The sequence below is a fragment of the Pinus tabuliformis genome, chromosome 7 (genome assembly GCF_031772625.1).
Source record: "Pinus tabuliformis cultivar Carrire ecotype Pingquan chromosome 7, CPIR1, whole genome shotgun sequence".
Taxonomy (NCBI): Eukaryota; Viridiplantae; Streptophyta; class Pinopsida; order Pinales; family Pinaceae; genus Pinus; species Pinus tabuliformis.
In genome coordinates, this window is record NC_142293.1 from 255669951 (window position 1) to 255814129 (window position 144179).

Sequence of the window (144179 nt, forward strand, 5' to 3'; positions counted from 1 at the left end):
ATAGTGTAGAAATATGTGCTATCTATGTAGAAATTCATAACACAAAGGAATTCCGTCCAATCCCTCAACTTAAAGAATTCTTGCAAAATGAGGCTAAAACAAGCCAAGCAGGGTCACTTTTTTTATTGGTAAAATACCATGGCCACCACAATAACCAAACATAGTATAGGGTATTAATCATCAATACTAATCATATACACAACTTTAGAACAATTGGAATACTCCAGTGCCTTGGAAAAATTAGCTACCTCAAAATCCATTATGGACTCAAGGTTGGCAGTATCCTCATACGAATCCTTCATATAATCAATTTAAACAACTATTTATCCCATATAAACTTCCATATTATCCTCCTCAATCATACTCCTTTCCACTATCTCAAATTCAAACTCATCCTTCTAATCAACACTTCTATTAACATACACATCATACCCCCAAAAAACCATTCAACTGCCTACTCAACCACTTCCAAATCCAAATAATAAAAATTCAAAACCTGTTTAAAATATAGAAGGTCATAATTTCCAATCTTGCATGATAACTCCATTAGATCTAAATAATTTCCAACTTACATCTGGTAGAGTGATCCGAATTGGATCCTTAAACTCTCTTAAAGTTTCCCGAACTCTATAAAAACTCATGCCAAAGTTTCAAAGTCTTATGGATGTCGAGCTTATTAGAAATAACCTCTAAACAATGGAAATTTGTGGTCAGCACAGAACAACGAGGACCCTCGGTTAAAGCGCACAAACCGTTGGCCCATGGTGACCACGCACTAGCACAAATTGACAAACAGGAGGTCAAATCCAGAAACAGGGGTGGTTTCTGATACATGATTAGCACTAAAGCACTAATTGCGTATCGTAGGGTGTCCCACCCAATGAAGGAAAGCCCCCAAGCGCTCGGTAACGAGGAAAGCATAAAATCATACAGAAATCGCCAATTCCGTCAGAAGGCATGTCCCACGCTAAAACTGGTAGGATATCGGAAGGGCTTCAAGCGATAAGAGGGTTCGACCAAGTCCCGCTCGATGCCATACAATGGGTGACACACATCCGGCAGATGAGAGATAAAACCGCTCACATCCAACAAGTAAAGGTCATGCTTCTTACCTGCCCGATATGAACAAAGACCATAGGATCTAGAGGCTCCAGGTCTACAGCGGAGAAATGATCCAATGGATGACCGGATTCGATGGGGAAATAGGCCGAGTCATATGAGATTTGAGGTCCAGTATGATCGATGAGTTGGCTAAGGAATTAGTTTCACGGGCAATCTTGGAGCAACAGAAATAACGACCGTTCAAAGAGAACTGACACTCAGTTCGTGAGGAAACAGGTGGCCACCTCTATGTGAAGCGTTACACAGTGATGATGACGCAGAGCAGGGAAATTCAAGTGGATAGAGGCAGGAGATCCAGGGAGCCAAGAAGCAGAAATGAATAGTCAGGGAGCAGATTGGCTTTAAGCCATGAACAGACAGAGAGTAAGACGGAGGAAGCAGAAAGAGAGAGAAGAAAATTGCAGAGAACAGAGAAGCCGAGCTGACCTATAGATCAAAGGCAACATCAAACAGACAGAGACAGAGAGAGTCCAAGGGTCTGTGAACCCCATAAAAGGCTTGAGAGGTTCAAGCAACTCTTCTATGTATACCTGTTTGATATTGAGTGCCAAATTGGACTCATACCACTAAGACCAGTCAAGGTCGAGATTCAATAAGGGGAGTCTATGTACTCTAGAGACTTGGGGGATCCAAGTACAATCCCACTGATCATCATCTGTTAAGTGAGACTCAAATTGAGCTCATTCTTGTAAAAAATTTACTTTTAAGACACAATAGAAATGCTACCATTCAAGGCTGGACTAGGAGACATAGCCTAGGAGGATTGGATGAACTCCTTATTAAGCTTGTTGTGTTTTATGTGTTTGCTTACTGTGTTCTCTTACTGTCTCAGTGTCTGTGTATTTTGCAATCATATCGATCCGTTACATAAGATAACATAGGCACACCCCAACACATGAGTCTGTAATACTTTCTTTAATTCTTTGAGGTCATTGATGAGTGATTTTAGGTCAGGTGGTATTAGAGTTGTAGGTTGTTAAGGTTAGACAAGCTTGTGCTAGATTTTGTTGTTGAATACTAATTAGATCAAAGCTTAAATTAGGAGGAGAGTTGGTTGAAACTAACTCAGAAATTGGAAGAGTCTATCCTAAGAAGAAAATGTCAGAAGAAAGTCCCTTGGGACCAGACCCCCAATTTATAGATAGTTTCCTATCCATGAGGGCCATGGTGGAGGTAATGTATAGGGACTTTAGGAAACATAAATATGAAGATTCATCAGGCTCCAAACAAGACAAAGGAGAAGAAGAATCTCTCCTCCATGACCACTCAAAAGGAAAAGGTAAAGAAGAAAACTTTCTCACACCTCCTAATAGCCCTGAACATAAAAAGAAGACATATTTGATTAAATTAGATGTTAAATTTGATTTACCAAAGATGGAAGGGCTATTCAAGATTTTAATGTAAGGTCTGTAAAGAATTTTACAGACATTGTAGAGAACAATAAAGGCTTCTAAAATTAAACATCTTGAGCCTGTGATAAAATTACCTGAATTTTATAAATTTAACTAACGAAATTGATGAGAGTACTTACCTGTAATCCTGCAGTTGATGATGCCTCAAACTGCTCCTGCTTCAGTTACCAAAAGACCGAAACCACCTAGCCAAACTGAGCAGAACCTCGCTTACTCAGTCCAGTAAGCTTCTTAGCTGAAGCAGATTGTTCCCCCATGCCCAGAAACCTCAGAACAAGCAAAGCTCAGTTGTTCCTCATGAACTCTGTGTACCAATTTTCCTCCTCTTTGAGCCCCCCGCCCCCCCGCAAAATTGTTCACTACTCCTTATATGTTGTTTCTTGGCGGTGGTCGCTTCCTCCACTTGCAACAGACCACTTCACCTTCTCGTGACACCCTTCCCATGTCACGTGATATATATATAGATATATATTTCTTTTTTAAAGGTATATTTATTTTTTATTTAATATCCTTTTGATTGTTTTTAATATAATACGTTATCTTTAATTTATTTTTATTATTTTATTAACTGATTAATATAATTTATTAATATTAATATAATTTATTTTTATTTATTTTATAGGTAGGTCATTACTTATAATATGGAGATTTGAACGCAGAGAAGCTGGATAATTGGATAAGATAGATTGATGTTTATTGCAGAGTGCAAAGCATTGACTCCGACAAAAGTAAGATTCAGCTAGCCAACCTATGCCTTGGAGGCACTGCCTTGGTATGGTGGGAAGGCAGGACACAAGCTAACATGAAGAAACATGGTAAGATTCTTTATGTCTGGAGTGAATTTGTTTCTGCAATCAAAAAGCATTTCTATCCACTAGTTTACATGCAGCAATCCATGATGAGCTGGAAAACTCTTCGCCAATTGAAAGGTCAAAGTGTACAAGGTTACACCGAAGAATTTGGGAAAAGAGCTTTGATTCTAGGAATTTCATTAGACTCACCTAAGACTCTACTGAAGTACATAGGTGGTCTACATAGCTACATGAGGCACACCATCCTCATGTTTAACCCCACTAGTATAGATGAGGTATTCGTTCGGGCTACCCTTCTAGAAGCTAGAGGTAAGAATGGGAACCTAGAAGTTGGGGAATAATCCCAACCCACTGCAAGAAAAAATAAGGAGAAAAGAAAACATAAATAGAAAGAGAGGAAGACAAACACTATATAGAAAAGCAAGTCTTCATGCACTCACTGTAAGAAGGATGGGCATGATGATGAGCACTACTAGATTTTTCATCTGGAGCTGAGACCTAAGAAGTTTGAGGGCAAGAAGAAGAAGATAGATGCAACTATTCAAAAGGATTTGGGTTTGGACTCAGGAGATGAAGCAACAATCGCAACCATAGGTATAAAAGTTAAAATTTTTGAAGCATCTACTAGTAATTCTGCACAATCTACTAATAATGAAGAAAACAAGAGAAAAAGACATGAGATTTTCCATATTCGAGTTATTTCCAATCATCAAAAGATTGATACTTTGTTTGATAGTGGCTCACAAGTAAATTTAATTTCTGAAGCAATTGTAAAGAAGTTGGGATTATTGACTACACCTCACAAGAAGCCATATCCATTAGGTTGGTTATTTGATAGAGCACAACTACAAGTTACTAGACAATGTAAACTTAAGTTTTCTTTTGGGTCAGCATTTGTAGATGAGGTTGAGTGAGATATAGTTCCTTTGGATATATGTGGAATTGTTTTAGGAAGTCCCTACTTGTATGATAGAAAAGCTATTTCTATAGAGCCGAGAACAAGTATCTACTCGTCAAAGATGGAATCAAATATATTGTAAGAGCTCATAAGCTCAAGAATAATTATACTCTCATAAACTCAGGGCAGATGAAACGAATTGTAAATTCATGCAAACAATTTTTATTGATGGTTGTAAAGGAAAAGAAACCTGATAAAACCAATGTATTTGAAGGATTTGATGCTAAATAGCAAGATTATTAGAAAAGGTTATCTCAGAATATGATATCTTGTTTCAAGAACCTAAAGGTTTGCCACCCAAAAAGGAAATAGTGCATGATATTAATTTGCAACAAGATGCTCCATTGCCTAACATCGGAATGTACATGTTGTCCACTTTAGAGAATGCAGAAATCAAGAAGCAGGTGTAGGTGTTGCTCGAGAAGGGCTTCATCAGACCTAGCACATCACCATGTGGGTCTCCAATTGTCTTGGTGAGAATGAAAGATGGCTCGTGGAGAATGTGCATTGATTACCGAGCACTGAATAAGATAATGATAAAAAATCATTATCCTCTTCCTCGCATAGATGATCTATTAGATCAATTGAAAGAAGCTGTTTATTTTTCCAAGTTAGACTTGCATAGTGGATATCATCAGGTCAGAGTTGCAAAGCAAGATGCATGGAAGACTGCTTTAAAAAAAAAGCAAGGATTGTATGAGTGGCTGGTTATGCCTTTTGACTTAACTAATGCTCCTGCTACTTTCATGAGAATAATGAATGATGTACTCAGACCTTTTCTTGATGATTTTGTTATTGTATAATTGGATGACATTCTTATATTCAAAAAAACGTGGGAAGAACATTTAAAGCATGTTAAGTACACCCTAAATGCTTTGAAAAGATAAAATATTTATGTTAAACTCTCAAAATGTGAATTTGGAAAAACATCTTTGAACTATTTGGGACATATAGTAGGGGGTGGTGAATTGAAGATAGATCCCTCTAAGGTTGCAGTCACTGTAAACTAGCCTAAACCCAAATTTGCTATAGAAATTAGAAGCTTCTTAGGGATAGGACAATATTGGAGAAAGTTCATTTCAAAATTTTCCTTAATTGCAGCTCCCTTACATGCTTTAACATGATTGAAAAAGGTGTTTCAATGGGGAGGCAAATAGCATAAAGCCTTCGACAACTTGAAAGAAAAGATTAGTACAACACCAGTACTAGCACTGCCTAATCTTCAAAGACCATTTGAGATTCAAATAGATGCCAGTGACTATGCCATGGGAGCAGTGTTGATACAGCACGATAAACCCATATGTTATCATTCTAATACATTTAATTCTGCAGTAGTTAACTATCCACATATGATAAAGAATTGTATGCATTAGTACAGAGTGTGAAAAAGTGGAAACATTACTTAATGGACAAAGAGACAGTTATACATACTGATCATCAATCACTTCAATCACTTCAATATATAGATGGATGGGTTTTCTACAATAGTTTCATTTAGTCATCAGATATAAAAAGGGCATACACAATAAAATTGCAGATATGTTGTCCAGACCAATCATCAATTCATCTACTAAAGCATAATTATGTATTGCATGAAAGATACATTGAACAATATGCTCAAGATATAGATTTTAATGATGTATATGCAACTTTAAGTCATGGAAAACAAATAGAAGAATTGGATTATCATATTAAGGACTGACTCTTGTATCATTTGGGAAATTTATGCATTCCACAAACTGAAAGAGTAAAGATAATTCGAGAAGCACACACTTCTCTAATATCATGTCACTTTGGTGTAAGTAAAACGATTGCACAACTGCAAAGATTTTGTTATTGGCCCAAAATGAATGAGACAGTTTCTAGATATGTAAGAGGGTGTACCATGTGTTCTAAAAGCAAGCCCAACAATAGAAAACTAGGCTTGTACACTCCACTACGATTTCCTTCTTATCCTTGGGAAAGTGTTTCCATGGACTTTGTTGGAGGACTACCTAAATCTAGGAAAGGTCGTGACTATCTATATGTTGTTGTGGATAGGTTCAGCAAAATGTGCATTTTGATACCTTGTAATAAGCAGATTACAGCTGAACAAACTACAAAGTTGTTCTTTCAGCATGTATGGGTTCATTTTGGATTACCCACTTCCATTGTATCTAATTGAGATTCCCGATTTGTTGGGTAGTTTCGGTCGAGTCTGTGGGAACTGATGGACACCAAATTGAAGAAGAGCACAGCCTTTCATCCAAAAACAGATGGCCAAACAAAAGTGGTCAATAGGACAATGATCCAGTTGCTCAGAGGCTATTGCAGCAAACATCCCAAACTTTGGGACGAACATTTATGTTATGTACAACATGATTACAACCGAGCTAAACATTCTTATACATAGAGATCTCCTTTTGAGACCTATTTTGGTTTCACACCAAGGTCTCCCTTAGATTTTGTCTTTGGTAAAGACATAGCAGTTGATGGAAACAACGATGTTGAAAAGGCAACCAATTTCATTGAACAAATCCAAGAGATGCACCAAGCAGTACAGGAATAGCTGGAAAAGAGCTAAGCCAAATACAAGGCAAGGCATGACAAGCATCGGATGGATCATAGTTTCCAAGTTGGTGATCAAGTCTGGCTGTATATCAGCAAAGACAGAATGCAAGGTGAAGGTAAAAAGCTAAATCCAATAAGGTATGGACCTTTCAAGATACTTGAGAAAATTGGTGAGAATACTTTTCGCCTTGATTTACCAGCTTACATGCACATCTACTCAGTTGTTAATGCAGACAGCTTGAGACTATTTGAACCTTCGTTAATTGAAGATCCTGAAGAGCAGATTCAATTGCCTTCTATTGATGATATGTTACCTAAATATCTCAATGAATTGTAGGAAGACACAGTTCTAGATAAGAAGGTGAGGACGACATGTAGGGGAGATGTTGAGTACCTTAGGAATGGACTCAAGGGTTCAAAGCCAAGCAGTGCAAAGTGGATAGAGATTGGACAAGTGAGACAACTATACCCTCACTTAGTCGATGCTTGAAAACCAACTTTTGGTGGTCCAAAAGCATTTTCACTGGGAAGGCTGTGATTCGAATTGGATCCTTAAACTCTCTTAAAGTTTCCCAAACTTTGTAAGAACTCATGCCAAAGTTTCAAAGTCTTATGGATGTCGAGCTTATCAGAAATAACCTCTAAACAATGGTAGTTTGTGGTCAGCATGGAACAACGAGGACCCTTGGTCAAAGTGCGCAGACCATTGGCCCATGGTGACCATGCGTTGGCACAAATTGACAAACAGGAGGTCAAATCTAGAAACAGGGGTAGTTTCTGATACGCGATTATCCCGTATCATAGGGCATCCCCCCCAGTGAAGGAAAGCCCCCAAATTCTCGGTCACGAGGAAAGCATAAAACCATACGGAAATAACTGATTCCGTAAGAAGGTGGGTCCCGCGCTAAAACTAGCAAGATATCGAAAGGGCTTCAAGCGGTAAGAAGGTGCGACCGAGTCTCGACCAATGCCATACACTGGGTGACACGCGTCCAGTGGATGAGAGAGAAAACTGCTCACATCAGACAGGTAAAGGTCATGTTGCTTACCCGCTCGATATGGATGGAGATCGGAGGATCTGGAGACTCCAGATAAATGGCGAAGAAATGATCTGATGGATGACCAGATTCAATGGGGAAATAGGACAAGTCATATGAGATTTGAGGTTCAGTATGATCAATGAGTTGGCAGAGGAATCAGTTCGCGAGAAATCTTGGAGCAACTGAAATAATGACCATTCAAAGAGAACTGACACTCAGTTTGTGAGGAAACAGGTGGCCACCTCTCTGTGAAGCGTTACACAATGATGATGATGCAGAGTAGGGGAATTCAAGTGGACAGAGGCAGGAGATCCAAGGAGCTGGGAAGCGGAAATGAATAGTCAGGGAGCAGATTGGCTTTAAACCATGAACAGACAGAGAGTAAGATAGAGGAAGCAGAAAGAGAGAGAAGCAAATTGCAGAGAACAGAGAAGCCGAGCTAACCTGCAAAGCAAAGCGAAAATCGAGCAGATGAGACAGAGAGAGTCTGAGGGTCTGTGAACCCCAAATATGGCTTGAGAGGTTCAAGCAACTCTTTTGTGTATACCTATCCGGTATTGAGTGCCAAATTGGACTCATACCACTGAGACCAGTCAAGGTCGAGATTAAGTAAGGGGAGTTTGTGTACTCTAGAGACTTGGGGGATCCAAATACAATCCTACTAATCATCATCTGTTAAGTGAGACTCAAATTGAGCTCATTATTGTGAAAAATCTGCTTTTAAGACACAATAGAAAGACCACCACTAAAGGTTGGACAAGGAGACGTAGCCCAGGAGGATTGGGTGAACTCCTTATTAAGCTTGTTGTGTTTTATGTGTTTGCTTACTGTGTTCTCTTACTGTCTCAATGTCTGTGTATTTCTCAATCTTATCGATCTGTTGCATAAGATAACATAGGCACACCCCAGCACATGAGTCTGTAATATCTTCATTAATTCTATAAGGTCATTGATGAGTGATTTTAGATCATAGAGTTTTGGAAAAGAAGTTACCATTTGTTATTATTCAATAATCTAGAGAGGATGAACTCCTTGAGAAAGAAACATCTCTTAATGAAGAAGAAATTCCTCAAAAACAAAGCACCCGTATACATGATACTTCAATTCTGTTTCTATTCAAAACCCATATTTTTTGAAAAGCTAAAAATTGACAAAGAAATAGAAAACAAATTACGTTGGTTGAATATTACACGTTATATGAACTGAATAATGTTTGCATCAAAATTTAATTGTTACAAGATATAAGGGATTTACCAATATTTTCAAAGACAATCGGGGATTTAAGCATTAAAAATCCAGGAAGAAAATTAAAATAAGTTAATAAATTCCAGTTAGTTGGAAAAAATGCAGATATTATGATGGGAAAACCAACAGTTTAGAAATATCTAGATCCAGGTAGTCTCTTTGTAAAAATACACATTAATAGTGTCGAGATTCCAAACAAATTGATCGATTTAGGAGCAATTATCAATATCATGAGTAAACAAACTATGGATCAATTAAAACTTTCCAATCTTAAATACACACTAGCAATATTACAGTTAGTAGATAGATCTGTTATCAAATCAGATGGTTTGTTAGAAGATATATCCATCTCCTTAGATTCTTGGGAATATCCTGTTGATTTTATGATTTTAACTCCCAAGAATAGTTTAGGAGGACACCCATTGATTCTACATAGACCATGGTTAGCTACAACTGATATTTTTATAAGTTGTAGATCTGCTGATATGTTTATCTCTAATGGAAGCTCTACTAAGAAATTCACACTATATCCTCCTGCAAAAACAACAATAGAAGTAGAAAGTGAAGTTTGGATAGATGATGATAACGAAGACTTTGATATACAACCAATATTTTCTACTTCACAAATAGATGAAGAAGATCAAATTTTAAATTTAATAAATAATAATGATTCTTCCTCATATTGTGAAGATGACCAAAAATTTCAAGAACAATGCAATGTTGAATATTTATCATCTCATCAAATGGATTTAAATTCTATGGAAAAATTTGGCAATTCTTTAATAGAAATCCTTCCAGGAAAAACTTTGAATATTAATGATAATCTGGAAGAATCCAAAAATAAAGAATCGATAAAGATGTGACAAGAACAATCCTCTACTTATGCATGGGAATACACTGTTATGAAAGGAATTGATGCAAATACTTGTATGCATCATATCTATATTGAAGAATATGCGAGACCAATTCGAAAACCCCGAAGGAGGATAAATCCAAATCTAAGGGAATTTGTTGAAGAGGAGTTACAAAAAATGTTGACTGTGAATTTCATTTACTCAATATAAAATAGTTAGTTGGTCTCATCGTTAATGATTGTTCCAAAGAAAAATGGAAAATGGAGAGTACGCATCAAAGGGAATTGAATAAATCTACCTTGAAAGATCATTTTTTGCTTCGCTTTATAGATCAAGTCCTTGATACATTGAGAGGGAAAAAATACTTTTCATTCTTGGACATTTTTAGTGGATATATCCAAATTGAGGTAGCTCTAGAAGATCAAGACAAAACAACTTTCACCTATCCATGGGGAAATTACTCTTATCAGGTATCTCCTTTTGGATTATGTAATGCACCTGCAACATTCCAAAGGGCATCTCTAGGCATTATTTTTACTCTAATTCATGATTGTGTGGAAGTTTACATGGATGATTTTACTATTTATGGGAATTATTTTGGGGAATCTCTCGAAAATTTGGAAAAATTTCTCATTAGATGTAAAGAAACAAATCTCTTATTAAGCCATGAAATTTTTTTTATGATGTTCATCGAGGGAATTGTTTTAGGCCACCAAATTTTAGGATATGGAATTAAAGTGGATGCATCTAAAGTAGAAATTATTTCCAAATTATCAATTCCTACTTGTCAAAGAGATGTTAGAAGTTTTATTGGTTTTAATGGTTATTACGAAATATTCATAAAAAAAATCACAAAGATAGCCTCTAAACTTTTCAAATTACTTACAAAATATTGTGAATTCATTTGCAATTATGATTGCCAAAATGCTTTTGAAACATTGAAAGAAAATATTATTGAAGCACCCATTTTAAGAGGACCAAATTGGAGTCTCCTTTTTCATATTTCAACTGATTCTTCAGCTACAACCTTAGCAATTGTATTTGGACAAAAAGATTTGACTTATGCCATTTATTACACGAGTAAAAGTTTGATTCATGTAGAGTTGAATTATACTATAACAGAAAATGAGGTTTTAGGTATTGTACATGCCATTAATAATTTTTGACATTATATCACTAGCTATTAAAATTTTGTTCACACAAATCACTCTGTAATTAGATATTTAATGAATAAATCAATTACTAATGGTAGAGTTACAAGATGTTTATTGGTATTACAGATATTCAATATTACTATTTTTCATAAGCCTGGAAAGGAGAATACAATTGATGATTTTCTATTAGAATCCAAAATAATAATAAGGATGTTCCTGCAAAAGATAATTTTCCTCACGAACATCTTTTTGTAGTATCTATTAAATCTCCTTGATTTTTAGATATTGCTAACTATTTGGACATAGGAAAGTTACCTTCGTATTTGTATCCTTGGGAGAAAAGGAAAGTTATTCAAATCAATGCATCTTATTCATGGATAAATGGAGAATTGTACAAAAAAAGGCCTGATTTAATCATTCGGGGATGTGTTAGAGAATATGAAGTATAAAAAATATTAAAGGTTTATTACAATGAACCATGTGGAGGACATTTTGTTGATAAAATGACTGCCTATAAAATCATTCTCTTAGGAAATTATTGGCCTTCTCTTTTTAAAGATGCCAAATAATATGTTAAGAGATGTGATAGTTGTCAGATAATGGGAAATCATGTTGCTTTAGATGAGATGCCTCTACAACCTCAGGTACTTACAGAACCTTTTGAAAAGTGGGATTTGGATATTTTTGGTCAAATCAATACACCATCAAGGTAAAAAATGTGCATTCTTATCTATATAGATTATGCCACGAAATGGGTAGAAGCTAAATCAATTCCTTTTGCTACTGAAAATGTTGCAGTTTCATTTCTTTTTGAGGATATCTTCACTTGTTTTGGTGTTCCAAGGAAAATTGTGACAGATCAAGGTACTCAATTTACATCCAAGTTGGTGCAAAAGATAATGGAGGAATACAAAATCAAACATCAGAATTCTACTCCATATCATCTGCAAGAAAATGGACAAGTTGAAGCTACTAATAAAGTACTTGAAGCAATTCTTACCAAAATTATACTTCTTCATAGAAGGGATTGGGTAGAAAATCTTCCATAAGCTTTATGGGCATATCGTACCACATGGAGAAACACAAGAGAGCATACTCCTTATGAACTTGTTTATGGTAAGCATGTCTTGTTTCCTATTGATTTCCAAATAAAGACCTTCAAAACAACAATCAAATTGGGTCTTGATCTATTAGAAGCCTAGAAACAAAGAATGGAGCATTTCATTGAACTTGATGAGACATGACAAGATGATATTAAAAGAACCAACATAGTTTAACAAAAAATATCCAGATGGCATGATACGTTTATCAAAATATAGGAAGTTACATCTGGGTGATTGTGAATTACTTTTTTATTCTAAATTTAAAGATTTTCAAGGAAAATTTCAAACTCATTGGCTTAGTCCTTATGAGATTGAAACTGTATTTGATAATGGAGAAGTCAGAATTTAAACCATTGATGAAGAAAAAGTAACCTTCCTTGTAAATGGTCATAGATTATGAATATGTCATAAACCATTGACAAAGGAAGAGTTCATTAGAAATCTACAAGATAATCTTGATTTGAAATTGGTCAGGGAAGATTATTCTTCCTCTTCGACTTAGCTTTCTACTTTCTATATATATATATATATATATATATATATATATATATATATATATATATATATATATATATATATATATATATATATATATATATATATATATATATATATAATAACAAACTAACAAAATAAAAATAAATAAAAATAATTGTATAAACATGAAAACCAACATTGTTGACATGTTTATATAGAAAATCTAAGTTGAAAACCAAGAATTCTTGGCAAACTAGGTTTTCTTTAATTTCCCTATTCTTGCCCCATTTCTTTTATTCCTCTTTTTCAAAAATAAAAGAACTACAGAATTGTCAATAATCTGCAACTCTCATGAAATTCCGTAGCTAACTTGACAAATTATAGCCAAAGCAACCTAAATGGAGATCGTAGTGAGAGAAACCTAAGCAACCTACAAAAGAAAAAATCAGTAAGGGAGAATGAAAGCTATGTAAATATATTCAAGTATTAAAAAAAATTGAATTATTATATAAATAAATTATTATTTTAAAACTAATACTTGTTGCCTCCACCATATTACACATTGATTACCCTCACCATGACATAAACATTTGTTTTCACAATTCAATTCATGAAATTTTTTATAATCATGTCTTATCACAAGATATGAATGTCATTAAAACCTTGCCATCATTTGAATTTATTCCACTTCATCCATATATCATCCTAGTTCTTCTGTATCCCATCTCATTTTCTTCGCATCATATCCCACTTCCTTGGACTCTATTTCATTTTTCTCTACACAAAAAATCTCAACTCTACCCAAATATCACCCAAAGGTCGCTAACATCCAAAGGAAAGTACATTTTATTGACAATGTTTTCTATAAGCACGAGTTGGTAAAAATTTTGATTGAATCTCATTTGAGGGAGTATTTTCTTGTTCGAAATCATTTTAAAGAAGCTAAGAAAGATGAACCCAATTTATAAAATAAGAATAAGTTGACCAAATTTTCCCTCAAACGCTAAGCTTCAAAACAAATATTTACCCTCACAAGAAATACCAAAATATACACAGAACGATTTTGATGATGAAACCCCTCTTGCAAATGTTTTATAAATCTTAGAAAGAAGAAATTCGTCAATACAGATGAAAGCCCATCAAAATAAGGAATAGAGCAAGAAAACATTGGCAAGAAAAAGAATCCTATCACTACTAAAAAAACATCAAGAAGAAGTGAATGACTTATGAAATCAACGATTAAACAGTCTCAAGATTTTGTTGATTTAGAAGAAGAAGATGAAGAAAGAATACCATCAACAATTGCAAGTCCAACAAGAAAGACCCGAGAAATCGACCCTGTCAAACAAGAAATCTATGATTATATAGAATCTCTTGAACAAAAAGCCAAAGGAAAAGTTGTTGATTTATCAAATCAAGAATAAATTCTAAATGAAGAAGTTCATTATAGCCCTCCTGAAGTATCTATAATTGAAGCTACTCTTAAACATGAAATTTATGAACTGGAAGTGTTAAATAAGTATCTGAAGTAGGAACATGAAGCAATGAAGGTACAAAATGACATTCATAGAACTCAAAACGATAATATTCTGCTACATCTTTGCCATTGGTACAAGAAAAACAAGAAGTTAAAGGTTAAAAATAAACTTCTCAAGAGTAAAATTAGAAGTTTTCATTGCAAGATTTTAATGAAGAAACCAGGGATGATAACCAGTGCCTGAAAAGCAGAAAGTACTAATTTAGATGTTCTTGCTCAAGCCTTGGAGGTAGCTCAGTAATAGAGCGGGCTACAAAATTTTGAAATTTTGTGCATGAGGACATGCCATATCTTCTATGTGGGGGAATCTTGAAGACCAAATTTTTCCTTTTTGACACCCTCCTTAAACTCCATTCTCTTCCTTTTTGACCATAATAACTCCAATTAAGTTTCAGCTTGTAAGGTTATTGGAAAAAACATGTATTTAGTCATATTTTATTCATAGTTTCAATGTTCCTTTGTTATTTGATTTAATATTTGCACAAGCTACTGAATTGCATCAATTATGCAACTCACTTGAAGAATATATAGGTTCTGAAACATTAGTTGAGGAACTAAGCATATGAATAGGTAGTTGGAAACCAGCACAATGATATCCAACTATTCCTCTAATATGGAAAGGTGATAAGGACACTCGTATGAATAGGTCAACGTGGAAGTCAAGCCAGAGGAAAAGCCCAAAGAAAAGTCATGCGAGCGAGAAGATCATTTATTGAAGCTGATATATTGCTTCATGATTTGATTCTTCGATAGAAAATCATGAAGAATCATTATTTTATTTAAAAAATGTTATTTTAATATATTCTATTGAGAAGGATAAGCTTATGAATCTAAAAACATTTTAACAACGAATCTTATAAAACCTGCCTCTTGACATGATGATACACATGACTAGTTATTATTTTAAAAAATATTTTCAATTGATTAATTGAGTTCCTCATTCCATTCTGTTGTGCATATAAATGTATGTTTAATATTTGTTGATCTCTGCATAACTAAACTCATGGGAGGGCCCCCTAGGAGCTGTAAGGTTTCTTTTTTATTTATGGTTAAGTTTTTTATTTCATATGATTAAGTTATCACAGTGATTATAACTTTGATTTTTAGAAGAGCGTTACTAAAAATTAAGATATAATTTGTTATATATTTGTAATAGAATTTGATGTACAAATATTTCTATAGAATTTCTTTTATAAATTTAATCTCATTGTGTGAATGATGAAGAAAATAATCAAAAGGATTTATTATGCACATGTAAATTTTGATTGATAGATAGAAAGTAGAATCATTTGATTTGGAATTTGTAATTAGTTCAAGGTTTTATTTGTGATAGTGTGAAGAAGATTTTGATTTTACTAGTGTAATATTTATTTCTGCACTTTAATATTAGCTTTCTTTCCTCTCAATGTGAAGAATATTTAGATTTGATGTTGCTATTTATTTCTACACTTCATATTAGCTTTATTTATGTTAGTGTGATACTTTCCTTTCCTCCAAGAGTGACAATATATTTTTTTGAGTGATTCTTAGATAAAAAAATATGCATGAAAACATCCTAATTTAATTTGAAAAATACTCACATAATAAATAATCCTAGCACAAATGGTGCACATACACTTCATTAGTTTACAAGCCATGGTCGATAATTTATGAGGTAATTTAAGATCAATTAAATTGCCAACACTCCCCCTTTGTCATTACTAGAGACAATCTAAGCTCCCCCTAAAACTAAGAAGCATTGTTCTTCTCCTTGGCATTACAAATATTCTCCCCCTTTGGCATTAATGGCAAAGGAGTCTCTTGAAAACTCCCCCTAAACAATTGTAGACTACTATGATCCTTCAAGTTGAGTACTTGTCAATAATCATTTTGATTGAGTCATTTGGGAGGAGGAGTCACAACTCCTCTCTGCTATTAGAGATAAACAAAAGCCGCTCTTGCAAGTGGCTTAGTAAATATTTCTACAAGTTGTTCTTTAGTGGCCACATACTGAAGTCGAACAACACTAGCAGCAACATCTTCTTTTAAGAAATGGAACTTAATAGGATTTTGCTTAGTTTTGAATGCATGACATGATTTTTAGAGATGTTGATAACATTAGTGTTATCATACATGATTGGAATTGGATCATTCACTTCTATCTTAATGTCCTTCAAGGTATGCTTCAACCAGAGAATTTGTGAGAAACAAGTGGAAGATTCAATATACTCTACTTCAATAAATTGATAAGGAAATGGAGTCTTGTTTCTTGTTGACCCAGGACACTAAGAAATTTCCATAGAATAATGTTTCACCAGAGGCGCTCTTCCTATCATCAATACTATCTGCCCAGTCAGCATCAGTATAGGCCCTCAATTTGAACTCTTTTCTTCTATCATACTAGAGTCCATAATCAATTGTTCCCTACATATATTTAAAGATCCTTTTGAGAGCAAGGACATGCCTTTCATGAGGGTTAGCTTTAAATATAGCTACCAAGTTGATTTCTTGCATGATATATGGTCTAAATGTTGAGATATAGAAAGATTCCTATCATCGATCTGTGGATAGTATGATTAACCAACAATGTCTCATCTTCCTTGCATAACTTACAAAATGTAACCATGTGGGTGCTAACCGGCTTGCAATATTCCAATCCAAATTTATTTAGAGTTTCTCGTAGCATTTATATTATGAGATAAGTACCCCTTCTTTTGATTAAGAGATCTGAAATCCTAAGAAAAAGGAAAATTCTCCTATCATGGAAATCTCAAACTTTATCTGCATAGAGTTTGGAAATTGGTGTCCCATCCACTCCAGATGTCTTCCAAACGTTATGTTGTCAACATACACTCCCACGGCCAGTAAATGATAATATTTAGATTTTATATACAATTTTTTGTCTACAGTTCCCCTCTAAAAGCCTTGTTGTTTAATGTATCGATCCAATCTTTCATACTAGGCTCTGGGGGCCTATTTGAGTTAATATAAGGCCTTTTTTAGTTTGCAGAAACCCTTCATCTTTAATTAGCATAAACCCCTCTGGCTATTCAATATAAACTTCTTCTTCCAAATCTCCATTAGGAAACGTTGATTTTACATCCATCTGATACACCTTGATTTTCTTAAGAACTAACAAAAGCAAGAAACAATCTGATGGCTTCTAGTCTTGCTATACGTGCAAAGGTTTCTTAAAAATATACTCTAATTTTTTAATATCCTTTGCAGACTAAGTGGGCCTTGTTCCTAACCACTTGGCCTTTCTCATTTAGCTTGTTTTTGAAATCCCATTTTTGTGCCTATGACATTTTTCTCTTTCGGTCTTGGAACGATATCCCAAGTGTCATTCTTCTCAATTTCGTAAAGTTCTTCATTCAAATATATACCTAGGGCTTGTCCTCACTTTCCTAAGTGAGATTCTTAAGTGCAACTTGAGATAGTAGAGCAAGATTTGCACAATTTGGACTACCAAAAAAATTCCTCCTGGTTTGAACACCAACTCTTTGATCTCCAATAATGTTATTCTCGGGATGTTGTTTCTGTACATACCTAGATGGTGTTTTGGACCTTGTATTTGTGCTCATTTACTTTTCATCATTATCTATCTTTGTTTATTCTTGGTCTGAGGACCTGATAGTTAAAATCTCTTCTCCGTAGGTCTTCATGTTTCTTTTGGAGGGCTCAAATTGTGGTACTATTTCATCTACTACTACATCAATGTAGTCCTCAAATATCTTTTTCCTTTTGTTGTAGCATTTGTATCCTTTACTTTGAGCAGAGTATTCGAGAAATATACCGTAATCGATGTGTGGATAAAAACTTCCAGGGTTTTTATCACTCCTTTTGATAAAACATTTTCTCCCAAATACCTTGTAGTGTTTTACTTATGTGGGTCTTCCCTTCCACAACTCGTAGGGATTTTTATCACTATTAGAGTTGTGTCTTGTTTGATAGGTAGGTTGTTTCTTTTGTTTCTTCTCCCCAAAAGGTGTGAGGTACATCTGCTTCATCCAACATAACTTTGGCCATCTCCTCAATTGTTCAATTCTTTCTCTCAGCTGCTCCATGTTGTTGTGGAGTTTTGGCCACACAATACTACCTCCTTATGCCATGTTCCTCACAAAATTCTTCAAACTCTCTTGGAGTGTATTATCCTCCTCTCTCTAATCTTAAGAATTTTATCTTTATACCCTTCTCATTTTCTACCTAAGCTCTAAATGTCTTAAAATGTTTAAGAACTTATGATTTCTCTTTTAAGAGTATGATCCATGTTTCTCTAGTAAAATCATCAATAAGCAAGATAAAATACCTCTCTCCTCTTGGGAATTTTGTTTTGGTTGGACCACAAATATCTATGTGAATTAGCTCTAGTGGTCTATATGAAGATAAATCCTTTGTCTTGAAATGAGCCTTGATCTACTTACCAAATTGAGAAGACTTGTAGATTGAATTTTCATGCTTTAACAATATTGGAAATCCTCTAACATCTTCTATCTTACTAGATTTTATCTGACTCTCAAAATTCATATGACCAAGTCTCCTATGCCATAAATGGGTTTCATTTATGTTTCTCAAATAACATATTACTCTGGATTCATCAAATACATATACATTATTGTGCGTTCTGACTTCCTTTCCCACTAGATTTCCATTCTTTTCATGCCAGACCTCACAATATTTGGATCGAAAGTTCACATTATATCCATTACCACACATATGGATTACACTAAGAAAGTTGTTCTTGAGACCCTATAAATACAGTGTATTTTGAGCTTTAGTCTTTTCATCAAGACTGACTATGCCTTTGCCTTTAATTTTTGCTAGAGCATTATTTTCAAACGTCACATTGTTCTTTCAGTCTTTTTCTTTTAGAGACAAGAATTTACTTTTATCCCCTTTCATATGCTTGCAACAACCTCTATACATATACCATCTATTTTCTTAATCATGTGTTGACAGAGAAATTCCACATTCCATGTTTTTTCTAGACTTATGTTTCCAATTCTTCTTCTCCTTTTGAAACACTAGTCTCTAGGCATTCTGAGACATAGATGAGTGCTCAAATCTTCTCATGAATTCACTTTCCTTGTGCCCAAAATTATTAAATTTGAATCATTCAACATCATTCATTAGGGGAGAGAAGGTATTTCTATTTCTCGATTGAGACTTTTGAGATCTATAATGCCGATACTTATTGTATATGAAATTTTCATCTCTTTGAAGTTTGACTCTTTAAAAATCAGCAACCTTATGTCCAAAGATATGACATTTGTAATAATGACCAGAAAATATATTAGAGTACCTAAAATTTAAAAATTCCTGAGTTTGTGCATGAAGGTACCTTTGTTTTCTTTCTTTGTTGGCCATGGACTCTCCCCAAGGCATGTTTTGGGGCTCAAAGCCCAAGCTTTGACCCGATATTGTTGTAAAGACTCCGTGAATTGTGGGCACGGAGCTTGAAATGTATGATAGAGTCACAGGGTTGTCTGACCTAGTCTTGTAATGTAATGTTAGCCTACCCATGGTCCATAGAACATGGGATTGTATAAATATAGCAAGGCTCTAAGTGTAAAAGATAGCAGCAAAGCAGCGAGAAGAGAAGAGAGAGTCTAAGTGACTAAGTGTGTCTTTGGGTCGTAGAGTAGGAAAAAGCTCTGCAGCTAAGTGCGCAGAGGCCTAGTAGTCCGCAGTTAAGTGCACGAACCCCTACAGCTGAGTGCACATGGCGAAGTTGAGTCTATAACTAAGAAAGAAATTAATAAAGAGAAGTTTTTTTACTAATTTGTGTATCTGTTCTTGGGTTAATGCACGTTTGATATAAATTGCAAATATATTGTTTATTTAATCCACGCACCTGTATGAATGGTTTATATTGTTAAGCATAACTTAAAGCATGCAAGTAGGCTAAGTTAATTAACTAAATAGTGAAATATCACTGAAGTTGTGGGTAATAACACAGAAGTGCATCTCAAGTAGGGTTGCGCGAAGGTAGCATCTCAAGCTACGAGGTACAGGAAAGTGCGTGTAGCAACATGTGTGTAGGGTCGAACCGCGGACCACTTGAACTCATAAAACATCTATGGGGTGCGGAAACATGGTTTTAGCACCATCCCATACTACTTTAGGTGAGACCTCAGTCCGCACTCCGCAGACTGTTGCCGAAAGGGCCAGTAGCACCGGGATTTGTTTAGCTAAATCAACTCTGAACCTGGGTCAGGCCCCAATAAGCCAACAAATGGTTTTGTATCCAGGACCGGGATCTACGTAAGAGATTTTTGATGTCGTGTCACTGGAATCTGACAAAGAAAGAAATTGAATAGTGGCTGGAAAGAAAGATTCACGAGTTCGTAGCACAGGAAAATAGGAATCCGAGAGCATTGAAGGAACAATGGTTAGAGCGTTACTTATATGCGGAAATTCATGAAATTTTCTTTGCATCCTTCCCCTCTGAGTTATACAAGTGGATCTCAAAGCTAGCAGACAGTCAGGGAAGGTGTAGGCTCGACAAACCTATTGTGTGGACTCCAGAGTTGGTGCACAGACTAGAAGTATCGAGAGATAAGATTGTGTGCGTTGTGGACCATTGGCTCGATTGAATTATAGGAGGGTTTATCACTGAGTTCACGGTAGATATGTCAGTTGGCTACAGTGAGGCAGAACAACGCTTCCTCAAAAGACCACGAGGTAAGTACATTAAATATTTGAACACTTGGATTAAAATTCTACTTTGTGAAAAGCGGGTTATGCAAATGAATTGATGTTTTGGGCTACACAAAGTGGGAGGATCTACAAAAATGAAGGTAGCAAAGAATTAGAGACTAGTCCCTTGATTTCACCTTCACAGGAGAGCGAGGAGGAACTCGCAAAAGTTTCACCAAGAAGTGCGATCATAGGGCAGTGAATTCCGCGCATACCACTCCCACTTACACCACCACCAGTTTCACCATCTCCGCCACCACCACGGTTCAATATGGCAAGCACAATAAAGTTTTCGGTGTTCAAAGGAGTAGGGAATGAAGATCCGAACCAATTTTGGTTCATAGTAAAGGCTGTATGGGAAGCGCAAGGAGTCACGAATGATAATATAAAGAAGGCAACACTGGTCAGCACCTTGCAGGATCACGCCCTGACGTGGTGCATTAAGCATTCCAATGAAAATCCAAATAAAGGGATTGTGGATATCCAAGCTGTGCTAAACAAGGAATTTAGCAGGCCAAAATCAGAGAGTCAAACGATTTTCAGATTTAAGGAAATCGTGATGCTTCCAGGTGAGATCTCCTAGGAGCTAGATCAGAGACTGAAGTCTATGATTCATGAAGCCAACATGACCTTGATGGATGGGAAACATCGCACATGGTTTGTAGTCTCACTAACACCGCATCTAAGGAATGTGTTGTCACAATGTAAGTTGTCAATTCAGGCCGAGTGTTGATGGGAAAAGTGTCTACTCAGAACGCCCCTATCCCACTAAGGTGTGACAGTACCTTAGCAACAAACAAGGAAAACTATTTTCGTATTCTTCTTTATGAACTGTAAACGAAGAGGAATAGGATGAACCAACATGTCTTGCGCTAGTCCTTTGATCCAATCTCTCTCCTCTTTTACAGCTTCCAGCTACCTGCTCCCTTGCTTGCCCAGCTTCACCAAGTTCTTGCAAGATCACAGAAGAGGAAAACTACACAAAGACATGGATTTACATTCATAAACAGCTTAGGATCAGATTTAAGCTAAACATGCAAATATAACACAACATCATTGATACACAAGCATGTAGGAGAAACTCAAATAGTTTTATTGATATAACAAGAAGGTCCAGGAGGAGTTACAATCGATGATTCCTGATCCAGCATCAACCCCCCAGCAAAGGAATCCCCTCTTCACCTCCAACAAAGCATAAATCACCCAATGCACTGATCTCTATCTCAAAACCAACAACAATTCTCTGCAAAGTACAAAATTCCAGCCTCTGGATCTGTGGGATGAGGGATCCATATATAGATGTATGCAAAGAGGATGAGTCAGCTTATGATTTGACTAGTGGCCTCTCTCTGTCAGTTCTTGCTTCCACTTGGAGACTGAGAGCCTCTTACTCATCCTTGGTCGAACTCAGTGAGGCAAGTGTCATTGGGGAAGATTCTGGAAGCTTCCATTGTCTGTCCACCTCACGGAATGACACTGCCATTTGTCATTTCCCGCTCAGCGCACCCTTGTAGTGCATTTAGGTGAGTTGCAATGCACCTAGCTAGTGTACTGGGGTGCTATGCAACGCAGCTAGCTAGTGGAGCAGCTGAAATGATCCTGATTTGACTGGAGCAATTTCTGGTGGAGAACTTCTGGGAGAAGCTGTAGTTTGTTGACCTTGTTCCTTTAGGGGCAGGAACAACACTTTTAGGGACTTAGGATCCCTTGGTTTATGGACATTTCATGCTTAGATCTGTAAGGCACAAAAATGTCTGTAACAATTTCCCCCTAAAGTATGAGGCCGTTTATCGGGTGAAATGCTTTATTAGGAGGATCCGAAGTTCTTTCAATGCTGGGAGGAGACCTGTAATAAGATACAATACAATACAATACATTATCTTCATACTGTTTTCATGATCTAGATGAGGCGGGCATTCCCATGCTCAGCTTTATAAATTCATTTTTATGTACACAGGACAGACAATCGTCTGATGGTAGACTGATGATTTTGATGAAGTCATCATCCTTTTGGTAGGATGATTATCTGTGCTGCAATGCTGCACATGTCGATGTCTTTATTTTTCCTGAATATATATCGCAACCCGGATGGATGAAACTAGATCTGGGGTCTTCAATCTCGTCCGATCTTCACTCGAAGTACAAGTCGATCCATGTGAAAAATGTTTTGAAGTCGAACATGGAAAGACATCGCTTGATTACCAGTTGATGATGTAAACTGTTAACAAGCGCGAGAGGAATCACCGATAATGATGATGACCCTCAAGGTAATGCAGTACAATTCATGTGGTGTGAATAAAGGACTTGGCGTCAAACACCAAGCAAAATCTTTCGGTCGAAGGTCACTGATGTATACCTGTCGCCGGAAGTGAGAAACTTGCCATTGAGGCATGCAAGCTTCAAAGTACTGAATGGGGTGTTCCTAGATCAACTTCTTGGATAATGAGCTGATGTCGACAAGAAGCGATCCATCAAAGGAGGGACTTGATGAATCCCACATCAATGACACGGAATGGAGCAAATGATTTTGATGGAGGTGAAAACGATCTGATGATATATGGTTCAGGATGGCGGTCATGAAGGAATGAAGTATAATGTATGGTAGTGGATGGGACACGGGTGACTTCTCTGGATGACTTCTCTTGAACATGTCGGCGACACTTATGTGATGGATTGGTAGCATTTACCCCAAATGTGGATGGTATGGCGTGACCATGGTGATGTGACCGGTGAATGAAACAACCCAACCCGACTCAGGCACGGAGTGGAAGTGTCATGTTCAAGAGAGACTTGCTACCAATAAAGATTCTTTAAGTTTCTTCCCAATTTTTCCCCAGTCATTGCTGACCAGTACCTCTTTGTTTTTGTCAAGCTTGAGGAGGATAACATATGCTTGTTCTATAATTTTCCCTTCAGGCAAACCCATCGCTATGTTTTAACGAGCCTAGCGATAGTGAAACTCGTTCTCGTCTAAAGACAAGTTTGTCGCTATTAATCTTTTTAACGAGTTTAATGACAAAGATAACTCGGTCCTTTTCATTTTTAGAGAGTCTGAAAAGGTACGTAAAGGTAACTCCAAAATTCATTTTTCGTCATCTAATCCCTTAAGTCCGAAAAAGTATAAAACAATACAGAAGGGATGAATTTTCGATAGTTTTAACGAGCCGAACAAAACAAGCGCTCTATCTTTTTGTGCAATAATCCCTCAGGTCCAAAAAGATTAAAATCTAGAGGAGGGATAACACTTCCGGTCGCTTTAACGAGCTGGAAGGCCAGAACTCGGCAATCTTTTCATATTTTACGAGTCAGTTGAAAAGAGCTTAAAGAAGACTCGTCTTCTGACAAACGAGTGATAAAAAGGGTAGCAGCTGATTCCCAGTAAGGGTTGGAATTTTCCAATCACGACAGTGTCACAAGGATGGCTAGTGAAATCACTCTTCGCAGCTGTTCCTCAAAATGGGTAAACAATCAAATGGAGGTGAATGATCGGCCAATGGAAAAGTGGAGGTGACGGTGCAAACACGACCAAGGCTTTAATGGCTGAAATGCTTCATTCACGGTGGTTATTTACCGGGGAATAGTTCATTTTTTAACGAGCTTAAACGCGAGTGGAAACACTTGCTCATGTCTTATGTTTATTTTTTAACGAGCTTGAACTATGTGCTAAAACTGCTCGATTAATCCAGTCAGATGATAAGAATGTCTCATATAAAACGATAACTTTTAGATTTTTGCCCCACATCCTTTCTTTATGCAAGTTAGGTGACAGCTAATCCTACAAGTTTAAAGGGTTAGAGGTCCTAAAAATTTAAAAAAATAAATAGCCGCCCCTCGCTTGCACTCCAAAAGGTTTGCATGCCCCCAGGTATAAAATATGGTTTCAAGGTTACCCCTCAATTTGCAGACAAAACATTTGTTCTATCAGGAGAGGCCTACCTCTTACAGGTTACCCAAAGATTGCTCGATTCGCGGTGCAAAAAAAACACTTCTTCGGCGATGTCTACCGAGATAAACAAAGGTGAGTGACTATGTTCTGTCAACTCACATAACTTTGACAAGAGAATCTTGTTCCAGAATAACCCCTCTTCCAATCACGGGCGGGGTACAGACTAGTCATATTCTCCCGCGGAATTCTACCCTATACCCGAAGTTTTCCTGCCGAAGCAAACCAGGACGCATGCCCCCTAGGTTTCAGTCATATCCCTCCAAATTACTCGCGCTCATCGGGAGGACAGACTGGAGATTGAGACATTTCTTGCGTGAAGAGACCATTTAGGGATGGTATATGACTATTTTCTATGTGTGATCCGGGAAATGAAAGCTGGTCCACGAGCTTGACCACTCTTCCTTCGTGAGGAAAACACATTACTCTAAAGAGTGAGGAGACGATGGCTCCCATGCAATAAATATAGTCTCGTCCAAGGAGTAGGTTATAATCCAAGGGTCCTTGAACTACCGTTACGTTCATTTGAACTGTCTTCCCTCTCAATGTTATGGGCACATTGGGAAGGATCCCTAAAGGTCGACTGGTTCCTTTGTCAAAGCCTGTCAGATTTCTCATCTCAGGCAACAGCGATGGTGAACCAAGTGCTTTCCATGCAATAGAGGAAAGGATACTCATAGAAGCCCCCTCATCTATGATGGTACCAGCCATGACCATTCTATATATTTGAACGATAATTCGGAATGGTATGCTTGCTGGTAAACGGGGTCTGCCTAGTTGATTCCAGTCGAAGGAGACAACTAGGTTGCTTGGAGGTGGGACCGAGTAGACGGCCGGGTATGGCTCTGACGAACTTCCCTCCTGCGGTAAGGGAATGGGTAGATTGCCCCCATGTTCGTCGGAGTCTGTGTTGATGAAGAGAATTTGGACGGTGTCATCTTTGTTCTCTTCAGTGACTGTATCATCCGAAGATAAAACCTCTGAAGGCAAGACCTGGTCAACTTCTGTCTCGACCTTTTGACTTTCGTCTGGTATGGATTCAGATGGTTTATCTTCGATGATAGGTGCTTCAGCCGACCACTTGAGCGGGCTAGCTGGATTCTAAACTAGCGACGAACTCGGCAAGAGTTTTTTATATCCAGGAGGAAGTCGTAACGGTGAAACCGGACGATCATCCAAAACTCTTTTCGCTTCGTCTAAGAAGGGACAACGGTGGACGGCATGATTGCCTTCGCACAGTTTACAGGGAAATCTAGCTTTCCCTTTTTGTCCTGGGGCTTCACTTTCGCTAGTTGACGGTGTGCTTTCAACATGATCATCAGAGGTTGATGACACCAGATTGTGCAAACGAGGAGACCAGTCCCTTAGTATCCGAGGGATGCAAGGACAATCTCTGTGAAAGTGGTCTCCTCTGCAAATGACACATGGCGATTTAGGCCTGGTCGGTGTAGTGTGTGGATTTTCGTTAGACGACACTCGTTTTCCCCCATTCGCCTTTGGCTCCTTCTTCTTCTTCTCTTTCTTCTTCTTCTCCTTCTTCTCTTTAGGAACTTGAATTTTGGCTTTGCCAGCCCCATCAAGCGAAGAGGAAGGGGGAGAGGAAGAATTAGAGGAAGTAGAAGGTTGGTGGGCAACTCTGGACTCGTCTAATTGCTGATTTGATTGTTCAGGAATAGTGGTGTTCTGAACGACATTGGTTGAGAAGAACCAGACTGGCAAGCCAATTGTTAGTCCTGGAAGCGACAATGTGGCCATATGGGGTGCACCAACATCTCCCCAAGAGGAGAAGGGACTAGGATTTCCACCAAGGGGAATTCCTTGGTTGGTAGACTCCATTTTTTCAACCTAAGATCAACGTAGGAAAAGGGTATGAATATTCCGTTTAAAATAAATTTTAAGACGCTTTGACACAACTTGTTTTTTCAATTTTAAAGAGTCGAGAAAAAACAAAAGATGACTCTAGTCTCCTTCGATTTTTAATGAGCCTGAAGTGACAAGTGCTCAGATGGACCTTTTCCGTTAAGGAGTCGGAAAAGAAACGAAAGGGACTGCTCTGGAGATCTAGGTAGAGGGAGTACCAAACCAATCGCAAAACTGCAGAATACTTTTTACGGTACGGCAGTCAATCTTCCTGAATGTTGTGTTCGGTGCATTGCGATCAGTAGGGCAGCCGACACGGCTTCCTATGGATAAAAGGTTTTAAGCCTATAGGGGTCTCCCAATATATACTCGATGGTACATGGGAGCACAAGTCCGTACTGGAACTTATCGTCTCAAAGTGGAGGAATCACCCAACCATCAGTGAGGACAACAGTTACCAGGCTTTACGACGCCAGAATATGTCTCTAGCCTAGACCTCTAAATGTTGTGCATTAAGTTCCAAAGCGTTGTTAGATTCATTCAATTTATTTTAAGTTGATCTTTCTTAGAAGTTTGCCTTTTGGGATCACCATGAGATGTAGATGTAATTCCTAAAATGCAATCTAAAGATGAGAAGCAAGCTTTTATCTATTTTCAGCAATGAAAATCCTAGCTACAAGGGGAAAAGAAAGACACAATCTTTTCTCAAAGAGCAAAGAGCACACTGTAGATGCACTTTTCCTAAATCAAGCCAAACAAACTATCAATATGCAAATGCACATATGCATGTATTTGTTTTCACTTTCTTAATATTGATGCCTAAAAAGAAAGTTGATGTACAAATCTGAATTTTCTTTCAAGTGACAAACACAAACAAGCTTCTTTGCGAAATCAAAAAGGTAGAGAAGATTACGACACTTTATGATTTTGAAATAAACACTCGTTTCGACACTAGAAAGTGACAAATTCAAACCAAAGGTAAAAGTAAAAGCATAATCGACTGTCAACAACAAATAAACTTTCTCCTAAGATCAAAATCGACACTTACGACAGATCTAAATCCAAGGACGACAGTATGACTATTCTACTTTTTCAATGGAAAACTGTAAATGATGTAACAAACACACAAAGAACATCTACAGTATTTTTGTACAAAGGAGGCGGAATTAAGGCAAAGAAAAGGGGTTTTTAAACAGACACACACTGATCACATGCTGCAAAATCAGAGACAAAACTGAAAAGTGAAGCAAAGAACCTCAGCTGCACAGGGCTAGGCTGATCAGCGCACCTGTTACACAGAGAAACTGAACTGCAGCACAGGTAGCCCTCTCGAGAACTGCGTTGAAATGCAGAATCTCTTCACAAAGCCTGCGCTGGGGCAGAAACGAGACTTCTATCCAGGTTCTGGGTCACGGTTTGCAATTTAATCTATGGATTTTGGCCGAGTAAAAGCAATCAGTAATGCACAATCAGAGGGTGGATTTAAAGAGGTCTAAGAGCTATCATAAAGGGTAATCAGATCATTTGTGAATCAGCTGTTCAAATCATAAACAAATCCAGTGAGTGGATTGAAGTAGCAGGTGTCTACTTTGCATTTGATAATGGCAAATGCAGTTCGATTGCTACTTCTGTGTTTATGAAACAAACAACAAGAGAAACACAAACAAACTAACTAGACACGATCCCCAGCGGAGTCGCCATTTTGTTGACGGGAAAAGTGTCTACTCAGAACGCCCCTATCCCACTAAGGTGTGACAGTACCTTAGTAACAAACAAGGAAAACTATTTTCGTATTCTTCTTTATGAACTGTAAACGAAGAGGAATAGGATGAACCAACCTGTGTCTTGCGCTAGTCCTTTGATCCAATCTCTCTCCTCTTTGACAGCTTCTAGCTACCTGCTCCCTTAATTGCCCAGCTTCACCAAGTTCCTGCAAGATCACAGAAGAGGAAAACTACACAAAGACATGGATTTACATTCATAAACAGCTTAGGATCAGATTTAAGCTAAACATGCAAATTTAACACAACATCATTGATACACAAGCATGTAGGAGAAACTAAAATAGTTTTATTGATATAACAAGAAGGTCCAGGAGGAGTTACAACCGATGATTCCTGATCCAGCATCAACCCCCCAGCAAAGGAATCCCCTCTTCACCTCCAACAAAGCATAAATCACCCAATGCACTGATCTCTATCTCAAAACCAACAACAATTCTCTGTAAAGTACAAAATTCCAGCCTCTGGATCTCTGGGATGAGGGATCCATATATAGATGTATGCAAAGAGGATGAGTCAGCTTATGATTTGACTAGTGGCCTCTCTCTGTGAGGCAAGTGTCATTGGGGAAGATTCTGGAAGCTTCCATTGTCTGTCCACCTCGCGGAATGACACTGCCATTTGTCATTTCCTGCTCAGCGCACCCTGGTAGTGCATTTAGGTGCGTTGCAACGCACCTAGCTAGTGTACTGGGGTGCTATGCAACGCAGCTAGCTAGTGGAGCAGCTGAAATGATCATGATTTGACTGATTCTGAGCAATTTCTGGTGGAGAACTTCTGGGAGAAGCTGTAGTTTGTTGACCTTGTTCCTTTAGGGGCAGGAACAACACGGTAGATATTGAAGGTGCGAGTGTGCTTGCAGATTTCAAAGTGATAGATATTGTTGATGACAACAATCCGTATTGCATGCTACTAGGAATAGATTGGGCCACTAGTGTGAATGGAGTGATAAATCTAAAGAAGCGCAAAATGATTTTTTAGAAAAGTCACTGCACGTAGTGGTACATCTAGACCCTGTGTGTAGAAATTTTGAATAATATGACACTTATTCACAGAGATTATCCTGATTATACACTATTGCAGAATGCATGCATAATACATAACCTCCTCTATGTTGATAATCAATTTTGCGGAATTAAAAACAATGAAACATCAATTGGATGTGCACATTAACACAGTATGTAACTGGGGAAAGCATACAACTGAAAACCTCCAACTATCTATATATTATAATGATAGAGAACATGTAACAATACATAGTACAATACTCCTCACAATTACTCAATACTATCTCCACCTATTACACACAAACTAGCTCAGATCTAAATCAAGTCACAGGTTCAAATCTCCTCCGTTGTCTGCCTGCCTCTACTGCATAATCCAAAGCAAGAATAGGAATGATCCAAGCACGTTTTCCTTGGCTTGTACTGCGCAATCCTCATTGGCAATCTCCGTCAATGCATGTGCAAATCTCATGCACTGATCTGACTGAACAAGAGTGCCTTTAGGAAGCCCAATAGTAATCTGCTGCAGTATCTTCAAGGCTCCATGGTGAAGGTGGCCCAATCTCCTGTGCCACAACTTGCCATCATCCCAGCTCACCAATACTTCTGCCTTGCATGCCATTGTTGCGCAGCCATCTACATGCAACTGATAAAGGTTCCTGACTCGAACCCCTATCTTCCAGGTTTCTCCAATTGTCTTACTGTGCAAGAAAGCATTTCCCTCGCTGAAAACAACATCATATCCCTTGTCTTCTAACATCACCACAGAGATAAGATTCTTCTTCAATCCTGGAACATGCATCACTTCCTTCAATACGAAGGGTTTACCAAACTCCCTCTCAAAGGAAATGGTACTGATACCGATCGCACTGTATCTACCATCATCGCCCATCTCGATGTGCACTCCAAGATCTTTCTCATCCAGATCTGAAAACAAATCTCGATCTCCTATCATCTGAAAATACGCACCACTATCCAAGAACCATACTGATCCCATCACACTTGATACCAAGCATGAGATTAACGAAAAATCCATCTCAAACTATGAGGCTAAGGCCTCTCCCACTGTAGATCTAGCAGCTTGCTTATTTTTCTTCTTCTGCGGACAATTTGTGGCATAATGTCAGTGCTGGTGACAGTGAAAGCACTTCACCTTGGACATGTCTTGATTCTTGCCTTTCACACTGGAATGAGAATCTTTCTTGTTCTTCCTCTTCTTTTCTTTGGCTGCCAAAGCGCAATTTTCTTCATCAGGTGCCTTTGATGAAGATCCGTCCCTGGTATTCCCCCTGATCTCCTCTTGCACAAGATCTGAGCAAAGTCTCTCCCATCCTGGAAATTTCTCCCGACCATTGATAGAGCCCTGATAGGAATGCCAACTCTTCGGAAGACCAAGGAGAGCCAAGTCCACCAAGTCCTGATCATCGACAGTCAACCCCACACTTCCTAACTCATCCCGGCATTGAGTGAACTTCATGAGATACTTGGGCATATTGTCTCCTTTCTCACACTTAATGTTTTTGAGTTTATCCTTGAGCACCAACTTCCTCTGGTCGCTCTTGCTTTGGAATAGATCTATCAACACTTTCCACATCAAGTATGGATAAGCCTTTCCATGCAGGCTGGATACAATGTGATCCTTCACGCCCTCCAACAGAATCCTTCGACACTTTGTTGTCTTCTTTTGCCAAGCCTCAATGTGAGCAGCATCAGGAGGCTTTGGGACCTTAGCCTCTATGAAATCCTTCAACCCATTATCATCTAACACCACCTCCATCCTGTCTTTCCATGCAATATAATTAGAGCTGCCTTAAAGAGCATACTCCAATCGCAATCCGTTGAAAGACATTTCAACTTTGACACCAAGAAAACACTGCTGCAAATTTGAATTCCACCAGCTCAAAACACAACCGTTTCTGATCTAAAATTCATGAGAACAAAGTATTTCTCATACAGATATTGACTGTATGGGATTTTACCAGATATCTCACCTTCCAAAATAAGGATGAATCCAGAGGATACCTCGCCCGATTACAGACTCTGCCTGAAGAAATAAAATGTAATCACTTTCTGAATAATAGATCTAATGATCAACTTCGCTCTGATACCATGTAGAAATTTTGAATAATATGACACTTATTCAGAGAGATTATCCTGATTATACACTATTGCAAAATGCATGCATAATACATAACCTCCTCTACGCTGATCATCAATTTTTCGGAATTAAAAACAATGAAACATCAATCACATGCGCACATTAACACAGTATGTAACCGGGGAAAGCATACAGCTGAAAACCCCCAACTATCTGTATATTATAATGATAGAGAACATGTAACAATACATAGTACAATACTCCTCACAAGTACTCAGTACTATCTCCACCTGTTACACACAAACTAGCTCAGATCTGAATCAAGTCACAGGTTCAAATCTCCTCCGCTGTCTGTCTGCCTCTACTACGCAATCCAAAGCAAGAATAGGAATGATCCAAGCTCGTTTTCCTTGGAATTTACTGCACAATCCTCATTGGCAATGTCCGTCAATGCATGTGCAAATATCATGCAGATCTATAGTCACAACTGATAGCAATCTCACTCTTTCACCCGCATCCGTAGCTCGAACTGAAGTGCTCCAAGAGGATAAGATAATGTTTATAGTCCAAATATTATTAAGAGCTAATAATATTCGACTGTTCTATATTTAGACTGGCAATCTAAAAATAGAAGTCCATCTATTTGTACCAACATGACCAATCATCCACAAATAACATCTTGCAACTCATAGGCCATGATCCATATGTCTAAAAATAGACATATTCTAAAAATAGACTTTGCGCCATAAATAGCCTGCGGGCCCACTTAGTGAAGGCGACTTCTTTTCACTAAGCTCCATCATCTTGTTGCATTTTCAACACTCCCTCTCAACAATATATGGATTATTTGTAACCCCTATCCTGCCTCGGTGGTATTCGAATTTTCTCCTGGTGAGCGCCTTCGTCAAGATATCAACATCCCGATCCTCCGTTGGAATGTATGAAAGTAACATGATTCTCTGCTGCACACAATCTCTGATATGATGGTACCTGATGTTAATGTACTTAGATCTATCATGAAATACTAGATTAGCTGAGAGTTTAATGAAACATTGGTTATCACAATAAATCACTGTAGGCTCCAAGTATGAACCGAACAACCTAACCACGATCTTCCTCATCCATATAGCCTCTCATGTAGCTAAACTTGCTTCCATATACTCGGCCTCTACTGAACTAAGTGCCATAGATCTCTGCTTCCTGCTGTACCAAGGAACTGTTATCGACCCGATACTGAAAATACCTCCATATGTGCTCTTTTTGTTTGTTGGGCTCCCTACCCAATCTGCATCTGTGAAGCCACATAGCTTCACCTCATCCTCCTGTCTGTACCACAATCCATATCTCGATGTTCCTCAAAGATAATGCAATACATGCATGCCTGCTTTCCAGAAGAACTTGGCTGGCTTAACCATAGCTTGTGAAAGCTGGTTAACAGCATAGCATATATCAGGTCGTGTATTGACCAGATACATAAGCGACCCCACCAACCGTCGATAAACAATGGCATCCACTACCTCTGCTGAAGTAGCATCCTCCTTCCTCCAACCTCTAGGAAGAGGAGTATCAACACGCTTGCAGCCATGCATGTTGAACTTCTCCAGTATCTCCCGAGCATACTTACCCTGAGAAAAAAATAGTCCATCACTACACTGACAAATTTCCAATCCCACGAAATAATGAAGGAGGCCCAAGTCCTTCATCTCAAACTCCCTAGAAAGATCCTCCTTGCATGAAAGTATCAACATCTCATCAGCTGTCAAAATCAAATCATCTACATAAAGTACAATGATAAGCAACTTACCCTCCACCAAAATCTGGTATAGGTTAGGATCCGCCTCACTCTTGGAGAATCCAAGTCCGGAGAAATAACTGTCTATCTCTGTGTACCAAGCACATGGTGCTTGTTTCAACCCATACAACGCTCTCTTGAGCCTGCACACATGCGACTCGCTGTTGAAGATCTCGAAACCTTCGGGCTGCTCTATGTACACCTCCTCCTCAATGACTCCATTGAGGAATGCAGTCTTAACATCCATATGATGAATGTGCCATCCCATCTGTGTTGAGAGAGCAAGAATCGTCCTTATGGAAGAATACCTTGCGGCAAGTGCAAAAGTCTCCTCATAATCGATCCCCTCTATCTGTGAGAAACCTCAAGCAACAAATCTTGCCTTGTACTTCTACACACTCCTGTCAGCTGCTTGCTTCACTTTGTAGATCCATCTCAAACCCACCACTGATTTCCCTTCCAGTCTTGGGACAATCTCCCATGCACTGTTTCTGACAATCGAATCATACTCTTCCACCATGGCATCTACCCATGTGGGATCCTCCATAGTTTCCTTGAAAGAGGATGGCTCAGTCACAACACATTTTCTCACAAGAGTATCCAGTGTGCTGATCAGGTGACTGTCTCTGTCTGAGTTGTCCTGTAGGTGGTCCTACAACCTTCTCTGCATCTTGAGCCAGTCGCTCAGCTTTTGTAGTGCGCTTTCGCCCTCTGATGGTTGGCGCTGCATGAGTGGTCTCTTCCACTCCATGAACTTCATCTTGTGGCTGATCCACATCCTGAAGCTCATCCTTAGGAACTAATAGCTCCTCATTTGCATGCAAGTGTGGCTCCCTCTCAAGTGAACACTTCATGGCTTTCTCCTCCTGAAATTTGATATCTCGTCACACAACAGTCTTGTGACTATCCGGCAAATACACACGATAGTTTTGGGGCGTATCAGTGTGCCCCACAAATATCCCAACCTCTGTGGTTGGCTCCACCTTCTTCCTGGCATCCTTCGTCACATGCATGTAAACATTAGAACCAAAAATCCTCAAATGAGAAATATCAGGCCTCTTACCAGAATAAGCCTCCTCAGGTGTACTCATGCCAAGTATCCTGTGAGGACAACGGTTTTGCACATATACTGCAGTATTTCATGCCTCCGCCCACAAGTGAAGGGGTAGGCCCTGATCATGCAACATCGCCCATGTAGCACCCACGATCGTTATGTTCTTCCGCTCAGCAACCCCGTTTTGTTGTGGGTTATGGGGAGCTATGAGCTCTCTTCAAATGCCTTCTGCACTGCAGAAGTCCTTGAATGCACCAGAGATGAATTCACCACCATTGTCACTCCTAAGAGCCTTCGCCTTCTTCCCCAATTCCTTCCCAACCATTGCTTTGTACTCACAGAACTTTGAGTATGTCTCGCTCTTCTTCTGCATGAAGAAGGTCCAGCACTTTTGAGAGAAATCATCAACAAATATCACATAGTACCTTTGCTTTGCTGTCAAAGCTACCGAGAAAGGTCCACACACGTCTGTGTGAATTCTCTCAAGGATCGTCGTGGCGCAACTATCCTTCTCGTGAAAGGTGGCTTTCACAAATTTTCCCAAAGTACACCCCTTGCACTGATCTGAATGCACAAGAGTGCCTTTAGGAAGCCCAATAGTAATCTGCTACAGTATCTTCAAGGCTCTATGGTAAAGGTGGCCCAATCTCCTATGCCACAGCTCGCCATCATCCCGGCTCACCAATCCTTCTGCCTTGCATGCCATTGCTGTGCAGCCATCTACATGCAACTGATAAAGATTCCTGACTTGAACCCCTATCTTCTGGGTTTCTCCAGTTGTCTTACTACGCAGGAAAGCCTTTCCCTCACTGAAAACAACATCATATCCCTTATCTTCTAACATCACCACAGAGATAAGAGTCTTCTTCAATCCTGGAGCATGCATCACTTCCTTCAATATGAAGAGTTTACCAGACTCCCTCTCAAAGGAAATGGTACCGATACCAGTCGCACTGTATCTACCATCATCGCCCATCTCGATGTGCACTCTAAGATCTTTCTCATCCAGATCTGAAAACAAATCTCGATCTCCTGTCATGGGAAAATATGCACCATTGTCCAAGAACCATACTGATCCCATCACACTTGATACCAAGCATGCGATTAATGAAAAATCCAACTCAAACTGCGAGGCTAAGGCCTCTCCCGCAGCAGATCCAGCAGCTTGCTTATTTTTCTTCTTCTACGGACAATTTGTGGCATAATGCTCGTGCCAGTGACAGTGAAAGCACTTCACCTTAGACATGTCTTGCTTCTTGCCTTTCACACCAAAATGAGAAGCTTTCCTATTCTTCCCCTTCTTTCCTTTGGCAGCCAAAGTGCAATTTTATTGATCAGGTGCCTTTGATGAGGATCTATCCTTGTTATTCCGCCTGATCTCCTCTTGCACAAGATCTGACCAAGGTCTCTCCCATCCTGGAAATTTCTCCCGACCATTGACAGAGTCCTGATAGGAATGCCAACTCTTCGGAAGACCAAGGAGAGCCACGTTCACCAAGTCCTCATCATCGACAGTCACCCCCACATTTCCCAGCTCATCCCGACATTGAGTGAACTTCGTGAGATACTTGGGCATACTGTCTCCTTTCTCACACTTAATGTTTCTAAGTTTATCCTTGAGCAACAACTTCCTCTGGTCACTCTTGCTTTGGAATAGATCTATCAACTCTTTCCACATCAAGTATGGAGAAGCCTTTCCATGCAGGCTGGATACAATGTGATCCTTCACGCCCTCCAACAGAATCCTTTGACACTTTGTTGTCTTCTTTTGCCAAGCCTCAACGTGAGCAGCATTAGTAGGCTTTGGGACCTCAGCCTTTATGAAATCCTTCAACCCATTGTCATCTAACACCACCTCCATCCTTTCTTTCCATGCAATATAATTCGAGCTGCCTTCAAGAGCATACTCCAATCGCAATCCGTTGAAAGACATTTCAACTTTGACACCAAGAAAGCACTGCTGCAAATTCAAATTCCACCAGCTCAAAACACAACCGCTTCTGATCTAAAATTCATGAGAACAAAGTATTTCTCGTACAGAGATTGACTGTATGGGCTATTACCGAATATCTCACCTTCCAAAAGAAGGATGAATCGAGAGGCTACCTGGCCCGATTACAAACTCTGCCTGAAGAAATAAAATGTAATCACTTTCTGAATAATAGATCTGATGATCAACTTTGCTCTGATACCATGTAGAAATTTTGAATAATATGACACTTTTTCACAAAGATTATCTTGATTATACACTATTGTAAAATGCATGCATAATACATAACCTCCTCTACGTTGATCATCAATTTTGCGGAATTAAAAACAATGAAACATCAATCTCATGTGCACATTAAAACAGTATGTGACTGGGGAAAGCATACAGCTGAAAACCCCAACTATCTGTATATTATAATGATAGAGAACATGTAAAAATACATAGTACAATACTCCTCACAAGTACTCAGTACTATCTCCACATGTTACACACAAATTAGCTCAGATCTGAATCAAGTCACAGGTTCAAATCTCCTCTGTTGTCTGTCTGCCTCTACTATGCAATCCAAAGCAAGATTAGGAATGATCCAAGCTCGTTTTCCTTGGCTTGTACTGCACAATCCTCATTGGCAATCTCTGTCAATTCATGTGCAAATCTCATGCACATCTATAGTCACAACTGATAGTAGTCTCACTCTTTCACCCACCTCTAACACTTGTCTCCACTCAACTGTCCATGCACTGAGTTAACTGATGTATTCTTTAGTTGCTTTATGAGTTAATAATTAGTGAATTAATTAATAATTAATTCACATCACTCATCACTAGTGTATTCTGCAGTTAGTCTAAATACAACTAGTTCAACCAAGTCAAACTGAACACAACTCCATCAACTCCTCAATCAACTCCACCAAACTCAATCACTTGAGTTCTAAATGATGTCCATCATGCAGTAGCTCAACTGACCCATAAGAAAAGCGTATTTCCTTTTGGCAGTTGCATGTGCCACATCCGTAGCTTGAACTGAAGTGCTCCAAGAGGATAAGATAATGTTTATAGTCCAAATATTATTAAGAGCTAATAATATTCGACTGTTCTATATTTAGACTGGCAATCTAAAAATAGACTCCGCCCATATGTCTAAAAATAGAAGTCCATCTATTTTTACCAACATGACCAATCATCCACAAATAGCATCTTGCAACTCATAGACCATGATCCATATGTCTAAAAATAGACATAGTCTAAAAATAGACTTTGCGCCAAAAATAACCTGCGGGCCCACTTAGTGAAGGCGACTTCTTTTCACTAAGCTCCATCATCTTGTTGCATTTTCAACACTCCTCTCAACAAGATAGGGTTTATCTACAACCCCTATCCTGCCTCGGTGGTATTCGAATTTGCTCCTGGTGAGCGCCTTCGTCAAGATATCAACATCCTGATCCTCCGCTGGATTGTATGAAAGTAACATGATTCTCCGCTGCACACAATCTCTGATATGATGGTACTTGATATCAATGTGCTTAGATCTATCATGAAATACTGGATTAGCCAAGAGTTTAATGCAACTCTGATTATTAAAATAAATGACTATAGGCTCCAAGTATGAACCGAACAACCTGACCAGGATCTTCCTCATCCATATAGCCTCACATGCAGCCAAACTTGCTACCATATACTCGGCCTCTGCTGAATTGAGTGCCATCGATATCTGCTTCCTGCTGTACCAAGAAACTATTGTCGACCCGATACTGAAAATACCTCCATATGTGCTCTTTCTGTCCATTGGGCTCCCTACCCAATCTGCATCCTTGAAGCCACATAGCTTCACCTCATCCTCCTGTTTATACCACAATCCATATCCTGATGTGCCTCTGAGATAATGCAATACATGCTTGCCTACCTTCTAGAAGAGCTTGGTTGGCTGAACCATAGCTTGTGAAAGCTGGTTAACAGCATAGCATATATCGGGTCGTGTATTGACCAGATACATAAGCGACCCCACCAACTGTCGATAAACAGTACCATCCACTACCTCCGCTGAAGTAGCATCCTCCTTCCTCCAACCTCCAGGAAGAGGAGTATCAATAGGCTTGCAGCCATGCATGTTGAACTTCTCCAGTATCTCTCGAGCATACTTACCCTGAGAAACAAATAGTCCATCACTACACTGCCAAATTTCCAAACCCATGAAATAATGAAGGAGGCCCAAGTCCTTCATCTCAAATCCCTAGCAAGATCCTCTTTGCATGAAAGTATCAACATCTCATCACCTGTCAAAATCAAATCATCTACATAAAGTACAATGATAAGCAACTTACCCTCCACCACAATCTGGTATAGGTTAGGATCTGCCTCACTCTTGGAGAATCCAAGTCCGGTGAAATAACTGTCTATCTCTGTGTACCAAGCACGTGGTGCTTGTTTCAACCCATACAACGGTCTCTTGAGCCTGCACACATGCGACTCGCTGTTGAAGATCTCGAAACCTTCGGGTTGCTCTATGTACACCTCCTCCTCAATGACTCCATTGAGGAACGCAGTCTTCACATCCATATGATGAATGCGCCATCCCATCTGCACTGAGAGAGCAAGAATCATCCGTATGTAAGAATACCTTGCAACAGGTGAAAAGGTCTCCTCATAATTGATCCCCTCTATGTGTGAGAAGCCTCAGGCAACAAATCTTAACTTGTACTTCTCCACACTCTCGTCAGCTACCTGCTTCACTTTGTAGATCCATCTCGAACCCACCACTGATTTCCCTTCTAGTCTTGGGACAATCTCCCATGCACTGTTTCTGACAATCAAATCATACTCTTCCACCATGGCATCTACCCATGCGGGATCCTCCACAGCTTCCTCGGAAGAGGATGGCTCAATCCCAACACATTTTCTCACAAGATCCATGTATCCAGTGTACTGATCAGGTGACTGTCTTTGTTTGCTTCGTCCTGTAGGTGGTCCTACAACCTTCTCTGCATCTTGAGCCCGTCGCTCAGCTTCTGTAGTGTGCTTTCGCCCTCTGATGATTGGCACTGCATGAGTGGTCTCTTCCACTCCATGAACTTCATCTTGTGGTTGATCCACGTCCTGAAGCTCATCCTTAGGAACTAATGGCTCCTCATCTGCATGCAAGTGTGGCTCCCTCTCAAGTGAACACTTCATGGCTTTCTCCTCCTGAAATTTTATATCTCGTCGCACAACAGTCTTGCAACTGTTCGACAAATACACACGTTAGTTGTGGGGCATATCAGTGTGCCCCAAAAATATCCCAACCTCTATGGTCGGCTCCACCTTCTTCCTAGCACCCTTCATCACATGCATGTAAACGTTAGAACCAAAAATCCTCAAATGAGAAATATCAGGCCCCTTACCAAAATAAGCCTCCTTGGGTGTCCTCATGCCAAGTATCCTGTGAGGACAACGGTTCTGCACATATACTACAATATTGCATGCCTCTGCCCACAAGTGAAGGGGTAGGCCCTAATCATGCAACATTGCCCGTGTATCACCCATGATTGTTCTGTTCTTCCACTCAGCAACCCCATTCTACTGTGGGCTATGGGGAGCTATGAGCTCTCTTCGAATCCCTTCTGTGCTGTAGAAGTCCTTGAACTCGCCAGAGATGAATTCACCACCATTGTCACTCCTAAGCGCCTTCACCTTCTTCCCCGATTCCTTCTCAGCCAGTGCATTGAACTCACAGAACTTTGAGTATATCTTGCTCTTCTTCTGCATTAAGAAGATCCAGCACTTTCGAGAGAAATCATCAACAAAGATCACATAGTACCTGTGCTTTGTTGTCGAAGCTACTGAGAAAGGTCCACACACGTCTGCGTGAATTCTCTCAAGGATCATCATGGCACGATTATCCTTCTCGTGAAAGGTGGCTTTCACAAATTTTCCCAAATTACACCCCTTGCACTGATCTGACTGCGCAAGAGTTCCTTTGGGAAGCCCAGTAGTAATCTGCTGCAGTATCTTCAAGGTTCCATGGTGAAGGTGGCCCAATCTCCTGTGCCATAGCTCACCATCATCCCAGCTCACCAATCCTTCTGCCTTGCTGCGCAGCCATCTACATGCAACTGATAAAGGTTCCTGACTCGAACCCCTATCTTCTGGGTTTCTCCAGTTGTCTTACTGCGCAGGAAAGCCTTTCCCTCACTGAAAACAACATCATATCCCTTGTCTTCTAACATCGCCACAGAGATAAGATTCTTCTTCAATCTTGGAACATGCATCACTTCCTTCAATATGAAGGGTTTACCAGACTCCCTCTCGAAGGAAATGGTACTGATATCGGTTGCACTGTATCTACCATCATCGCCCATCTCGATGTGCACTCCAAGATCTTTCTCATCCAGATCTGAAAGCAAATCTCAATCTCCTGTCATGTGAAAATATGCACCACTATCCAAGAACCATACCGATCCCATCACACTTGATACCAAGCATGCAATTAACAAAAAATCCAGCTCAAACTGCGAGGCTAAGGCCTCTCCCGCTGTAGATCTAGCAGCTTGCTTATTTTTCTTCTTCTGCGGATAATTTGTGGCATAATGTCTGTGTGGTGATAATGAAAGCACTTCACCTTGGACATGTCTTGCTTTTTTCCTTTCGCACCAAAATGAGAAGCTTTCTTGTTCTTCCCCTTCTTTGCTTTGGCAGCCAAAGTGCAATTTTCTTCATCAGGTGCCTTTGATGAGGATCCGTCCCTGGTATTCTGCCTGATCTCCTCTTGCACAAGATCTGACCAAAGTCTCTCCCATCCTGGAAATTTCTCCCGACCATTGACAGAGTCCTGATAGGAATGCCAACTCTTTGGAAGACCAAGGAGAGCCAAGTTCACCAAGTCCTCATCATCGACATTCACCCCCACACTTTCCAGCTCATCTCGGCATTGAGTGAACTTCGTGGGATACTTGGGCATACTGTCTCCTTTCTCACACTTAATGTTTCTGAGTTTATACTTGAGCACCAACTTCCTCTAGTTGCTCTTGCTTTTGAATAGATCTGTCAACACTTTCCACATCAAGTATGGAGAAGCCTTTCCATGCAGGCTGGATACAATGTGATCCTTCACGCCCTCCAACAGAATCCTTCGACACTTTGTTGTCTTATTTTGCCAAGCCTCAACGTGAGTAGCATCAGTAGGCTTTGGGACCTTAGCCTCTATGAAATCCTTCCACCCATTGTCATCTAACACCGCCTCCATCATGTATTTCCATGCAATATAATTCGAGTTGCCTTCAAGAGCATACTCCAATTGCAATCCGTTGAAAGACATTTCTACTTTGACACCAAGAAAACACTGCTGCAAATTCGAATTCCACCAGCTCAAAACTCAACCGCTTCTGATATGAAATTCATGAGAACAAAGTATTTCTTGTACAGAGATTGACTGTATGGTCTTTTACCAGATATCTCACCTTCCAAAAGAAGGATGAATCCAGAGGCTACCTGGCCCAATTATAGACTCTGCCTGAAGAAATAAAATGTAATCACTTTCTAAATAATAGATCTAATGATCAACTTTGCTCTGATACCATGTAGAAATTTTGAATAATATGACACTTATTCACAGAGATTATCTTGATTATACACTATTGCAGAATGCATGCATAATACATAACCTCCTCTATGTTGATCATCAATTTTGCGGAATTAAAAACAATGAAACATCAATCGCATGCGCACATTAACACAGTATGTAACCGAGGAAATCATACAGCTGAAAACCCCCAACTATCTGTATATTATAATGATAGAGAACATGTAACAATACATAGTACAATACTCCTCAAAAGTACTCAGTACTATCTCCACCTGTTACACACAAACTAGCTCAGATCTGAATCAAGTCACAGGTTCAAATCTCCTCCGCTGTCTGCCTGCCTCTACTGCACAATCCAAAGCAAGAATAGGAATGATCCAAGCTCGTTTTCCTTGGCTTGTACTGTGCAATCCTCATTGGGAATCTCTGTCAATGCATGTGCAAATCTCATGCACATCTATAGTCACAACTGATAGCAGTCTCACTCTTTCACCCACCTCTAACACTTATCTCGACTGAACTGTCCATGCACTGAGTTAACTGATGTATTCTTTAGTTTCTTTATGAGTTAATAATTAGTGAATTAACTAATAATTAATTCACTTCACTCATCACTAGTGTATTCTGCAATTAGACTAAATAGAACTAGTTCAACCAAGTCAAACTGAACACAACTCCATCAACTCCTCAATCAACTCCACCAAACTCAATCACTTGAGTTCTAACTAAAGTCCATCATGCAATAGCTCAACTGACCCATAAGAAAAGTGTATTTCCTTTTGGAAGTTGCATGTGCCACATCCATAGCTCGAACTGAAGTTCTCCAAGAGGATAAGATAATGCTTATAGTCCAAATATTATTAAGAGCTAATAATATTCGACTATTCTATATTTAGACTAGCAGTCTAAAAATACACTCCGCCCATATGTCTAAAAATAGAAGTCCATCTATTTTTACCAACATGACCAATCATCCACAAATAGCATCATGCAACTCATAGACCATGATCCATATGTCTAAAAATAGACATAGTCTAAAAATAGACTTTGCGCCAAAAATAGCCTGCGGGCCCACTTAGTGAAGGCGACTTCTTTTCACTAAGCTCCATCATCTTGTTGCATTTTCAACACTGTGGAGGGATCGCGCTACATAGAGCCTATGCGCAACTGTGATAGCGACGATGATTTGGGATGTATCTACATGATAACCACTTGGGAGCAAGATTGGGTGAATCCTACAATGGATGGCAGGATTTCGTGGGAGCGCGAAAGCTCCTGCACCTCAGATTCGGACGAGGAGATAGAAAGATGGCAGAATCGATTACACAAGGTAACCATGCTCAACTACAACATGATGAGAATGTCACTACACTATGTAGCAACAGAGGCAAGAGATCTGCTTATTTATGATGGACTGACCGAGGTAGATGATTTCTTGAACAAATTTGAAACATAAGTACTGGAACAACAGTGTTTCAATGCTCTAAAATTGGTACTACGCACTATGCTCACAAGGTTGTGGGGTATGCACCATCAGAATTTTTAGGACTTGTGGGAATGCAGAAGGCTGATGCTCATATGGTTTGGAAAGCCTCAGATGCAGATGAAAGCCAGGTATGATGGATGAAAAAACCTACGTGCCCACATCTCCAGATGGGTACAGGCGTATGGTACACAACTGCACGAATGCACACCATCCTCGTGATAAGAAACATGACCAACAAGCAGGAGCGGCAAGACGAGGGTGCGAATGATGAAGTATGATAAGACCAAGCGTGCCAAAGATTATTCACCTGGAAACCTTTTCACAAAGTGTTCAAAGTACTGAATGCGGTCCACCATGTGAGGTGCACTAACTGGGACCTACACGTACCAGTGGTTCTATTGGCTTATAGGACCATGTACAAAACCCTGACCACACAACCACTTCTGAAGCTGATGTATGAAGTGGAGGTTGTAATCCCTATGGAGCATGCCAAGCCTAGATCGCGCACAATAGCACTCGTAGATATGATGGTTCGCGAAGCCCGAAAAGAAGGGATCACACAACCGCAAGAAACAAAGCATATTGAAATTGAGGAAGAAATCTAACGAGGAAACTTTAGACTCCGTGAACTTGAAGAAGAAAGGGTACGATTAAGGAAGAAAAGTTCTTTGATGGACACGGAGGTCAAGAAGCTAGAGGAAAAAAATAAAGGAATAGTTTCTCGTCGAAAAACCTAAGATGGTAAGGCAAGGTGCGTATGATCATACTGAAAAGTTTGAGAACCATTGCCATGAATTGGTCAGTCTGATGCCTTGGCTTGGACCGCATATCGCCAAGCGTAGTGACCAGGGAAGCGTGTTGCAAGTGGTGAAGTGCGTGATGCTGACCACAATAATAAAAGGAGGGGATTCGAGAACCATGATGGAGGACAGGATGGAGCCCCACATGGGTGGTGCGATCACTTGACTAGCCGCGGGAAGGATAGTCTTAGTGCTCCAGGCAGTTGGAAGGGAGTGCGGGACTATAAACTATTCTACGCGGGAGCTGCACGATATTGGGGATGCACGCAGAAGCAGAGAGTCACAAGGTTCGTGGCCACACACGGAGGGTTGCGCTGCCATGTGGGTTGGCCAGGAAGTGACCGTTGAAGTCACTATTCATGATGGGATGCTCAACTTGAGGCCAAATGGAGTGCGCAGTGAGCATTTAAGATGCGATTATGGGCAAGATTTGGGAAAATCTGCTGCCAAGAAAGCATTAATGAACTAGAATTGGGGGGAATGGTCGAATTTGAATTTAAAATTGTTATAAAACACAAGGGGCTACCCAACAAGCAACACTTGATCATTTGAGAATTGAGAAATTGAACAAAGTCCTGAGCATTGTGAGCTGAGCGTTGATTAAGCCCCTAAATTTGTGAGTGCCAGATTACGGCCCAGATACAATGAAAACAACAAAGGATGGTTTGGGAATAGAAGAGGTAACCATCGACGAGGCTGCACAGGCCCTCACTATGGAGCATGTTCCAGAAGGTGCAAGGGTTGTGGAAAAAATCCCCAAATCACCGCGTACACCAAGACCCAAGAAGGATAAACAAGCGATGGCCCCTGTACATGTGTCCCCAAGGAACCTGCTGCGTAGCAAACTATCAATGGAAGAGAAAGGGAAAGCTATCAGGATAGAAACTGATGAGGAAGAAGAATATTTGCAGGCCCTTATCATCGTAAAGGAAGAAGATGAAGGCATGGAGGAGGATATTCAACCTACACACTCTGCGACAAAACTGCCCGCATATGTCCCCCTATGAAAAGGGAAGGCCAAAATGCCCAAGGACTTGGACGAAACCAAGAGTTCACTCCAAACCCCACTCCTCCTAGATGACATTGTGTTTGAAGGCACACACTTGGGCCGCGTGCCAACCATGAAGTTTGAAGATTGGGACCTCACTGACTACGAGACGTTCCCTCACCTAGAGACCGGGAACGTCATGAGGCAGATTACCATGGGGGTGGTGACAACTTTAGAGCCGTGGAAGTGGTTGCACGGAATGGAAAAGGTTGGGCTACTAAACTTACTATGGGTGCCGCATTTCTACCATGTGCCAATAACCATTTTCGTCATCAGGAAGCTGCTCTACCTAGTGCATGATGGGTATCTATGTTTGGAGGAGCCTGTCCCCATCATGGCAGACCTAATTCAACACATTTCCCAGCTCCCCTTCAAAGGAAATGACCCCGTGACCATAGCCGAAGGAAAGAGCAGTGATTTGGCCCTTGCAGAGGCCATGAAAACGAAGTATAAGCTAGAAAAGAAGAAGAGGGGCTACACCATCTCCAACATCAAGCAAAAAGAAGTCCACGAAGCTACCCAAATCCTCGTAGGCAAAGTTATGCAAAAGTGTCGCGCCAACGAGGTACCGGCGCCAGTGGTCGCACTGGCCGAGCAATGCACGGAGGGGGTCCAGTTTAACTGGTCCAAATTCCTCTATGCGGAATTTTTGAAAAATTGTCACGAATCCCAGGAGTAGGGTAAAAAATTCCACTATGCATGATTGTTGCTATCCATAGTGCTTGTAGCAAGGGAACTACCAGAGGATAGTAAATTCCCCATAATTGACAGAGATTTACCAGAGGCCATGAAGCACGTTTCACTCTGGGCCACAAAGGATGCGAAAAGGATACGCGACAACAAGATCTTTTGGGTGCTCATGGAGATGAATATCCAAATGTGGATCAACCGAAAGCCACACCTATCACCCGCGGTGTACAAAAGTATGCAGAGTTTTGCAGAATTCAAAGAAGACATGCATAATATATACATCAGGGTGCAAAAGGATCCGACGAAGTAGTGGACAAAGCTACCCTTTGTAGCCACTGATGACACCATTTTCACTGTCTTGGAGGAATGGCCTCCGGAATGGTGTGCCCTAAATCTTGCACAACTCGAAAGGGCGATAGCGTAGAAGAAGAATGGCGATGCCAAGCTGCACATCACACAGTTGGCCAAGAAAAGGCGGAAGGAAATGGCAACAGCTGAGGTACAGTTAGCGCAGGAAGCAGCACAGAAAGTTTCCAACCTAAAAAAGGCCACAGAAGTAGTAGCAGTGGCACAAGAAGCAACCGCGAAGGCGAGCGAAGGCCAAGCAACGTCATTCCAGGGGCAAGAGGTAGAGGAAGCAGAAACAGTAGAAGGGAGTGCAGACCCAGGGACCACATCCACACAGTTGAAGTGCCCACACACGGCAGAGCGAGCAAGACTAAAGAAGAAGGTCAAGGCCTCGAAATTGGCCATTGACCCGATCACCTTAATCAAGGGTGATCTACATGACATCGGCAAGATGGTGCGTGATGTCACAAATGAGGCTCTTCAGGATATTTTGCAGGAGCACCATACTGTGTTGGGGGCCCTCACAGCACAATTGTAGGATTTATAGGTGTGTCCCCCTCAGGTGGGTACCCTTTCAACCCACCTCGTAGCAGGATCCTCTGCAACAGAGCAGATGTTGTGCGCAAGGATGGCAAACACAATAGTGTTGCCGAAAGGGGCCCTAGTGACAGTGAATGAGGCCAATAGGTTTTCAGTTAGCATGATGAAAGGCCTTGGACTTAATCTGGCTACCCTTCCACGTGAGACACTGTATCTGCTACAAGATGGCATAACAACAGAGTTGCGCACTAGGGAGAGCCATGCAATCCAAGTCCTCAATTAACAAAAGATAAACATGGAACAACTTTGCTTGCAGCGCAATGAATTGTTGTTGCAAAATCAACAGTTGGTGTAGGTGGTAGATGACACTTGCCGAAGCATCCCGAAGCTAGCCATCCCAGCAGACCTACCAGTGGAGGTGCAGATCCACAAGTTAGCCATAGGAGCCCACGAGTCCAGGGAAGAAACAACCAAGGTTTAGCTGGAGTTGAATCTTCAAATCACCGAGCTGCAGTTAAAGGCATAGCCATCCACTCCCCTGGAAGTCAAAGAACAGCGCGCTAGCGCTATCACAGTAGTTTGGAGGAAATGGGAGGTTCAGTGTGAGACTGCACCGACATGTTGGAAGAAGCACTTGAGGTTCTCACGACTCTGCAAGAGGAAGCCAACATCCAGAACTTGGAAATAGAAGCGTGAGAACTCCAATATCAATATGACAGTGTTCGATGAACTCTGCAGACAGTGGTCCTCACCCAACAGCTTGCGAGGATGCAGCAGGCTAAGGCACTAAAGGAGCAAGTGGATGCAGCACAACACAAGGAGGCAGTTCTCAAAGCGTGCGTTCAGCCTTGGATTGACGAGGCCTTCACTATCACAATAAACATCGAAGGAAAGATCACGCACATACAAGTGATGCATGCACAAATTCAAAGAAGCACTCCGGACATAGAGGTATCAAAACAGCGGATGCAGTAGATCTAGCAAGCAACAACTTAGTGCGTTGCTAACCTCAACACAATTCGAGAACAGTTGGAGGGAGTCTGTGCAAAGATCGTCGTGTCGATAGAGTGACTCGAGGGTATGTCACGATGTTTGTGTTAGAGGCCTGTTAGGCATGGAATCCCCCCAAGGCATGTTTTGGGGCTCAAAGCCCAAGTTTTGACCTGATATTGTTGTAAAGACTCCACGAATTGTGGGGATGGACCGCGAAATGTATGATAGAGTCACAAGGTTGTCCACCCTAGTTTTGTAATGTAATGTCGACCCACGCATGGTTCGCGGACCATGTGATTGTATAAATAGAGTGAGATTCTAAGTGTAAAAGATAGCAACAAAGCAGCGAGAAGAGAAGAGAGAGTCTAAGTGACTAAGTGTGTCTTTGGGTCGTAGAGTATGAAAAGTCTCTGCAACTGAGTGCACAGAGGCCTAGTAGTTCACAGCAGAGTGCACAAACCCCTGCAGCTAAGTGCACAGGGCGGAGTCGAGTTTGTAACCGAGAAAGAAATTAATAAAGAGAAGTTTTGTTACTAATTTGTGTATCTGTTCTTAGGTTAATGCATGTTTGATATTAATTGCAAATATACTTTTTATTTATTCCGCGCACCTATATGAATGGTTTATATTGTTAAGCATAACTTAAAGCATGCAATTAGGCTAAGTCAATCAACTAAACAATGGAATATCAGTAAAGCCTTGAGTAATAACACAAAAGCACAATGTTCAACCCTTGAGTAAGGTTGTGCAAAGGCAACATCTCAGGCTTCGAGGTACAGGAAAGTGCGCATAGCGACGTGAGCGCAGGGTTGAACTGCAAACCACTTGAACTCATCAAACATCTCCAGGGTGTGGAAACCTGGTTCTAGCACCCTTCCATACTACTTCAGGTGAGACCTCAATCCGTGCTCTGTGGACTGTTGTCGAAAGGGCTAGTAGTACTGGGATTTGTTTGGCTAAATCAACTCTGAACCTGGTTCAGGCCCCAATAAGCCAACATTCTTAATGACTCATTCTTTGTTGGTATGACTCCTTTGAGAAGTTGGAGTTCTTGTGCCAGTGAAGGGCTCCTCTCTTGCTTTCTCCCTTTCTATATTCTTTGATTATTTCTTGATGCACCTTTGCATATCTCTAAGGATCCTCCAATCCTATGGACGTAAATTTCATCTTCCTCATAAAAGATTCGTGTGGTCTACAATGTCCCAAACCTATTTTGTCTTGACGAGGCCTTTGACTATTAAGAATTTTATCTAGCTTTCTTGAACCTTCTACAAACTTTTTATTTACACCCTTCTCAGTCTCCAGTCTCTCAAGATCCCTTCTTAGAGAGACAACTTCTGCCTCAAGACTTTGATAATTTTCTTCCCGTTCATGAATCGAATCATTAAGAAATTCTTCTTTTCATTTAGCTTCTTCTAATTTGAATTTCAGGGACAAATTTAATTTGCGTATTTTTTACATCATTTCCTTATTTACTTTGAAGAACTCCTGCTTTAGATGTTTGTTCTCTTCTTCTATTTTCTCACATGGTGCCATTTTTTCTTCTAGTATAAGAGCCAAAATATCTTTTGTTTTAATGTCTTGTTCAAGTTTTTCCTTTTGATAAACAAATTCCTCATTATCTAAGTTGTACATAGCTTCTTCAGTGCGCTCTAACTATTCTTTTAGCTTCTTATTCTTTCTCCTAGCCTTCTTTAACTTATCAAGAGAACTAATTATCTCCCCTTCAAATTCCACTACTCCTACTTCTTATTACTGCTCTTTAGAGTCTGTAATATTTTGTTTCTTCGAGTTTTCTCCAAATGACATGAGTAAATACTCATTTGACTCATCCTCTAATGAGTTTTCGTAGCCTGATTCTGGTGCTAATCTATCCTCTTTAGAGTAGAGCCCCTTTTTCTTAGAGAGATTCTTGTTTTGATGTTTTTAATATTTGCCTCTAAATTCCTTATCATCTTCCTTTTTTATCCTTTCTTTGTAAGGGAACTTGGGAAAAAATGTCCAACTCTTCCACAATCAAAGGATTTAAATGGAAACTTCCCTTCATAATTTAGTACACCATGCCTTAGTTTCTTGGAAAAATTTACTAGCTCCTAATCAGATTCCCAGTAGGAGAAATCTTGATGATATTTGTACTCCTTATCCTTCTTGTACACCTTGAACATTACTTCCTTTGGTTCAAACTTCTCTTTTCCTACTCTCATCTCATGGGTTGTGAGAGTACCAAGTAGTTAGTCCATCATGAGATTCTTTATATTAGACATCTCTTATATGGAAGATATTTTGGCATTAAATCTAATGGTTAGAGATCTTAGGACTTTTTGGAAAATTATATATTCTTTGATAGCTTCACTGAGTCATCTAATCATATTAGTTAGTTCATCAACTCTAAGAAAATATTCTGATATGCTTTCTTCTTCACTAACTTTTAAGCTTCCAAACCTCATTTTGATGGTTTAAAGTTTTCCTTGCTTAACTTTATCATCTCCTTCATAACTCTGATTGAGCTTCACCCACACTTCCTTGTTAGCCTTACAATGCATAACCTTTACAAGATCAAATCGAATAAGGCCAAAGAGAATGGATTTCTTGGACTTAGCATTATTTCCATGCACCTTTTTATTGTTTGCCTCTATGGGATGTATATCAAGAACATTGTAATCCATCGACACAGACCTTCAAACATCTATCCCTAGTGACATAAGATAAGCTTCCATCCTCACTTTCCAAAAAACATAGTGTGTCCTATCAAAGACTAGTATCTTACTTGAGTAAGCATACTAGCTCTGTTACCAACACATAATTCCTTATGAATCTATCCTCCAGTGGTTAAACCGTTCTTGAAAGAACTTGGCCTTGATACCAATTGTTGGAATAAGGAATTGCTGGGGGGGGGGGGGGTGAATTAGTAATTGTGAGGTTACTAAAATTTTATGCTCAATTCTTATATTTCCTTTGAATTTTGTGATTTATTTGTATGAGTATTCAAACTACAATTTAAATGTGTAGTAAAGAAAACCATTCACATGAGCACACAATTCATCAGGTGAGAAACACACATATATTGACACAGGTATTTTTTATGTGGAAACCCAAAGGGAAAAAACCATCAATCTATTTTTTATTATGATATAAATTAAGCACCCACTTAATTACATCAAGTTTTTTGTGAGCACCCACTCACAGGAGGCCCCAACCCCCTTCAAATGACAAGGCACAACTTGCCAAGAGGCACCAAACTTGTATAAATGTAGGCAACTACTTTCTCTAACCATTCTTCTACTTTTCATAAAATTTTCAAAATAAAAGCATAGCCTAATACATATACACAAAAATATAAATCTGATCTACTGCTATGCCAACTCCTTTCCTTTAGCTCTATAGTTCTCCTTTGAACAATGCTCTTTGTTGCTTAACTAGTTCTGGTCGCTACTCTTTGCTTCATTGTATCTATGTTAAACAATTGTCCCAATAACCTTCTCATTTACACACTCATGACACTACACTCTTCAGCTCACTACAATTCTACATTCCCCCACATTTCTTCAATTTCTATTCATTGTTTTGTTCCTCTACAGTGCTAGGAACAATGTTGTATCTATTTTACATTACACATTGACCAAGAGTATACTCATCATGCCTCTCCATGTTTGTTGTTACATCTAATTTCCTAACCACTACAGTTGCATTAAACCACAAAATGGTCATCTAAGTGTACTAAAAAATTGCAGTTGCATTATAATCAATGCAAAGAATAGTCACCTGAGTGTTCTCACATACTGTGAATTGAATCTAAAGCTTCCCTGTGCACTAAAAAAGAATCATTAATGAGTTCAATCTGTACATATCACTTGATCATCCTGCATACTCCAACAAGGCTCTCCATTCCATTGTAACTTATTTTCTTAGTAACGACAACTGAGTTAATACGAAGAATGGACTTCTAAGTGTTTCCCTATGCTGAGAATTAATTCTTAGTCAAATCATGCACTCCAACGAGGTGTTCCATGCTTACAAACTGATCACAATGATAAACTTGTACCTTATGCATGGATTTCTTGATTTTTAATCATTGTTTCTACACCCAACCATCTTTTTCGTTGAATTAGCCATAGCATGCACGATAGATCAAGGATGGCTTGTTTCATTGCAGCCCAACCCATTAAATTAGTTTTGCAAGTCGTGGTCCTCATTGCCTTGTCTTTGTCTTCTATAGTTGTCATTAATACTTGCAACAACTTTCAGTCCTCTTCTACATTTAGTGAAGTCACCAATAATAAAGGATGACTATGTGAAACTAACTCTTGGGTGTGCCTTCAACATTGATCAAGAGGTCATAAGGTCATGGGTCAGCCCAGTCCAACTATTATGCATATGTATTTTCCTTCGACTTCATGACTAGACCTGGAGGCCTGATAATTCTTTAACATTGAAGAAAACCACAAAACTAACTCCTGGGCACCCTCTTCAATGTTGGTCAAGAATTTGTCAGTCAACTCACTCTTCCTTCTTATTTGCCTGCATTTGCCTTAACCCCCAACTAGCTCAGAGGTTCAATTTTCCTGTAGGCTCGACTTGGGTCCTTTTTCACTATTTTGGCCTGTTCTATTCATTCAATATCAAAAACCAAATACACGGGAAAAACTTCACAAAAAAACCCTTTGGCACAAAATTCAAGGTTTTGCCACATCATCAAATTATGTCATGCTAACATCATTTAGGCCACATGGCACCTTCTACATGGTGGCACGTGTCACCTGGATTTGGCCCATTAGGCCACCAAAAATTGTTCAAACTTCCTGCTGTGTGTCCTCCCTACTGCCACATCATGTTGAAGTCATCTGTTATGTTGCTGCCAACACATCACCAAGAGATAATCACACTCTACAACTTGTTTTCTTGTATCGAGTCCCACATAGTTCAGGAGTCGAGGGTCGCAACTTTGTTCTCCTACCAAATTCTTCTTCACGGCTCAACCTATAACTAGGTAGTTGGTTCTTCATAGGTCTGGAGGTCGGGAGGCTAGGCTCAGGTCTTTTTTTCAGGCCAAGCTCTGTTGCATGGCCCGACCTCTGACTAGGCCCAAATAGTGTAGGTCTCGACCTTAGTTCAAAATCTGTCTAAGTCCTAAGCGAATGAGATGTTTTGTCTGCAAATTTCAACTACCTATAAATCCTGATCCATAAGTCCTTTTCCCGACTTCAACATACTATTCGGAAGCTCTTCCAAAACACTATATGATTATGCCATAACCAAGACAATTTGGTCTAAACATATGGGATAGAAATTCCTCCAAACTCAAGGGCTCCCAACTATCATAGTCATGTTTTTGTGGATTTTCCACTAAGCCTTCTACTATGATGATTCTGTACAGAACACTACAGAAACCATAGGACTCCCCATCAACAACATGCTCCTCACTGCTAACATATGATTCCTCTAACCTCAATGCTAGGCTAGTTGATATCAATTCCAACATACCAAGTGCCACCAACCATTCAAACAATGTTAATTTCCCAACAGAAATTGGGTGCTAATTGGGTGATGGTCACTTAAATAGTTGTAGTTGTCTATATGGGAGAAGATAGGTCGCTCACTAGATGAAATAAGGAAGAAAATTTCTTTTTTTTTTTAAGTTGAAGGAGCATCCATGTGCATAGAGATGCAAACCTAAGTCAAAAAAGGCACAAGGCTCAATAAAGGTATATTTTTATTAAATTGGGTTACTACATTTTAAATGTGATAATTTTATATAATGAGAATTTAACATGGAGTTATTCCCCAAATTAATATGAAAAGTGATGGAATTGAAGATTAAGTCATGTACATGCCATTAAATATGATAAGGGTCTTAGGTGCAATGTCATGTTTAAAGTTAAGATGTCAAGAGAAGTTAAGTCATGTGGTAAACTAATGCATGTTTGGTCATACTCGAAACCCTATGTTAATGTATGGGGAGTTTAATAAAGCATATTGAAGCATTATCAAATTAATCTATAAAGTTGAGTCTAAGAGAAATCTTGATTCAAGTTAAAAGTGGATGTAATGTTGGTGTTACATGATATCCAAGGTATGGGTTATGGTCATGTCACAACATGAAGGTTATTGAAGTTGTGTGAATCAAAGTTAGTCATGTCATGTAAAGTCTAACTCTTATTATAGTGATATTAGTTTGACTAACTAGCATCATAGGTTGAGTCTGTCTTGGAACTAGTCACTCTGACAATAGACGTATTTTAAAATTGCTTATAGGTATCATATAAAGTATAATGAAGACATGATGGAGAGTTAAAGAAGATGACAATTGAAGACCAATAAATGAGAGACTATAAGTGAATGTTGTGGGGAGACATTCTTCCTACAAATTTTGTGCAGGTATTATAGCAGATAACTCAAATATGAAGACTAAAGACATATGCAGAAAGAGGAAAAGATTTCATAGACATGATTGAACGAGAATGAAGATATGTGGTAGAAAACCCTTAAGAAGAAAAAATTCCGGGTGATGTATGGTAGAATTTGTTGATACATATTAACAAGTTGTAGATGTGGGTAGAGTTGTCTGAGGAAAGAGAAATTGAAGCTCTTGGAAGTGAGTAGAGTGTTGAAGCCTACAACTATGGCAGTTGATAGAATAGAGGAAGTTGTGAAGGTTCCAGCGAAAGGAACAAGGAATAAGAAAATGCCAAGAGAGAATCTTGGTGAGGTATTGTGTAGCAAGTTGAAAAAGACTTGTTACTACAAAGGTTATTTATGACTCACAAGTGGGCATGGAGAAGCTCACAAATGAAGAAGTAAGAGGTAAAAATGGATAGTCATACAACGGGTTTAAGAGAAAGCTACAGGAAAGTGAAATAAGACTTCATGACTGGAATGAAGAGGACATATGGAATTTTATGAGACAAGAGATAAGGACGAGGACACAAAGAAGACATAAGAATGAAGAACATATAACAGATGACAATGATGTAGCAGAAGCATGACGGACAAAATAGAAGCAAAGGAAGCAATGTATGAATAAAGTTTTGTGTTTAATATGTGATATTAAACCCATGAATAAACATCCCTAATAGTTTAAATGGTCCTTAGTGAATATGGTCTTAAGTCATAAGTTGAAAGTTGAGAAAGTGTGTGTACCTAAGTCATATAATAAGAGAGGTTACAAGAGTTGAGGAATGCATGGTTAGGAGACCATGAAATGTTCTTGTTCCTCGGGAGTCTTATGCATGAGCATTGACAATAGGCTTATGGGTGAGCTAGGAACACAGGTGAAAGATGACAAGAGAGATGAAAAAGGGAAAACTAGGTACAGGTAAAAGGTATTTGTGAGACAGAAAAGGGTTGATGAACCATGTATTAGAAGGAGTTTCCTAGAAAACTAATAGATACAGTGGTTGGTGACCCAAGTATTCCAGTGGATGGATACTATTTTATATGGACTTCAACTTATGTTTTTGTTTGCGGGCACAAAAGAAAAAGTGGAGAAGAAAACCATAAGAAAACAAGGGAAATACAAAAAGGGGCCAATTTAATACTCATTAAAAAGGGTACATTAAGGAATGATTTATATTTGTGAGTGATATTATGAAAATATTAATAATGTAGACTTCTTCTAAAAGTATATGTAGGGATGATAAGTGGAGAGAATAGTTCATATTTGTATTTCTTAATGAATTATATGGATAAATGTGATAATGTGCATTCTATATATAAATCTACATGTCAAGAAGAGAGGAATAATTGAGAGATAATAGGGATAAATATTGTTGAGAAAATCATGGAGATCTTGAGGAGAGATTCATGGAGATAAGTAGGGTTTGCTGGATATTTCTTAAGATATTTTAGGAGGTGCCTAAGGAATTAATTACTACATTTGTTTATGGTGGTTTTAGTTCCCTTACAATATATAAGGAGAAAGTTTGTAATATATTGGAAGATTATTGAGTGAATATGTGTGATTAATAAAGATCTTCCCGATGGGGGAATTATAGAGAAAATTTTGTTTCTTTGCTTCTTTTGTGGTGTGAAATGAAGTCTATATTTTCTTCTTAGTTATAGCTATGTATTTTAATTGCAGGCACTAAATCTTAAAAATTTGGTCAATACACTTATTGAACGTTTTTAAGTTAAGACCATTTTGAACTTACGAATCACCTTTTTAGCTAGATTTTGGATTTAATAAAATGATTTAATAAAAATTGTTTATTATTTCTGTATAATTTTGAGTTTTTAAAATTGATAAAATGTTTAAAATTTAAATATAATTTTATTTATTGTTTTTAATTAAAATAAAATCATTTACTTAACAAGAATTATGACTTCAAAACAAGTATTATAAGTTTAAATATTTATATTTTAGGTCAAAAACACCAAAATCGAACTCTTTAAATGAAAAGTGGTGTTCTGATAGTCATTCCTCTCTCTTTTTTAAGGTTAGAATTATAACAATTTTCTCCCATAGCCCTAAATATCCATAAGGTTGTAAACAAAAACATTAAAATAATACTATTTATTTGTTAAAGCATAAATAAAATGGAGAAGAGTTCCTTTTGATTACTCTTAGTGTGAAACCTATGATTTTGAAAAAATGTCAAATGACTCTTCTCCAATCCTCCTCATCAATGAAAATACTAAACTTCCTCAGGGATTAGTTGACCCTTCCTTGGGCTATCTCTGGATGTGAATAGGAAGCTTAAAGAAGGGTCAACTAATTGAATATCCCCATAAACACAAATATTTAGGTTAAGGAAGGGTTGGCCAACCAATTATCAAGTTCTCCCTTAATGTAAATATTATGCATGAGGATGGGTTAGTTCCCCCTTAGAGTAAATACTATGCATGAGAATGGGTTGGTCATCTTATCCTTGGGCCTCCTCTCAAAAAGAATACTAATCTTGAGAGAGGGTTGGTTGACCATTCCCTAAGCTCTTCTTAGATGTAAATATTATGCTTGAGATAGGGTCAATTGAAATTCCTTAAACTACATTTTGATGTGAATATTGATATGAAGAGAATATTAATTTAGGAAGGGTCAACCAACCACTCTACATGATCATAATATACAAGAAATTAAATATAGAACATGGTTTATTCAACTCATCAACGATCTCTCACTTGAGGGAAACACCAAGATTTAGAAGGATCATCCAACCCTTCTTCATTATTCACTTTGACAAGAATTTTTGTCTAGAGGAAAGGCGAGTAGACCCACTCCATGGAACCCCTTCAAGGAAAATACTATGCTTGAGGAAGAGTTAATAGACTCTTTCCTTGGTTTCCCCTTGATGAGATATGATTGCATAAGAGTTGGGAAACCCTTTAGTGAGCTCCCTCTTGACGTGAATACTATAATTGAGAAAGGGTCAACTAAATCTTCTTCAAGCTTCCCCTCAACACAAATATTATGCTTAAGGAAGAGTTTGTTGATCATTCCCTAAGTTCCCTCTCAATGAGAATACTAATCTTGAGGAAGGATTGACAAACCCTTCCTTGGGATCCCCTATGTAACGCCCTGCCATTGACAGGCGATCGGGTGTGCCCTCCCCCCATGTGAAATTGACTAAGGCATGAAACAAGAGCGTGGGCCGACCAAGGACCAAATGTATATGACATAGGCGATGTTGGTGTTCCATGTTTTATAAGGCAAGTTGGGGAACTCGTCACACCATAAGCCGACCGAGAATGAAAGAAAACGTGGGCGATGTTGGTGGGCGGTCCCGCGCCATGGGCGGGCCGACCTACACAAAGACGTAATAATGTTTGAGGGCACGCGGTTGGTGGAACAAAGGAAGTGTCGGCCGAGGGTGTAACGCTACAATGGTGGTAGCATATAAACATGCGTGGAGGCTTGGAATTTTGATCATTGAACTTTGGCGTTCAACCAAGAAGCGAAGGTGCGAAGGAGAAGTAGGAGCCATGGCAAAGGCGCAGGTCTATGCGCTTGCTTGTTGGGCAAGCCTACACAAGTTCTTGCACGGTGTTGTGAAACAGTTGAGGCGCAGGTGGAGAGTGTTCTAAGGTGCTCGCCCACCGAACGCTTGGACGAGTTTGAGTTTTGTTTTGGGCAGGGGACGTGCACAGGCACGCTCACCTATCTTGGAAAAGGAAACTCGTGTTATTGCATGTTGTTGGGTTGTGGTGAGACCACCGTGTGGTCTTGCACAGGTGGGCGCCCAACTCGAGTGTAACGTCAGTTGAGTTATACTCTCGATCATTGTAAAAATTCTCTCATATATAATAAAAGAATTGTAATTGCATATGAATGGGTTCATGCTGCTCTTCTATGATGATTTAATATTAATGTATTCCGCACATTAATATGTTATTCATGTTTTATGATGAATGTTAAGGTGTAGTTCGTAAAGTAAGCTAACAATGGAAGATGTTAATTACTTAGGTGGTGCCGCACCTGGCCAATTTAACGAAAAAAGAATTGGGGGCGTGACAGGTGGTATCATAGAAGTTTCACAGGTAGTGAGGCCGTTGCTTGACGAATGCAGAGAACAAACATGTATGCAAGGAAAAGTTATGGAGAAATTGTGGATTAACAGTCTGGGTTTCATGGACTTGATGGTTCATGGCAAGACCATTCAAGCTCTGGTGGACATGGGGGCCACTCATAACTTCATGACGACACAGTTAGCAAAAGAGGTTGGATTGATGATCTTCCCATCGAATGTGGAAGTCAAGGTAGTGAACTCTAGAGCTAAAGTGGCGGGTTTGGCACACGAAGTGCCTGTGGAGATAAAAGACTGGAAGGGTCAGTTGGACTTCACAGTGATGGAGATGAACGACTTTGATATGATACTCGGACAAGATTTCTTGAAGGGCAACAAGGCAATTGTTGTCCCCTTCTGTGATGAGGTGGTGTTGGTTGGACAGTCACAAACTTGGACTTTGCCCACTCATAGGCAAAGGAGGGAAGTCAAGGTGCAGCATGTTTCGGCACTGAGTTTGGAGAAGGCTATGAAGGAGTCAGATATGGAGACATATGCAGTGATGTTCAAGGATGTCGAAGGTGATGGAGTGGGGACGCCTGTTCCAACCGAGATTTCTAAGGTACTGACCAAATATGCAGATTTGATGCCTGATGAGCTACCAAAGAAACTTCCACCAAGGCGTGCAGTGGACCATAGCATTCAGCTTGAGCCAGGAAAGCAACCCCCGACTAAAGCACCTTATCAGTTGTTAGGACCTAAGTTGGAGGAATTGAAATGATAGCTAAAGGAGTTAGCTGATGTAGGTTTCATTAGACCTTCAAGGTCTCCTTATGGAGCTTCGGTATTGTTCCAGCGGAAGAAGGATTCGAATGAGCTACGAATGTGCTGTGATTACCATGCATTGAACAAGTAGATAGTAAGGAACATGTATCCTTTGCCATTGGTTGTTGATTGCTTTGACAAGCTTGTGAAAGCCCGATTGTTTTCCAAGCTGAACTTGAGGGATGGGTATTATCAGGTGCGGATAGCTGAGGGAGCCGAGAAGAAGACCGTGACAGTAACAAGGTATGGTAGCTTTGAGTTCCTTGTTATGCCATTCGGGTTGTGTAATGCTCCTGCTACATTTTGCACTTTGATGAATGATGTCCTACGACCATACTTGGATTCGTTCTTAGTAGTGTACTTGGACGATATAGTGGTGTACAGTGACAACATGGAGGATCATAAGAGGCACTTGGCGATGGTGTTCAAGGCACTGAAGGCAAATCAATTGTTCTTGAAAAAGTCTAAGTGTGTGTTCGCTCAGACTGAGATTCCGTTCCTTAGACATATAGTTGGTCAAGGGTACATATGGATGGAGCCAAGCAGAGTGAAGGCGATCGAGGACTGGGTTGAATCGAAGAATGTCCATGAGATGAGGGTGTTTTTGGGCATGACCAACTACCAATGGAAGTTTGTAGAGGGGTACTCCAAGGTAACATCATCACTGACAGATCTATTGAAGAAAGACAAGAGATGGAAGTCGACGGATAAATGTCAGGTGGCATTTGATGATTTGAAGAAGAGGATGGTTACAACACCAATACTAAAGTTGCCGGACTTTGAGTGGTCATTTGAGGTACACACAGATGCTTCAGATTTTTCCATATGAGGGGTTCTTATGCAAGATGGGCATCCAGTGGCGTACGAGAGTCGGAAGTTGCAGGATAGAGAACGGAGGTATCTGGTCCATGAGAAGGAGATGACTGCAATCATTCACTGTCTTCATGTGTGGAGGCATTACCTGATTGGGAAGCTATTTGTTGTCAAGACTGACAATGTTGCAGCAAGTTATTTTGCATCACAATCGAAGCTTTCTGCGAAGCAAGCTCGTTGGCAGGACTTCTTGGCAGAGTTCGACATGACTATCGAGTATAGACCGTGAAGACACAATGCGGTAGCAGATGCCCTTAGCAGGAAGGGACAACATGCGGCATTGGAAGGACAAGACCGGGCAGCTAGGAGTAGGAGTCGAGTTCAGATGTCAGAAGAGATGCAAAATAAGACCAAGGAAAGTGTTGAGACCAATACTCAGGCGTAGATTATAGTGAAGCAGGTGAAGGAGGGGAAGACACGGAAGTTCTTTCTCCAAGATGGATTCTTGTTCTTTGGAAACCAGCTCTATGTTCCAAAGTCATCTGGGCTCAGGAGGCACATTTTGAAGGAATGCCACAACTCGCCATGGGCTAGCCTCCCAGGGATGCGTCGTTCTTTGGCATTGTTGGAGAGAGGATTCTTTTGGGAGAAGATGCAGAAGGATGTAGAGGAGTATGTACATACGTGCATCATTTGTCAGCAGGACAAATTGGATAATCAGAGACAAGGAGGTTTGTTGCAACCTTTACTGATTCCTGAGAGACCATGGATGAGTGTCTCGATGGACTTCATTACTCAGTTGCCACAGGTTCAGGGATATAATGGGATAATGGTCGTGGTTGATCGTTTTTCCAAGTATGCTATCTTTGTTCCAACAAAGATACCTTGTGGAGCCGAGCGGACTGCGGAGTTGTTCTTTAAGAACATAGTGAAGTATTGGGGGATGCCAATAAGCATCGTGTCAGATAGAGATCTGCGTTTTACAGGCAGATTTTAAACCACATTGTTCAAGTTAGTCGGGATAGAGTTGTTGATGAGTTCGAGTTACCATCCACAGACAGATGGGCAGACTGAGAGGATCAATGCATTGCTAGAGGACTACTTGAGACATTATGTGACGGCTGATCAAAAGAATTGGCCTGAACTCTTGGATATTGCTCTGTTCAGCTACAATATTCAAAAAGTTCTGCGACAAGGTACAGTCCATTTGTGTTGGTCAATGGATAGATGCTAGTCTCACCGCATACCGTAGTGACACGAGGTTTCTTGAGGAGCCCTAATGCGAAGGAGTTCATGAAGGCTTGGGATGAGACCTTGGAGCTAGCATGGTTGCGCTTGCATGAAGCTGCAAGGAGAATGAAGAAATGGGCAGATAAGGGAAGACGAGATGTGCACTTCAATGTGCGATATATGGTGTTTCTCAAGATAACCGGGGAGCAGTTTCAAGTAGCCAAGGGGACTGCGAGCAAACTGACACGGGAGTATGAGGGACCATTCCAAGTGAAGAAGAGAGTGGGGGAAGTTGCTTATGAGCTGGAGCTTCCGCACCATATGCACATGAAGCATCCAATTTTTCACATGAGTCAGTTGAAGAGATGCAGAATTGATGTTGATCATGCAGAGAGAGCTGAACCGCCGAGAGGATTTTGGACAAGCCAGGACTAGAGTTGGATAAGATTTTGAGCTACAAAACTATAGGGATTGGTTGCCACAGGAAACGAGAGTATCTTTTCAGATGGAAGAATGCACCGGAGGAGGAAAGTTGGGAATTGGAGGACTCGCTTTGGAGATGGAAGAAGAAGATTGCGAAGTATGAACGGAAGATACTGAGGCAGTCAGGATTGTCGAGGGCAACAATGATTTCGAGTGGGGGAGAATGTAACGCCCTGCGGTTGACAGGAGACCAGGCGTGCCCTCCCACCATGCGAAATTGACTAAGGTGTGAAACAAGAGCATGGGGCGACCAAGGACGAAATCTATATGCAATAGGCGATGTTGGCGTTCCATGTTTTATAAGGCGAGCTGGGGAACTCGTCACACCATAAGCCGACCGAGAATGAAAGCAAACGTGGGTAATGTTGGTGGGCGGTCCCACGCCATGGGCGAGCCGACCTACACAAAGACATAATAATGTTTGAGGGCGCGCAATTGGTGGAACAAAGGAAGTGTCGGCCGAGGGTGTAACGCTACAACGGGGGTAGCATATAAACACGCGTGGAAGCTTGACATTTTGATCATCGAACTTTGGCATTCAACCAAGAAGTAAAGGTGCGAAGGAGAAGTAGGAGACACAACAAATGCACAAGTCTATGTGCCTGCTTGCCGAGCAAGCCTACACGAGTTCTTGCACGATGTTGTGAAACGGTTGAGGCGCGGGTGGAGGGTATTCTAAGGCGCCCGCCTGCCGAATGCTTGGACGAGTTTGGGTTGTGTTTTGGGCAAGGGATGTGCACGGGCGTGCCCGCCTATCTCGGCAAAGGAAACTCGTGTTATTGCATGTTGTTGGGTTGTGGTGAGACCACCGTGCGGTCTTGCACGGGTGGGCGCCCGAATCGGGTGTAACGCCAGTTTAGTTATACTCCCGAACATTGTAAAAATTCTCTCATATATAATAAAAGAATTCTCATTGCATACGAATGTGTTCATGCTGTTGTTCTATGATGATTTAATATTAATGGATTCCACACATTAATATGTTATTCATGTTTTATGATGAATGTTAAGGCGTAGTTCGTAAAGTAAGCTAACAATGGAAGATGTTAATTACGTAGGCGGTGCCACACCTGGCCAATTTAATGAAAAAAGAATTGGGGGCGTGACACCCTACATGCAAATACCATGCTATAAGATGAGCTAACAAACTTTTCCTTGATCTCTCCCTTGACACGAATACTAAGCTTGATGAAGTGGCAATGACCCTTATGTGGGCTTCCTCATTACATGAATACTAAGCTTGAGGAACAATCAATTGACTATCCCTCTCAATGCAAATACTATGCTAAAAGAATGGATAGAAAACTTTTCCTTTAGTTCTCCCTTGACATGAAAAGTGTCATGCTTTGTCATGAAAATAATACTAAGCTTACATGGAAATCGATTAACCCTTATATCTTCTCCCAACACTATTTCTATGCCTAAATAATGGTTAATTGACACTCCATTGTGCTCACAGTAGATGTAAATCTTATGCTTAAGAAAGAGTTGGTCACAGATTACTTGGGTTCTCCCTAAACACAAACACTAAATTGAGGAAGAGTCAAGTAGCCCTTCCTCGTGCTTTCCTTGAAGTGTATTTATTATTTAAAGGTCATTTGACAATTCCCAAAACTCGAGATAAATATTAATATGAAAAATGTAATGTTCCTTAGCCTCTTCCAATATATATATACTATGTTGAAAGAAAGCTTCATCAATCTTTCCTTACATTCTGTAAATAAACACAAAACTAAACTTGTAAACAAATATACTAATTTTTAATTATTGATAAACTTGTCTATTTTAAAATAACACTTTCATAATTTAAAAAAATAAAAAATAAAAAATAAAAAATCTTACCCATTTTTATTAAAATTTATTTATACAAAGTAATCCAAAGTTCAACGAATCCTTCATCATTCTGAATGATGCTGTGCCTTGATATGCTTCTGCAGATTTCCAAAGAGTTCAAGAATTGCTATGTCATCAAATTGATCATTTGGAGCTGATTATTTCATGGGTTTTCGTTGAGCATAAAGTATAAAATAACGAAAACCAAATTATTATATACATAATTGGTTGAATGTAATTGAAAAATCAGCTGATGCTTTTACTTTAATTTGAAGTCATCTTAGAATTAGATATTATTCATAATACATGAAGCGCTTGGTAACCTGAAAAATCTATACATAGACGGGACCTTTGATGAGCGAAGTGTGAATGTGCTTTCGGTTGTTTCCCAAGCGTTCAGATCGAGGAAATTATAAAGAGAAGAACAAGATCAGTAAAACTTTATAAAATTCATAATTCGATCCTTCTCGTTCATGGATTTCCAAACCATATGCAGAGGAACATTATTACTTTTTGTTTTATGTTAAAGTTTGTCCTCACTCACACGCTCAGAATAATCGTGTGCCCTCTCTTGTACCCTTAGCATCGTCATCGAATCAAGCAAAGTTGAAAATCCTGCGCGTTCTACAAACTAATCCTTCGGGGCACAGTCTTACCGGCTTTAGAGTTTCAGTTGAAGAAAATAGATTGTTTTTTTAATGGAAGAAAGTTCCTTAGGCATATATAGTCTTGTCCGGAATTGGATAGTTGGATTTATAAGACCAAACTTCCACGGCTATCATGTTTATATAGTCTTGTTAGAAATTAGGTATATATAATTTTATATAAAATTAGATAATCAGACATATCTAAAATTGGATAACCAGATTTATAAGACCAAACTTCCATCGCCGAACCACAACCACCTCAGAGCTAATAGACTGGTTATTATTGCAGAAACTAGGCCGAAACTATACTTTCATGCCGAACCTAGGCCGGGGCCGAAATTATTGCCGCGGCGGGGTATGTGGATAGATTTTTCTATTAATAACATGGCTAGCGGTACGCCCCCAGAAGCCAAAATACTATGTGGACTATGCCTCCCTCTCACAGCTGAACGTTACAGACAAAATCCTGAATGGCAGAATGGAATTCAAAATGGCCCAAATTTAGGTATATATAATTTTATCTAAAATCAGATAATCAGACATATCCAAAATTGGATAACCAGATTTATAAGACCAGTCACCAAACTTCCATCGCCGAACCACAACCACCTCAGAACTAATAGACTGGTTATTATTGCAGAAACTAGGCCGAAACTATACTTTCATGCCGAAACTAGGCCGGGGCCGAAATTATTGCCGCGGCGGGGTGTGTGGATAGATTTTTCTATTAATTACATGGCTAGCGGTACGCCCCCAGAAGCCAAAATACTATGTGGACTATGCCTCCCTCTCACAGCTGAACGTTACAGACAAAATCCTGAATGGCAGAATGGAATTCAAAATGGCCCAAATGGCAAAATGGGTATATATTACCATAAAATGGAGTGGAACGTTTACTATGAAGATGAGAAAATTGCCAATGGATATTTGCCTCCCTTCCATCAGGGCCACAAGAACACTACCTTCCTCCAACCTGTTTTAACAGAGCATGAGTATGTGATATCCAGAGAAGATGTTGCTAGGGACCTGGGGGCTTTACATAAGCAAAAACTCGTCTCTGGGGGCATTGGAGCTTCAGCTGAAATTGCATGCCAAAGTTCGTTACAAGGTCTGGTTCTGTAGGTCGTGTGATTCCAGGATGAGAGTTGAGCATAATCATATTTATGCTCTGTTACATGGGCACCATTTTCAATAGTTGTGAAACCCATTCTAATGGTTCCCGTGTTCCCTGGAGTTTTGGAACTGTATGGGAATATTCCCTTTTCAGGGGAGCTGCAATCGGAGTTTGAGAAAGTTCACGGAGCTTTGAAGACCTTTTATTTTTGGAGTTCCAGCGTTCCGTGGGGTTGGGGAATACAAAGTCGGTAGAGAAATATGTTGAACTGCAGACAAAATATGAGCCTAAGTTGAAACTTTTGCAGCAAGAAAGGCAAAATGTTAGAAATTAATGGAGAATAGGTTACTTAGTTATGATTTCCTCTTTATTTGACATTCAGTTCCTATTAATTAGGAATCTGTTTTTTGCCTATGTATCTATTTAATTCCTTATGATTAATGAATAAGAAAAACGAATGCATTTGCTGGTGGGAGCTCCCGGTGATCTGCACCTGTGAGCTCCCGTGTGGTTGTCTAAACTTCTGTCTTCTTCATTTCTTATCATGGTATCAGAGCTTCAGGGTTGCTGATATTGTAAGTTGAGTGATGGCAGTGACTGTCTCCGTGATTGTGGAGATCTGGTGTGAAGGAGGCCATAGTTGAGGCCGGTTTTATTGTGTTGATCGGAGGAGATACGGAGGTCGGATCATCAGGAGGTGCGGAGGCTAGGATCACCAGGAGGACGGATTGCAGAGGGATCAAAGTGAGATTGCCGTAAAATTCGGCTGCGTGGTGGCTGAAGGACTGTGGTGCGTGAAGGACTATGCGTGGTCGTGGAGAACAACATTCCATGGTGCTGGAGGAGCCCGCGCGCAGAGGAGTTACAGGACCGACTGCCAAACATAGGAGCAGATCGTGGCGTTTGGTGGTCGCCTAGCAGAGGAGCCCGCTGTCGTGGCTGGTCGGTGGCCCTGCGTGGCTGAATCGAACTAGGCGCACAACATGTGGTGAGTGCCTATGTCGAGGAGCCGTTGATCAATCTACAGTGACTACCAAGGTTGACTGTAAGGTTGCTTCTGCTATTGACTAAAGAAGCTGAAGGCAGGTTGACCTGCTTCAATGCAGTGTAAAGGTTGCTAATTTAAGGGTTGTGTGAGTCGAGTAAATCCTGGTGGCGGCTCCATTGATATCTGGGGGGGTCACGATTCCCTTCCAGAGGTTGCACAGTGGCTGAGATCCACAGATCGACAGTCATGAACAGAGCCATGATCGGTCAATTGGGGATTCATAGTGATCGATCAATTGGGGTTTCTAATTGAAGGGCTTCTGCTGGAGTTGCAGGTGTGGGGGCAATGTTGATATAATGAAACTTGCAGAAATTATGACAATGGCTTCAGAGTTGGAGATGTATGTTGCTCTGTATAATAAGGAAGGGAAGATTCTGCCGTTGAGTTGAAGTTTTGAGTTTGCTTCTGATTGTGAAAATTCAAGAATGCAAGAAAGAAGGTTATGTGATATGTTCCCTCAGTTGAGCGTTTGGAATTCTGAGGGTTTCAAAATGCTTTCGGTCACCATCATTCGTTTGTCGGTGTGAGTCACCAGAAGGCAGGCCGGTTGGCTAGCCAACCTTGTCCAGTTGCCAGATTCGTCTTTAACCGTTAGGAAAGAAGCAAGATTCAAGAGATTCAAGATAGACTCTTCTACGTGATAGAGCGTGACAGAGTGGACTCGCTGTTGCGGGCCAGCCAGAGGAGTTGCTGCTGATTGCCAAAGTGGGCCTTCGCCTCTGCCTTAAGATTTTTTTTCAAGATGAATTCTCAGATGGCAGATTATTTAAATGAAAGCAGCAAATTGGATGGTTCCAATTACATAAATTGGAAATTCAAGCTTCAGACTTTGCTTGAAGGTCAGAATACCTACAGCATTGTCATCGGTGATGAAGGTAAGCCAACTGTTGCAAATGGTGGAACGAATGCAACAACTCAAGAATGGGAGAAAAGGGAGCTAAAGGCAAAGGTCCTACTAAAATTGTCAGTTAAAGATTGCATCATCCCTCATATTCGGGATTGCAAGACAGCGAATGAGATCTGGACAACTCTCAAAGACATGTATGAAATCAAGAACACCAGCCGAACCTTGTTCCTCAGGAAGAAGATCCTCTCAATCAAGATGGAGGAGAATGAGTCTGTTTCGTCATTCTTATCTCGGATAAAGGAAGTTAAAGATAAACTATCTGATATCGGTCAAACCGTGGCAAATGATGATCTGGTGACAATCACCATGAACGGTATGACAGATGACTATCAGATGTTTATAACTGGATTGAATGCAAGGGAAAAGCCTCCAAGTTTTGAAGAGCTTACTGGAATTTTGCTACATGAAGAGGAAAGGAGGTTGTCTCTCAAGCCTCAAGATCCAGATCTTGCATTGATAACAAAGTTCAAGCCAAAAGGGAGAGCGATGGCTGATCAGAGGAGGGGCAACACATCAGAAATGACACCACAAGGTATGACCTCGTATAGAAATGACTCTGCTCCTGAATGTTTTTATTGTGGTAAGATAGGCCATATTGCTAAACTTTGCCGCAAGAAGAAGGCAAATCAAGAGAGGTACAATCAGAAAAGGCATGCAGGTCATTTGGTAGATGCAGATGCAGATACAGACCCAGATCAGAATCTGGATGTTAGACTATTTATGGCCGAGGGTGACACTGCTATTGAGGAGGATGAATCAGATATTTGGATCATGGATTCTGGAGCCTCCTCGCATATGTCAGGTAAAAAGCAATGGTTCAGAAATTTTAAAGAATCCAACACTGGAGTAAAAGTCTATCTTGGAGATAATAGTGGGTACGAGATCAAGGGACATGGAGATGTCCTTGTTACTCTGCCTGATGGTAAGATCAGGAATATATCTGATATGTGGTATGTTCCTGGCATTAAAAAGAACCTGATTTCTGTGTCCAAGATTATAGATCAGGACCTCAAGGTAGAATTTTTTAAATCTTATTGCATTATTAAAGATTTGTTGGATCAGATGAAGCCCATTGCTATAGGTATTCGCATAGGAGGACTCTACAAGTTGGATGTGAAAAGTACTCCTCAGCAAGCCTTGATGACGTCAAATAAGTCTGCAAATGAAGACGGACTCTACAAGTTGGCTCAAGAAATAAATACCTCAGAAGTTTCTTCTATATGTGAAGACGGAAATGAGTCTGCCTTTGTGGACATTAAGCCGATCGATGATGTTGTTAAGGCCAAACCTGTGGACACCCCTATTGAGGTCGATGGTGGGACAGACGATTGTTACAAAACAGAGGATGACGCCAGACAGTGTGACAAACAGTTGTCTGCTCTGGAATCATATCTTGGGTTGTCTGAGTATTCTATTGCTAAAGCAAATCTGTGTATAGAAGATGCAGGTCGCTCTGCGGGCTCTGAAGAACAGCTCGCGCCCTACAGCATGGCAGATCTCGGCTCCGCCCTGCCTACTGGTTCTGCAGCTTTAAGTGCTGAGGACCGTGCTGGTTTGGTCAATGCTTTGAAGGATAAGTTGCAACATCTTGCTGGACAGCAATCTGGTTTTCTTGATTCTCTTTCACCCGTTGTTAAAAACAGAGTGTCAGCTTTGCAAGAGATTCAGAGCAAGCATGATGAACTTGAAGCAAAATTCTTTGAGGAAAGAGCAGCGTTGGAAGCTAAATATCAGAAGTTGTATGAACCACTATATGCAAAGCGTTTTGAAATTGTAAATGGTATCAATGATGTTGAAAGTAAGGACGAGTCTGAGAATAATGCTTCAACTGATGAGAACAGAGAAGAAGAAAAAGGAGTTCCCGAGTTTTGGCTCACTGCAATGAAGACCAACGAAGTGCTTTCTGTACAGATAACAGACCGTGATGAAGGTGCTTTGAAGTATCTGAAGGATATTAAGTGGTGCAGAATTGATAACCCCAAGGGTTTCAAGATTGATTTTTACTTTGACACGAATCCATTTTTCAAGAATTCTGTGTTGACAAAGACTTACCACATGATTGATGATAATGAACCCATTTTGGAGCGGGCAATAGGGACAGAGATTGACTGGTATCCGGAAAAAAAATCTAACACAAAAGCTTATGAAGAAGAAGCCAAAGAAAGGAGCACTTGCGCCTACACAACAGCAGAGAGTCCTCATGGAGCTTGAAGCTGATCCAAAGCTTGTTTATCACTGTGGATTGTCTCCACGTTGTCTCCCGGAATTGGTTGAAAACAATCCTGTAATTGCTGTTGAAGTGCTTCTGAAGTTGATGAATTCAGTACATATAGCAGACTATTTCAAAGTATTTGTCAATATGGACATGAGCCTGCACTCTATGGAGGTTGTTAATAGGCTTACAACTGTTGTTGATCTTCCCACACAGGAACCACAATTCACTAAGCCACTAGGAAGACTGAAGTTTGATTTGTTTAGGGACATTTTAGGTGTGTTTGAAAATCCCTTTCTCCATTAAGGGGGGATGTTAGAAATTAATGGAGAATAGGTTACTTAGTTATGATTTCCTCTTTATTTGACATTTAGTTCCTATTAATTAGGAATCTGTTTTTTGCCTCTGTATCTATTTAATTCCTGATGATTAATGAATAAGAAAAGCGAATGCATTTGCTGGTGGGAGCTCCTGGTGATCTGCACCTGTGAGCTCCCGTGTGGTTGTCTAAACTTCTGTCTTCTGCATTTCTTATCACGAAAGACATCCTTAACAGCGATATCCTTTTTTGAGAAACTAGAGCAATCTCTTATGGGTTAAGGAAGCGCACCTCCATGTAAGGGTGATATCTGGGATGTCAGGCTGATGAGTATTTCTTTTGTTGTTTATGTATATATATCGCAGAAGATTGTGTGTGTATATTGTATGTGGCAATCAATGCTTGAATATTAGAGTTGTTTTACATTTTTTCTTAAGAATAACTAGAGAAACATATGTAAAATTGTTCCTTTGTATTTTTAAGCCAGATTGTTTCAAAGACTCGTCATGTGTCATAATGAACTTGAGATTTTAATATTTTACACACACACACACACACACACACATATATATATATAAGAGGAACAGTTCAAGGAGAGAGACACCCAAAGAACATATATATATATATATATATTTAGATTGATTTTAATATTTGAATATTTTGATTTAATATTAATTTTGATTATTATATAAATTATATAATTATTATTTTTTATTTTTTTTATTATATTAACGATTTCTTGTAAATTTTGGGGAAATTTCTAGCCATTCCCTACACCAATACCCAAGTTCTCAAAATTCCCTAATTCTAGAAACTCATACAATATAATATTTATGTCAATATCCATCATAATGATATACCTGGCAGTGATTCCTTCCATCACACTCCATGCACCATGCATATCTAATTTTCTAATTTGTTGTGAGTACCCAAAGGCAACAGAAAATGGTTTTCCTTCTCTGTTATACTGGGATGTAAACTTTTATCTTTACAGTTATTTGCAAATAAAAATACAAAACTTGATTACTTAGGCGTAAAGATTTCAGACAATTCTGGTTCAATGTAAAATTGAAGAAACAATACTTGTGTTTTTCAATGTAAAATTTAACAATAATAAACGTTTTATGAGAGTGTAATTCATAGATTTATGTGTCAACGCCTTTATTTAGATTCGTCAAAAAGCAACAAGCTACCTTCATCGAAGAGAGTTCTCTAATTAATAGGCTAATATACTTTCATCAAAATTATGTATTAAAAATGTGACTTTAAATTAATAGAAAAAATAATAGTAATGATTAAAACAAGATTAATAATTACAAATTCTACTTCTTATCATTATTCAAGAATGTTCTATTTAAGTAATTATATCTAAAATGTATGCATTCTACACAATGAAGGTTACCCACTCCACGTTACATATAATGAAATTCACCTATGTGAATAACAAAAGTTTTTGCACATTCCAAAAAAACATCATAACAAAACTAAGAAAAAGCATAAAACATTTTAGGGAAAGCATTAATGGGTAATAGCAAACTTGTACATTAAGCTTTTAGAACAGTTGCGGTCATGCCGTGAATTTATTAACTATAGACTTTAGCATCCCAAGCTCCTTAGAAAATGTTAGCTAGTCTCGAAATCTTTAATGTATACACATAAGTAAATGGGACCATCTATTCCATATTCCTACAGGGATCATTAACATGCTAAACAATTTGATGGCAAATTTTATATGGGGGAGGCAGTGAAGATAAAAGAAAATATCATTTGACTAAACTCAGGAATATTTCGATTTCAAAAGATTTGGGTGGTTGGGGAATTATGGATATAAGAACTTTTGGTAAAGCACTTCTATGTAAATCATTATGGAGAGGCATAAGTGGGGCTAGTTTATGGAGTTTAACTTTAAGGAAGAAGTACATGGGGAACAAGGATTTGAAATATTGTTACAAGAAAGGGACTATTGGCTATTCTCAAGGATCTGCTATATGGCTGAGTTTCTAGAAAATTGAGTCTATATTTCTAAAAAAACCTCTCTTGGAATTTTCCAAAATGGTAGGAATTTTTATATAGGTTTTGATCATATTATGGGTACAGGTGAAAATCTAATTATTCCTCAAGGGATCATAAATGTTCTCCATAGACGGGGTTTTTTCAAGTGGAATCAGATTATAGCAGGATGGAAGGGGATTGTTCCTATTTGGAAGGAGCCAACAGATTTGGGATTAAGAGGAGATTTAATTCAATAATGGAATAGCATAATGACAATCATGAAATTCTCGAATTTGCAGAACAGAAGGAAATGACTCTCTTTCCTAGAGGGGAAAAAGGAAAGGGACAGAAGTACAAGTAAAGCACATTTACTCTAAATTAGTTAAAGAAATTCACTCTCCTTTTCAAATGGTCTTTCTGCTATCTTTGTGGAAAACTGGAGCTCCTTATAAATTGATACATTTCTCCTCGCTTGTTTTTCACAACAAAAACCTGACCTGAGAGAACCTTCAAAAGATAAATTGGGCTGGCCCTGGTATATGCTTAATGTGCAAGAAGGAGGAAGAAATGTTGTTCATATGTTCCTAAAATGCAGCTTCTCTCTTCAGTTATGGACGGATCTTGGTCAATACTTTGGCTTCAGTTTGGTGTCATAGTTATCTTTGCAAGATGTTTTGTTCTGGTGGAGTTCTCAGAAAACAATATTAAGATCCATTCCTCAACTTCTTCTATGGACAGTATGGAAATGGAGAAATAACTTAGTGTTCTAAGATGGAAAGGGGAATAAGATGCCTGTGCTTGAGAAGATCATTTCAATTCATTCTTCTCTCCCATCTAAGATGACTCGCCATGAAAACAAGAATTTGATGGATCTGGGTAGGTTTCAGATGGATTTCTCGCGGGCATTCTTTGATGGGGCAGCACAACAGGGTATATGTGCTTGTGGTATTCATATAGAAATGAATGAAGATCAACAAATGTCCATTTTTCAGAATGGAGGATGGGGTACAAATAAGAAGGCTGAAGCTATGGCTTTGACTGATCTGCTTCATTTTGGCACTTTTCTTAACATTCAAAATCTTCATATTTATGGGGACTCAAAAACCATCATTGAGCATGCAAAAAGGAAATTATCCATAAAGAATCCCATGTTAAGAGGGTGGATCAACAGGATTGATGCATTATGGAACAGGAAAAAGGACTTCTCTATCAGTCATGTGCACATAACTCAGAACCAGCGAGCTGATATCCTGTCAAAGAAAGGATTGATGAGCCAGCTTGGTATATGGAAAATGGAGATTCAAACGGGACCAACCACATATCAGATAGAAGATTTCTCCTTGCTGGGTACTTAATCAATTTTTTGGTATCTATCAGGAAAATTCATTTTGCTCATGCTTTCCTCTTCTTTTGCAGAAGGTACGGTTTCTTTACTATCTTTTTGTTATGTCTCAACTAGTGGGATTTGGTTACTATCTATATAGACCTAGAAGGAATCCTGGTATCTTTGGGTGGAGCTTCCTTGTTTCTTTCTCACACATTTCCTTCATATTACAATATGCATGTCTCCATGCAAATGTTTTTATTTTCATAGCATGTTGTGTTTTCACACAGCCTTTCTCATCATTTGTTGTCTATGCATATCTCTCTTCAGTATGTAAATATACTTATTATAATATAAATACAACTTCTTTTTTCAGAAAAAAAAGAAAAAAAGTAAATGGGTAGAAAGCTTTCATTGTGCTTTCTCAACACTCCTGCACCTCCACAAATTGCAATGTGAAATTCTCATTTTCTTGTACACCAATAGTTTTTTTTTCTTGTATACAAATAATAATGTCAATGAAGGAATCCTTCAGTGCCATTTAATATCCAATGCCATTTAGTATCTAAAGAATAGAAATTATTTTTCCCTTTTATTGTTTGTACCAAATTCTAAGTGGTTTTTTTTAATCTCAACAGCGACCAATAAACAAACTCTATCTGCACATTGATGAGCCTCGCTTGTCCTTCAACAAAACCAACAACAAAGGAAAAAAAAGAAAAAGTCATACAATAGCTCAAGTCTTACTGGAATTATATAAAGACAAGGAGGAGATCAACATGACCACCATCGACCACTTTCTTCCGCAATGTTCTGTACCTCTATATACATTTTTGGGGAATATAGAGATGCAAAGGATAATAATAAAACCTAATAATAATAATAATAATATTGTGAGTTTATATTAATATAATAATATTAATATAATAATCATAAATATATAAGAATATAAGAATAGAGTGGTTCTGATTTGTATAGTTATTAATTATCATAAATAATAATAACTGATCTTTATTGTTTTTATTATAATAATATATTATAATAATATTGATTATATAATTATTATAATAATAATTATATTTGTATATTATTATAATAATAATATTATTATAATTTTATATTATTAGGTTATTTAAATAATATAAAAAAATCTAATATTATTATGAGCTATTCTTATTATTAATTAATATATATTAGGAGTTTATATAATTATTATAATATTAATATAATATTTATACAGTAATATATCTAAATAATCTGGTTGTTAATATTTATATAGTTATTAATAATCCTAAATACTCATAATAATTATTAATGTGGTTGATATAAGCCTCTCGGCGTATATCAACCACATTGGAAAATGTGGTTGATATATATGCCTGATATAGGTCGATCGGCGTATATCAACCGTATTTACCTTGGTAAATATAGCTGTGCTAGTATACAAATAATAACGTCAATGGATCCTTTAATGCCATTTAATATCCAAAGACTAGAAATTATTTTTCCCTTTTAATCTCAACAGCGACCAATAAACAAACTCTATCTGCAAACTGATGAGCCCTGCTTGTCCTTCAACAAAACCAACACCAAAGGAGAAAAAAGAAAAATTCATAAAATAGCTCAAGCCACTACTGGAATTATATAAAGACAAGGAGGAGATCAATATCACCACCATCGACCACTTTCTTCCGCAATGTTCTGTACCTCTATATACATTTCTGCGGAGTATAGAGATGCAAAGGAAACTATGTAAAAGTGGTTTTCATTATGCAAGGTAAGAAGGTAGAAATAATGATAGATTGGAGTATAGAGATGCAAAGGAAATTATGTAAAAGTGGTTTTAATTATGTAAAGTACAAAGGTAGAAATAATGACAAATAGCTACAATGAAACATACCTTTTTTTTCTTTGTGCGGGGTCCACTTTTATCATTATTAAAGAGCACTATATTTCTGTAATCTTTTTTACAATGTCATATCACGAGTGTAATAGTGTGTTGGCTTTCATTATATAAACATGGATTTCATTGTGTAGAGTGTGAAACCACCTCCTCACTCTACACAATGAAATCCAGGGAAAATTCCACACTAAGAAAACACAAGATGGTTGAATCAACACTTGACTTTAGCTACTCGATGACACTAATCCTGACTAGACATATAACAACTAAATTCTAAAACCCATTAAAATAAAGGAGAAAAGATTTGATATTTCTAACATTAAAGGAGATGCTAAGATTATGTGAGCACAAGAAAAATTTGGAAATTGTATTTTGTATAAAGAGGTCACAAATATAAGCTTAGCTTTCCATTTTCATAGTACCATGTAGTCGTGTCTTTATGACACCATGTACACTAACATCAAGAACTTTGATTATCTAAAGAAATAATTATTTAGAATATCAATATTTATGGTTATTCAGGAACTTTGATCAAGTGGGTATACATTATACTTATCAGTTTCTATACATTTTGAAATTGTTATAGCAATTGCCTCGAACTGCTAAATATGTAGAGAAATTGGCCATGTCCTGGGGTCTGTGTTTTTTCGTTACACTCCACCTTTTGCATTTGCAACTCAAACTAATGACTTTGCAAATTGATAAAACTCGATAGTGCAAACTATCTTCACTTCATTAATTAAATATCATATTACATATGTACAAGATTATTGTCTCAAAATAGGAAAGCTATCTTGGACTTACAATCTGTTGGTTGAGAAAATATCTCAACCACACACAAATCTAGGAACATAGTTAGAAACAGACTCCTCCAGATATAAATAATCACAACTCAGACAAGTAGGAATTAATATTCCAACACACCTGTCTCGATATCAATCAACAAAGTCTAGTTGTGGTCAAACATAAAAGAATATGTTGATGTCCATATAAAGGAGCAACCATCCACCAGAATGCATGGGTACTGACTGCTGCAACCGCCAGTCTTGTAGGATGTCCTTCACATACATGGTTCTTTCAACCATTAGAACTGCACACATGTACTTGTCCTGTAAATCCCCCTCCAATTTCATCATGGGTTTTATCTAATTATCTATAACCATGCTCTGGGTTTTATCGGATCACCCTCAACCATGCCTCCAAGGGCTCTCAGCCAGTAAGGCTAAACACAACCACTAAGGCTCAACTCGACCATGAAGGCTCAACACAACCACGAAGGCTCATCACAGTCGCTCTCGACCACAAATCTGCCACTAAGGCACTCCAACCACTTTAGGCTACAAACCTGCCACTAGGCCACTCTAGCCACTACGGCTCACAAAAGACCTGACTCAACGAGACCTAGAGTTTTCTAGGCTAACCCTAACCATGCCAACAGGAATCTCTGTCCCACTTCACTCTTACATCTGGTTTCTGGCTTACCACACACCAACACTGCAAATACAAAGTGTTTTTTAGATTACCACAAACTATATGGGGGTATCCATGCCTTACAAGGCTTACAACACAACTCCAACACTAGGAGTTACTAGGTACATACTTTACAAAGACCACTATAAAATACCCTAGACTTGCTTACTAATAAATGTATGTGATTCACATTACAACATAATAGAGTTTGCTTTATTCTTCCACACACACAAAATTTTAGCTTTGTTGTCCATCCCTATTCAACATCTCTCATGCCAATACATTTTTCTTACATATTGCCTCCAAAAGAATTCTTCGTGCCACAACCTGTCACCTGCTATCTTTGGACAAAATTTCAAAGAATTCTTAGCTATGTCATGGAACTGTTCATCCACATTATTGATAATAATCTTGGATCTCCATACTTTTCTGTCATTTGTTAGAGTAACCAATTCTAACAAAAGTTAACTTCATATTGAGGTGGCTAATCTCAATATGTATATTGATTTTAATTCCAAGATACTTTCACCATAGAAAAATATCATCTATGAAATAGATGCACAAAAAACGATGCTTGAACAAGCAACCATGAACAACCTAGCCCGTTCCACACCATCGTTTCGTTGCACATAAGATCAAAAACGATGCTTGAACAAGCAACCATAAACAACCTAGCCTGTTCCACACCATCGTTTCGTTGCACATAAGATCAAAAGTAATCTCATGACTCAGAGTTGAGACACTCCCTATAAAAAATTTAGCTTGTTACAGTGACCAATACAAGAAGAAGCGACCTTTGCCTCGAACACTGTAAGATTTTTGAGATACACAGATCTAGATCTGCAAAACAATAAACAAGCTTGCAAGAGAAGGAAGGAAGCGAGCAAGAATTGAGAAAAGAATAAAAAAATTGATTCTACAATATTAGTTTTTAGAATAAATACATAAAAGCAACTATGTTAAGCTTAGTTGTACATGCAATAACTAAAGCTAAGTGTGCTTTATCTTATGTTAATGTGTACATGTGCCACATGCAAGCAATAAGTTAACTGGAGCTAATCTAGGTGCATGTACACCAACACAGCTAGTCTAAGTGCATGTACACCAACACCCCCCCTTAAGCATAACTTAGGTGAGTGTGATGCAAAATGAATGAGTCCCGACAACACGGCCATTTTAGGTACCCATATACAATGCATAAAAAGGAGGAAAGAGGGAAAACCCAGTGGGAAGAAAACCCCCCCTCAAAATATAATGCAAAAGTAGAGAAAAGACAACTGCTAGGCAGTCGTGTCCTTCACCCCGAGACGATCTCGCAGGAATCGAAACTTCTGCTCAGTGAAAGTCTTGGTGAAGATGTCAGCAATCTGCTCGGAACTAGGATAGTACTGAAGATCGATGATCCCATCATGAATGGGTTCTCTAATGAAGTGCATGTGGATCTCGATGTGTTTGGTACGCTGTCGCTGCACTGGATCTCTGCAAAACTTTAGCGTACTTTGATTATCGCACCAGATGACAGTTGGATGATGGACATTAATCCCAAGCTTAGATAGGAAATGTTGTAGCCAAATTGCCTGAATAGTGGCATTGACTGCTACTCTATACTCGGCCTCTGCTGATGATAAAGCAATGGCAGCCTGCTTCTTACTTGACCAACAAATTGGGCCGGATCCCAAACTAAGTACATAACCGGAAGTAGACTTGCGATCAATGGTGTCGCCAGCCCAGTCTGAATCTGTGAACCCGATGAGATTCAAAGAACAATTGGTTGCATAATGAATCCCATAGGTGATTGTCCCCTGGACATATCGAAGGATGCACTTTGTAGCATTCCATTGTAACTCATGTGGCTCCTGCATGTATCTAGAAACTGCTCCGACAGCATAGGAGAGATCAGGACGGGAGTGAGTGAGATAAAGAAGACTTCCCACAAGCTAGCGATACAATGTGCAATCAACCAATGGTGTGTCTTTTCCATTCTCAAGCTTTATCCCTGATAAGAAAGGTGTGGCTGCTGGCTTGCAGTCACTCATGTGAAATCGTGCCAAAATATCTCTGGCATATTTTGGTTGAGAAATGGTAATGCCAGAATCACACTGATGGATCTCTAGTCCAAGGAAGAAATTTAGCAAGCCCATGTCTGTCATAGAAAACCGATTATGCAATGCAATTTTGATGTTAGTAATGACAGAAGCTGAACTACCCGTTATCAAAAGATCATCTACGTAGAGTACTATGATCAACAAGGAGTCAATTTTCTTTAGAAAATAAACATTGGAATCAGATTTGCAGCGTACAAAATTTTGAGATAACAAATAAGAATCCATCTTTGCATACCATGCTCTAGGTGCCTGCTTGAGGCCATAGAGAAACTTCTTTAGTTTGCATACCAGAGATGAATTCTGCATGTATCCCGATGGTTGCTCCATGTAGATTTCCTCCTCGAGATCACCATGAAGAAAGGCATTCTTCACATCCATATGATGCACCTCCCATCCTCTTGCTGCTGCAATGGAGAGAGCTAGCCGAATGGAATCCATTTTTGCCACTGGAGCAAAAGTCTCATCATAGTCAACACCATGTACTTGCTGAAAACCTTTTGCTACCAATCGTGCCTTATATCGACTAACTTGGCCATTTGATGCTTTCTTGGTCCGGTAAACCCACTTGCATCTCACAAGTTTGTGATTTGAAGGTAGCGGAACCAAATCCCAAGTCTGGTTCTCAATGAGAGAGTTATATTCCTCATCCATGGCGGCTTCCCATTCAGGATGCCCATTTGCTTCTACATAAGTTTGTGGATCATATCCATGCATCATATAAGAATGCATGGGCATGGATGGCTCCATAGCTAAGAGTGCTTGCAGATCTTCCTCAAACAGAGGGATAGGGGCAGGATCATCAAGGATATCACTCATGCTGCGCCATTTTTGTGTTGAAGGTGGTCGAGAATCTTCCGAACTACATGCAGAAGTATGATCTCGATGTTCAACAACTGGTGGTCTAACAGGGGTCACAGGAAAAGACTCATCTTCATCAGAATGTTGGTCTGAAGTTTCATCTGCATACTCATCAATGAGTGGTGATGAAAATTTGGTAACAAGTTCATCTACTGGTGCATGCGAAATATCTTCGTCAAACTTTACACTCCTTTCAATAAAGAGCTCTTCAGTGTGGATATCAAACAATCTATACCCTTTGACTTCATCAGAATATCCAACAAACATGCATGCTTTTCTTTGAGGCTCCAAAGCCTTTCTCTTCTCTGGAGGAATGCGGGCCCATGCTCGAGATCCAAAAATGCGGAAATGACTAACTTCAGGTTGCATGCCAGTGCAAGCCTCAAAAGGTGTTTTTCAAGTAACAGATTTATGAGGAGATCTGTTCTGGATGTATGAGGCACAATTAATAGCCTCGGCCCACAATTTCGACGGAAGAGATCTTGCATGCAACATGCAATTAGCCATCTCTTTCAAAGATCGATTTTTCCTTTCAGCCACGCCATTTTGCTGTGGAGTGTAAGGAACTGTATGCTGCAACTGTATGCCTGCTTCATCACAAAGATTCTTGATATCTTTGTTGACATATTCCGTCCCATTATCTGTGCGGAGTATTTTGATGCGTTTTCCAGACTGATTTTCTACATGCGCTTTGAAAATCTTTAGATGTTGAAAAACTTCAGACTTGAGTTTCAAGAAGTAAACCCAAGTGAATCTCGTGTAATCATCTATAAATGACAACACATATCTTGCTTTGCTCATTGAAAGCACTGGAAATGGACCCATGAGATCACTGTGTACAAGTTCCAAAGGTGAAGAGGCTCTCCATGCATGCCCCTTCTCGAATTTTTCTTATGGATGCTTTCCAAGAGCACATCCATTACAAACACCATCTGAAAATTCAATGGTTGGCAATCCTTTGACCATCCCTTGATTACTAAGTTGTTGCATATATCTGAAATTCAAGTGCCCAAAGCTCTCATGCCAAATCCTACTTTCTTCATTTGCATGCGTAAGTAGCAAAATAGAATCTGATTGAGGAACAAAATCAGAAAATGTATACAGACGAGATTGATCATTTACCTTGCCAGATGCAATCTTCAAATTGGTTTTCATGTCATAAATGCTCACGGAATCTAGGGTAAATTCCACTTTCCTTCCGCTGCCTGTGTGTGTCATCTGATACACTGAGAGAAGATTCACAGAAAGCCTTGGAATATGCAAGACATTTTCAAAACTTCCATCTTCGAATTGCACTCTTCCTTGTCCAGTTGCTGCAACTGCAGAATTATCCCCCATGAGAATGGGAGGACCTGAGTATGCATGTAGAGAAGAAAAGGATTCCTTTGAAGAAGCAATATGATGTGAAGCTCCTGAATCGATGATCCATTCTTGTGGTGCAGAATGAAGAGCAATCAAAGCATGCCCGTTACCTCTTGGATCTGGTGCTTTTTCTCCAGACTTCTTCTTAGCATTCTCAGGAATGTGGTCTCCAAGATTGTGTTGCTGGAGTGTCTGCGCCATAAGATCTATAGTCTTCTTCATGCATGCAGATTCAGGATGAAAACCACGGTGGCAATAATTGCACATTGATTTCCCTTTCGTTCCTTTCCTTTCCTTTGAGCCAGATGATCCATCAGGGGGTTTGGGATGTCCTCCCTTTCTTGGATCAGGATCCTTCTTCCCTTTTCCTTTCTAATGGTCTTTGGAATTTGCCTTTCCTTTTGCATGCACAGTAAGTGCATGCGCTTTGGAATTTTTAAGTGTGCCCATTTTGATGAGCTTATCTTGCTCATGCATCAAAGACTGAATAAAAGAATCCAGTGAGGGCATCTTCCAAGCTGCACCAGTTGCAGATCTAACTGTGTGGAATGTAAAGTCGAATACTGCATACTTTGGACCAAGTTTTGATAAAATGGAAAGAATCAACTGATTTTCTTGCTTGGATTTGTCGATCCCGCATCCTTTCAGCTGAACCAACAAGGCTTTATACGTTGTGAAAAAATCTTGAATGTTCTCAAAGTTTCTCGGATCTAATGAGTTTAACTCATTTTCGAGAATGTGACCTTGCATTTCATCCTGTTTTCCAAACAATCCTTCCAAAATTTTCCATACTTCATTTGGAGTTGAACATGATTCAACATGAAATAGCAGTTCCGGAGAAATAGATAAACATAGGATGCCGAAGGCCTCGTCCATGCGATTGAAATATCTTGTTTTCTCCATTCCCGATGTTGGTTCAACTTCCGTTTCCATGGTTATTCGAAATAAGCCTCTACTTCTGAGATGAAGTTGAATCTTTGGCTTCCATTTGAAATAATTATATGGAGTGAGAATCGCCGATTGTGGAAACTCCAATTTAGACTCCATTCTTTGTTGTTGCTTCAATCTTCTGAACCTGCAAATAAAATTGCTTGTGCACTGATTACAAATCCCTGTGCTCTGATACCATGTAAGATTTTTGAGATACACAGATCTAGATCTGCAAAACAATAAACAAGCTTGCAAGAGAAGGAAGGAAGTGAGCAAGAATTGAGAAAAGAATAAAAAAAATTGATTCTACAATATTAGTTTTTAGAATAAATACATAAAAGCAACTAAGTTAAGCTTAGTTGTACATGCAATAACTAAAGCTAAGTGTGCTTTATCTTATGTTAATGTGTACATGTGCCACATGCAAGCAATAAGTTAACTGGAGCTAATCTAGGTGCATGTACACCAACACAGCTAGTCTAAGTGCATGTACACCAACAAACACCAGTCCTCCAATAACAATCCCATTGAAGACGCAAATTTGATTGGGAGAGAGCGCGGCTCAAACGGATTAATGTGGTGCAATAGTCCAATTTGATAACGCAAAACTTACATAGCCTTGTCATTTCCTTTTAGAAGAAAAGTCCAAGCTGCTATCTTTTCCTCAATTGTTTCAAAACAATTTCGTCCTAAGCTTTATTAAAAAAAAAGCCATTCCTGAGCTTCTTCTGAACTCATGCAACAACAATCTACAGGGCATTTCAACTATCAATATAGAATTAAAAAAAACAACCAAACTATGAAAAAATCCTCTCGATCCGATGACAGAAAACTAATTCTCATTTCATCAATCTTCTGTGCAACCCTAACGTGGCGATTCCACATCTTTGCTGTTTTTCTTATCTCATAAGCCAAATTCTCCAACTATGCCTTGGCGGCTTCAATGTCTTTACAAAACCTGCGGTTAAGGTCATCAACATCTCGGCCATTCTAAAATTCGTCAATTCATTCTTTAGCAGCATTCGCCACTGATGATAAATAAGAAGAAACAAGATGAATTGAATTGGGGAAAATGTTGTTTCTGCTGGAACTTTGACAGTGCCGATAATTTCCATCGATTTGTATACCCATAACAAACTTATTCTTCTTTCTATCGGTCCTCAGTATTAAATATACCGCTCAGCATCCAGTTCTTTTCAATATACAACCCGATTTGAATTCCTAATCAAATTGAATAATCAAATTGAAAATTCCATGAGATGGGTATCGAATCTTATAATTCCTCAAAGCTTCCTTTTCACGCTTGTCCAACTAGCCACTGCTTCCTCCCGCGATACCAGATCCGTAATACCACAGATCACCAAATCACTAGATCCGCCAATTCTAGGGTCGATCTACAGCTACGAGCGCTGCCACTATAGACTCAGCGATTTTGCAGATATCAATGGAGTTGCAAGTGTTGGCCACTCAGGTCTGAAGCCGTACAGATTCTCTAAAACTCTCGGCAGATTCCGCTACATCGCTGACTTTTCTCGATTTGTTGGCCCCAACGAAAAAAAATTGCACAAGGCACACTTCGTGAGTCCACCACTCTCCTCCGCAGTATGCCCATCTTCACAACACCTACATGCAGCGAAATACTGATCTGAGTCTCTTAGGGTACACAAATGCTCACGCATATCAACCAACTCTCATTAACAAGCTTCCACAACCACTCTCGTATCTATAGTCACATAGAAACAACAAAGGATGGACAAACAAATACTAAACACAATACAAATATATTATGTTATTTCCTCAACCGAGGACGGGCCAAGCCCAGGAGGGGCTAGGTTCTGGGCTCTGATACCATCACAAAATTAGATAGTGTAAATTATATTCACTTTATTAATCAAATATTATATTATATATAAGATTATTGTCTCAAGATAGAAAAACTATTTTGGACATACAATCTATTGGTTGAGAGAATATTTCAACCACACACAAATCTATGAACATAGTTAGGAACAGAGTCCTCCAGATATAAATAATCACAATTGAGACAAGTAGAAATTAATATTCCAACACATATGAACTTGAATTATTGATTACTGGCATAACATTACTATCTGATTTTGTCACTCAATTCATAATCGTTGAATAATTTATTTGTTCACGAAGTGCTGAAGTGTGGGAGTGCGAAGAATGGTGATTTCTTCGTACTTCTCCATTCCTTGATTTTCGAAGTCGAACCAATAATGCTCTAATTTGATGTTCCTTTGAAATTGCTTGAACATTGCTTGAACTATAGTAAAATTGACTTTGGATAAAGCCTCAACAAGTTTTAATTTGGCTTCTATTTTTTTTATACCCCAAAAGACTAAAACAAAATAACTAGCCTCAACTGCACAATCTCGTAAGCTAAAGCCGAAACCCCTCAATACAATATAAGATGCATTTTTTAGGTTTCCATTAGCCTGATCCTAAACTCACTGAATATTTGGTCATCACATTCCAACTTTTGCATTTGCAACTCCAACTATTAACTTTGCCTAGTGGTTTGAATTGTTATATTTGGTATGTTGATGGTGTAATTTTAGCTAGTTTGAAGAAATTTTAAAGATTTTTGTGTAGAATATAGAGGTGGTTTTCAATATAAGGAGTGGACAAATGAATTTAAATAATTAAAATTACAAATAAATTTAAGTAATTTTAACAATTTATAAAAATACAATTAATTTAGAAATTATTGTTAGATTTCTAACTATATATAAATCAATCTAAATTTTATTGTGAACCTATATAAATTGAAACATTGTGTAATTGTGTACCATGCAGAAATGTGAAAACTTCATTTACACCTCGACACTCCATCTCCACACTCCATCTCCACACAATGTTGATTACTGCTCAACACATCAGTCGATAACATTGTACTGGTCTAAATATAACAAAATAATTAGTTTGAAACCTATTATGTTATGATTTTAGAAGTGTCAAGTTTTTTAATACATTATTGCTTTAAGCTTTGAGACGACAGTTTAATATTAAGTTATTGCTTTAACATCATCCACTCCTCACATCTTAGGTTATATTTTCAAATATTGTGAGGTATGATGGAACATAAACTTCGAGCCGCACCCTCCCTTATGCACACATAAAGCGGACAATTCCAATGCTACCCAATATGAAGCACACCTGGTAATTAAGATGCATTTCCCCTTTCTTAACATAAGGGGAAAGGGGAAACGTTGAGATAATACAATTTGTAAAAATATGAGATAATATAATTAGTAAAAATTTAAAGAGTAAAAGTATTATAAAATTAAGTTTAATTAGAAATTAGCCAATAATTTAATTAAAAATAAATTATTTTGAAATTTTTGGGAAAGAATTTGATTTTTTTCATTAAATTTAGACTTTTTATTTTTTTAATGTTAAAATACATTTAATTAATTAGTTATTAATTTATTATTATTATTATTTGAATATAGAATTTTATTATACATATACTAATTTTTAAATATTATTACAAAATTATTTGATACCTTGAGAAGAAAACTATAAATTTGCAATTATTATATATCATAATTTAGGTTGAAATGTTTATTTGGTTTTTTTGGTTTGGTTATAGTTTTTCTTTATTGGTTTATTCTATTTTTATAGGATATTAAGGTTATGAATTTCTTATCTACAACCAAGTTGCAATATTATGCAAAGGAAGTTCATATTGCTTGCTTGTTCGAAGGTACAGAAGAAGTAGAATGAAAGCTTCCTCAATAATGAAATTTTTTGGCATCATGAAGAATTCGCTATAAAAAATTGTCATCTCTTAAATTTGTGTAGCAAGAAATTGTTGAAAATCATGAATTTGTGTGCAATATGAAAATAATCTTAGCATTGGAAATGGTAAAAATTATTTAAGTTGAATTATAAATTATTAATAATAAATAAACTTTTAAATAAAAAATATAATAAATTGAATATAAACAAAATAGTAAATATTATTTTGAGATTTTTGTGTAAGAATTTGAAGTTTTATTGATTAAATTTAAATTTAGATTTTATGTATGTTAATATACATCTAATTAGTTATTAATTTATTATTATTTGAATATAGAATTTTATTATAAACACACTAATTATTAAATATTATTAGAAAAGTGCTTTGATATCTCGAAAAATAACACTATAAATTTGCAATTGCTATATATTATTGATTAGGCATAGTCTAACTTATGGACGAAATAACTTTTTTCACCATAATTCAAGATTTTTTTGTTGTTTAAAATACAGTTTTGAATGAATAAATGGATTCAGCACCCTAAAAAAACCTTGGGCACTTGAATTATGCAGATTAAACAATTTAAACTCAAGTTTTTAAAAATCTATGTCGAATTTTGATTAAATCAAAAAAGCAATTTAATCTATAAGTTAGACTAGGCCTTATTGACTATGTTGAAATGCTTTTTTTTCTCTTCTTTTTTTAATTCAATATTTTTCTTTGTTAGAATTCTTTCTTATTGGTTTATTCCATCTTTATTTGAAATTAATGTTCTGAATTTCTTGTCTACAACTAAAATGCAACATCATGCAAAGGAAGTTTATGTTCCTTGCTTGCTTGTGAAACGTGAAAAGGTGTGGAGAAAACATCATGAAAGCTTCCTCCATGCTAGGTACAATGGTCTTTTTAGCATAATGGAGGCAAAGACAAACACTCACTAGAAAAAGCTTCCATCGCTTAAATTTGGGTTGTAAAAATTTATTAAAGATCATGAATCAATGTGGAATACAAAAGTAATCTTTGCATTTGAAATGGTAAAAGTTATCTTAGTTGAATTATAATTTTTTTATAATAATTAAAATTTTATACTTAATTATTAAATATTATTAGCAAATTGCAAAGAAGGATACATTTGCAATTACTATATATCATAGATAATATTGTTTTCTTTTTCTTTTTCAATTTCAATCAATCATTTTCTTGGTTAGAGTTCTTTCTTACTGGTTTATTTCATGTTTATTTGATACTAATGTTATGAATTTCTTGTCTACAACAACATCATGCAAAGAAAGTAAATGATCCTTGTTTGCTTTCTTGTGTAGAGGAAGCAGAATGAAAGCTTTTTGTGCACTCACAATGAAATTCGTTAGCATATTGAAGGAAACCACTCACTAGAAAAAACTTCCATGGCTTAAATTTGTGTTGCAAGAAGTTGTTAAAGATTATGAATCTAAAAGTAATATTTGTATTCCAAATGGTAAAAAATTTCTAAGTTGAATTATAAATTGTTTACAATAATTTAACTTTTAAATAAAATATAAGATAAATTGAATATAAATAAAATAGTAAAATTTATTTTGAGATTTTCGTGAACAAAATTGAAGCTTGGTTTTCTGAATGTTAATATACATTTAATTAGTTGTTAATTTATTATTATTTGAATATAGAATTTTATTATACACATATTGATTGTTAAATATTATTAGAAATTTGTCAAAGGAACTTAGCTAAGGGGTATGGTTCACTATTTTTGAATCAAGTAGCATGGGTTCAGGCCTTCTGAGACATGTTGACCCTTGTGGCATTTATGAAATATTGTGTAACATCCCAGTGAAAAGTAAATGGTTAATTTACTTTTACCATAGTAATCAAGTAAACTATGGAAAATGTAATATTTAAAGTTTGTTTTGATTTGGGTTTAAAATTGATTATGTCCATCTAGGGGATTTATGGGAAAAGACACTAAGTGAAAATTTCACTTACCAGACAGTTAGAAACAATTACTCCCATCCCTAGAGATAAATAATCTCAGTTTGGGGAAAGAAGCCAAGAGGGGGAAGAGGAAAACCTGAGGCATATGAGAAGGGAGATGGAAAAAAAGTTGGATTCCTCAACAGGACGTTGTTGAGGAAGGGCAGGACCTGGTGAGGTCTTTGTTTACTATTATGTAGAAGTGGAAAATGACATGGGGGTAGAAGTGCTAAAGGTACCATTCTCATTCGTCTATTTACTAAGTGGGCAGGACCTCATTAGTTCTTTGTTTACTATTGTCTAGAAGTGGAAACTCCGGGGAGAAGTGGTAAAGGTACCATTTTCATCAATCTATTTACTATTTCCTAGAAGTGGAAACTGGTAAAGGTATTATTTTCATTAGAAGTGGTAAAAGTACCATTCTCATTCATTGGGAGAAGTGTTCTTGCTCCTTGTGGATTCTCCTAGCAACCTAAACCAAAACAACTAAGTTTCTCTTTATATTTTTCCATAACTTTTATTATTACTGTAATTATTGTGGAAGGAGTGTAGTTTGCAATCATAATGTTGCTTAGTTAAATAATGAATGGAATGGAAAATCCTTCATGTAATTACAGTAGAAGAAATTATTTATGTAAACATTATTAAGTCATATTGACTGGGTATTGCTCCCAAGTTTTTTTTGTCTGTTTTGGTAATGAAGGCACTAAATATGATTTAATTTGTAAAGTGATTTGTGCAATCATAATTGCAAATATCACTGACTTAAGATCTAAGACCAAGAACCCATAGAGAAGCAAAGGGTTTGTAAGAAAATTTATCACTTCGTTGGGGTTAGATAGAGAAGGGAAGGGTTCCTAAGAAAATTTATCACATTCGTATGGGTTAGTAACTGTAGTAGTTACTGGAATAAAGAAAAAGATAATAAGTAGGTGATGTGTAGAGTGTTATTATGTTATAACAACCATGAATTTTAAACCCTCATCTTACGCCAGAGAGACAAATGGTGTTAAGAAGCAGAAGGTTATATAGTTGAACCATATTTAAACATAATATAATGACCTTCAGAGAAGGGTTAGTTTTGGGTACACCAAATAGTCCCTTAATTGTTTGGTCTGGGAACGAAGGTGCATTGTCACTAAGGGAGGAAGTAAAGACCTGCTCTATAAAAATATGAGACAACCACCAGAAGACAGATACTGGATACAAATTATATATATGAACTAGACGACAACCTTTCCTTGAACCGTTATAGCCATGAATATACATGTATATTCATGAATGCAAGATAACCAATGTTGAAATCGTGGTAACAATATAACTTGTAAGCTGAATATGAGAACAATCCATAAAGAAGCATTGCATTAAACTGTAACTTCGCATACCAAATGAAAGCAATTTATAAGAGAAAATTTGTATTGAAATTGTAGTAGTTACTGGCTCAGGCCATAAATTCTTAAAACATATAACTTTTAATTATCCATACTGACGCAAATAATACTATTTCTCTAGGAATTTAAAGACCGAAATTGAAAGCATTGTTGGTACGAAAGAAGAGTAAATCCTACAGCAAACCATAACCATGGAGAAACCCGAGTTCAAGGGTCATACAACAAAATATCTCTAATTCATAAAGTGGAACTGATGAATGAGGGTCGACCATAAATTGGTTACATATAAATGACAATAATAACTAGAAAATTAGGGATTAAACCCCAATTAGACTCGTAACAACCAAGTTCACCAAACTCGGTAAAGTTGCAGAAATTTCCTTGTTGTTGAGAACCATTTCGAAAGGAAAGAATACACTCACACCTGGTAAAAGCAGAGGAGAATGTTAGATAATGACACCGTCGAGAAAGCCATGAATAATTCAACATAACATAATGACATCGTGTATAAAGTAGTGAATAATTCAACCTAACCTCGCAGATGCTAACCTGTTTCACACAAAAAGAGAAAGCGTTATTCTAGTCTGAGAGAAAAGGGTAAAAAGGAAAATATTAGAACTAGCCAAGAGTGGAAATTTAGTTGAAGAACTAACATGTGTAAGGTGGTTGATGTCACATCTCCCATTCATCGCCCAAATTTTTTTATTTTTTTTAATTTATTGCAGCGATATTATTTCTTTCCATGTTTTCGAGTATTACATAGAGAATTTTAACACCTTGTCATCAAAGTTTGAACTTTGCAAGTGAACAAAATTCTATCCCCTTTTCCATGTTCTGATCCCTTTGCGAGAAGTATAGAATTTGTCCCTGAATTTGTAATAGGGTTTAGGTGGCTTAGTTTATAAGTGGGATACTCATATAACGTAAGGTTGAAATAACTCGCTTGCCAATTTTCCTCATATATATATATATATATATATGTGTGTGTGTGTGTGTGTGTGTGTGTGTGTGTGTGTGTGTGAGGTGTCACATATAGGGTTTCTTTCATCATACCATTGTAGTTTTTCTCCCTAAATTCTTCTCAACCTATGCATAAGTCCTTTTCCTCCCTCTTACCCTAAATTAGCTACATATAAAGCTACTCGTTCCTTACCTTTTATGTAAGGGGGTAAGGAGGGTTCTCAGTCAAACTTTACTTAAAAACGTATTGAACTTAATGCTTATGGCATACTATTGTATTCAACTAAGTAGTCCCATGCCTTTACATATCTTTTCTGATTTTTAAACAATGTAGAGGGTAGGGGAATACTTCTTCTAATGTATGATACCTATTGTATATATATGAATTTCACAGCAAACATTAGTTAGGAACTATATGGATGCCTTGACATTTCCCCTATCCCATTATACATTGGTACCTCTAAATCATTCTAAGAGCTAGCACAACTTATCGTTATGGAGTTTGATGTTAACCAAGGTATGTACATGGTTAGAGTTATTCTCTTTCACTTATTACCCATGATGGTTATTTAATAAATCTTTATACCCTTATACATCACCCTCTCAAAGACCTTAACTATTTTGGGTATACATTAACTCACTCATAAATACATGTACATGAACATAGCACTTTTAATCATTATTCCAACGTTCTCCACTCCCCATACATGGTACCCTTTCCTGACGTGTCCCTCCTAGGATGGATAACTTGGTGGAAATCACATGGGCCTCAACGTTTTTGGTACAATGTCTGACGAATGGTTGTGATGTGCGTTACTGATCCAACGGTGCTTGTAGTGTCTTTGGAACCCTAATTTTTTTTTTTCATTTTTCCTCTCATTCCATACAATTCATTTCTTGCATCTTACTGGCGTTGTTGCTCTAATATGCTCACAGTTCATGCCTAAAATAGCCAGCAAGTAGTGAACTCTCGCCACATGTTGGTTATGAATCTCTGATAAGAGAATTTTCAGTATGTGTTGATTTTCTCCTGGAATAGATTTCTTGTTATTCTTCATTACATATATATCTCTCTGTTTAGAGGCTCTGTTTAATGTAATGAATTTACTTTCCAGAGAGTTGTAGCTTACGACTGGAACGACTACCTGTTCTCTGCACTACAATGGTTTTTTGGTTTCCTTTCCCTATTCGCCTTGTATCTGTGGAGATGATATCAACACGGATTCAAGTGATGAATTCATCCTCTGGGATTCCCCCATCATTCATGGAAATTGTATCATCCCTTCACATCTGAACATATTTTTTTCTAATTGTTAACAGCTACAAGTTAAACTTGTCTTCTTATTTTTTTCCCAGCTTTACATTTCATTGTACCTTCTACATCCAATACAACAATGTCACATAGATTGTGAACCCAAAGCAGGTAAAGAAAAATCATTCTTAGAATAACACATGGTTTTTTTTCTCATCTTCTATATACCTATTTTCGTTCCATTCACACTCATATAGGTTTTCTTGGTAGCCTCGAGTCGAGGCTTCTCATGAGCCAAACCGAAGCATGGTTTTCTTCTACAAGTGAGTCCATTTTTTTGTTTTTTGTTTTTCTTCCTATGTTGTAGCTTATGTTTACTTACTTTCTCACATTCTGTGATACATGATTACGACATTAATAGACTAATTTTCTAGGTTCTAGTTTATTAAAGGTACCTTGGAACGCTTATTGTCATGGCTAACCACTAGTACTACTATTCAACTGCTAATGGGCGTTCTACTCTTGCACAGGTCAGTGGTTCTCCTAAACACCAAAGGGGACAATTGCTTTCTTGGATTTCACTCCACACCCAACATGGTTTGGGAATTTTATAGTTTTTCTTTATTTGCAAATGCTCTTACAACACTTAAGTAGTCCTACTTTTAATTTCCAAATTGGTATTGTAGACTCTACTAGTTGTGAGAAATCTCAACTGAGAGGATTGTAATTAACAATATATTTCCTTTTCTTTTTGGGGAAAATTTACCGAAAGCAGTCCTATCCACATAATATATCAAATTCCTATTTTCCAGGATTATCTATATGGTTATTCTCTATATGAGAGACTTTCATTTTTTCCTAAATGATAAACTAGGATTTGCACCTTATGTTGCAAAGGAAACGCCGTAAGGCATAGAGTGGAGAAGAATAGCGACATGTGAATGGACATTGTTGAAATCAAGGGTGGATGATAATGAGTTACAATTGCAATAGTTAGTTATGTGTACTTTGAAAATGGATATTTTGTTATGGTCAATCTAATGCATTCATTAATTAGATGACAACGAAAAAGTTTCGAGCCCAGACTGAACCAACACGAATCTTTTCTAAAAGACTGAAATTGGCTAAATGATTCCTCAATCAATGGAAATAACTATTTCCCTCCTCTGATACCTAAAATACATTGTAGGAGAATGATTTTTCAAGTAACTTAATATAACTAGCAATTGCCCCAAAAGGTGCAAAGAGAGGCCGATAGAAATATTAAATTGAAAGAATTGTATTTTGATTCAAAATAATAAATATTATAATAATTCAATCATTCAAACTAAACCTAGTCAATAAATTGCCTAAAATAAAATAAATCCTTAATCAAAATTATACAAATTATTATTCTTTGTTTCTCTCAATTATTTATATAATAAAATCCAATCAATCATTCAAAATTGAGCACATCAGGAAGGCCAGTCCGCTTTGCCGACAATAAAACTCATTGGGCTTTCAGATACATAGGTTGAGATTGAGCCCTCGCTTTTCCCACAATAGAACTCAATGGGCTTTCAGACCCATAGGTTGAGATTGAGCCCCAGCCTGTTGCTGCTGGTTTTGCTGGTACTTCAAAGGTCTTATGAATAACATGATGTGTGGCTCAGGACGATGAATGGCATAGTGCACCCATCCATGAGACTGCTGAACTCCAATGGCTCGCCATTCGTTCTGGACCAAAAAGAATATCATTTTGGTTAAAATTATTAATAAATAAAAAATAAAACAAACAAACAGATTAGCGCATTAAAAATGGCATTTGAAAACAAATTAGGTGTTGATTACCACATTGAGAAGTTAGCAAAACAGATGCATTTGCATTAAAAATAGCATTTGAGAACAAAAATGCAGTGCTTACCTCATTGAGAAGTCAGTTCTTGGGAAGCAATTTGGCAGTGTCCGGAAGGAGAATGACATGTCAGGAGATGACACATAATGCCCAATCATCAAAATAATCCATTTGGGTGAAATAAAACCCTAATTACAGATATTCAACTCACCACCTAGACAACCAGCAATCAAGCATACCCACACTCAAAGATAAAACTATAAATATCTCAAAGAAACTTTGATATGCATCTGATTGTAACTGACCAAAAGCAGTGATCAGGCATTTATTTAATATATGTCCAAACTTCCAGGAAATGATTTGCAATGTAAGAACAACGTGGACACATCGTCTCCTTCTCTGCATTTATTCAATTACCTGGCATTCTAACTTTAAAGGGACCTACATAAATTCATGGAAAACCTTCAATCTAGACATCAATAGGTTGTCTTGGATGGAGGGCCATGATGAAAAAGAATTTCGAATACATCTTATAAGGAGATTTTGAAGTTAACAGATATGATTGCGGGATTGGAACGGTCGTCGATCCTTCAGCTCGGCAAAAGCAAATTTCTTAATAAATTCCAGATATCATGGGCAATGATTCCTTCAATTTTATTAAGATATTTGACATTACATCCTTTTATATACTGACTGTGAGGTTCTTATTTTCACTTGACAAAAATCAAGCAGGTCTAAAACCAAAGGCTTGTCCAACAAAGAATGAAAAGCTCAAAATTGGATGCAGGGTCTGCCCCTGGCTTAAGGCCTATTCCACGACTAAGAATACATGTTAATTCATGACAGGCATCACTAACACGGTTTGAATACTTGAAACCTTGTGTTGCTTTTATCGCTTAAGTGTTTGGAGTATGTTTGTTCTCTGTCGCGTTAAAAATGGCATTTGAAAAGAAATTAGGTGCTGATTACACATTCAGAAGTTGGCAAAACAGATGCATTTGCATTAAAAATGGCATTTGAAAACAAACTAGGTGCTCATTAACACATAGGGAAGTTGGCAGAACAGATGCATTTGCATTGAAAATAGCATTTGAGAACAAAAATGCGGTGCTTACTTCATTGAGAAGTCGGTTCTTGGGAAGCAATCTGGCAGTTTCCGAAGGGAGAACCACATGTCTGGAGATGACACATAATGCCCAATCATCAAAATAATCCATTTGGGTTAAATAAAACTCTAATTACAGATATTCAACTCACCACCTAGATAGCCAGCAATCAAGCATACCCACACTCTAAGATAAAACTATAAATATCTCAAAGAAACTTTAATATGCATTATCTCAAAGAAACTTTGATATGCATCTGATTGTAACTGACCAAAAGCAGTTATCGGGCATTTATTTAATATATGTCCAAAATTCCAAGAAATTATTTGCAATGTAAGAACAACGTGGACACATTGTCTCCTTCTCTGCATTTATTTAATTACCTAGCATTCTAACTTTAAAGGGACCTACATAAATTCATGGAAAACCTTCAATCTAGACATCAATAGGTTGTCTTGGGTGGAGGGCCATGATGACAGAGAATTTCGAATACATCTTATAAGGAGATTTTGAGGTTTCGTTTAACATTGCAGGATTGGAACAGTCGTCGATCCTTTAGCTCGGCAAAGCAAATTTCTTAATAAATTCTAGATATCATGGGCAACGATTCCTTCAATTTTATTAAGATATTTGACATTACATCCTTTTATATACTGACTGTGAGGTTCTTATTTTCAAAATCAAGCAGGTCTAAAAACAAAGGCTTGTCCAACAAAGAATGAAAAGCACAAAATTAGACGCAGGGTCTGCCCTTGGCTTAAGGCCTATTCTACGACTAAGAATACATGTAAATTCATGACAAGCATCACTAAGACGGTTTGATAGTGTTGATTATTAAGCATACGTCTATTCCATAGAAAAAGACAAAAAGTGAGTACATGACCAAGCCTCTGTATGTGCGCAACATAACCTAACCCCATCATATAAATCCACACATGAAAAGTATTACAATATTTGAAGAATGCACCTAACCCCATATAAACTAGGTATTTGAGAGACGAAACTATCATTTTGCCCAACAATCAACGATCAAACTTCGTTCAATCATCTAACACCACAAATCCACGGTCAACAATAGGACACCACAAATCCACGGTCAACAATAGGACACGGCGTCGACTAGGGCAATTCATTTCAAAGGGAAACACTATTTTTTAATATAATTTTTTATTTAATTTTTAATATTAATATTGAAAAAAAAATATTTTTAATTTATTTATATTTATATTCAATTTTAATTAAGCATTATTTATTATTTATTTTGATAAATTTTAAATATATATTAGTGAATAATTTATTATTTATTTTGTTTTTTTAATAAAAAAAATGAAAAAATAGATATTAAAAACTTGTTTTAAAATTAATTTCCAATTTATTAAGATGAATTCTAGAACCTTTTAAAATTCATTGACTTTTTTGGGTTTTGGCTTAGAAAATGACACTAGAACAAAAATCTCGGCTTATAAAGTTGACGAGGTGACATTTAATCTTCATTTTAGGTAGATAATGTATTGATTTATTTTTCTTTTAATTTCAATCTTTCCAAATTTTAATGTTACCCCTAAAAACTATATATTGAAATATTTCTTAATATTATAAAATTTAATATATTTTTTTAATAAAATATTTAGAACAGTTTATCAATCAAATTTGAAATAAATTTAAATCCAAAATTTTACCATTGAATTTTCGTTAAAAATAGGAAAAAGAAAATTCTACTTCAGACAACAAAAAAGATTTCCGATTAACTTTAGTCTCTGGATACTTCAGGCACAGCTCCACTCAGATTTCTCAGGTTACTCACCGTCGATGCACAATTTATCGATTTTCAATGGCAACTTCTTCCATGCCCCCTCTGTGTCTGTGCTCTGTATTATTTATAGTTGCGTTATTTCTTGTAGCACTTCATTCTGAAAGAAAAGCTCTGGTACAGTGCAGCAGCGGAACAACTCTGACACCTTGCAAGTTGCTGTTGTTAAAGATACAGCAATAATGTCCAGAAACCGCAGAAGTACTAGTAAGGAATCATTAATAAACAATGATTTTACAGACTACAAACTATTATGGGCATCAAATGGATCTGTTTTCTCGAGAATCGGCAATAGAAATTCTGGGTTCCTTCTTCTTCTCCTAGTTTTTCTGGTTTTCGTCATTGCAGGCGCAACCGTCTCAGATCTCATCTTCCAAGGTATATATAATTACTATCTTCTTGAATGTTGATCTATACAGTACAATCCTGAACAAGTAAAATATGAATTTCGGTGGCTTTGTTAAGCTGCGTATGTTGATGTAGACAACGAGAAACAACTTATTACCCTCATTTTTACAAGGTTGTTGCAGAGCCCCATTTTTCTGGGCATTAATGCTTGATGCATAGATGTCTGTAAAATGTTGAATAGCAGAATGGATTTTGTAGCTAATAGATACTTTGTTCTTGGCTCTGCAGTTAAATCATACCGGGTTAATACCAAGACATGGTCAAGGAATGTTTATTTTTTTCAATATGGAAGCCTGCAAGAAAGCTTAATGGAGAAAGAACCCAATCTGTATAAACCACAGGCTGCAAAATTCACAAAGAGCTTTCCCCTGTTGCTAACCAATCAAACTAACAGGAATTCCTTCATCCAAGACATTGTATTTCTTCCTGAGGAAGTCCTCTTCTTAGCACGCCTATCTTCTGCAAACTCCAATCTAATATCCCACAAATCATCTCCCAGCTGTTCATTCTCGCAACAAACCCATACACCAGTGAATGCCATCGAGTATTTACAATTTGGATATTCTACCCAACCACGAGCTGCAGTCAGATGCCAAGCTCCTCCCCCTGCAACCCACTGGTCTGCAACATCAGTTGCCCTAGTGGACACAGCTAATTATAGCTCAGATTTACCAGAGATCATCACAACAAAATTGGGTTACTTTGATCATTCCAGACCCATCAAATGGGATTATATGGTATATGAGAGCTTGGCCATAGAGAGGGATATTGTTGTATTTGCCAAAGGGATTAACAATAGACAAGGACTGAACATTGAAACCAAATATCTACGCTGCATATTCAACAATACCATTCAAACTATGGTCACACTCTGGACAAGAAGTCTTTAGATGCGAGCATCCCAATGAATCAGTTCGTTATCAGCTCATTGCCTCCGAAATCACTCTCCGAATCCATGGGAAATCCTTTCTTTCCGTCGCTTATTATGAAATCCCGCTATCTCATCATTCAAGAAAAAGTAGTACTCAAGATAATGCACAGAAAATGAGACTACTCTGTGCCTGCACCATGGTGTTCAACGTTGCAAAATACATAAGAGAATGGGTTATCTACCATTCTCATCTGGGTGTGGAACACTTCTTTCTGTACGATAAGAACAGTGAAGACGACCTGGCAAAAACTGTTGAAGGGTTACTGTCAGAAAATTACAAGGTAAGCAGGCATCCATGGCCATGGGCCAAGACAGAGGAATCTGGATTCTCACATTGTGCTCTCATGGCCAAACAGAAGTGTCAATGGATGATGTACACTGACGTTGACGAGTTTGTATTTTCTCCTTCGTGGTTAAAGCAACTCAAGGCCAATGCCAATATTGGGTACCCATTAAAGAATACTGCATCAAAAGCAGCTCTGAGGCGATTAGTAATAAATCTTAGTAAACCGGGGCTGCATTGACAGGGAAAATTTCTTTGAGATGCAGAAATTTTGGACCCTCGGGCCTCCGGGAGCACCCGCAGAGAGGGGTTACTCAAGGGTACACTTGTAGGGAAAGGAAGCTGAAGCGCTACAAATCCACACTTCTTTTGGAAGCTGCCTCTCCTAAGTTGCTCAATGTAATACACTGCTTTCAGTTGAAGAAGGCATACATAATAGTGTATGTGAAGGCCCAGAGGACAGTGATCAATCACTACAAGTACCAGGCTTGGAACTCATCACCAACTCCAGCTAAGAGGATATAAACAATATAAAAGGAAATCTCATCACCAACTCCAGCTTCTGGAAGTTTTGGTATTTAAAATAAATAATCCCACCTGTATATTCTCACTACAAAAACAAATATGTGCTCAATACAGCAACAATAGCCAAAAAAAAATTGTTACTATTTCAAATATTTTTGGTTTGAATCAGCGTATGCCTCCAATACTTTTTGTTGAGATTCAAAGCATACAGATTTTTCCAATTTCTCTACCATCTGAATACGAAGGGGGGGGCATGGAAGGAAAGCAGCTGGCCTTTATAAAAGAGCTCGTTTCTCTACCATCTGAATACGAAGGGGGGGCATGGAAGGAAAGCGGCTGGCCTTTATAAAAGAGCTCGTTTGCGGGAGAACCAACGGAATCCAGCTCGATTGAGGCGGCCTAGACAGGTTTGAGTCCTCGGTGGGGTATATCAAACTCGAATTCTCTCGAAACCGCTGCACTATTCATATTCAGTCTTCTCTTGCTCACGCCATTAGAAACCATAGCCGAGCCAATTGTGAATTTATCAAAAATAAATTCAACGATCTCTTCATAATTCAATACCCCGAATGAGTCTCATGTCCTCAGCATATTGATCACCTCTTTCACCATTTTGGAGTCTTTTCGATCACTTACTTATCTTTACTTTCCTCACACCTCTTGGAATACTCCATTCTGGTTGGAAAATTTGGGTTTTAAAAAAACAGTACACCTCATTCCAACTAAGTAAAATATTTTCTACTTTGGCAGTTGGCAATGAGTACTCAAATCTAACCCATTAATAAAAAAATTATTTACATGTACTCATTGCTATAAATTTTATCTTTTCCTTATCTTCTTAAAGTTATCATTTCTAACATTGCCTTATATCGGCATTGTTGTATGCAGGTAGTGAGAAACGGGAGATAAAAAAACGTAGAGCACTGGGCAGTAACTAACAGGAGTTCTTTCATCCAAGACATTGTATTTCTTCTTGAGGAAGTCCTCTTCTTAGTACGTCTGTCTTCTGCAAACTCCAATCTGATATCCCACAAATCATCCCCCAGTTGTTCATTCTCGCAACAAATCCATACAGCAGTGAATGCCATCGAGTATTTACAATTTGGATATTCTACCCAACCACGAGCTGCAGTCAGATGCCAGGCTCCTCCCCCTGCAACCCACTGGTCTGCAACATCAGTTGCCCTAGTGGACACAACTAATTATAGCTCAGATTTACCAGAGATCATCACAGCAAAATTGGGTTACTTTGATCATTCCAGACCCATCAAATGGAATTATATGGTATATGAGAGCTTGGCCACAGAGAGGGATATTATTGTATTTGCCAAAGGGATTAACAATAGACAAGGACTGAACATTGAAACCAAATATCTACGCTGCATATTCAACAATACCATCGAAACTATGGTCACACTCTGGACAAGAAGTCTTTAGATGTGAGCATCCCAATGAATCAGTTCGTTATCAGCTCATTGCCTCCGAAATCAATCTCCGAATCCATGGGAAATCCATTCCTTCCGTTGCTTATTATGAAATCCCGCCATCTCATCATTCAAGCAAAAGTAGTACTCAAGATAATGCACAGAAAATGAGACTACTCTGTGCCTGCACCATGGTGTTCAACGTTGCAAAATACATAAGAGAATGGGTTATCTACCATTCTCATCTGGGTGTGGAACACTTCTTTCTGTATGATAACAACAGTGAAGACGATCTGGCAGAAACTGTTGAAGGGTTACTGTCAGAAAATTACAAGGTAAGCAGGCATCCATGGCCATGGGCCAAGACACAGGAATCTGGATTCTCACACTGTGCTCTCATGGCCAAACAGAAGTGTCAATGGATGATGTACGCTGATGTTGATGAGTTTGCATTTTCTCCTTCGTGGTTAAAGCAACTCAAGGCCAATGCCAATATTGGGTACCCATTAAAGAAAACTGCATCAAAAGCAGCTTTGAGGTGATTAGTAATAAATCTTAGTAAACCGGGGCTGCATTGACAGGGCAAATTTCTTTGAGATGCAGAAATTTTGAACCCTCGGGCCTCCGGGAGCACCCGTAGAGAGGGGTTACTCAAGGGTACACTTGCAAGGAAAGGAAGTTGAAGCGCTACAAATCCATACTTCTTTTGGAAGCTGCCTCTCCTAAGTTGCTCAATGTAATACACCACTTTCAGTTGAAGAAGGCATACAGAACAGTGTATGTGAAGGCCCAGAGGACAGTGATCAATCACTACAAGTACCAGGCTTGGAGTGAATTCAAGGCTAAGTTTCGGAGGAGGGTGTCTGCGTATGTCGTGGATTGGAAAGAGTCGAGGAATGTTGTGTCCCAAGATCGAGCTCTAGGCCTTGGCAACAGGGCCATCAAACCCCATGAATGGGAGAATATGTTCTACCAAGTGAATGACAGTGCATTGAAGGAGTTTACAGGTAGAGCGTTTTCTTTGAATAATAAAGAACCAGGCTCCAAATTACAGTGGCAATGAAGGGCAACTGCAATTGTATGTATGTATAGGGTTAAATCAATAGGAGGTTGTCAATGATAGATGTAGTATGCGGTTCGTTGAGTGGATCTGAAAGTCCACCATCCAGCCAAGAAGAAAAACAAATATTTTGTTTAACAAAAAAAAATAGCGCAAGCTCTGAGTTACAAACCTGTATTCATAAGTATCATCAGTGTATTTATCTGAGTACTGAATTTGAGGCATCCTGGTCAAGCGAACTAAAGGCTTGAATGATCTGAACCCAAAGAAAGGAAATAAGGGCCAATGATTCAAATCCATCCATAAATTGCAATTAAACGATACAGTATTTTTACCCAGATAACGGGGACTAGCATTTCAGACAAAATAACGATAAACCCAGAAGTAATCCCCGTAAAGCCTGATTAAATATATAAAATGAAGGAATCTGTTCTATCGTGATCAATTCAGAGCCTGAAATACAGAAATTTAAACAGGCTTTTTGTAGATTCAAAAAATGTGGGTAAAGGGTTAGTTAATGCCACCCTGGTGGATAACAGATAGGTCAAATTCCGCCATGAGAACTTGAAATGCCCTGCAAACAGCCGTGGAAAGCTCTGATAAAACCTTTGAACCGAAAATTAGTGAGCGAGAACCTGAGATTGGGCGAATGGGACGGCACGTAAAAGGTCAAAATGATGAACTTAACAAGGAATAAACTAAGCAGCTCGCAAGGGCAGAAGGAATACAATAGGTGAATGACAGGAAAACTGATTTTAATCGTTCGGCTTCCAACGATCAACGAAACTGCTTTTAATCGTTCGGCTTCCAACGATCAACGAAACTGTTTTTAATCGTTCGGCTTCCTACGATCAACGATCAAACTTTGTTTAATCATCTAACACCATAAATCTACGATCAACGACCAAACTTTGTTTAATCATCTAACACCATAAATCTACGGTAAACAATAAGACACGGCGTCGGCTGGGGCAATTCCTTTCAAAGGGAAACGCCTTACGGCGTAATTATCAACGATTTTGATTTTATCCTTCACTGTTGCAAAATTTACTTGAAGTACATGTTATGTTCATGTAAGAGGTTACTTTCGGTGCCTGGTAGTAATTATACTGATAATTCAGTTGTTTACAGAACCGACACAATTTTTAATTAAAAGTATTGTTTCATTTTGGTTTTCTGGAAAATGAATTTATATGTTCTAGATGTGGAGACAGATTTATTGTCCCCTCCCCTCCCTTCTGAGCTTATCCCTTTCCTACAGTGTCGGGCTATAGAATTTAAATAGGTAGTATTGGGAACCATTTTTACTAGAAATTAAGCTCCTAACTTACTCTGTCCTAGTGTTGGTATTTATCATTCAATGTTGTATCGGTCCTTCCTTTATAATGTGAGTGTTAACGTTGTCTTGTCGTGATTTCAAACTCACTTTGAAGTTCTAGGAATAAATTTCTCTATCATCTTGTAGCAAGGATAATTAATTTGTACAATATTTTATTTAATTATTGTTTAATATTATGGCCCACTTGGCTGACTCTCAAGACGACCTTCGATAGTGAGGTAATATGTCATTGAAGGGTTGTTCTAATTCTCAAATTTGACATTTTATTCCCCACTCTTGGAAGAGGCAATTACATATTTGTTGGAAATTTGTTTCATATTCGTTATTATAGTAATTTATATTCGCTTCACTTGCATTTATGGGTACGGAAATAATTATTTTCATCGGCTCCTTCATGTTTTTCTTTTGTTTGGAATCTTCCTGATTCTTGTACTTATTTAAATGAATAAATAACATGAGATTGTCAACCCTACTTAATACTCGGTTATACTACAAATTTACCATATCTTTGTTTTGTGAAATACGTCTAGGTCTTATTGTTTTAATGACTAAACTAGTCGTGCCAATAGACATAAATTTTACCATCTAAATAATAGTGAACAGTGCATTAATGTCTCACTGACTGTCCATAGGATTGTTTCCTTATTAATTGTATTTTCCACTAACAATTATCGTTGGAAAGATTGACAATTGTATATTCAAAACTCTATACTCATGTAATTTAGGTCCAATACATTCCTTTTCTATTTATAAACGTACCTCATATCTTCATATACCATGTAGGCTATGTATTTAAACAATCCTATAGGGATTTGGTTCTTAAATATAAAATTGAAGTATCATACTTCATATACCATATAGGCTACGTATTTTAAAATTCAAGTACACCTCAAACACAACCAAATTGAATCCAACTACAAGTATAAATTTATAGTCAAAAAACACCATCAAATATAATAAGCATGCTAATGAAACACAATATTCCCATGGAGGTTATATTTAAAATTCAAAATAGATATTCTCACTATATCCCTTGTCGAAACTGTACTTGAGAAAAACTCGTTGTCCTCCCATCTATGAATTGATCCACCGGTTACCCCCCGAGCTGGGATTCAATTTCTAAGGAATACAACAACCTTCTATTGATCCCTTCAATAGGTATTTAATACCTTTCTTTCATGATAAGGTTTCATTTAGCGATGTCCCACTTTTGTGCATTTACTTACATAATTGCCTAGGCTTTTCCATAAAATCTAGCCTTTCTCTCCTGTGGTGCTTTTAGGATTTTTCTAAGCTTAGCGTCTTTCTCCAGCTAAGAAACTTAATGGATCTTTCTCTCCTATCCATTAATCTTATCTGTAACTCTTATCATGAAAGAATTATCAAATCCCATTGACGTATGAGATTACATCCTTTTGTTTTGGCAAGAATCTCGTTTCTAGGTGTTTCATTCCCAAGTATTATCCAACCCCTTCTGCTTATCTATTTATTCAAATTATTTATTTACATAACATATCCATGTCTTTCCATAGCCTTTTCCTACTATGCCCATTGACACAATGTTGTCTTAAATAATTCATTACATCCACGGAGGGATATTACATTCTCCCCCCTTAAATTCACATCTCCCTAATCTGTATATGTCCAGTCACTTCTCTTGTACTTAGTGATGGGTAATCATTCTACAGTTTTTTTTCTCACACCCAGGTAGTTGCATCAGAAGTACAATGTTTCTTTCAATACTTTAACATGGATTAGATCTAAAAGTTGAAGGCGTTCGACTGACAATTCTCCTTCGAGTGCTTCCTACAACATTTGTTACAATCAATGGTGTGAGAATTATCAATTACATATTCTTGAAGTATTTCTACATAAAAAAATATCATAAGCTTTAGTATGACCGAGAAATGATAAATATTCTTCTATCCGCAATTGAACCGTGATTCCCACTTTTCATTACCCTGTGTTTATATTATCAGAATGGAGAATGCATTTTTTATTAGTATGTGTGTTTCTATTTTTATCTCTTGCCTCCTGCAGACCACCTATCTTTCTAATCTCTATCGACATGAATTTGACGATGTCAATAACTTTAATGTAGTATTATGACAATGTAGGATTATTTCCATCATGGATACTGAATAATTTTCTTGATACCCTTGATTCTCATGGTAATTCATGAAATTTATTTAGCTTGGAAACCCCAGACCTTTATACCTTTGCATTCAATCCATGCCCTTTTCCAGCATATATGTTAAATATATGCTTCATAACTTCCACCTGCATTCAACATACTATTTACATACTACTAGTAATATCAGCACCATTAATATATATATTACTTCAATGGACCCGGGGCCATGTAAATTATCATAACCATGGCACATTTATAACATCAAGATATAGAATAGTATCAGGCTTTACACATTTCTCATAGGAAAATCTCAATTAACAGGAAACTGTCTATTGCAAGGCATAATTAAATATGATTTTCTCACGTGTGCCACTATTGTTTCAAAAAAAAAAAATTCTGTTAGGTTATCATTAAAGTAATCAATAGGTGAACCCAACGATGCCCATTCTTAATTGATCCCTATTACCAATACTAGTAGTTAATCATCATCTCATTGTTCACCCACGATCAACAACATGTATTCACACTTTGTGTACATTTCCTTGTAGATTCAACAACTCATGTAATTTTATAAAACACATGACAAGAATATACTCTACTTTCAACAATGGAAACCAATAGATCAATGAAAATAATAATCAACAAGAGGAAGATAATCAATGATAGATAACACAATATTGCTCTGGGGAAAGAAATTTCTCAAAACCCCAACTATCTATATTGCATTAATCAGAAACCTTAGTGATAATACAAAGCTTGTTCTCACTAGAAAAATTCTATCACAAGTATGATCAACTCTCTGCCTCACAAGCCCATTCTAGCCAACACTTAGCGAATTGTGTTGCCTTCCAAGCCCCTATTTCCTTGTGCAATTCCTGAGAAGATCAGCCCATATTTAATTGGGAAATCCTTCTTTTAAAACTATGCAATCCAAACTTAGGTCCATAACTGATTGCATGCATGATATGTACAACTCAAAAAATCATACAACTGATAGTACATTGTCCCTGTACTCTAGACTCAACTGGGTCTTTCTTTGGAATGACATGCATGAGTTTTTCTTGAGTGAACCTCTAGTTAGTTGGAGTAGCACCGAGGATGCACAAGTGCACCGACTCACTACTACACCTCTAGTAGTTCCTCCAACAATGAGAACTAGTTTAACTCACCATAACTCAGTCAAACTGAGTTATCTAATTACAACCCAAATAAACTCATCGTTGACTCCTAAAATTTAGGGATCACATACACATGACTACATAAATACTTCCAAGTCAAAATTCCTAAGTTAATTAAGTCAATTAAACTTAATTAATTATTTACAAGTTGCTATGAGAATAGAATTTGATTTTAATTCACAATCTAATTCAAGGACAAATTAAACTGGAATTTCTTGTTTCCATTTCTCATTTCTCAACACTCCCTCTCAATAAGAAATGGATTGTCAACTACCTCAATCCTATCTCTGTGAAACTCGAATTTACATCTTGATAATGACTTTGTCAAAATGTTACCATCTTGCTTCTCTGTGGGAATGTACTCGAACAACATAATATGCCTCAATACACAATCTTGAAGATGATGATATCGGATATCAATATGCTTGGACCGATCATGAAAAATTGAATTTTCAGAGAGTTTGATACAATTCTGATTATCACAGTAAATCACAGTTTGATCCATCTGCTGACCAAACAAACCAACCATAATCTTCATCATTTAGATGGCCTTACATGCTACTTGAATTGCAGCCATGTCTTCTGCCTCTATTGAACTGAGTGCAACCGATCTCTATTTCATTCTATAGGAAGAAACAACTGCTGACCTAATATTGAAGATCCCTCTTGATGTGCTCTTCTGGACAGATGGACTCCCTGCCCAATCTGCATCAGTGAAACTTTGAAGCTTCACTCGCTTTGTATGTCTATACCACAATCCATACTGAGTAGTGCCTCTAAGGTATCTCAACACATGCTTAGTCACCTTCTAATACAACTTGGTAGCCCTAACCATCGCTTGACTAAGTTGGTTAACTTCATAGCACATGTTTGGTTGTGTGTTCACCAAATACATGAGTGAACCCACAAGCTTCATGTAAATGGTAGCTTCCACTCCTTCACTTGAAGTAGCATCCTCCTTCCTCAAGTTACCTACTATAGGAGTCTCCATGGGTTTACTACTCTCCATGTGGAACCTTTTCAGTATCTCGTTGGCATACTTTCCCTGAGAGACAAAAAGTTCCCCATCACCTTGCCATACTTCCATGCCCAAAATTAATGAGTGAGCCCCAAGTCCTTCATATCAAACTATCTTGTACGATCCTCCTTGCAAGACTTGATTAGCTTATCATCCCCTATCAAAATCAAATCGTGGACATATGGAACAATGATCCATAATTTACCTTCCACAACAATATGGTACAAGTTCACATCTCCTTTACTTTTAGTGAAGCCCAACCCAATGAAGTAGCTATCGATCCTGGTGTACCAAGCAGGGGGTGCTCTCTTCAGCCCATACAATGCTCGCTTGAGTTGGCACACATGCGACTCACGGTTAAAGGTCTCAAAACCTTCAGGCTACTCAATGTACATCTTCCTCAATCTTTCCATTAAGGAAGGTTGTATTTACATCCATCTGATGTATCTTCCAACCAATTTACGCTAATAGTGCCAATATGGATGTGATTGATGAGTACCTTGCAACATGAGCAAAGGTCTCGTCATAGTCATTCCCCTCTACCTGAGAAAAGCCTCAGGCCACAAACCTGGCCTTATGTTTATCCACACTACCATCTGTTGCTTGCTTTACCTTGTAAAGCGATGAGGCACCATTGACTTGTCGGCTAGTATTGGGACTACATCCCAAACACTATTATGAACAATGGATTCATACTCCTCCACCATGGCATCAACCCAAACCAGCTGTTGCACTTCCTCCTTAAAGGAAGATGGTTCTTTCTCAACACATCAGCTCATAAGAGCCATGTATCCAGTGTACCTCTCAGGTGACCTCCTCTGCTTGCATTGTGATGTGGGTACTCCCACATTCTCTCTTGCATCCTACAATAACCTATCAGCCTCTCTAGTGTACTTTCTCCCATCTCTGGAAGACTCTGCCTAAGTGTATGTCTCCACTCCAAGATCTTATGTATGTGGCTTCTCCACATCAATCTGAGGCTCCTCAAACTTAGGAGATAAAATATTCTCAACCTCATGTAGTTGAATCTCCCTCTCAAGGGAACATCACATGGCCTTCTCCTCATCGAATTTGACATCCCTGCAAACCACTGTCATTCTGCTGGTCGGTAGGTACACCCGATAGTTGTGAGGTGTATTAGTGTACCCCAAAAATATCCCCAACTCTACTATCGGCTCAAGCTTCTTCCATGCATCTTTCGTCACATGGAAATATACCAATAACCCAAAAATCCTAGTGTGACCAACATCTAGTCTCTTCCCTATGAAAGCCTCCTCTAGTGTACTCATCCCAAGAATCTGATGTGGGCTTCTATTTTCACAACTAAACAATTGTGTTGCATACCTCAACCCACAAGTGTAGTGGTAGGCCCTGATCATGCAACATTTCCTGTGCTAACCCTACAATGCTTATGTTCCTCCTTTCAGCCACCCGATTCGGTTGTGGGTTATGGGGTGTCGTCAACTCCCATTTAATCCCTTCTACTTCACAGAAGTTCTCAAACTCATTTGAGACATACACACCACCATTATCACTCCTCAGAGCTTTAACCTTCTGTTGAGGGCCCTGAAATCGGGTCAACAAAAAGGGGGATACCCACCCAGTCGGGAACCTGGTTAGCGGCTCCGTGCCTGTTTGGTGTAGCGGGTCCGACTGGGGATAACGGGACCAGCTTCCCGAGCTAAGGGGTGTGTGCGTGTAGAATTTGGTGATGTGTGTGTGTGTGTAGAATATGATAATGAAAATCTGGAATTATTTCTAAGCTAATTTAATTCTAAACTCTGAGACTGAATTTTATACTACTTTAATCTATCAAGAACAACACATCTAATCTACGCTAACCCGGGATAGAACTTTTTCCATTATGCGATCTAGAAATATTTCACACAATAACTGGTAATGAAGATTATTCAGCTATTATGAGAATATAAATCAATTAAGATGAACCATCCTGCATAAAAAGTTAAGCAAAACGGTTGTGAACAGCATATCGCATAATCAGTTATTCATGTATTAAGCACAAATCAATGACTCCACCATACAAAAGTGCCAAATGGTAGTCCACTCATTCATACATTAACATATAAACAACATCAGTTGTATATTACTCTAAGAATGCAAGCAGAAACTCGTCAAGAGATAAAAGTACCATTTATGACTGATTTTATACTCACAGACCTTAAGCAATAATGATCTATTTCTACTTACTTCTAATGCCTACTAAGAGTACAGAAGTGCAACATCAGTAGCATGTATTAAAATGCAAACATAAATAAATCTTGATCCGTCCATTCATCAAAAACCCCCTCCGAGGGTGCAAAAGTGCATGTTCTGAGGACAAGTTTTTTGACAAATTTCCGGACCCTTCTCCAATGCAACGAGAAGGGTTAAATACTACTAACCGGCTAATTTTAATTACACGAATTTAGGGAACGGCTTCAAATGACCGCCCTTTTACTAAAACAAATTTATTTCTAAAAACTGAATCTAATTTCTAACCATTTCTGTATCTGCTCCTTAGTGCTGTAAGCGATGCGCTGTTTGCCGTGAAAGAGTCGGCTTCTTGTCCTTTCCTTTAGTTCGAGCTTGAAAATTAGAAATAACAAGAGCTGGCACCTCTTTCTGACAAACTAGAAGATATTTTTGAAAGTGTTCTTCTGGAGGAGTGTCTTCACAGCGTGTATACTTAGTACAACTCAGATTTCTTTCAAACTGATTGTGCTGTTTCTATTTCGGTTTCCGCCCGTGCGAATGACTCAATGAGTTGGGGATTTTGTTGCTTGAACGATTTTCTCAATTGAAACTTGTTTCCATTCTTTGTTCCAGGTTTTTCTGAGACGTCTTTCCCCTTAAGCGTTTTTCTTTTTGCTTTACCCAATTTGGGACTCAGGATATTTCATAAAGATAGCCTATTTCCATCAGCATTTGTTGAGTGATACTCTGGAATCCGCGGTCCTGCTGTATGCGGTATCCATCTGCGAAGTCATCTCCTCTCTGTTCTTCTAGCTCTGGCACTTTTCCTTAGATGTTTCCTGCATATAGATTTATATCAGTTGCTGACTTATAGTTCACGTAAATGAAAAGAGACAGAAGAAAAGATTGACATGAAAGCAATTAAGTTCTAATGAATGCATAATCATGTCACCCATTATGACTTGACTCTTCGAAAAACGCAACATAATCATCTTTGGATACACAGGCGTACAATCATTAATTTCCCGTAAGGTGCGCGCCTAATTTTGGGCTCACAGATCATGCCGAGGAATGCCTGCGACGAATGGCTTCTGCGATTTGCATCGCAGCATCGAAGATTGCGATGTAAATAAGTGGTATCGCAACAATTGATGGTCTCATTCGTCGCAAACCATAGATCGCAGGTCGCAGCTTTGCATGGTCGCAAATCGCATATCACAAGATCGCAAGGTCGCAAGGTTTTTCGCTTTGTCACTTTGTGCTGCTTATGCGACATTGCGACGTGCGACGTCGCATATCGGCCGTCGGTGGTTCTTTAGGTTTTCCCCTTTTGAGCGATTTTAATGGACGTGGTGCGATGAGTTCTCGCGTCGCTCCCTTTCAGTGTATTTATGCGCTTTGGGAGAGCGCCTCTTTTTCCTTTGCGATGCGATATAGCTCTTAGGGAGTTAATACAAAAGATTTTTCAAACAAAAATATTTTTTGGATTTTTTGGTTAAGGGTCCCCCTTTGCTTGATGTTATTACTAATATCAAACAAAGAGGGGGGTTGTTGGTGACCACAACACCTTCTTACAAGAATCTTTCTCGACCAAGGCATTAATTTGCAAAAGTTTGATCTTTCCTTCGCATGAAAAAGATCCAACATTTATGACAAAACTCATTAACAAATATAACATAATACCTATGTTTGGTCGTGGATGCTATTAGGAATGGTCCACACACATCTAAATGGACTCATTCTAGAATCTCCTGTGCTCAACTATCTCTGTCATGGAAGGAAGCTTTGGTGAATTTTCCCAAAGTACACCCCTTGCGTTTATCAAATTTCTCTAGTGTACCTTTGGGAAGACCAGTAGAAATTTCTTGCATGATTTTCAAAGCCCCGTGATGGAAGTGACCCAACAATCTATACTACAACTCACTGATGTCTCGGCTCTGCACCTTTTATGCTTTCGTGCTTAAGGCAACACAATCTTCTACCTCAAACTTGTAGATATTCTTCACCCAGATCCCTATCCTCTTTACATGTCTCGTGGCTCTGTGATGAAGGAACACCTTTCCTTAACTAAAGATCATGTTATAGCCTCTATCCTCAAACATGGCAACCGATACAAAGTTCTTCTTCAACTCGAGAACATACATAACATATCTCAAGGTGAGAGGAGCACCCAACTCCCTCTAAAAGATAACCGTACCCAATCCAATAGCATTACACTTCCCGTTGTCACCCATCTCAATATGCATCTGGATATCCTTCTCCTTCAGGGCACTGAAGAGATCCTTGTTGCTAGTAATGTGGAATGAAGCTCCACTGTCTAGGTACCATACACTACCCATGATTGATGACACCATGCAGGTAATGATGCTAAAGTCCAACTCGAATTGAGTGGCAAGAGCCTCACCCACCACTCCTCCTGAGGAATTCTTCTTGGACTTCTTGATTAGACAATTTGTAGAAAAATGTCCCCGCTCGTGACAAGGAAAGCACTTGAATTTTGACATGTCCTTCTTCTTGCCTCTATGACGAGAATCTGATTTGGAATGGGATGCCTTCCCCTTCCCTTTCTTTGCCTTACTTGTTAAGGAACAATTTTCCTCATCACCAGTCTTTGATGAGGAACCATATTTGGTGTTCCCTCTGATCTCTTCCTGCATCAAATCTGACCACAATCATTCCCAATCTGGTAACTTCTCCCTCCCATTGATAGAGTCCTAATAACTATGCCAACTCTTGGGGAGTCCTAGAAGAGATAGGCTCACCATATCATCCTAGGAAACGATAATCCCAACACTTCCAAGCTCATCTTGACAATGAGTGAACTTGGTCAAGTATTTTTGAATTGAGTCACCCTTCTCCATCTTGATATTTCTGAGTTTGTCCTTTAGTGCCAACTTCCTATGGTCACTGGTATTCTGAAACAGATCCATCAATGTATTCCACATTGATTATAGAGTTTCCTTTCTATGGAGACTCGAGACAATGTGGTCTCGAACTCCCTCAAGAATAATTTTCCTTGCCTTTGCCACACACTCCTTCCATTTAGTTAGATCATTAACATCCAATACGGTGGATTAGGAATGTCTTGATTAATCAATTCCTTGAGTCCAGTGTCCTCCAACACTCCTTCCATCATGTCCTTCCATGCTATGTAGTTCAAGTTTCCTTCCAAGGAATACTCAAGTCTCAAACCATAGAAAGTCACTTTCCGATCCTGAAGTATGAATTGCAAATTTGAATTTCACCTATAACTCCAAACTCAAAATCTCCTCTAGTATACTATCTTCAGCTCCGATACCATATATATTTTCTTGTAGATTCAACAACTCATGTAATTTTCTAAAACACAAGACAAGAATCTACTTTACTTTCAACAACGGAAACCAATATATCGATGAAAACAATAATCAGCAAGAGGAAGATAATCAATCACACATAACACAATATTTATCTGGGAAAGAAATTGATCAAAATCCCGACTATCTATATTGCATTAATAAGAAATCTTAGTGCTAATACAAAGCTTGTTCTCACTAGAACAATTCTTGTACAAGTATGATCAACTCTCTGCCCCACAAGCCCATTCTGGCAAGCACTTAGCCAATTCTTCTACCTTCCAAGCCCCTATTTCCTTGTGCAATTCCTAAAAGGATCAATCCATATTTAGTTCGGAAATCCTTCTTGTAAAACTGTGCAATCCAAACTTAGGTCCATAAATGATTGCATGCATGATCTGTACAACTTGGAAAATCATACCACTGATAGTACAATGTTTGTTCACTCTAGACTCAACTGGGTCTTTCTCTTAACTGGCATGCATGAGTTTCTCTTGAGTGAATCTCCAATTAGCTAGAGTAGCATTGAGGATGAACGAGTGCACCAACTCACTACTAGACCTCTACTAGTTCCTCCAACAATTAGAACTAGTTTAACTCACCATAATTCATCCAAACTGAGTTATCTAATTATAACTCAAATGAACTCATCCTAGACTCATAAAATTTATGGATCACACATACATGACTACAGAAAGACTTCTAACCTGAAATGTAGAAATTACTCTAGATCAGCTAGCTCTCGTACCATGTAGAAATTCTAACTGTAGATTAACCTAACTATGCAATATAACTAAAGCAAAATACTTAATCTACTTCTATAAACAAATTTGCGGAAGCTAAATCAATTTCAGCAAGATCAAATAGAACACATATAATAGAGAAGAATAATCAATACACATGAAACACAGAAGAATACTCTAGGGAAAGCCTCAGCTAAAAACCCCACTATCTGTATTATTATAAAAGGTGGAAATACATCAAGACTACACAAAGATTTAGCTCTCACAGCTAGCCAGCTCTCAGTACAATCCTCCTGGATGCTCACAGGCAAACAAGGCTTCTCACAAACCTTCTCCTCTTCCCTCCAAGCCTCCTATTTCCTTGCGCTATTTCTCCTGGGTGATCCTACTGTTACCAAGTGTAACACCGATCATTTACACTCATCTCACACCCTGTAAAACTGCGCAATCCTCATGGAACCTTGTTCCTTCTGCATGGATGAGTTTCCTATATAGGAAGACATGAAACTAATAATAACCTGTCCTTGATATTTAGCTCAACTTGTTATTTCTCTGAATAGACATGCATGAGTTAATTATGAGAGAATCATCAGTTATTTGGAGTACACTAGTTTCATGCATGCATGCTATTAACTGACTGAACTCACAATTAGTTCCTCAAATTGTTTGGAACTAATTTAACTGGACTTAACTCAGTTAACTGAGCTAAATAAATACAACTCAAATATAACTCACCCTTATCTCCTTAATTTAAGGGATAACTGTTGCATAACTTCACAAAGACTTCTAGCTTCAATTTCTCCAACTAATTAACTCAAGATGAATTAATTAATTATTTTCCAAGCAGCTGGTGAGACTAAATTCGAATTTTAATTCTCAATTTTAATTCAACGACAAATTAAAATTAGCATATTTTGAATGTTATTTTTAGCATTTCTTGTTGCTATTCTCAACACTCCCTCTCAACAAGAAAGGAATTCAACTCGATCCCGATCCTGAACCTTTCGAACGTTCTGCATGAAACACTTCTCTCTAGTGTTATTGCTCTAGCAACTCCAGAAACAAAAAAAACATCCAACATGAATCAGAATGATGCATCTGTCATCAAAGTCTCTGACTGTTATTGCCTCTGTCGACTGAAAGCTCTGCGCTTTTGCTGACTCAGCCTTTCTGCACTGTTGTCAATCCTCCTCTGTGCTCTTCAGTATTTGACTTCTCTAGCCTCTATCACTTTGATCTTTGACTGCATCAATCCCACTAATTCCTCCCGCTACTATGTACTTTGGGCTCCCGTATCAAGGTAGGATCCATGAGATAAAACCTCTCAATGAACCTTTCCCAATTTCAGCCTTCTTGGGACTATTACTTCACATCGCCCCACCTCAAAACTAGAGGTATGGCTGCATGTGATCCCTCTGCCCACCTGTCTCGAAAGTTTCCCCTATTGGAGGTCTCTACATGAGTGGATGCCTCCACTCGGTCTCCTCTCAGCATCTCCAATTGTGGCTCCTCCACAATTGTCTGAGACTTCTTATGTGGCTGCATTTTGTGAGGTAATTTACTCTCCCTCTCAACCACCAAGTCTCTAACATTCGCCTTGCTCCTGAAGGCTTTGCATGCATCTTGAACCTTAAGAGCATATAGGTTTTGTACCTATGAACCGATATGTTTCACGTGTCCCGTGGTGATGTGTCTAAGGAAAACCTTTCTCTTACTAAAGACAAAATCGTAGCCTTTGTACTCCAACATTGCAATCGATACCAAGTTCTTCTTTAGTCCAGGCACATACTTCACATCTATCAAGGTGATAAGAGCTCCATGCTCCCTATGAAAAGCAACCGTGCCCACTTTTGAAACACTATAACTTTCATCGTCACCCATCTCTATGAGTATCTTGAGGTATTTGTCCTCCAAGGTACTGAATAAACTTTTATCGTCGGTCATGTGGAATGAGGCTCCAGTGTCAAGAAACAAACCACAACCCATCATTGAAAACAACATGCGTGTGATGAGGGTGAAGTCCATTTTGAACTGAGAGGCCAATGCCTCAACGTTCTTCCCTCCATGAGAACAATTCAATTTGGGATGAGAATCCTTCTCCTTCCCTTTCCTTGCCTTACTCGCTAAAGCCAGATTTTCTTCATCATCCTTGGATGAAGAACCATCTCGTGTGCTCTTCCTGATCTCCTCCTGCATGAGATATGACCACAATCATTCCCAATCCGGTAGTTTCTCCCTTCCATTCACAGAGTCCTGGTAGCTATGCCAGCTCTTTGGAAGACCGAGGAGAGAAAGGCTCACCATATCATCATTTGCGGTAGTTATTCCCACACTACCAAGCTCATCTCTGCAAGTGGTGATCTTTTTCAAATATGTAGAAATAGTGTCGCCATTCTCCATCTTGATTCTTCGAAGCTTATCCTTGAGTGCCAATTTCCTCTGGTCGCTATTGTTCTGATATAGGTCCTTCAATGTCTTCCACATTGAAAACGGAGTCTCCTTTCCATGGATAGTCGAGACAATATGGTCTCGAACTCCCTCAAGGATGATCCATCTCGCCCTCACCACACACTTTTACCATTCAACCAACTCTTGTGCATTAGTTGAACCTGGCTTTGGGATTTCTTGATCACTGAAATCCTTCAAGTCGTTGTCTTTTAATACAGCTTCCATGCGATCTTTCCATGCTATGTAATTCAAGCTGCCATCTAAGGCATACTTGAGTCTCAAGCCATAGAACGTCATTGACCAACCTGAAGTATGAGATGAATTCGATTTGTACCTTCAATCCCGAACTTCAAACTTCAAATTTTCCTTCTCAGTATATTGTTCATAGCTCTGATCACCTTTGCTCTGATACCATGTAGAAATTCCTCTATAGATCAACTAGCTCTGATACCATGTAGAAATTCTAACTGTAGATTAACCTGGTTATGCAATATAACTAAAGAAAAATACTTAATCTACTTCTACAATCAAACTTGTGGAAAGCGAATCAATTTGAGCAAAATCAAGTAGAACACATATAACAGAGAAGAAGAATCAATACACAAGAAAAACAGAAGAATACTCTGGGGAAAGCCTCAGCTAAAAACCCAACTATTTGTATTATCATGCAAGATGAAAATACATCAAGATTACACAAAGCTTTATCTCTCACAGCTAGCCATCTCTCAGTGCAATCCTTCTGGATGCTCACAGGTAAACAAGGCTTCTCAAAAACCTTCTCCTCTACCCTCCAATCCTCCTATTCCCTTGTGCTGTTTCTCTTGGGTGATCCTACTATTACCAAGTGTAACACCAATCACTCACACTGATCTCACACCCTGTAAAACTGTGCAATCTTCAAGGAACCTTGTTCCTTCTACATGGATGAGTTTCCTTTATAGGAAGACACATGCAACTGATAGTAACATGTCCTTGATATTTAGCTCAACTGGGTCTTTCTCTGAATAGACATGCATGAGTTAATGATGAGAGAATCTTCAGTTATCTGGAGTACATTAGTTTGATGCATGCATGCATTAACTAATTGAACTCACAATTAGTTCCTCAAACTGTTTGGAACTGATTTAACTGGACTTAACTTAGTAAACTAAGTTAATAATTACAAATCAAATACAACTCATCATTATCTCCTTAATTAAGGGATATCTCCTTAAAGGGATAACTGTTGCATGACTTCACAAAGACTTCTACCTTGAATTTCTCCAACTAATTAATCCAACATGAATTAATTAATTATTTTTCAAGCAGCTGGTGAGACTAAATTCGAATTTAATTCACAATTTTAATTTTGGACAAATTAAAATTGGAATATTCTGAATGTTATTTTTAGCATTTCTTGTTGTTATTTTCAACACGAAATTTTTAAATTAATTAAAATTAATTAACTATTTACAAAACAATGTAAACTTTGAAACGAGAATTGGTACGATTACCTGTTTCATTAAGGTAGCAAAAAATTCAACCAATTTTGAAAAGTGGTGATGCACAATATACTTTTTTTTTTCGGAGCATATTTTTGACACTTGAAATTTTCTTATATATCAAATATAAATATTTGTTTTTAAATGTTAGTGATTTTCATGGTGATTTTCAAATGTGTTGATGCAGCATCAACATTTTTTTGTAGGGTTTAGTTTTTACATTTTAAATTTTTTAATGTATTAACTGTGGATTTTTTTCTAAATGTTATGTCCAATTTTTTTGAAATCATGATTAATTAACAAATTTTCTAATTGTCTTATTTTTTTTTTAAATGTTGATTACTTAAGAAAACAAATATAAAACATATATAAAAAGACGAAAAATAAAAACATATAAAATGTAAAAAATAAAATAAAAAAAATAAATATGTCGTAAGCCATAACAAAAATTTGGAAAAAAAAAAAAAAAAAAAAACTATCAAATTAAGTAAGTAAAAATAGAAAAATTTTAAAAAGCATTAACAAAAAACTAAAATAAAATAAAAAAACAAACAAATTAGATTAAAAAAAAAATTAAAAAACTACTAAAATTAAGATTAAAAACATTTAAAAATAAACCTAAAAAAACAAAAGTATACTCAAATTAAACAATAAAAAAACAATTAAAATTTTAAAAAATATATAATTTTTCAAAAAAAAAAAAAAAAAAAAATTTAAAATTAAAATATATATATATATATATATTTTTTTTTAAATCTGTTGGACACTTAATCCTCAATGGGTTAGTGTGGAAGCCGGATAGACAAAGTAGTCCAAGAGACCTTGGGATGTGGAACCCAATGGTCACAACAATGTACTATAAATGTATATCTCTTGTTAATAAAAATTGTACTCTCATGATTTATCTTTCATATTGTTCTTACTACCCATGTGTGTTTAACATGGTATCAGAGCGGACGATTGCTGGTCCTGCTCCAATTTGAGCCACTTGTTTTTTGGTCTTTATATATGTCAGTTCTGCGTTACCTCACCTCTGTCTGCCATATTCCTTTTATAAAACCTGCGCCCTGCTCTTCTATTGCGCTGTCATCCTGACCTGATTTGAAACATTTGCGCTGCCATACTGTAAATAGTTGAGCGCTGGCCTGACATTGAACGCTGGTCTGTCATATCCATTCATATTCCTAAGTGTTGTCTTGATCTGAGCACTGTCCCCTGAATGTTGTCCTACTTGCCTCAACGCCTCTGAAATATCTCTCGAATGTTTTGACTGACCCAACTGTGTTTTTAACGCTGCATCCTGTAAAGTCTGCGTTTTTAACGCTACTGGATTTTTCTGTCTCAAATTCATTGCATGTCCTGAAGCACAGTCTGACCTTCGTGCTCTTGCACGTTCTGACATGGTATTAAGCTTAGTGCAGCAGAGGGGAATAAAACAAAGACACCTGGTCCTGGGCGACTGAAGCTGTCATACAATCTGAGGGATTCGATCACTTGAACGAAGTAACACTGCTGAAGAATGCCTCTGTCTAGAGTGGAAGGCAGACAAACGTTTTTTACTACAATTGGTATGCGTTTGACTGCAATTTGTATTGTTTTTTATTACAATTAAATCCGTATTGCGCTTGATTGCAATGGGAAAGCGTGCTTGAAAGCAAATTTGAAACAAATCCGGATGTACATGGTTCAGAATAATGACAAAGTTGCAGAGATGATTATTGCTGTTGTGACAGATTTAGGTTGAAGACCGAAAAAAATTAAAATCTCATGAAAAAAGACAAGAATTACACTTTCTGACAGTTAGCTACCTGCGCACGCATCTCCGCTGTGTGTCTTGTCTCGGTGTATTTCTCGTGGTGTCGAAATCAAACAAGTTTTTAACGCTGGCCTGTATTTGTCGGTAACCATTGGATGATGAGTGGACATGAGCCGAGATTTTTAACGCTGGCCTGAACGCAAGCATTTTTGAGCCGAGATTTTTTAACGTTGGCTTGACTATAATCTTTTTCTTGTGCTATAATTCTCCTTGCACCTTATGTAAAAGCCGATCCTGCCATCTATAGAACAGTGAAGAAGTTTGCGAGCACAAGATACCTCGTTTCTGTGGTCGTTGTGATTTCAGTTTATTTGGTTACCAACATTGTTTTTGAATTAGTGTTCTGTTAATGGTGCAACGTTGAACGCTGTCTATTGATTCAAGGGCGGAACGTCAGTAAGCACTGGGGATGTTCAACACGATACAAGGACACTAAATCCGGGGATGACGCTAAAAAGCCTGCCCGGAAACTCCTGAGACTTGCGTTTTCTACAGGAAACACATGGAGACGGGTTCTTAGTAGTGAAGCCCATCCACCCATTCATGCAAAAGAACTATAGAATCTATTTTGTGTTAAAGTTCTGCGAATAGACTCTTCCAGAAATTGTGTGGCTATGGGGTCGACGTATGCCAGTAAGGATATTATTGTTTGTTGTTGTTGAGTGGAGCTATTGCAGACATTATAAAGACCAATCAATGAGCAAATTTGGGAAATCACGTTCTCCATCTTAGAACGATGATTTCCCTCACGTTTGATGTAATATTGTGGTGGTGTCACAAAACTTTTATATCGATCGGCATACTCCTTTGTAGCCTGTTCGATAGTATCCGTAAAGCACAAGTTTGACACGGTTTAAGGCGGTGGCTTGGTCATCAAGTGAGGATACTGAATTACCGAAGTTCACTTCGACTTGCTAATTAGATCAATCCATGGTCTGCAGATGGTTCTAATGATTAGCACGTGATCCCTCTCACAGGTGGATTCCAGGAACCTTGTGAATGAACTTGGGTTATGGGTGTGAGGGCTGCACTGACCAACTTTTCAGAGCAACTCTTGTTTGCCTGGGATTATTGGGCACTCAACCGAATTGTGATCGCCGTGCCGAGCCTCCTTTGGTAGAATTATGTTAGTGCATGACTCGTTTTTCTCGTTTCTTTTACCTGTTTATGGCTTTGTCAAAACTTGGGGTATTTGATTGTAGGTTTCTTGGAAAATTTGCCACAATATTCATCTTTCTGTTCATCTTCCAGAAAGATTGGCATTTCAAATCCTCAACTTGGGGCATTGTTTCTAATATTAGCAATTTTTCCAATAATTTTAAGGGCCTGGCTTTGGACAAAAGTACATATTTCATGAAGTTGAGAATATAAAGCCAACTGATTTTTGTCAAAAACATACACTCGAAGGAGCTACTCGGAACAGTTTGAATTTATTATATTCCTAGAACCAAAAATTTATTGCACCTTTGGACTCTCTTCTTTATGTTTTATTTATATCCGAAGAAAAGTAGTTTATATCCGAAGAAAAGTAATCATAAGGGCTTCATTTCACAAATTAATTGTTGCAGCAGTCTCAAAGGTCGTCCCCGGGTGTTAACGAAAGAGACATCTTTTAATCACGAAAGTTCATAACAAGAGTATTTGTGGGCAGAAGAGTTATTTGTAAAATAGTGAAATTTCCATGTAATGGAACAAACAGATGTGCATTGAATTGAAGCTTCATGTGGAAGGCATTTCTCAAGAGCCCCGAGCATAAACAGATCGGTCAAAAGCAAAACAACTGCTCCAAGACTCTTAAGGACGAAAGTAAGGGTCAACATATGCAGTTTTGAAGGAAAATGGCCAGAACCAGTGAAGTATTAGAGTTCATGAAAACTCTTATACAATCTACTGTTGATGACACATTATAAATCAGCATAAGATCTCTCTCAAAAATTCAGACATGTCTACAAAATGCACAGGAAAAGATTGATTTTTTGCTGCTTGAATCTCAGCTACAACAAGAAGAATTACAGCAACGCAGTCATCATTCTAAACCTGTTTCTGTTTAGAAGATTGAAACAGACTCCCATAAACAGCGAGACAATAATGTTACAATGCATTTAAATAAAGCAGCAACTGTACATGCAGATGCAGAAACTTAGTCTGCACTTCCCAAGCCCATCATCAGACCTTGCGAGTAGCTTGTCCACAACAAGCACAGAACTGGTCTTGGATATGAAAAGGACTTGTCCTTTCATATTCCAGACTACTCCAAGCCCATTCAGTTTCAGAGTGTTGGATTCATTCATGACAGTTCACCTGCTCCTCATGACAGTTCAGCTTCAGCTGTTCCAGATTCTATCCTTCTTCCACAACAACAACAACAACAACAACAACAACAGATTGTGAAATGCCAACACTGTGACCGAGTTGGCCATTTGAAAGATCACTATTTTGATCTTCATCCATGTAAGCACTATCATAAAACCACCCATTCTTCACACATATGCTTCAGAAACAAACGTCCTGCAAGAACAAAGATTCATCTTGGATGGATCGCTTCTTGGCAATGGGCATCAACAGCAAAGAAGATATTCCAAACACATGTCAGAACTTGTTCCAGAGTATTGAAAAGTCTTGCAGTTGAGTTTTCTCCATCATCTCACCTTGTATCTGACACGGGGGGAAATGATGGTCATCTACAAGCTTCAAAGCCACATCAAGCGAGCCTGAGCCACAACCTGCCAAACCAGTTTCATAGTTGTAGACAGAGACAAAGATGCTCGTGAACATGCCTTCAGTTGGTAATCTGGAACACTTCCTCTAGCAGAAGACTTCAGCTTCTTGCCAGCTTTGGAAGAATTCCAGGAACAAAATTGAAAACACTTCCTCTAGCAGAAGACACCATATTCTTGCCAGTTTTGGAAGAGTTCCAGGAATTGCATTAAGCATTCCAGAGTTGTTGGTCATCCTTAAACCATCACAGGTTGAGACTTCCCTTTTCAGGTTGAAGTTCTCCCTTTTATGCGGGGTGAGACCTCTGTTGTTGGGAAAAGTATCCATTCGGAATGCCCCTATCCCACTCTAAGGCATGATAGTGCCTTAGCAACAAACAAGGAAAACTAATTGAGTATTCTTCTTTATGGAATGTAAATGAGGAGAAAGGATGTAACTAACCTGTGTCTTCCGCTAGTTTGTCGATCCAATCGCTCCTCTCTTCAATAGCTCCCAGCTCTCTGCTCCCTTACTGGCCCAGCTTCACCGAATTCCTGCAAGATCACAAGAGAGAGAAACTACACGAAGATACAGATATACATTCATAAAAAGCTCAAGATCAGATTAAGCTAAACATGCAAATATAACAAAAACATCATTGATACACAGCATGTAGGAGAAACTCAAATAGTTTATTCATAGAATAAGAAAGTCCAAGAGGAGATACAACCAAGTGAGTTCCGATCCAGCATCTACCTCCCAGCAAAGGAATCCCTTCCTCTCCTCCAACAAAGCATAAATCACCCAATGTACTAATCTCAATCTCAAACCAACAGCAATTCTCTGCAAAGTACAAAATTCCCGCCTCTGGATCTCTGGGATGAGGGATCCATATATAGATGTAAGCAGAGAGGATGAGTCAGCTTATGTTTTGACTTGTGGCTTCTCTCTGTCAGTTCTTGCTTCCACTTGGAGGTTGAGAGCCTCTTACTCATCACTAGTCGAATTCATTGAGGCAAGTGTCACTGGAGAAGATTCTGGAAGCTTCCATGGTCTTTCCACCTCGTTGAATGAGCTTGCCATTTGTCATTTCCTGCTCAACGCACCTAGGTAGTGTATCCAAGTGCGTTGCAATGCACCTAGCCAGTGCTTGGGTGCTTTGCAACGCAGGCAACTAGTAGAGCATCTGAATTGATCCTGAATTGATTGTTTCTGAGTGGTTTTTGGTGGAGAACTTCTGGGAGAAGCTGTCATTGGTTGACCTTGTTCCTTTAGGAGCTGTAACAACATCTTTAGGGACTTTGGATCCCTTGAATTATGGACATTTCATGCTTATAGCTGTAAGGCACAAAAATGTCTATAACAGTTGCCCCCTAAAGTATGAGGCCGTTTATCGGGTGAAATGCTTTATTAGGAGGATCCGAAGTTCATTCAATGCTGGGAGGAGACCTGTAATAAGATACAATACAATACATTATTTTTCATACTGTTTTCATGATCTAGCTGAGGCGGGCATTCCCATGCTCAGCTTTATAAATTCATTTTTATGTACATAGGACAGACAATCGTCTGATGGTAGACTGATGATTCTGATGAAATCATCATCCTTTTGGTAGGATGATTATCTGTTATGTAGTGCTGTACATGTCAATGTCTTTATTTTTTCTGAATATATATCGCAGCCCGGATGGATGAAACTAGATCCGGGGTCTTCAATCTCGTCCGATCTTCACTCTAAGTACAAGTCGATCCATGTGAGAAATGTTTTGATGTCGAACATGGAAAGACATCGCTTGATTACCAATCAATGATGTAAACTGTTAACAAGCACGAGAGGAATCACCGATAATGATAATGACCCTCAAGGTACTGCAGTACAATTCACGTGGTGTGAATAAAGGACTTGGCGTCGAACACCACGCAAAATCTTTCGGTCGAAGGTCATTGATGTATACCTGTCGCCGGAAGTGAGAAACTTGCCATTGAGGCATGCAAGCTTCAAAGTACTGAAGGGGGTGTTCCTAGATCAACTTCTTGGATAATGAGCTGATGTCGACAAGAAGCGATCCATCAAAGGAGGGCCTTGATGTATCCCACATCAGTGACACGGAACGGAGCAAATGATTTTGATGGAGGTGAAAACGATCTGATGATATATGGTCTAGGGAGGCGGTCATGAAAGAATGAAGGATAATGTATGGTAGTGGATGGGACACGGTTGACTTCTCTGGATGACTTCTCTTGAACATATCAACGACACTTATGTGATGGATTGGTAGCATTTACCCCAAAGGTGGATGGTATGGCGAGACCATGGTGATGTGACCGGTGAATGAAACAACCCAACCCGACTCAGGCATGGAGCGGAAGTGTCATGTTCAAGAGCGACTTGCTACCAATAAAAGTTCTTTGAGTTTCTTCCCAATTTTTCCCCAGTCATTGCTGACCAGTACCTCTTTATTTTTGTCAAGCTTGAGGAGGATAACATATGCTTGTTCTATAATTTTCCCTTCGGGCAAACCCATCGCTATGTTTTAACGAGCCTAGCGATAGTGAAACTCGTTCTCGTCTAAAGACAAGTTTGTCGCTATTAATCTTTTTAACGAGTCTAACGACAAAGATAACTCGGTCCTTTTCATTTTTAGAGAGTCTGAAAAGGTACGTAAAGTTAACTCCAAAAGTCCCTTTTCGTCATCTAATCCCTTAAGTCCGAAAAAGTATAAAACAATACAGAAGGGATGAATTTTCGATAGTTTTAACGAGCCGAACAAAACAAGCGCTCGATCTTTTTGTGCAATAATCCCTCAGGTCCAAAAAGATTAAAATATAGAGGAGGGATAGCTCTTCCGGTCGCTTTAACGAGCTGGAAAGCCAAAACTCGGCAATCTTTTCATATTTTACGAGTCAGATGAAAAGAGCTTAAAGAAGACTCGTCTTTTGAGGAACGAGTGATAAAATGGGTAGCAGCTGATTCCAGGTAAGGGTTGGAATTTTCCAAGCACGGCAGTGTCACAAGGATGGCTAGTGAAATCACTCTTCGCAGCTGTTCCTCAAAATGGGTAAACAATCAAATGGAGGTGAATGATCGGCCAATGGAAAAGTGGAGGTGACGGTGCAAATGCGACCAAGGCTTTAATGGCTGATAATGTTACATTCACGGTGGTTATTTACCGGAGGATAGTTCATTTTTTAACGAGCTTAAACGCGGATTGAAACACTTGCTCGATCTTATGTTTATTTTTTAACGAGCATGAACTATGCGCTAAAACTGCTCGATAATCCAGTCATATGATAAGAATGTCTCATGTAAGATTCCATTTTTTATGGAGCTTGCGCCTTACAAAGCTTTGCTCCGCATCCTTTCTTTATGCAAGTTAGGAAACGATTAACCCAAAAAATAGATAAATAACCGCTCTTTGCTTGCACTCCAAAAGGTTTGCATGCCCCCAGGTATAAAACAGAGTTTCAAGGTTACCTCTACTTCACTTCCGCCAAAACAATTGTTTTACCGAGAGAGGCCTACCTCTTTCAGGTTACCCAAAGATTGTCCTGTTAATCTTTCAAACAAAACACTTCTTCGGCGATGTCTACCGAGATAAAAAAAGGTGAGTGACAACGAGCGCCAAACACATAACTTTGACAAAAGAATCTTATTCTAGAACAACCCCTCTTCCAATCACGGACGGGGTACGGACTAGTCATATTCTCCCACGGAAACCTACCCTATACCCAAAGTTTTCCTGCCGAAGCAGACCAGGACGCATGCCCCCTGGGTTCCAGTCATATCCTTCCGAATTACTCGCGCTCATCGGGAGGACGGACCGTGGGTTGAGACATTTCTTGCGTGAAGAGACCATTTAGGGATGGTATATGACTATTTGCGATGCGTGATCTGGGAAATGAAAGCTGGTCCACGAGCTTGACCACTCTTCCTTCGTGCGGAAAACACATTACTCTAAAGAGTGAGGAGACGATGGCTCCCATGCAATATATATAGTCTCGTCCAAGGAGTAGGTTATAATCCAAGGGTCCTTGAACGACCATCATGTTCATTTGAACGGTCTTCCCTTTCAATGTTATGGGCACATTGGGGAGGATCCCTAAAGGTCGACTGGTTCCTTTATCAAAGCCTGTCAGATTTCTCATTTCAGGCAAAAGCGCTGGCGAACCAAGCGCTTTCCAAGCAATAGAGGAAAGGATACTCACAGATGCCCCCTCATCAATGATGGTTCCAGCCATGACCATTCTGTATATTTGGACGATAATTCTGAATGGTATGCTTGCTGGCAAACGGGGTCTGCCTAGTTGGTTCCAGTCAAAGGAAACAACTAGGTTGCTTGGTGGTGGGACCGAGTAAACGGCCGGGTATCGCTCTGACGAACTTCCTTCCTGCGATAAAGGAATGGGGGAATTGCCCCCGTGCTCGTCGGAGTCTGTGTTGATGAAGAGAATTTGGATGGTGTCATCTTTATCCTCTTCAGTGACTGTATCATTCGAAGATAAAACCTCTGAAGGCAAGACCGGGTCAACTGCCGCCTCGACCTTTTGACTTTCGTCGGGTATGGATTCAGCTGGTTCATCTTCAATGACCGGCGCTTCAGCTGACCACTTGAGCGGGCCAGCTGGATTTTCAACTAACGAAGGACTCGGCAAGAGTTTTTTATATCCAGGAGGAAGTCGTAACGGTGAAACCGGACGATCATCCAAAACTCTTTTCGCTTCGTCTAAGAAGGGACAATGGTGGATGGCGTGGTTGCCTTCGCACAGTCTACAGGGAGATCTAGTTCTCCCTTTTTGTCCAGGGACTTCACTTTCGCTAGTTGACGGTGTGCATTCAACATGGCTATCAGAGGTTGATGCCACCGGATTGTGCAAACGGGGAGACCAGTCCCTTAGTATCTGAGGGATGCAGGGACAATCTCTGTGGAAGTGGTCTCCCTTGCATATGACACATGGCGATTTAGGCCTAGTCAGTGCTGTGTGTGGATTTTTGTTAGACGACACTTGTTTGCCCCCAGTCGCTTTTTGCTCCTTCTTCTTCTTCTCTTTCTTCTTCTTTTCCTTCTTCTCCTTAGGAACTTGGTTTTTATCTTTACCAGTCCCGTCAAGCGAAGAGGAAGGAGGAGAAGAAGAATTAGAGGAAGTAGAAGGCTGGTGGGTAACTCTGGACTGGTCTAACTGCTGATTCGACTGTTCAGGAATAGTGGTGTTCTGAACGACATTGGTTGAGAAGAGCCAGACCGGCAAGCCAATTGTCAGTCCTGGAAGCGACAATGTGGCCATATGGGGCGCACCAACATCTCCCCAAGAGGAGAAGGGACTAGGATTTCCACCAAGGGGAATTCCTTGGTTGGTAGGCTCCATTTTCTCAACCTAAAGATCAACACAGGGGAAAGGGTATGAATATTCCGTTTAAAATAAATTTTAACGACGCTTAGACACAACTTGCTTTTTCAATTTTAAAGAGTCGAGAAAAAGCAAAAGATGACTCTAGTCGCCTTCGATGTTTTAAAAAGCCCGAAGTGACAAATGCTCGGATGGACTTTTTCCGTTATAGAGTCTGAAAAAGGCCAAAAGGAACTGCTCTGGAGTTCTAGGTAGAGGGTGTGCCAAACTTTTCGCAAAACTGCAAAATACTTTTTAAGGTACGGGCGGTCAATCTTCCCGAATGCTGTGTTCAGTGCATTGGGATTAGTAGGGCGGCCGACACGACTTCCTATGGATAAAGGTTTTATGCCTATAGGGGTCTCCCAATATATACTCGACGGTACGTGGGAGCACAATCCGTACTGGCGCTTATCGTCTCTCAGGAGGAATCACCCAACCATCAGCGAGATCGACAGTCACCAGGTTTTACGACGTCGGAACACGTCTCTAGCCTAGACCTCTATGTTGTGCGTTAAGTTACAAAGTGTTGTTAAGTTCATTCAATTTATTTTAGGTTGATCTTTCTTAGAAGTTTGCCTTTTTGGATCACCATGAGATGTATGATACAATTCCTAAATGCAGTCTAAAGATGATAAGCAAGCATTTATCTCTTTTCAACAATGAAAATCCTAGCTACAAGGGGAAAAGAAAGACACAATCTTTTCTCAAAGAGCAAAGAGCACATTGTAAATGCACTTTTCCTAAATCAAAGCATGCAAACTATCAATATGCAAATGCACAAATGCATGTATTTGTTTTCACTTTCTTAATATTGATGCCTAAAAAGAAAGTTGTTGTACAAAATTTGAATTCGATTTCAAGTGAAAACACAAACAAGTTTCTTTTTGAACTCAAAAAGACGATTACGACACTTTATGATTTTGAAGTAAACACTTGTTTCGACACTAGAAATTAATAAATTCAAACCAAAAGACAAAAGTAAAAGCGCAAACAACTGTCAACAGCAATAAACTTACTCCTAAGATCAAAATGACACTTATGACAGGTCTAGATCTAAGAGCGACAGTATGACTAGTTTACTTTTGTAATGGGAAACTGCAAATGATGTAACAAATACACAAAGAACAAATACAGTTTCTTTATACAACTGAGGCGGAATTGAGGCAAAGAAAAGGGGTTTCAGATAGGTACACACACTGATAACAGGCTGCAAAAACAGAGACAAAACTGAGCAAAAGGAAGCAGGGAACCACAGCTGCACAAGGCAAGGGCTGATCAGCGCACCCCCAGCACAGAGAAACTGAACTTCAGCGCAGGTAGCCCTCTCGGGACCTGCGTTGAAATGCAAAACCTCTTCACAGAGCCTGCGCTGAAGCAGAAACGAGAATTGTCTCTGGGTTCTGGGTCACGGTTTGCAGTTTAATCTATAGTTTTTGGCCGGATAAAAGCTATCAAATAGGTACAATTAGAAGGATGATTTAAAGGAGGACTAAGATCTATCACAAAGGGCTGTTAGAGCACTTGTGGATCAGCTGTTCAGATCATAAAAACAGGCCCAGTGAGTGGACTAGAGTGGCAGATCTCTACTTTGCATTTGTAAATGGCAAATGCATTTCGATTCGGCACTCCTGAGTTTATGAGAAGAACAACAATAGAAACACAAATAAACTAACTAGATACGTTCCCCAGTGGAGTCGCCAATTTGTTGTTGGGAAAAGTATCCATTCGGAATGCCCCTATCCCACTCTAAGGTGTGATAGTGCCTTAGCAACAAACAAGGAAAACTAATTGAGTATTCTTCTTTATGGAATGTAAATGAGGAGAAAGGATGTAACTAACCTGTGTCTTCCGCTAGTTTGTCGATCCAATCGCTCCTCTCTTCAATAGCTCCCAGCTCTCTGCTCCCTTACCGGCCCAGCTTCACCGAATTCCTGCAAGATCACAAGAGAGAGAAACTACACGAAGATACAGATATACATTCATAAAAAGCTCAAGATCAGATTAAGCTAAACATGCAAATATAACAAAAACATCATTGATACACAGCATGTAGGAGAAACTCAAATAGTTTATTGATAGAATAAGAAAGTCCAAGAGGAGATACAACCAAGTGAGTTACGATCCAGCATTTACCTCCCAGCAAAGGAATCCCTTCCTCTCCTCCAACAAAGCATAAATCACCCAATGTACTAATCTCAATCTCAAACCAACAACAATTCTCTGCAAAGTACAAAATTCCCGCCTCTGGATCTCTGGGATGAGGGATCCATATATAGATGTAAGCAGAGAGGATGAGTCAGCTTATGTTTTGACTTGTGGCTTCTCTCTGTCAGTTCTTGCTTCCACTTGGAGGTTGAGAGCCTCTTACTCATCACTAGTCGAATTCATTGAGGCAAGTGTCACTGGAGAAGATTCTGGAAGCTTCCATGGTCTTTCCACCTCGTTGAATGAGCTTGCCATTTGTCATTTCCCGCTCAGCGCACCTGGGTAGTGTATCCAAGTGCATTGCAACGCACCTAGCCAGTGCTTGGGTGCTTTGCAACGCAGGAAGCTAGTAGAGCATCTGAATTGATCCTGAATTGACTGTTTTTGAGTGGTTTTTGGTGGAGAACTTCTGGGAGAAGCTGTCATTGGTTGACCTTGTTCCTTTAGGAGCTGTAACAACATCTTTAGGGACTTTGGATCCCTTGAATTATGGACATTTAATGCTTATAGCTGTAAGGCACAAAAATGTCTATAACAACCTCCCTCTATTGGTTGAAGGTTTCCCTCTTCAAATCAATAGGAGCACTTCCTCTAGCAGAAGACTTCAGCTTCTTGCCAGTTTTGGAATAGTTCTGAGAACTGCACTAAGCGTTGCAATGTTGGTGGTCATCCTTAAACCACTGCCCTTTATACCAACATTTCGGAGAGCACATTCAGCCTAATGCTGCCATGCATTTTTTCACATTTTGTATTACAGCTCTCTTCTTGGACTCATACATAACTCTTCGGATTAAGGGGGGAATGTTGGACACCTAATCCTCAATAGGTTAGTGTGGAAGACGGATAGACAAAGTAGTCCAAGAGACCTTGGGATGTGGAACCCAATGGTCACAACAATGTACTATAAATGTATATCTCTTGTTAATAAAAATTGTACTCTCATGATTTATCTTTCATATTGTTCTTACTACCCATGTGTGTTTAACAACTTTATTTTCGATTTAAATAAAATATATTTAAAACTTTTACAAACACATATATTTTTGACTTTTTTTAAACACTATATATATATATATATATATATATATATATATATATATATATATATAGATATAGATATAGATATAGATATAGATATAGATATAGATATAGATATAGATATAGATATCTATATATATATATATATATATATATATATATATATATATATATATATATATATATATATATATTAAAAAGAAAAAATGGTGCCCCTCCAGCTTCCTGTCGAGACGCGGCCCTAGGTGGTGGAGTTGCACGCAGCTCCGTCGCCCAGGGCTGCACCACCACAAGCGGTCACTCAGGCCGCACCCCCACAAGCGGCCATTGGAGCACAAATTTTTTTAAATCAAAATTATATATATTTTTAAAAATTTTAAATAAATATATATTTTTTTTAAACTGAAAAAATATATGATTTTTAAAATTTTAATTTTTTTTAAACTAAAAAAGATATAATTTTAAAAATATTTTAAATGGTTTTTTTTAAAACCTAAAATATATATTTATTTTAAAATTTTAGTTGTTTTTTGGTTTTTTATTTTTATTTTTTATTTGAGTATATTTTGGTTTTTTAAGCTATTTTTTAAAATGTTTTTAATCTTAATTTTAATAGTTTTTAAATTTAAGTATGGGGGTTTATGTAGTGCATTATATTAGATATCACTTTGAGATTCAACAGCGTTAAGTCATTCATGTATGACCATTTCCATGAGAGGTAGTCTTAACTGACTAATTTCTCATGATTTTTTAATAGTTCACTTAGCACTCATTGCATCGGGTGATGCTCAAAGGGGTGAAGAAGTGGTGATGCTCACTAGTTTGTTTTTAATTTTTTGTTTTTTATTGTATTTTGTTAATGTTTTTTTAAGTTTTACTATTATTATTTACTTAATTTTATATTTTTTTTTTAAATTTTGCTTCTTTTTTCCAATTTTGTTTTATGGTTTAAAAAAAAATTACACTTTTTTTAAATATTTTTTTCATATATATATATATATATATATATATATATATATATATGTATGTATTTTCTATTTATTTTTTTTAAATCTAGTTTGTTTTTAATTTTTTGATTTTTTTTTAGTATTTTGCTAATGCTTTTTTAAGTTTTTCTATTATTATTTACTTAATTTAATAGTTTTTTTAAATTTTTCTTTTGCAATTTTGTTTTATGGTTTAAGGGATAATAAAAAAACAACAACAACAACATTTTTCTTTCTGAAAATATGTTTTTCTTACTATTTATTTCTTTATATTTTTTTTTTAGTTTTTTAATTCTTATCTTTTATAAATTAATTGAAATATTTTTTTAGCATTTTTATGATTGATTTTTTCTTTTTTATATATTTGTTTTTTTTATTAATTTTATGTTTTGTTTTTAATATATATTTTTATTTACTTTTTGTTATTTTTTTGACCTTTTTTTTTTTCATTGCTTTAATTTTTGTTTTTATTTTTGATTTTATGTTTTCATTATTTTTTGAAATTTTAATGTTTTTAGGAGTCATGATAAAATCTTTTACACCATTATTTCAAAATGTTGAAAATTTACCTTGGAAAAAAAAAATGTTATTGCAGCATCAACACTTTTCGTTTTGAGAATATTTTTTGCACAATTTTTGCACAAAAAAATGGTTTTCACTGTCGTTTTTAAAACATGTTGAAAATTTACCCTAGAAAAAAAAGTGTTATTCAAGCAACAACATTTTTCATTTTTAGTATTGTTTTTCATGTCTTTTTGGGGTTTTTTGCTAGAGTTCCCATTTCAAAGTTTACATTGTTACAAGTTGCTATGAGAATAGAATTCTATTTTCATGCACAGTTTAATTCAAGGACAAATTAAACTCGAATTTTTTGTTGCCATTTCTCAACACTTTGTTGTTCTTTATTACTTCAACACTGCAGTTTTTTTGCAAAACTTATATGCCGGGGTATTATATGTTAAAGAGCATATGTTTCATGAGTTTTTATTTGTTCCAGAATAAAGTGCAGATATAATGTTTACTATCTTGTCACTTCCTTTTACCTAACCATTGATCGTCGTAGATTCTCATAAATCTGCATCTGAGGGACCTATTTTTCCAAAGTCAGTTATAGTAAGGACTTCAGGAAGGAATAATGCAACTTCACCAAAAACAATTTAGTACAATTATTGGTACCTCTGCTCAACCTGCTTTGAACCCAAGGTAATGGTCAACCCATGGACTGCCTTTCCCAAAAGGAAAACAATGAACTATTGTGGAACTTCAATATGGCTTATCTAGTCACCTTCACAAGCTTGGAATTTCTTTTATATTCCAACAAATTCTTCTTTTTGATAGCCCAACCATCAGTTTTTTTTAATTCCAATTTTCAGATTGTTAAATTCTCATGTGTACCACCAATTTAAGTTTGTTAGCTCTTGGTAGTAGTTAGTATCATTTTTAATTATATTACTGCAACTCACTTCTTGGCATGGACCTTGTCCTTGTTTCCATTATATATGTCTCTAATGGAAAATCAAGAAGACCACTTACTCCAATCATTTGCTTTCTTGGTAGAAAATCACATTTTCCCTGAATTTTACTAGTTGTTCCAATAATTACATTCAACGATTCTTAGTAATTTAATTCTCAACTTGAAACAAAATGCACTATTGGAAATATAGATACGATCAATATTTTTTTTTCCTAATAGTGGTATTTTAATTGTATTACTATAAATACTATCTAAGCTCAAGAAATTTTATTTTTCCCTACATGTTGTATGTTGTTATTGAGCTTAATACTTCTTAATCTTCTCTTTCCCTCTTCTATCTATGTTTATAAATCCCTAATTGACTTATATTTGATCATTATATTGTATGCTTCCCTCTTACTTAATCAATTTGTTCAGAAACTATTGGGTATTCGCCATTTCCAATTTACATTCTTGCTTATCTTACTATGTGAACCTATAGTAGATTCTGTCTGTTACCCAAAATTAAATAGCATTGATTATATAATATTACCCTTTTCTTATTGCCACTTATTAATGATTCCTATTTCTGATAGATGTCTTATGAATTTCTAGCATATTATAGCTTTCGTTGCTACTATAGAAATGTGTCAAACACACTTATCCCTTTAAGCTACCAATTTTCCACAACACATTTCACGAATTTGAGTGACTCTCTTTAGTCTTTAACATTAGGTGCCTTATATTTCATGATCTTTCAGTCTTACTCGAGACTGTAAGAAAGCATGGCACATCCACTTTTTGTCACTTTAGATCCAAAGCCAACAATTTTATAGTTACATATATTTATGGCAACAATGACACACATTTCCCTAGTCTCAGTACTCTAAAATAATACTCTAATCGCCTTATTCTCATAGAGAGTAAGTCATATCATCGATTAGACACATCCTCAATTGGTCGGAAAGAATAATGATTATCACCTTTAAGTTTTAAATAAGAAGAAGAAATTGTAATTTTATAATTTGGCATAGGTGTGAGTTAACTTCCTCGTAAATATAGTATGTATCTTCTTTGTAATTGAAATCAAGCTCATGTATTTCCCAATTTATCTCTGTGATCTTCTCAAACAAAATAAATCCCCTCTGTAAGTTTTTATTTTAACCCTGAATCTAAGTTCAATTTATTGCCTATATCCTCTCTTAACTCCTAGTTCCCTTGTTCTTCTACCAATACAAGTCAATTTGTAGTGGCAAGATCAATACTTTGCGCAAGTACATTAATAATATTGTTTTTTCCTATTCCTGTCAACTTCTTTCTTTATGTTTATATATATATATATATATATATCTATATATATATATATATATATATATATATATATATATATATATATATATATATATATATATATATATGTTTAACGATTTTCTTCATGCGGTTGTTGTACACTATACAACCATGTCTCAAAGATCTGTCATTCGATTAGACTACTCTGTGTTTTCCTATATGCATTCTTATTTCATCCAGTGATATTTTTATAGTTCACCATCTCATAATCCTTTTTAATTCATTTATCTTCCAATCTTGGAAGTTTATAATATATTCACATTAATAAGTCCTAAGGGCCCATAAAACTTTTATGACCATTTTCCTTCAAATTGGCTCTCAAGACGGAATGATTTAAAAGTTATGCGCTGGTCCCTTTAATTATTTTAGTATCAAACCGATAGTTTCTTCATTAATTTTGTACTATCTGTTAGTACCTTCATACTTGTTTAGTTTTCCTAGACACAAGTTTTATAATTTTTCAGCATATACAACACATATTTGTTAGTCCTTCCTTGTGAGTTAATCAACCCATTTCTATGATTATTATATTTCCCCATACTTCTTCAAGAAAGTACTTATCTTTTGTCAGACATATTTGAATTCCAACCCCTATGTATGAGGCTAGTTTGCATTAGAAGTACAACCAACTTTCCTCTTTACCTGGGTATGTCAATACTTATTATTTTCTCACTGCATATTAAAACTCTTTCACTTGGGGGTTGAGATTCAACTTAAGTAAATATTCCTTCTTGTTTAATTAGGTGTCAAAATTTTGGTAATCATCTGCCATCCTGCTTTTTTTTTCTCACTCTAAAATAATATTCTTGCTAGTTATGGCATTGTTTTATCCTTATTTAGGAAACCAAATTTCTTTGCAACCGGGTGCATGGGTCCCTATCCATTTCCACTATAATTTAAGAGTTGAATTATTTTTCCTTTCAGCCATCACCCAAGATAGCTACTATAGGCATTCTTTCTTACTCCATCTTATGATAGTGTCCATTAGGCACGCAAGTTGATGTAGGATCTGATATCATATGTCACATCTCCTATTCATCGCCCAAGTTTTTTTTTTTTTAATATTTAATTTTTTAATTTATTGCAGTCATACTATTTCCTTTCCATGTTTGCTGGTATTACATGCAAAATTTTAACACCTTTTCATCAAAGTTTGAACTTTGCAAGTGAATAAAATTCTATCCCCTTTTCCATGTTTTGATCCCTTGCAAGAAGTATAGACTTTGTCCCTAACTTTATAATAGGGGTTAGGTGGTTCAGCTTATAAGTGGGATACTCATACAACCTAAGGTCGAAATAAATCACTCGCGAATTTTCCTATAATGTACATATGTATATATAGATATATGTGAGAGGTCACATATAGGGTTTTTTCATCATACCATTGTAATTTTTTCTCTCTAAATGTTGTTCAACCCATGCATAAGTCCTTTTCCTCCACCTTACCCTAAATTAGCTACATATAACGCTACTCATTCCTTACCTTTTGTGTAAGTGGGTAAGGAGGGCTCTCAATTTAACTCTTCTTCAAAAGGTATTGAACTTGATGCTTATGGCATACTATTGTGTTCAACTAAGTAGTCCCATGCATTTACGTATTCTCTCATTTTTAAACAATGTAGAGGGTAGGGGAATACCTCTTCTAATGTATGATAACTATTGTATATATATGGATTTCACAACAAACCTTAGTTAGGAACTATATGGATGCCTTGACATTTCCCCTATTGCATTATACATTGGTATGTCTAACTCATTCTAAGAGGTAGCACAACTTATGGTTATGGAGTTCGATGTTAACCAAGGTATGTACACGGTTAGAGCTCCTCTTTCACTTATTACCCATGATGGTTATTTAATAATTCTCTACACCCTTCTACATCACCCTTTGGAAGCCCTTAACTAGTTTGGGTATACATTAACTCACTCATAAATACATGTACAATAATATAACACATTTAATCAGTATTGCAACATTCTCCACTCCCCATACATAGTACCCTTTCCTCATGTGTCCCTCCTAGGTTGGATAACTTGGTGGCGATCACATGGGCCTTCGGTTTTTTGGTATAACGCATGACAAAAAGTTTTGATGTGTGTTATTGATCTAACGGTGCTTGTAGTGTCTTTAGAACCCTGACTTTTTTTTTTCATTTTTCCTCTTCATTCCATATGGTTCATTTCTTCTGTCTCCCCAGTGTTGTCACTCTGATATTCTCACCTTTCTTGCCGAAAATAGCCAACAAGTAGTGAACTCTCACCATGTTGGTTATGAACCTTTGATCAGAGAATTTTTAGTTTGTGTTGATTTTCTTGTCGAATAAATTTCTTGTTATTCTTCATTCCTTATATATCTCTCTGTTTAGAGACTCTATTTAATGTAAGGGGTTGACTTGCTAGAGCATTGTATCTTATGCCTGGAATGGTTTTCTGTTCTCTGCACTACAATGGTTTGTTGGTTTCCTTTCCCTCTTCTCCTTGTATCCCTTGAGATGTTATCAACATAGAACTTAGCGGTGATTTCACCCTCTGGGATTCCCCCATCGTTCATGGAAGTGGTATCATCCCTTCACCTCGGAACATAATTTTTTCTAATTATTAACGACTATAAGTTAAACTTGTCTTCTTATTTTTTTCTAGCTTTACATTTCGGTGTACCTTCTACTTTTAGGACACCAATGTCACATAGACTGCAAACCGAGAGCAGGTAAAGAAAAATAATTCTTAGAATTGCACATGGTTTTTTTTTGTCATCTTCAATATACCTATTTTCATTCCATTCTCACTCATCTAGGTTTTCTTGGTAGCATCGAGTCAAGGCTTCTTTAAAGACGAACCAGACCATGGTCTTCTTCTACTAGTGAGCCCATTTTATTTTTTTTATTTTTGCTTCCTATGTTGTACCTTATGTTTACTTCCTTGCTTAGGTTTTGTGATACATGCTTATGGCACTAATAGATTAATTTTATAAGTTCTGGTTTGTTGTAGGTAACTTGGAACCTGTTGTGGCCACAATTACCACCCAATCAAAACCTGCCTTGGTAGCAATTTTGAATGGGTTCCCTAAAGTTGATCTTCCACCTCTCCAAATGATCTTTTTTATTCCAGAGACTCTAACTTGTTGCCAAGCCAAATCTCCAATTCCTAATGGTTAAGCTCCTCTTTAAACATATGCCGCATGATCCATTTATAATCCTTCTAGTCCTTCATTCATATCCTCCATCGGCACCCTTTCAACCCTCAAAAACCTTCCATCAAACCTTCATCTCCATTATAACTCTTTATAATGGAAATACTCAAAAATACACATAAATCACCCCTTTTTGGCCTATCGCAATTAACATTGCGCATTGCTCTCTTCCGGACCTGATGGCATTATCAACCCAAATACATATATTTCAGGTCCGGAACCATATCGCACATCGCTATCGGTAGGTCTGGGCTTATATATATATATATATATATATATATATATATATATATATATATATATATATATATATATATATATATATATATATATATATATATATATATATATATATATATATATATATATATATGTATGTATAGCACCACTCTTCCAGACCTGATGGCTTTATTAATCACAATATATACATTATCGGGTCTGGAAGCCCCATCGCATATCGCAATCGGCGGGTTCTGGGGCCTATATATAAGGCACATCGTTATACCCCAGACCCGCCGATCATTATAGAGCCTAGCATATAGTATTTCAAGTTTTCCCGTATATTCTTGTGTTTTTCGGAAAAACACTGAAGTCGAGGTTTTTAAACACCATATATATATTATCGGCTCCGGAAGCCCCAATCGCATATCGCAATCGGTAGAACCCAAGAGTTTCTTATAAGGCATGTTGCAATATTCCGGACCCGCCGATAATTATTAATTCAGATGCATAAATTTTGAAGTCCAGCTGTACGGCCTGGCCACAGGTTTTCCCATGTATTCCTTCGTATTTTCGTTAAAACACCTCAGACCTCATTTTCAAAGGAAAGTGTTATACTGCAGACCCACTGGTGATTATAGGCTCTGATACATAAATTTTGAAGTCTGGCTGTACGGCCCGGCTGCGGGTTTTCACGTATATCCCTATGTATTCGATAAAACACTACGGTCATGATTTTTAATGAAAAAACCCATATGGCGGACCCGATAGGGTATAGATTCCCATCTATAGTGTTTCAAGTCTGACTATATGACCCAACCATGGGGTTTCCTATGTTTTCCTGTGTTAAGCCCCTCCACCATTGATCTACCCCTCGTGGATCCAATGGTGCACACAGATTTTAGGTGAACGAGTTGCTCGAGGAATACCTGCTCGAAAAGCGGTATCCTCTTCCCTCATAGCTGCTACGTGCCACTTGAATAATGGAATCAAGGCCTTCATCGTAATACCAGTTACCACTCGGACCCTTTCCGAAATACCACCCGGTCCATTGTTATGCAATGATTTTCAGTGTAAAGTGGATTTTCACTTCCAGGACTTAATCAATGCATGGGGTTAAAAGCCAAGGGGCGATTCTTTCGCAATTGTTCCTTTTGATGTTGTATGCACTTCTTGAAGGCAAGATTTGTATTTTTTAAGCATTTTTTATCATATTTGCATAATCATAGATGATGTGAATTATCTTTGCAGGAAAATTCGAACAAACCAGGTAACGGATAAAGGTAAATTATATCACGATGACACCTCTGCACCACTGGTGTCGATACTGCAAAACACAATCTGCAAAAGGGAACACGGACCTCCACAGTGCATAATGAAAACACTCCCTCAATTCAGTAGAATCACTCATGACAACGTCGTTCCATCAAGATGTCATCACTGCCAGATACATCTCAAAGCATGCCAGATGTGGGATGATGAGTGCAGCATCTTCAGTTTCCTTCAGGAAATGACAAAGAATGATAGCCACTCCACATAGGCGCAAAGAAATGATACTCAATACTTCTCTTTCTCAAAGGCATCCATTCATTCCCCTAGGAAGTAGAACGGTCCACCAAAGGTAACCTCGGCGTGTCAGCAGTTTCACCGACCATTCTCATTTGTATATGTTGATCTGTGTAATGAAAAGAGGGGAAATGAAAGGTCATGGAAGACCGAGGGTCATTCAAAGCTACATAAGTATTAACTCCGGATAGGAGAGAAGGGATTTTGGTTTGGAGAAAAACAGCTTTGATTTATTGTGAATAAAGAGGACTGTTTGGTTCAAGAAGGAACCCGTTATTTCAAATTTGTTCCCCTTTTCTCTCACATGTTTAGGATCAGTGTGTTGTTGTTGGCATGAAGATAAATGTGATTTTCTTTGTGTATATTGTTACCACCAGTTCATGGTTGTTCTTGGTTATTTTAATATAATTCAATAGCATTGATAATTCATGAAAGGTTGTTGATTCCAGACTTTGTTAAACATCAGTTACAAGTGTTATTTGTATGGAAAGGAATGTATATTCATGTATAAGTAATTGCATTGTGCTTAGGATTTAATACAGCATTGTTCTTATGTGGACCAGAAATTGATTCATTTGGACTTGCGATTTATATATCACGTTTGACCTCCTTTTGTTTTTCTCCTGCAGGATAGATTAAGATAAATTAGGACTAGATTACAGTGATTAGAAGTAGTCTAGATAGGATTTAATACATAGTGGTTAGCTATTTTATTTTGTTGATTTAATTGAAGTCTTCTTCCCATAAACAATCTTTCAACATCTATTGCAGTTCATGGGGTCCCTTAAAACCCATTGGAACTAGCCATTCCAAACGAAAGTAGGCATAATTGGGGTCTGTGATCAGGTTAGTTCCCCTTGTTGGTATAGGGAAAATTCGCCATGTCAACAAATTGGCGCTAGAAGGAGGGATTGAACCTCCATCCACAGCGTTTTGTGATTTCATTTATAAATGTCTGCATGGACTCGAAAAGATTAATGCATGGATAGTGAAGGCCGAAAAGACCCTTCTTCTCATTTGGAAAAGCCTCATTTTGAAGAAGAGACATTGTGGGAGTATCCTATCAACAACCAGTCAGAATACTGACTCGGGCTTACTCTAGTTCCCTCTCTCAGGTCCCCATCTTTCACTCTTTACCTCCGACAACTAAAAGAAAGCCAAGGATTTGTTCCATAGACGAAGAGACATCTACAGCCCTGTCCCTTGAAGATATTATACTTGAATCCTTGCAAAGTATTGACACTCCCTGGGAGGAAATCCGTAAAGATCCACTCTTTGAAGGTAATCCCTAGCCCGATTTGGGAAGTCTTAATAAAGAAAACCTTGAATAAACCTTCAACTAGAACATCCTTATCCTCGATAGGGCTAATGATCCAGGTGGATATTGGTGGCCACCTGCCAAGTCCACCTGGACCCCCACCATTGTCTTTCTCAGCATTTTCAGTTTCCTTAATTGTAGCACAACTTACTATTTTTAGCAGTTTTTCGGGTCCTGAACTTCCGGAGCCGTTTTGAGGCCCTAAACGACGTTTTTTGGGGAATCCGGGGGCAACATGGGTCCATGGAATGGACCGATGTTTCTCGTTGCACCAATGATAGTGCTCGGATAGATCTTTCTAATGAGCTATTGTACGCGTCAAACGGAGATCATATGCCAAAGTTACGACCCCGGGAAGTTGATGTACCAATTTACCCCAAACGGGGCCCACAGTTTGGCGTTTCATCTCCTAGGGTTAGGTTTTGGAATGTTAAGGGTTTTCCATTGTTTCTCAACAATAAATAGGCCTTCGAGCCTCATTGTAACACAGTTCAGAGGCATGTAGCCATCACATCTCTTCTCAGAGATAAGCTACCATCGCCCTAGCTGGTTTATTTCCATTTCTGGTTGTAAGCATATTTCAGTATTTTCCATTAATGAAATGAAGTATTATTTCCGCTGCATCTTTGTGTATATGGTTATCTCTATAATTTGTTGCGTTCCTGTTTAAATCCGGATCAGTGGTATCAGAGCGGTCTGCTTTTTCTCTGTTTTTCTTTGCATGTCCCCAACAAGGTCGGGATATAAGGAGTTAGGGCTTGAACTGGTTGAACCTTTGCAAGACCAGCCTCGCAAATCCCGACGGCCTCCCATGGCAGACGAGAAGAAAGATGAGGGGGCAGGATATCCCATCAAAATCTTGCTCGAAGAAGCCCTCGAGTTACAACGGAACGCGATGATGGACAGCTTTGCCCAGATCCTTCAGCGGCTACCTAGAAGCGACGCATCGGCTTCCAGCAGCTACTCTGGAAACGCCACACCCTTTAAGGTACAAGTTAATTTTGAAATCCCCATATTCGAGGGTCAGATAGACGCAGATGCCGTAGATAAATGGTTAAATCTGCTAGAGGGTTATTTTTCTGTTCATGAATTTTCGAGTCGGGAAAAGATTGTTTTTGCTCTTCTCAAAGCAGCCCCCCACGTCAAGGACTGGTGGGAAACCTACTGCGAGCAGAAGGATGAAAGTACTGGCTCACTATTTTCAGCCGCACCCACCTGGGATTCGTTCCGGAATGCCATCAAGGAGCAGTACTACCCTGTCGGAAGCTATGAGGATGAATACATAAAGTGGACCACGCTACGGCAGGGAAGGGACCAAGACGTGCCGGAGTTCACCAATCTTTTCCATACCCTTCGCACAAAGTTGGGTATCAAGGATTCGGAGCAACATTTGATACTCAAATACCGTGGCTGCCTGCACAAGTACATCCAGGAAGAAATACAATTCCTAAACATCCCCTCGCTCGGCGCAGCATACCGATATGCCGTCAAGGTCGAGCAAAAGTTTAAACAAAAGAAGCGAGACTTTGGATCTGCGAATCCAAAGCAGGGGAAAGGTGCCCCTAAACCACAGAACAAAGGACAAAGCCAAGGCGGGACAGCCCAAGACAACCAGCCGAAGCTGCAAGCAAAGAACAACGCCGCGAAGCCGAGAAAGGACACTGGAAAATGGTGCGAGTTCCATAAGAGCTCCACTCACAACACAAGTGAGTGTCGGGCCAAGCAGTCACTGGTGGCTGAGCTAAAGGTTTCAGAATCAGATGCATGTTCCGACTCTGAGTCAGAACCCGATAAGGGGTATGAAAAAGGGAAGCAGATCATTGATGCGGATCCCAGCGCCACTGTTGCTACCGCAAAGATCCAGAAAAATGAACCCGAAGATCCAGAGGAGGAGGAGCGTCTCTTCCACTCCCAGATGTGGGTAAAGGGCTCCCCGATACAGTTCATTGTTGATAGCGGGAGTCAAAAGAACCTCATTTCGACAGAGGTCGTGAAGCGGTTGGGCTTACCGACCACAGCACATCCACAACCATACACCATTGGGTGGCTTCACCAAGGACGAGATCTTCGCATGAGCCAGTAGTGTCGCCTTCCATACAACATCAAGCCCTTCACGGATGAGGTATTGTGTGACATTGCTCCCCTTGAAGTTTGTGATGTATTACTAGGACAACCATACTTGTGGAAGCGACATGCTGTGTATGAATCAAGGCCCCGTGCTGTTATTATTACATTGGAAAATAAGTTGTTCAGGATACTAGAGGTAGCACCACCTGCCGCCATCTCTTTGATTACTGCAAAACAATGCAGTAAGATCATTTCCAAAACCAGGAAATTTGTTTTCCTGATGATACGCCCTCAAGGAAAGAAGAAGACAGTGGCTACGGCCTCCAAACGGGGTCCCTCTGCACGACAACTACAGATGGACAAGATTGTGGAGGAGTACGAGGACATCTTCACCTCCCCGGCAGGGGTTCCTCTGCACTGTCAAGTCAAGCACTCCATCGATCTGACCCCAGGTGCGCCGCTACCCAATGGACCAATTTATCGGCGCTCCGTTTTGGAGAACAATGAAATCAAGAGGCAGATTCAGGAGCTCCTGCAGAAAGGTCACATCCGTCCGAGTTCATCTCCCTGTGGGAGCCCGATCGTGTTGGTACAGAAGAAGGATGGGACATGGAGACTCTGTATTGACTATCGGGCGCTGAACAAGATCACTGTCTGTAATAGGTACCCGATCCCGCGGATTAATGACCTCCTAGACCAACTAAAGGGGGCGAAATACTTCAGCAAGATCGATCTGAAGTCAGGATATCACCAGGTACCAATCGAACCCTCAGATGTGTGGAAGACTGCCTTCAAATCCAAGGAGGGCCTCTTCGAATGGTTGGTCATGCCTTTTGGGTTGACGAATGCTCCTGCAACCTTTATGAGGTTAATGGATGAAATCTTGCAGCCATTCACCAACTCCTTTGTAGTAGTATACTTGGATGACATTCTGATCTTCAGCCAGAGTTGGGAAGAGCACCTCCACCACATCCGACAGGTTCTCCAAACACTGCGGCAACACAAGCTATGTGCCAATTTGGAAAAATGCACTTTTGGCATGACCCAGGTTCAGTATCTGGGATACATCATTGATGAACAGGGGGTGCATGTCGATCCAGCCAAGGTCCAAGTCATTCGGGATTGGCCCTCTCCAACCACTCTAACAGAGCTCCGCAGCTTTCTAGGTCTTGCCAGCTTCTACCGCAGGTTTGTGTTGGGGTTTTCTCATATTTCTTGGCCCTTGAGTCAAGTCACCAAAGGAGGGGCGAAAGCAAAATTATTTTGGTCTAAATCTCAACAGAAGGCATTCAGGGAGTTGAAGGATTGCCTTTGCACAGCACCAGTGCTCGCGTTACTAGATTTACAACAACCATTTGAGGTCGAGACATATGCCTCTGACTATGCTATTGGGGCAGTCCTTACTCAACATGGACATCCAGTGGCATATCACAGTGAAACACTTTCAGACACAGTCCGGAAGTACCCCACTTATGATAAAGAGATGTATTCCATTGTACAGGCCTGCTGACAATGGAAGCATTACATTTTGGGGAAAGAAACGGTCATCCACACAGACCACCGACCCCTGCAGTTCATACAGACCCAAGGGAAATTGCAGAATGATTGCCATCAGAAGTGGTCTACATACCTGCAACAGTTTCACTTGAATATCAAGTATAAAAAGGGCAGCACCAATAATGTTGCAGATTGCCTCAGTCAACCACCGATCATGGCGCTGACCACCGTGCTCAACTCTTGTGGGCACGAGACTTCTGATTGGCCACTTCTCTACAAAAGCGACCCAGAATTCGGCCACACATACCAGACACTCTTGAAGGGTCGGCATGTTGCAGATTTTCACCTCCAAGATGCCCTATTGTGCCACCTCGGTCACCTTTGTGTTCCTTCAAGCGAGCGTGCCAAGATGATTTGGGAAGCACACTAAAGTCGGGTTGCTGGGCATTTCGGGGTCGAGAAAACAGTGGCAGTACTGCAAAATTATTTCTATTGGCCGAATATTTGACAGGATGTTGGGAAGTACATCTGATCATGTACTGCCTGTGCCATTGCCAAATAGACCATTAAGAAGCACGGCCTCTATACCCCGTTGCCTACCCCTAGTCGACCTTGGGAATCCATCTCCATGGATTACATGTCAGGCCTTCCTTCCACTAAGCATGGAAATGACTGTGTTTTTGTGGTCGTCGACAGGTTCTCGAAGATGGCCATTATGGTGGCCTGCAAGAAGAATATCACAGCAGAATCCACTGCTAAACTCTTCTTTGAACGAGTGTGGGTGCACTTTGGGATCCCACAGTCTATCATCTCAGATCGGGACAGTCGGTTTCTCAGCACATTTTGGTCTAGTCTCTGGTCAATGCTAGACACCAAACTCACGAAGTCCACAGCCTTCCATCCTCAAACTGATGGCCAGACAGAGGTTGTCAATAGGATGATTGTGCACATTCTACGCATGTATAACTCAAAGCATCCACGCACATGGGACGAGAGCCTCCCCTATGTTCAGCACAGCTACAACCGAGCTCTTCACAGCTCCACTGGCCATAGCCCTTTTCAG

At 38.4% G+C, this 144179-nt stretch overlaps 1 protein-coding gene and 3 pseudogenes across 1 annotated transcript; 3 read left to right on the top strand and 1 right to left on the bottom strand.

Moving 5' to 3' along the window:
* The first annotated feature begins 46528 nt into the window (after nt 1-46528).
* Nucleotides 46529-70699, top strand: LOC149246818 (uncharacterized protein At1g08160-like; annotated as a pseudogene).
* Nucleotides 70700-72623: 1924 nt separating this feature from the next.
* On the top strand, nt 72624-73139 carry LOC149246819 (uncharacterized). The gene has a single exon (XM_089442573.1). It carries the CDS (start codon nt 72624-72626, stop codon nt 73137-73139), a length of 516 nt encoding a protein of 171 aa, XP_089298699.1.
* Nucleotides 73140-92624: 19485 nt separating this feature from the next.
* LOC149246820 (cyclin-dependent kinases regulatory subunit 2 pseudogene) lies at nt 92625-100682 on the bottom strand (annotated as a pseudogene).
* LOC149246821 (glycosyltransferase family 92 protein At1g27200-like) lies at nt 97303-100460 on the top strand (annotated as a pseudogene).
* Nucleotides 100683-144179: the final 43497 nt, after the last annotated feature.

What these genes read in the sequence shown, in the direction of transcription:
- LOC149246819 (XM_089442573.1), top strand. Translation starts at nt 72,624, where the DNA reads ATGACTCGCCATGAAAACAAGAATTTGATGGATCTGGGTAGGTTTCAG.